Raw genomic sequence first — 144,179 nt, forward strand, 5'->3', positions numbered from 1 at the left:
TTAGTAAAAAAACTAAACTTTTTTTTTTTTTTAACTTTACCAACTGAACCAATTAAACAACAAACAAAAAATACAAACCACTCTCCACAGTATACAAACCACTCCAAGCAACTCCTGGTTTTCTAACTCCTACTTGAAAGAGTCTACTTAATAGAGTCTGCTTTCAAGTAATTACTATTCCTGATTGGACTTGACAACATTTATCTATTACTTTAGGCTTCTCTCAAAATATACCAATAATTGATTCCCTCTATCTAGTGATATTGTGCAAGACTTTTAACCTGGAAAAGTATCCATACCATTCTGTTAATTGGTTATGCTCCAACATTGGATACAGAATTACACATAGGTGAGACATCTGATTAATCTTTTTTTCTCCTATTTAAACCATACACGTCTCTATCGGCAGTTACACTGCATCCCTGAAGAAGTGAGCGCAGGACTCACAAAACGCGTAGGATTGACTCACAGAGACATCAAACTAGTTCAGTGACCCAGAGAGCCCACGGACTGTTACGTTCCAGCTTGTGATTCCTACAAAGCTGTTTGAAGAGTACAGCGTACTATCTACCCAGGATATTATACTGTATTTTTATTGTAGATTTTACGTTTTATCTTTCACTTACCTGCCTACAGCAATCATTTTAGGGAATCTGCAACCCCTTTGCAGGATCTACAAATATAAGAGGATACTACACATCCATTAACTCCTTCATAACCGGTTCGAGCAGGAGTGCACTCCAGCCTTTGAAATCAGGTTTTTTTCTCTCAATATACTCACAACCTTTTTGGTGTATTTTTATATAAATGGACTATTTGTTTTATTTTAGTTTTTATCAATAGAAGATATCCCCTGGGTGGGAACTATCTGTTTGACCCGACACTCCATTTACACATAAATGTTCATTTTTATTTTTATATTTTTTATCTAAATATATTGGCTTGTCATGATAATCTAAATAAATTCTTTATATTGTATTTACTCTAGCACTTTGCGCTTTCGTACATTCTGTATATACTGACATTGGGGGACACCAGTGGATTCCTGGAACCAAAACCACTACCGCTAAAAGCGGTAGTGGTTGATGTATTTGAACTATTCCTTTAACTTTGATTGCACATCTTCCTGCATTATCCTTTAACCCCTTAAGACCGGAGGGCATACAATTATGTCCTTTTTAAAGCGGCTCTAAACGCCGCCGGGCGTAATTGTACGCCCTCCGTTTTTTTTTTACTTACCCGGTCGCTGGCGATCCCACGCCGGCGATCGCGGTTGGGGGGAATCCTAGGGAGCCCCCCGCGGCACGTCCACCCTCTTCAGCCCCCCCGGGCCATGTGAGAGTACCTCACAATCACATGGCCGGTATAGCTGGCTGCAGCAATGCCAGCAGGGGGACTAACTGTAATGACAGTCCCCCTGCTGGCTGGAAATAAAATAAAAAAATGTTAAAACAGTGTAAAAAAATAATAATTATATACTTAGATTATATATATATATATTATATATATATATATGATCTAAGTATATATATACACATATACATACACACACATACACTGTCTAGGTGTATTTTACTATTAATATATATTTAATTATATATATATATATTAATATCAAATTACACGTAGACTGATACTGATTAAATATATATATAATTAATGTTATATATATTTATATATAATATAAAAAAATATGTAAATACGTAAAAAAATTAAATTAAAAAAATAATTAATTAAAAAATATATAGATGTGTGTTATTTTGTTCTAACTGTATTGTGATATTAATATATATATATATATATATATTTATATCAAAATACACGCAGAACGAAATAATATATATATCTATATACATAAATATATACGTATATATATCACTATATATATACACCTATATATAAATAAAAATATAAAAAAAATTATATATATATATATATATACGTATATATACACATATGTATATTTACACATATATTAATTCTACACATATATTTATGTAATATTTTTACATAATTAGGTATCCTAATTAATTACAATTAGCAGGACCTGCCTGACAACCCATGTCGAAAGTATAGGGAATTTAATTTGCTAGCACAATATTTAACCCTATAACTTTCCAAGACACCATAAAACCTGTGCTATATTTGACCCTGTAACTTCCCAAAACACCATAAAACCTGTACATAGGGGGTACCGTTTTACACGTGAGACTTTGCTGAATACAAATATGTGTATTTTATTGCAGTAAAAGCAAAAAGTATTATGACATTGACAGTTCAAATGTCATGTAGAACTTAAAAAAATAACAAAATGTCTTATTTTCTCCCATTTTTTTCCATATTAAATTATGTTTCATAGCTAAATATTTGATATTAAATGAAAACCCTGTTTACCCTGAATAAAATGATATATAATAAGGGGGTGTGCATTTAATATGAAAGAGGTGAATTACGGTTGGACAGACATATAGTGCAAATGCCAGGTTTTGTTTACTTCACAACTTGTACATTTGGCTCAGTCCTTAAGGGGTTAATGTATCAAAATCTTAACATTCTTGTGTTATGTTTCATTTGTTCATGACTTGAAAATTAAACAGTGTTCTTTTAAATGTTATCCACATATTAGTTTCTGTATTATTTGTAGCATTTATAAACTAATAAAAAGACAAAAAAATGTTGAAGATCTAATTTATTTAAATGAAATATAACACAATTTTAATATTGTACACATCCAATCTCATATATAAATTAATTAAACCATTTTCATATGTGATTAAAGGGGTTGATATATTTAACAGGGAAGAAATGTGGTTCATTGACAACACAGTTGCAACCTTTCATCAGGGGCGTACCTAGAGAATTTGGCACCCGGGACGGATCCTGTGTTTGGCACAACTTTGAAAAGACCCTGTCCTATCCCCTTATACAAAACCCTTGTCCTGCCCCTGATCTACAAAACTCCTCCCCTTCCCACCGTTCTACAAAATGCATGTCCTGCCCCCATTCCACAAAACTCCTGCACACCTTCCACAAATCTCCTTCTCAGCCCCCCTTATACAAAATTCCTGTCCCCCCTTTTACAAAACCCCTGCAATCCCCTTCCATAAAACTCCTGCACCTGCCTTTCCAAAAAAAACCTGCCTCTCCATCTAAAGCCCCTGCTCATCCCCTTACAATAGAATTCATATTTTTTTTCACAACAATGTTAGCAACAGTCTTCATAGTCCAGTCCCAGGCACATAGTCACTTGCACACAGTCACACACACAGTTATAGGCAGACAGTCACACATAGAAACATAGAATGTGACGGCAGATAAGAACCATTCGGCCCATCTAGTCTGCCCAGTTTTCTAAATACTTTCATTAGTCCCTGGCCTTATCTTATAGTTAGGATAGCCTTATGCCTATCCCACGCATGCTTAAACTCCTTTACTGTGTTAACCTCTACCACTTCAGCTGGAAGGCTATTCCATGCATCCACTACCCTCTCAGTAAAGTAATACTTCCTGATATTATTTTTAAACCTTTGTCCCTCTAATTTAAGACTATGTCCTCTTGTTGTGGTAGTTTTTCTTCTTTTAAATATAGTCTCCTCCTTTACTGTGTTGATTCCCTTTATGTATTTAAATGTTTCTATCATATCCCCCCTGTCTCGTCTTTCCTCCAAGCTATACATGTTAAGATCCTTTAACCTTTCCTGGTAAGTTTTATCCTGCAATCCATGAACCAGTTTAGTAGCCCTTCTTTGAACTCTCTCTAAGGTATCAATATCCTTCTGAAGATAGGGTCTCCAGTACTGTGTACAGTACTCCAAGTGAGGTCTCACCAGTGTTCTGTACAATGGCATGAGCACTTCCCTCTTTGTACTGCTAATACCTCTCCCTATACAACCAAGCATTCTGCTAGCATTTCCTGCTGCTCTATTACATTGTCTGCCTACCTTTAAGTCATCAGAAATAATCACCCCTAAATCCCTTTCCTCAGATGTTGAGGTTAGGACTCTATCAAATATTCTGTACTCTGCCCTTGGGTTTTTACGTCCAAGATGCATTATCTTGCACTTATCCACATTAAATGTCAGTTGCCACAACTCTGACCATTTTTCTAGTTCACCTAAATCATTTTCCATTTGGCTTATCCCTCCTGGAACATCAACCCTGTTACATATCTTAGTATCATCCGCAAAAAGACACACCTTACCATCAAGACCTTCTGCAATATCACTAATAAAAATATTAAAGAGAATGGGTCCAAGTACAGATCCCTGAGGTACCCCACACAAATAGTTACAGACAGTCACAGAAACAGACAGTCACACACACACACAGTTACAGGCAGGCAGTGACACACACGGGCAGACAGTCACAGAGACACACAGTCAAACAGACAGTTACAGGCAGGCAGTCACACACACACACACAAACACACACACACACACACACACACAGTTACAGACAGACAGTCACAGAGAAACACAGTCAAATAGACAGTTACAGGCAGGGAGTCACACACACACACACACAGTTACAGGCAGATAGTCACACACACACATAGTTACATATAGACAGTCACACAAATAGTTACAGGCAGTCACACATACAATTACAGACAGACTGTCACACAAATAGTTATAGGCAGTCACACACACACACACAGCTACAGGCAGGTAGTGACACACACAGTTACAGGCAGACAGTCACACACACACACACACACACACACAGTCACACGCACATAGTCACACAGACACAGTTACAGGCAGACAGTCTCACACACACACAGTTATAGGCAGGCAGCAGTCACCCACACAGACACAGTTACAGGCAGACAGTCACACATACAGTTACAGGCAGACAGTCACACACACACACAGTCACACACAGTTACAGGCAGACAGTCACTCAAAGTTACAAGCAGTCACAGAGACACACACACAGACACACTCACAGTCAGACAGTCACACACACACTCTCTCGCTCTCACTTACAGACAGTATGGGCTGCAGGAGGAGTGGATGCACTGAGGTCTCTCACTGGAGTCTGTTAGTTGGGGAAGCAGGGACTCCTTCCTGCTTCCCCTCGATGTGCAGCAGGAGGAGGCCGTGTTTAGCTCCGCATTGCTGCTGGATTGGCACCGCCCTATTACGATTAGCTCTGCCCCCACTTTTCTTACATGCAACCTGTTTTCAAGTTCTGAGGATCCTGCGTGTGTGAGCTGTGCCGTCACCTGGTGCCATGGTAACCTGTGCGGCCAAACAGCTCACACATCCTAAGGCCTGCCTTGGTTATGGCACCCCCCTACCTAGTGGCGGGCGGACCCCTCCCCCCCCACACCCCCAGTCACCCCAGAGTACTCCACTGTCTCTCATCACTCAGAATGGATGGTAATGTATATCAGGATTGTCGACTCATATGTGGCATGCCAACCAGACCCACACACAATATAAGTCAGTCATTATCTGCCTATGCATGGTCAGCACATTAGTTTATTACTCAAGCTGCTTATGTACACAAGTGTCAATTTTCTTAATTTTCCTCCTGTGTGCTTGCGCCACATTTCAAAAGAAGGATCATCTAGGTGAAACAGGAGTCACAGATAAAGACTGTCCACTAGAAATTGCATTTTTCCCATTTGATTATTGTTCTCCTAATTTTTTAAATGCTACACTATATTGACGCTAAATCACTGTTAAATGAGTATACCCAGTTACCCCTTTGTGATTCTTTAAGTGGCATCACAGGATCAACATATTTCTCAGACAAATAACATGACCTTTGTACAACAAGCACCAGTAACAGGGTTATTTATCAACATGAGAATTGTTGAGAATTGAAAAAGAATTCAAAATTACTTTCAAATGTTAGACCAACAAGTTGAACTGGAAGCATGACTGATGTAGAGGCCTTTTCAGCTATTTTGAGCTTATATGGGAAATTCACTATGAATTCCGAACAATTCTCAATTTACTAAACTGCCATGTATATCTTATTATTCCTAGAATGCACCAAGTCACAAACTAAGATCTACTTGCAATAGCAGATATAGAAACAAAAACTTAAAGCCACCTTGATTGTCTGGCAATATATGAAAACAGTGATTCATTGTTTAATTAACTCATGTATAATTAATCTGTTTTATCCTATGATCACAACTAGTGTTGAGTTATGTGATAAGTGTCTTGTTCCTGTGCATTTTGTAATTTTTTTCATTCTGAACATTTTTTTACACTCCGTCTTGCTTCGGAACCGATCGAAGAGGAGTAAATCCAGATAAATGGGCCAGTGTCTATAATCAGAAACATAAATGGTACAATTATTCTATCATTTTACCATTAGAATGACAATCTGCTTTACAAATTCCTAACTTGACACAAATAAACTGAGATCCAGAAATTAATTCAAATGAGAGTGCGTTCAGCTTACCTGTACACCAGGATCTTCTGGTAGATTGTATGGCTGCCACTCTTTTCCAGGACATCCCAGAGGCATTGTTGTTGCTGTCACTCCTCAGATAAAAAGAAACATAATAGATTTTGTGCTAATTGCTTGATTTTTGTCCATAATTTAGATTAGGTGCATCACGTACTAACCCCCACATTCCCGGACTATATTTACAACTATATTTACGAAAGTGTTGTTCAGCAAGTGTCAAGGTCAAGGTTGGGAAATTATGACCAAGGTTTTCCAAATGTTTAGGTGTACCTGGTGTTGAGACTTCGTTGGACTCTTCAGAAGACTCATGTTTTTCTTTTCTATGTTCTTTACTGTTATGGTCAAATTCTCGCCTGTGTCTAGCACTACGAAGAGGAGAAAATCCCTGGAAACGACATACCTGTTAAATAGAAACATTTTAAAAATACACAAATGCAATACAGTTTGAAATTTAGAGCTCATAATGCACAGCACAAAATATGTAATATGTCAGCCTGCTGTTATTTACAGAGGGCACTTCCTAATCCTTGAAAGGCTAAAATATGTATATATATATAAATAAATTTAATATAACACTTAAATATCTATGCTGTGTTTAGCATTATTTTATACCTATTATAATCATTCTGTACATATTTTCAGTGACTCAGCCCTTAAAACAATGGTTTTTGTTTTTACACAAAATGTGTGTTAAATAACAAAAGATAGGGGCAAGATAGGGGCAATCAGAAATTTTGAGGGATTGTAGCAAAATCCCTAACATATTTTATGATATTTTGATGTATGTTCAGTGATAAAAACTGGTTAATAAAATATAAAAAAATTTAAATAGAACAAATAGAAGACCTATATACGTTTTTTTTTTTCAAGTATCTTGAACGGAGAAACCATCGTCAAAAAATGGTATCTAGCAGACAATACAGTTCAATTAAATCAAATTGTAAACAGTAGAAACTGATTAGTCAGTATACCAGAAACTATCAGGGAAATGAGGCTGTCTGGCGTCAGTGATTTGAAACTATGTACTCCGATAAATCAAAGAAATAACGTCCCTTCAGTACTTTGCCAGCCCGGGGAAAACCCACCAGATAAGGGTCATAGTAAAAATGTTGGTTTTACACATCCAACATTTGTTAGTTTTGACAGGTAGAGATGTCGCGAACATAAAATTTTCAGTTCGCGAATGGCGAACGCGAATTTCCGCAAATGTTCGCGAATGGGCGAATTTTAAAACCCACAGGGACTCTTTGTGGCCACAATAGTCATGGAAAAGTTGTTTCAAGGGGACTAACACCTGGACTGTGACATGCCGGAGGGGGATCCATGGCAAAACTCCCATGGAAAATTACATAGTTGATGCAGAGTCTGGTTTTAATCCATACAGGGCATAAATCACCTAACATGCCTAAATTGTTTGGAATAACGTGCTTTAAAACATCAGGTATGATGTTGTATCGATCAGGTAGTGTAAGGGTTATGCCCGCTTCACAGTGACAGACCAAACTCCCCGTTTAACGCACCGCAAACAACCGCAAACAGTCCATTTGCACAACCGCAAACTCCCCATTTGCACAAGGTTGGATACCAAGCTAGCCATGTCCTGTTCCTTGTCCTCACTGGTCATTGAAGGTCTCTTCCTCCACCCAGCCACGTACAACACCAAGGGTCCCCGAAAGGTAAAAACAAGCCCCTTGGGATGCCTGCTGTGTTTGGTCTTCCACCTCCTCAAAGCCACCTTCCTCCTCTGACTCCTCTTCTTCAGACTCCTCTCTCTGCATTGCCTCTCTCTGCGTTATTATAAGGTGTGTTAAGTAGTACTATTCCTATCAGTTTAATCCCTGTTACGTCCGTTATCAGGGGACGTGTATATGGCATCGATTTTAGGAACCGGGAGATGGAAAAAGATGCTTGGTCGGTCCTCCTACTTCAAATTTGGGGCACTGCGCGTGCAGTCTAATGTGCCACCAGATAGGAGTGGTGTGTTAAGTAGTACTATTCTTGTGGGCGGGGCCTGACCACGGAGCTGAGAGGACGTTAGCCTCCTGAGCTCCTGCACAAAGCTTTGAAGCCAACAGTCTCACACAACCCAAACGGCAACTAATCGTGCCATAAAGGCCAGCAAACGTGAGGGGACATCGAACGGAGCGAAATGACACCCCTTAAGCGACAATACGAGACCTACTTACCCGACAAGCACTTGAGGCCTACCCACGTGGCGTGCGCGGGAGGGGCGGCCGCTCTCCCACCGCCAAAACCAACTGCCTCTGAGTATACAGGCCCTTGTTTCCCTCCCTATGGACCGGCGGGGGTCATCCCGGTCCGCCTGCCTACTGGGAGCACTCACCTATGGGTCGCTCAAGAGCGCGGCTCCGACCAACGGGACGCATGTGGCCTAGCAAAGATGACCAACAGCGGTGCAGCTCACCCAGAGCAACACAACACAAGTGACTGGGCAGCAACCTTTCGGACCAAATTTGACGCCGTATGCCGGCGATTCTGGGAGCGACTGGAAGAGAAGAGTTGACTTCCTGCTCCGGCACCTGCCAAACCGGCGGCTCCACAACCTGTGCCCCCTCACAGCCAGCTGTGTCACCCAGATGCACCCACAACACCTTCGGAAGCAGGCAAACACTGGGACCGCGGCTCAGCGGAGACCTCACCGACCACAAGGTCGCCCGCACGTGCAGCCCCAACCAGCTACAACAGGCAAGCAGCACAGAGGGCTCTGCCAGCCGGCAATGCAGAGGCCACCCAGCAGAGCCCAAGAAAAGGCTTACTAGACACTCCGGAGAACACCTCACAGATCCGCTACAACAAGGTACCCAAGACGCGACGGAGCAGCCATAGCCCTCCACCTCTCCACCCCATGTGCAAATCTACCGCAGCAGCCCAGAGGATCTTTCGGCGAGGTGCTGACCCATAACTCTCAGGACACTGCTCCGGCTCCGGCCTTGACGGGTTACAGCACACCACACCAGCAGATCGCCATTGTGGGCATTGGCTGACCCCGGGTGGCAAAGTGGACTTCCCCACACTATAATACCTAAGTATTGGGGACGGCTCCTGCATCCCTGCTTGTCTGCATATGCATGTGTTACAGGCAGCCAAGCAACTATTCTAAGCACGTACTGGCTTGTTCCTTCCTTTTGTTATTATGTTTTCACACTCATCTTACCAGCAAAGATCTCCTATTCAGGACAAAACAGCTTCAGTAATCTAGACAGCGAGGAATAGCTAACTAAGCAATGTATGATTACCTATAACTACTTTTACGCTCTCATGATATGTTTGCTATTTAACAGCACTAGGAATACCTGCTTAGCCGGTGCTTAGTCATACTGAATGTATACTTGTCTCCCAATCGCAGTACCGTTACATACAGGATATTGCCATCTCATGTCCAGCTAGCAAGCCTTACCAACCACACATGTAAATCCCCTTTCTATTACCAGTCCACTAGGCCAGTTCTCCTGCACTCCCCTACGCTGCACTGCACGGCTCCTCACAGGCCACTAGATGCACCAGACACTTAACTCCCTCAACTGTCTAGCCAGGATTAAATTGCTTAGCACAAGCTCAAACATGATATTGAATCTCTGCCTGAAATCAATTGTCTAGCTTGTTTACATCTTGCTTAATATTAACGTTGGCGCTATAATACTATAGCGACATTCGCCTGTTTGTTACTCCAGTCTATGGTATTATGCTTTAAGTTCAACTCTAATGTGTAACCTTTAGACGTCCATGCTGGGATTGTACGTCTATATACCAAAAAATGGGCACTACGTAAATGCCATATTTGAAAAGTGCTGTGTTATGACCATGCTTACGAATGCTATTGTGGCAGAGTAAGCCGCTTTGTTCACTCATGCACTCAAAAATAAAGAATTATAAAAAATTATAAAAACAAAAAAAAAGTAGTACTATTCTTATCAGTTTAATCCCTGTTGAGTCCCCCTCATCAGGCCTTTTTTAGTAGAATGTATCGCTCACTGTCAGTCCCTTCGGGATCCATCCCTCATTCATCTTAATAAAGGTGAGGTAATCTAGACTTTTTTGACCTAGGCGACTTCTCTTCTCAGTGACAATACCTCCTGCTGCACTGAAGGTCCTTTCTGACAGGACACTTGAAGCGGGGCAGGCCAGAAGTTCTATCGCAAATTGGGATAGCTCAGGCCACAGGTCAAGCCTGCACACCCAGTAGTCAAGGGGTTCATCGCTCCTCAGAGTGTCGATATCTGCAGTTAAGGCGAGGTAGTCTGCTACCTGTCGGTCGAGTCATTCTCTGAGGGTGGACCCCGAAGGGCTGTGGCGATGCGTAGGACTTAAAAAGCTCTGCATGTCCTCCATCAACAACACGTCTGTAAAGTGTCCTGTCCTTGCCGGCGTGGTCGTGGGAGGAGGAGGATTACTTTCACCTCTTCCCCTGTTAGATTCCCGTTGTGCTGTGACATCACCCTTATACGCTGTGTAAAGCATACTTTTTAATTTATTTTGGAACTGCTGCATCCTTTCCGACTTGCGGTAATTCGGTAACATTTCAGGCACTTTCTGCTTATACCGGGGGTCTAGTAGCGTGGACACACATTACAGGTCGTTCTCCTTCAGCCTTTTTATATAAGGGTCCCTCAACAGGCACAACGGCATGAAAGACCCCATTTGCACAAGGTTGGATGCCGAGCTACTCATGTCCCATTCCTCGTCCTCAGTGATCTCACTGAAGGTATGTTCTTCCCCCCAGTCAACACCACGGGTACCAGATAGGTGACAACGAGCACCCTGGGATGCCTGTTGTGGTTGGTCTTCCTCCTCCTCCTCAAAGCCACATTCCTCCTCTGACTCCTCTTCCTCACAATCCTCTTCCAGCGTTGCCGCAGGTCCAGCAAGCGATGCTGATGAGGCTGCTTCTGGTAGTGATGGTGACCACAACTCTTCCTCTTCCTCTTCATGCTCATCTACGGCCTGATCCAGCACTCTTCGCAAGGCACGCTCCAGGAAAAAAACAAATGGTATGATGTCGCTGATGGTGCCTTCGGTGCGACTGACTAGGTTTGTCACCTCCTCAAAAGGCATGAGCCTACAGGCATTGTGCATGAGCATCCAGTAACGTGGCAAAAAAATTCCCAGCTCCGCAGAGGCTGTCCTAGCACCCCGGTCATACAAATATTCATTAACAGCTTTTTCTTGTTGGAGCAGGTGGTCGAACATTAGGAGTGTTGAATTCCAACGTGTCGGGCTGTCGCAAATCAAGCGCCTCACTGGCATGTTGTTTCGATGCTGGATATCTGAAAAGTGCGCCATGGCCGTGTAGGAACGCCTGAAATGGCCACACACCTTTCTGGCCTGCTTCAGGACGTCCTGTAAGCCTGTGTACTTATGCACAAAGCGTTGTACGATCAGATTACACACATGTGCCATGCACGGCACATGTGTCAACTTGCCCAAATTCAATGCCGCCAACAAATTTCTTCCGTTGTCACAAACCACTTTGCTGATATCCAGTTGGTGCGGAGTCAGCCATTGATCCACCTGTGCGTTCAGGGCGGACAGGAATGCTGGTCCAGTGTGACTCTCTAGTTTCAGGCAAGTCAACCCCAAGACGGCGTGACACTGCTGTATCCGGGATGTGGAATAGTACCTGGGGTGCCGTTGATGTGGAGCAAGACGCAGCAGCAGAAGAGGACTCAGCCGAGGAGGTTATGGAAGAGGATGGAGTAGGAGGAGTAGAGGAGGTGGCAGCAGGCCTGCCTGCAAGTCGTGGCGGTGTCACCAACTCCTCTGCAGAGCCACGCATTCCATGCTTGGCAGCCGTCAGCAGGTTTACCCAATGCGCAGTGTAGGTAATATACCTGCCCTGACCATGCTTTGCAGACCAGGTATCAGTGGTCAGATGGACCCTTGCCCCAACACTGTGTGCCAGACATGCCATTACTTCCTTTTGCACAATCGAGTACAGGTTGGGTATTGCCTTTTGTGCAAAGAAATTTCGGCCGGGTACCTTCCACTGCAGTGTCCCAATAGCTACAAAGTTTTGGAACGCCTCAGACTCCACCAGCTTGTATGGTAAAAGCTGGCGGGCTAAGAGTTCAGACAAGCCAGCTGTCAGATGCCGGGCAAGGGGGTGACTTTGTGACATTGGCTTCTTACGCTCAACATGTCCTTGACAGACACCTGACTGTGGGCAGATGAGCAGGAACTGCTCAAGGCGAGAGGCGGAGTGGCGGATGGTTGAGAGGGGGCAAGGAGGACAGCAGTGGCTGACGTGGCTAAGGTGCTGGACCAGGAGGAGGATGGCGGCTTTGAGTTTGTGTGCTGCTTGTACTCATGTGTTGATCCCATAGGCGTTTGTGATGTGCGATCATGTGCCTTCGCAAAGCCGTTGTACCTAGGTGGGTTTTGGACTTCCCACGACTCAGTTTCTTTTGGCACAGGTTGCAAATGGCATCGCTGTTGTCAGAGGCAGACACACAAAAAAATGCCACACTGCTGAGCTCTGCAATTACGGCATTCTGGTGGTGGCAACAGCATGCGTTGATTGGCGTGCTGTCAGGCTTACCCCGGGTGCCGATGCATGCTGTCTGACTGTGCAACTAGCTCCTTGCGACGACCTCCCCCTGCTTCCAACTCGTCTCCTCCTCCTCTCTGTCTCCCCATCTGAACTTTCCCCCTGTTCTTCTTCTCTTCTAGCGGTCACCCATGTGACATCCACGGAGGCATCGTCATCATCAACCGCTTCACTTGTATCTGACAACTCAGCAATGGAAGCAGCAGCGGGTACAACATCATCATCATCACACCGTACCTCCATGTGTGTAATGCTGCCTGACTGAGACATATCTCTGTTATCTACATCCTCTGGCAATAATGGTTGCGCATCACTCATTTCTTCCAACCGATGTGTAAATAACTCCTCTGACAGATCAAGTGAAGCTGCTGTGGTGCTAGTGTTGGTGGTGGCGGCAGGCGGGCGAGTGGTAACTTGAGATGTGCCCGAAGCTAAGCTGGAGGAGGATGGTGCGTCAAGGTTCTGAGCGGAAGCTGTAGAAGATTGAGTGTCCTGTGTTAGCCAGTCAACTATGTCCTCAGAACTTTTCGAGTTCAGGGTACGTGGCCTCTGAAGACTGGGCATTATTCTAGGGCCAAAGGGAATCACAGCACCACGACCACGACGGCCCATGCGGGGTGGCCTGCCTCTGCCTGTCATTTTTTTTTCGATTAGTGGTACTATGCGTGCAAGCTACTGTGACAACAGATATGAGTGGCACTGTGCACTGGCAGAAGTTGGCAGAGTAGACGCTGTAGGCCTGACACACACGCTTGCAGACAACTAACTGCTATTCAATCTACTACAGTCCAATTTTTTTTTTTTTAAATGTACACTACTGTTACACCAGATATGAGTTGCACTGGTGTGACACTGTGCCCTGGCAGGCCCTGAAGCGCACACGTGTGAAGGAAACTGACTGCTATTGTTTCACAGTCAAATTTCTAGTTTTTTTTTTTAATGTACACTACTGTTACACCAGATATGAGTTGCACTGGTGTGACACTGTGCCCTGGCAGGCCCTGAAACGCACACGTGTGAAGGAAACTGACTGCTATTATTTCACAGTCAAATTTCTAGTTTTTTTTTAATGTACACTACTGTTACACCAGATATGAGTTGCACTGGTGTGACACTGTGCCCTGGCAGGTCCTGAAACGCACACGCATGAAGGAAACTGACTGCTATTATTTCACAGTCAAAAAAGTGTTGTTTTTTTTAAATGTACACTACTGTTACACCAGATATGAGTTGCACTGGTGTGAACTGTGCCCTGGCAGGCCCTGAAGCGCACACGTGTGAAGGAAACTGACTGCTATTGTTTCACAGTCAAATTTCTAGTTTTTTTTTTTAATGTACACTACTGTTACACCAGATATGAGTTGCACTGGTGTGACACTGTGCCCTGGCAAGCCCTGAAACGCACACGTGTGAAGGAAACTGACTGCTATTATTTCACAGTCAAATTTCTAGTTTTTTTTTTTTAATATACACTACTGTTACACCAGATATGAGTTGCACTGGTGTGACACTGTGCCCTGGCAGGCCCTGAAACGCACACGTGTGAAGGAAACTGACTGCTATTATTTCATAGTCAAAAAAGTGTTTTTTTTTTTTTAAATGTACACTACTGTTACACCAGATATGAGTTGCACTGGTGTGACACTGTGCCCTGGCAGGCCCTGAAGCGCACACGTGTGAAGGAAACTGACTGCTATTGTTTCACAGTCAAATTTCTAGTTTTTTTTTAAATGTACACTACTGTTACACCAGATATGAGTTGCACTGGTGTGACACTGTGCCCTGGCAAGCCCTGAAACGCACACGTGTGAAGGAAACTGACTGCTATTATTTCATAGTCAAAAAAGTGTTTGTTTTTTTTAAATGTACACTACTGTTACACCAGATATGAGTTGCACTGGTGTGACACTGTGCCCTGGCAGGTCCTGAAACGCACACGCATGAAGGAAACTGACTGCTATTATTTCACAGTCAAAAAAGTGTTGTTTTTTTTAAATGTACACTACTGTTACACCAGATATGAGTTGCACTGGTGTGACACTGTGCCCTGGCAAGTCCTGAAACGCACACGTGTGAAGGAAACTGACTGCTATTATTTCACAGTCAAATTTCTAGTTTTTTTTTTTTAATATACACTACTGTTACACCAGATATGAGTTGCACTGGTGTGACACTGTGCCCTGGCAGGCCCTGAAACGCACACGTGTGAAGGAAACTGACTGCTATTATTTCATAGTCAAAAAAGTGTTTTTTGTTTTTTTTAAATGTACACTACTGTTACACCAGATATGAGTTGCACTGGTGTGACACTGTGCCCTGGCAGGCCCTGAAGCGCACACGTGTGAAGGAAACTGACTGCTATTGTTTCACAGTCAAATTTCTAGTTTTTTTTTTTTAATGTACACTACTGTTACACCAGATATGAGTTGCACTGGTGTGACACTGTGCCCTGGCAAGTCCTGAAACGCACACGTGTGAAGGAAACTGACTGCTATTATTTCACAGTCAAATTTCTAGTTTTTTTTTTTTAATATACACTACTGTTACACCAGATATGAGTTGCACTGGTGTGACACTGTGCCCTGGCAGGCCCTGAAACGCACACGTGTGAAGGAAACTGACTGCTATTATTTCACAGTCAAATTTCTAGTTTTTTTTTAATGTACACTACTGTTACACCAGATATGAGTTGCACTGGTGTGACACTGTGCCCTGGCAGGTCCTGAAACGCACACGCATGAAGGAAACTGACTGCTATTATTTCACAGTCAAAAAAGTGTTGTTTTTTTTAAATGTACACTACTGTTACACCAGATATGAGTTGCACTGGTGTGACACTGTGCCCTGGCAGGCCCTGAAGCGCACACGTGTGAAGGAAACTGACTGCTATTGTTTCACAGTCAAATTTCTAGTTTTTTTTTAAATGTACACTACTGTTACACCAGATATGAGTTGCACTGGTGTGACACTGTGCACTGGCAAGCCCTGAAACGCACACGTGTGAAGGAAACTGACTGCTATTATTTCACAGTCAAATTTCTAGTTTTTTTTTTTTAATATACACTACTGTTACACCAGATATGAGTTGCACTGGTGTGACACTGTGCCCTGGCAGGCCCTGAAACGCACACGTGTGAAGGAAACTGACTGCTATTATTTCATAGTCATAAAAAGTGTTTTGTTTTTTAAATGTACACTACTGTTACACCAGATATGAGTTGCACTGGTGTGACACTGTGCCCTGGCAGGCCCTGAAGCGCACACGTGTGAAGGAAACTGACTGCTATTATTTCATAGTCAAAAAAGTGTTGTTTTTTTTAAATGTACACTACTGTTACACCAGATATGAGTTGCACTGTTGTGACACTGTGCCCTGGCAGGCCCTGAAACGCACACGTGTGAAGGAAACTGACTGCTATCATTTCACAGTCAAAAAAGTGTTGTTTTTTTAATGTACACTACTGTTACACCAGATATGAGTTGCACTGGTGTGACACTGTGCCCTGGCAGGCCCTGAAACGCACACGTGTGAAGGAAACTGACTGCTATTATTTCACAGTCAAATTTCTAGTTTTTTTTTAATGTACACTACTGTTACACCAGATATGAGTTGCACTGTTGTGACACTGTGCCCTGGCAGGTCCTGAAACGCACACGCATGAAGGAAACTGACTGCTATTATTTCACAGTCAAAAAAGTGTTGTTTTTTTTAAATGTACACTACTGTTACACCAGATATGAGTTGCACTGGTGTGAACTGTGCCCTGGCAGGCCCTGAAGCGCACACGTGTGAAGGAAACTGACTGCTATTGTTTCACAGTCAAATTTCTAGTTTTTTTTTTTAATGTACACTACTGTTACACCAGATATGAGTTGCACTGGTGTGACACTGTGCCCTGGCAAGCCCTGAAACGCACACGTGTGAAGGAAACTGACTGCTATTATTTCACAGTCAAATTTCTAGTTTTTTTTTTTTAATATACACTACTGTTACACCAGATATGAGTTGCACTGGTGTGACACTGTGCCCTGGCAGGCCCTGAAACGCACACGTGTGAAGGAAACTGACTGCTATTATTTCATAGTCAAAAAAGTTTTTTTTTTTTTTTAAATGTACACTACTGTTACACCAGATATGAGTTGCACTGGTGTGACACTGTGCCCTGGCAGGCCCTGAAGCGCACACGTGTGAAGGAAACTGACTGCTATTGTTTCACAGTCAAATTTCTAGTTTTTTTTTAAATGTACACTACTGTTACACCAGATATGAGTTGCACTGGTGTGACACTGTGCCCTGGCAAGCCCTGAAACGCACACGTGTGAAGGAAACTGACTGCTATTATTTCATAGTCAAAAAAGTGTTTGTTTTTTTTAAATGTACACTACTGTTACACCAGATATGAGTTGCACTGGTGTGACACTGTGCCCTGGCAGGTCCTGAAACGCACACGCATGAAGGAAACTGACTGCTATTATTTCACAGTCAAAAAAGTGTTGTTTTTTTTAAATGTACACTACTGTTACACCAGATATGAGTTGCACTGGTGTGACACTGTGCCCTGGCAAGTCCTGAAACGCACACGTGTGAAGGAAACTGACTGCTATTATTTCACAGTCAAATTTCTAGTTTTTTTTTTTTAATATACACTACTGTTACACCAGATATGAGTTGCACTGGTGTGACACTGTGCCCTGGCAGGCCCTGAAACGCAGACGTGTGAAGGAAACTGACTGCTATTATTTCATAGTCAAAAAAGTGTTTTTTGTTTTTTTTAAATGTACACTACTGTTACACCAGATATGAGTTGCACTGGTGTGACACTGTGCCCTGGCAGGCCCTGAAGCGCACACGTGTGAAGGAAACTGACTGCTATTGTTTCACAGTCAAATTTCTAGTTTTTTTTTTTTAATGTACACTACTGTTACACCAGATATGAGTTGCACTGGTGTGACACTGTGCCCTGGCAAGTCCTGAAACGCACACGTGTGAAGGAAACTGACTGCTATTATTTCACAGTCAAATTTCTAGTTTTTTTTTTTTAATATACACTACTGTTACACCAGATATGAGTTGCACTGGTGTGACACTGTGCCCTGGCAGGCCCTGAAACGCACACGTGTGAAGGAAACTGACTGCTATTATTTCACAGTCAAATTTCTAGTTTTTTTTTAATGTACACTACTGTTACACCAGATATGAGTTGCACTGGTGTGACACTGTGCCCTGGCAGGTCCTGAAACGCACACGCATGAAGGAAACTGACTGCTATTATTTCACAGTCAAAAAAGTGTTGTTTTTTTTAAATGTACACTACTGTTACACCAGATATGAGTTGCACTGGTGTGACACTGTGCCCTGGCAGGCCCTGAAGCGCACACGTGTGAAGGAAACTGACTGCTATTGTTTCACAGTCAAATTTCTAGTTTTTTTTTTTAATGTACACTACTGTTACACCAGATATGAGTTGCACTGGTGTGACACTGTGCACTGGCAAGCCCTGAAACGCACACGTGTGAAGGAAACTGACTGCTATTGTTTCACAGTCAAATTTCTAGTTTTTTTTTTTAATGTACACTACTGTTACACCAGATATGAGTTGCACTGGTGTGACACTGTGCACTGGCAAGCCCTGAAACGCACACGTGTGAAGGAAACTGACTGCTATTATTTCACAGTCAAATTTCTAGTTTTGTTTTTTAAATGTACACTACTGTTACACCAGATATGAGTTGCACTGGTGTGACACTGTGCCCTGGCAGGCCCTGAAGCGCACACGTGTGAAGGAAACTGACTGCTATTATTTCATAGTCAAAAAAGTGTTGTTTTTTTTAAATGTACACTACTGTTACACCAGATATGAGTTGCACTGTTGTGACACTGTGCCCTGGCAGGCCCTGAAACGCACACGTGTGAAGGAAACTGACTGCTATCATTTCACAGTCAAAAAAGTGTTGTTTTTTTAATGTACACTACTGTTACACCAGATATGAGTTGCACTGGTGTGACACTGTGCCCTGGCAGGCCCTGAAACGCACACGTGTGAAGGAAACTGACTGCTATTGTTTCATAGTTATATTTCTATTTTTTTTTTTAAATGTACACTACTGTTACACCAGATATGAGTTGCACTGGTGTGACACTGTGCCCTGGCAGGCCCTGAAGCGCACACGTGTGAAGGAAACTGACTGCTATTGTTTCACAGTCAAATTTCTAGTTTTTTTTTTAATGTACACTACTGTTACATCAGATATGAGTTGCACTGGTGTGACACTGTGCCCTGGCAAGCCCTGAAACGCACACGTGTGAAGGAAACTGACTGCTATTATTTCATAGTCAAAAAAGTGTTTGTTTTTTTTAAATGTACACTACTGTTACACCAGATATGAGTTGCACTGGTGTGACACTGTGCCCTGGCAGGTCCTGAAATGCACACGCATGAAGGAAACTGACTGCTATTATTTCACAGTCAAAAAAGTGTTGTTTTTTTAAATGTACACTACTGTTACACCAGATATGAGTTGCACTGGTGTGACACTGTGCCCTGGCAGGCCCTGAAGCGCACACGTGTGAAGGAAACTGACTGCTATTGTTTCACAGTCAAATTTCTAGTTTTTTTTTTAATGTACACTACTGTTACACCAGATATGAGTTGCACTGGTGTGACACTGTGCCCTGGCAAGTCCTGAAACGCACACGTGTGAAGGAAACTGACTGCTATTATTTCACAGTCAAATTTCTAGTTTTTTTTTTTAAATATACACTACTGTTACACCAGATATGAGTTGCACTGGTGTGACACTGTGCCCTGGCAGGCCCTGAAACGCACACGTGTGAAGGAAACTGACTGCTATTATTTCATAGTCAAAAACGTGTTTTTTGTTTTTTTTAAATGTACACTACTGTTACACCAGATATGAGTTGCACTGGTGTGACACTGTGCCCTGGCAGGCCCTGAAGCGCACACGTGTGAAGGAAACTGACTGCTATTGTTTCACAGTCAAATTTCTAGTTTTTTTTTTTATGTACACTACTGTTACACCAGATATGAGTTGCACTGGTGTGACACTGTGCCCTGGCAAGTCCTGAAACGCACACGTGTGAAGGAAACTGACTGCTATTATTTCACAGTCAAATTTCTAGTTTTTTTTTTTTAATATACACTACTGTTACACCAGATATGAGTTGCACTGTTGTGACACTGTGCCCTGGCAGGCCCTGAAACGCACACGTGTGAAGGAAACTGACTGCTATTATTTCATAGTCAAAAAAGTGTTTTTTGTTTTTTTTAAATGTACACTACTGTTACACCAGATATGAGTTGCACTGGTGTGACACTGTGCCCTGGCAGGCCCTGAAGCGCACACGTGTGAAGGAAACTGACTGCTATTGTTTCACAGTCAAATTTCTAGTTTTTTTTTTTAATGTACACTACTGTTACACCAGATATGAGTTGCACTGGTGTGACACTGTGCCCTGGCAAGTCCTGAAACGCACACGTGTGAAGGAAACTGACTGCTATTATTTCACAGTCAAATTTCTAGTTTTTTTTTTTTAATATACACTACTGTTACACCAGATATGAGTTGCACTGGTGTGACACTGTGCCCTGGCAGGCCCTGAAACGCACACGTGTGAAGGAAACTGACTGCTATTATTTCACAGTCAAATTTCTAGTTTTTTTTTAATGTACACTACTGTTACACCAGATATGAGTTGCACTGGTGTGACACTGTGCCCTGGCAGGTCCTGAAACGCACACGCATGAAGGAAACTGACTGCTATTATTTCACAGTCAAAAAAGTGTTGTTTTTTTTAAATGTACACTACTGTTACACCAGATATGAGTTGCACTGGTGTGACACTGTGCCCTGGCAGGCCCTGAAGCGCACACGTGTGAAGGAAACTGACTGCTATTGTTTCACAGTCAAATTTCTAGTTTTTTTTTTAATGTACACTACTGTTACACCAGATATGAGTTGCACTGGTGTGACACTGTGCACTGGCAAGCCCTGAAACGCACACGTGTGAAGGAAACTGACTGCTATTATTTCACAGTCAAATTTCTAGTTTTTTTTTTTTAATATACACTACTGTTACACCAGATATGAGTTGCACTGGTGTGACACTGTGCCCTGGCAGGCCCTGAAGCGCACACGTGTGAAGGAAACTGACTGCTATTGTTTCACAGTCAAATTTCTAGTTTTTTTTTTTTAATGTACACTACTGTTACACCAGATATGAGTTGCACTGGTGTGACACTGTGCCCTGGCAAGCCCTGAAACGCACACGTGTGAAGGAAACTGACTGCTATTATTTCACAGTCAAATTTCTAGTTTTTTTTTTTAATGTACACTACTGTTACACCAGATATGAGTTGCACTGGTGTGACACTGTGCCCTGGCAAGCCCTGAAACGCACACGTGTGAAGGAAACTGACTGCTATTATTTCACAGTCAAATTTCTAGTTTTTTTTTTTTAATATACACTACTGTTACACCAGATATGAGTTGCACTGGTGTGACACTGTGCCCTGGCAGGCCCTGAAACGCACACGTGTGAAGGAAACTGACTGCTATTATTTCATAGTCAAAAAAGTTTTTTTTTTTTTTAAATGTACACTACTGTTACACCAGATATGAGTTGCACTGGTGTGACACTGTGCCCTGGCAGGCCCTGAAGCGCACACGTGTGAAGGAAACTGACTGCTATTGTTTCACAGTCAAATTTCTAGTTTTTTTTTTAATGTACACTACTGTTACACCAGATATGAGTTGCACTGGTGTGACACTGTGCCCTGGCAAGCCCTGAAACGCACACGTGTGAAGGAAACTGACTGCTATTATTTCATAGTCAAAAAAGTGTTTGTTTTTTTTAAATGTACACTACTGTTACACCAGATATGAGTTGCACTGGTGTGACACTGTGCCCTGGCAGGTCCTGAAACGCACACGCATGAAGGAAACTGACTGCTATTATTTCACAGTCAAAAAAGTGTTGTTTTTTTTAAATGTACACTACTGTTACACCAGATATGAGTTGCACTGGTGTGACACTGTGCCCTGGCAGGCCCTGAAGCGCACACGTGTGAAGGAAACTGACTGCTATTGTTTCACAGTCAAATTTCTAGTTTTTTTTTTTAATGTACACTACTGTTACACCAGATATGAGTTGCACTGGTGTGACACTGTGCCCTGGCAAGTCCTGAAACGCACACGTGTGAAGGAAACTGACTGCTATTATTTCACAGTCAAATTTCTAGTTTTTTTTTTTTTTAATATACACTACTGTTACACCAGATATGAGTTGCACTGGTGTGACACTGTGCCCTGGCAGGCCCTGAAACGCACACGTGTGAAGGAAACTGACTGCTATTATTTCATAGTCAAAAAAGTGTTTTTTTTTTTTTTTAAATGTACACTACTGTTACACCAGATATGAGTTGCACTGGTGTGACACTGTGCCCTGGCAGGCCCTGAAGCGCACACGTGTGAAGGAAACTGACTGCTATTGTTTCACAGTCAAATTTCTAGTTTTTTTTTTAATGTACACTACTGTTACACCAGATATGATTTGCACTGGTGTGACACTGTGCCCTGGCAAGCCCTGAAACGCACACGTGTGAAGGAAACTGACTGCTATTATTTCATAGTCAAAAAAGTGTTTGTTTTTTTTAAATGTACACTACTGTTACACCAGATATGAGTTGCACTGGTGTGACACTGTGCCCTGGCAGGCCCTGAAACGCACACGTGTGAAGGAAACTGACTGCTATTATTTCACAGTCAAATTTCTAGTTTTTTTTTAATGTACACTACTGTTACACCAGATATGAGTTGCACTGGTGTGACACTGTGCCCTGGCAGGTCCTGAAACGCACACGCATGAAGGAAACTGACTGCTATTATTTCACAGTCAAAAAAGTGTTGTTTTTTTTAAATGTACACTACTGTTACACCAGATATGAGTTGCACTGGTGTGACACTGTGCCCTGGCAGGCCCTGAAGCGCACACGTGTGAAGGAAACTGACTGCTATTGTTTCACAGTCAAATTTCTAGTTTTTTTTTTTAATGTACACTACTGTTACACCAGATATGAGTTGCACTGGTGTGACACTGTGCACTGGCAAGCCCTGAAACGCACACGTGTGAAGGAAACTGACTGCTATTATTTCACAGTCAAATTTCTAGTTTTTTTTTTTTAATATACACTACTGTTACACCAGATATGAGTTGCACTGGTGTGACACTGTGCCCTGGCAGGCCCTGAAACGCACACGTGTGAAGGAAACTGACTGCTATTATTTCATAGTCAAAAAAGTGTTTTGTTTTTTAAATGTACACTACTGTTACACCAGATATGAGTTGCACTGGTGTGACACTGTGCCCTGGCAGGCCCTGAAGCGCACACGTGTGAAGGAAACTGACTGCTATTATTTCATAGTCAAAAAAGTGTTTTTTTTTTTTAAATGTACACTACTGTTACACCAGATATGAGTTGCACTGTTGTGACACTGTGCCCTGGCAGGCCCTGAAACGCACACGTGTGAAGGAAACTGACTGCTATCATTTCACAGTCCAAAAAGTGTTGTTTTTTTAATGTACACTACTGTTACACCAGATATGAGTTGCACTGGTGTGACACTGTGCCCTGGCAGGCCCTGAAACGCACACGTGTGAAGGAAACTGACTGCTATTGTTTCATAGTTATATTTCTATTTTTTTTTTTTTTATGTACACTACTGTTACACCAGATATGAGTTGCACTCGTGTGACACTGTGCCCTGGCAGGCCCTGAAATGCACACATGTGAAGGAAACTGACTGCTATTATTTCATAGTCAAAAAAGTGTTTTTTTTTTTTAAATGTACACTACTGTTACACCAGATATGAGTTGCACTGGTGTGACACTGTGCCCTGGCAGGCCCTGAAACACACACGCGTGAAGGAAACTGAATGCTATTATTTCACAGTCAAAAAAAGTGTTGTTTTTTTTAAATGTACACTACTGTTACACCAGATATGAGTTGCACTGGTGTGACACTGTGCCCTGGCAGGCCCTGAAGCGCACACGTGTGAAGGAAACTGACTGCTATTATTTCACAGTCAAATTTCTAGTTTTTTTTTTTAAATGTACACTACTGTTACACCAGATATGAGTTGCACTCGTGTGACACTGTGCCCTGGCAGGCCCTGAAACGCACACGTGTGAAGGAAACTGACTGCTATTATTTCACAGTCAAAAAAGTTTTTTGTTTTTTTTTAAATGCAAGCTATTGTGACACCAGATATGAGTGGTGGCACTGGGCAAGTGGGCACAGTTTACGCTGTGAGCCTGACACACACGCTGGCAGGCAGGCAACTGCAATTAGATTACACAGAAAAAAAAAGCAGACTGATGTTCTAGCCCTAAAAAGAGCTTTTTGGGGTGCTGTCCTTACAGCAGAGATCAGATGAGTCCTTCAGGACTGTAGTGGACACTGAATACAGTAGCCTAGCTATCGATTTCCCTATTAAATCAGCAGCAGCTACACTGTCCCTCCTCTCACTAGGAATGCAGCTTCCGAATTAATCTAAAATGGATGCTGTCCAGGAGGTGGGAGGGTCTGCTGCTGATTGGCTGGAATGTGTCTGCTGGCTGTGAGGTACAGGGTCAAAGTTTACTCAATGATGACGAATAGGGGGTGGACCGAACATCGCATATGTTCGCCCTGCGTGGTGAACGCGAACAAGCTATCCAAATGTAAATAGTGGTTATAACAGAGACCCAGAGACAAGTATGTGCACCCAACACACTGACACAAATATACTTATAGCCTGTCAATGTTGGTAGCTGGGTACTGTAATCAGGGAGACAAAAAACAGGGTGGGGGGACAATAGGAGGTACTCCTAGTGCAGTAAAGTTAAAAATATACACATAAAACACATATATAAAAATCCCTATAGGTAAAAAACTCACAATTGTGGAGTGGTATAAGCCCCACTCAAGGCTATCTTGCCCAGGGAGGATCAGCCCCTTGGGTACGTGGGATCCACAGAACAGCTCTTAGTAACCACTGTATTAGACGCAAAAATGTATTGGTATAAAACGAATTCCAAGCAGTAAATCATAAAAATGGGTCAGTCCAACCGCAAGCTCACCACACCAAATAGATCTGTAACAGGGACAGAGGATAGAACGTAAGTCTTTACTCCTGTTCAGAGGTGCCTCTCGCCGGTGGATGTTTCCCAGTCACTTCCGTGTGCGTCGATCCCGTGGTCACGTGACGCGTTTCGCCCCGCCTCTCGGGAGTGAGTGGGGCTTATACCACTCCACAATTGTGAGTTTTTTACCTATAGGGATTTTTATATATGTGTTTTATGTGTATATTTTTAACTTTACTGCACTAGGAGTACCTCCTATTGTCCCCCCACCCTGTTTTTTGTCTCCCTGATTACAGTACCCAGCTACCAACATTGACAGGCTATAAGTATATTTGTGTCAGTGTGTTGGGTGCACATACTTGTCTCTGGGTCTCTGTTATAACCACTATTTACATTTGGAGAGTCACTTGAAAATTTTAGAGGTGTCTCTATACATATTTTTTAGCGCACTAGCACTTTTCTCTTTTCTGTATAACTTAGTACCATTTTTACCAGGGTACATTGCTGGTGCTGCTTCTTTTATTTTATTTTATTATTATATACTTTTTTTGTCTATCAGTTTGAATCTTGCGCCAATTTATCTTATTTGTATACTGTGCGAACAAGCTATGTTCGCCAGGAACTATTTGCCAGCGAACTGTTCGGGACATCTCTATTGGCAGGGCATATGGGGGCTAGTTTAACTGGTATCATAAACAAAATATATAATATTTACCGGAGGGTTTCCACATGTGAGGCATTGAGCGTCATACCTTTATGTATATTTGTTGCTCATAGCTAGTGTTGTCGCGAACCTGAAATTTTCGGTTCGCGAACGGCGAACGCGAACTTCCGCAAATGTTCGCGAACCGGCGAACCGCGCGAACCGCCATTGACTTCAATGGGCAGGCGAATTTTAAAAACAACAGGGACTCTTTCTGGCCACAATAGTGATGGAAAAGTTGTTTCAAGGGGACTAACACCTGGACTGTGGCACGCCAGAGGGGGATCCATGGCAAAACTCCCATGGAAAATTGCACAGTTGATGCAGTCTGCTTTTAATCCATAAAGGGCAGAAATCACCTAACATTGACACCTGTCCTCAAAGCCCAGCCCTGATACACACTGACACAGAGCAGAATAGAGACTGTTCCCCCTACATAGGGTCACTTGGCAGATATGGATTGACACCTGTCCTCAAAACCCCTGATACACACTGACACAGAGCAGAATAGAGACTGTTCCCTGTCCACAGAGACCATGATACACACTGACACAGAGCAGAATAGAGACTGTTCACCGTCCACAGAGACCATGATACACACTGACACAGAGCAGAATAGAGACTGTCCCCCCTACATAGGGTCACTTGGCAGGTATGGATTGACACCTGTCCTCAAAACCCCTGATACACACTGACACAGAGCAGAATAGAGACTGTTCCCTGTCCACAGAGACCATGATACACACTGACACAGAGCAGAATAGAGACTGTTCACCGTCCACAGAGACCATGATACACACTGACACAGAGCAGAATAGGGACTGTTCCCCCTACATAGGGTCACTTGGCATATATGGATTGACACCTGTCCTCAAAACCCCTGATACACACTGACACAGAGCAGAATAGAGACTGTTCCCTGTCCACAGAGACCATGATACACACTGACACAGAGCAGAATAGAGACTGTTCACCGTCCACAGAGACCATGATACACACTGACACAGAGTAGAATAGGGACTGTTCCCCCTACATAGGGTCACTTGGCAGATATGGATTGACACCTGTCCTCAAAACCCCTGATACACACTGACACAGAGCAGAATAGAGACTGTTCCCTGTCCACAGAGACCATGATACACACTGACACAGAGCAGAATAGAGACTGTTCACCGTCCACAGAGACCATGATACACACTGACACAGAGCAGAATAGAGACTGTTCCCTGTCCACAGACACCATGATACACACTGACACAGAGTGTCCGTGTGAAATAGGGCCGTGAGTAATGACGTCACGGGTAGCCTGCCCATAGTATCGCATAGGGTGGAAGAGCTGATAGGACATCTGAAATGTATTGGGATGGAGATGCTTAATTGTTCTCCAAAATGCTTGACACCACCCCATAGTGAATCTCTGCAAACTTTAATACCATCAGAGGAGGAAGAATGTGGCAGCCCACTGGGATTATTCGAAAAATTTAAAATTGATGATTTTCCAGACCCTGTGGTTGACATTAGTCCAGATTTACATCTAGTGACCCATGAGGATGTTCCAGGCACTACTTGTGAAATAAAGACAGATAATAAAGTGAATGATCCTTCTCCTTGGGACTTGCACCCTGTCGTTGAAGGTGGAGTAGGCAATGGCAAGAGCATGCTGTGGGTAGTCAGTGCAAACACTCTCTTCCCGGTGAATAATGAGGAGACTAACTATGATGACGTTATTTGCGTTGAAAGTAATGATGCCAGAGATCTTTTGAAACCATATGGAAGGAACGAATTGGTTAAAAGAAAGGCAAGAGACCACCTGCATATAGACAAGAATACCCATAAGAGAAAGAAGAGAACAGGTGAAAAAGAGAAGCTGCAGACTGCCTATCTGCAAATAGTTGAGTTATGTCCTGAAGATGTCCGTGTTACCACAGTGCAGACTCTGTTTGATACACTACTGAGGAGAGTCAGAGAAACCCCAGATCTTCACGTATTGGATGAGTCGGTGCGTGGAGTTGCAGAGAACGTAGAACAAGAAATATTTAAACTTTTCCTGTGTACTGACAGCAGATATAAGAATAAATACCGGATCCTCCTTTTCAATTTGAAGGACCCTAAAAATCAGAACCTGTTCCGTCGTGTGGTCCTTGGTGAAATCACCCCACAGTGTTTGGTTCTAATGAGTGCAACGTAAATGGCTGCACAGGAGCTGGCCAACTGGAGAATTCAAAAGAGAAAACATGCACTGGAACTAATCGAGAAAGAGGAAAGACAGCCATACCAGATTCAGATGACAAAGCTGACACACAAGGGGTTAATTGAAATTGATACCATGCCCGATCAGAACTTGACCCTAGAGGATCTGTCTGATTCTGTGTGGCAGCCTCAGGATTCTCAGCAGGATTGCATCTCAGAGAAAAGGGACACAACATCCAAACACAAGAGCCACCTTTTAGATCAGGACTGCCTTATATGCAAAGGGCTGATAAACCCCCCAGGTGATGCTGACTTAAGCCAATGGGTAATTACCAAGAAACCAGAGAAAATATGGAAACACCATATAACTAATGGCAATCAACATTCTTCATGCATTGAAAAGAAGAACAAGAAATTGTATGATCCAGATACTAGACTCACAGATCCAGCAGACTCAAGTGTGTGGAAGGGATTCCTTCACATGTTCTCTATACAGCAGTTTAAAGTTACAGCCACGCCAGAGTCTGGTTATAGCAGTCATCTTTGCCAGGATTTACCAAAAGTGTTAACATCCGAAGGATGCATTTTGCAAGAGTCTGTTTGGGAATATGTGGATCGTATCTGGCCAGAGTGCACCAAGGACATGTGTGTGATCCGACTGAATCAAAGAACGTCAAGTGATGCAGTTTCATATGCTCGGCTGTATTCTTATCTTAATCGGAAGCTGAGATATGCAATCATCAGAAGTCATTGCATGGAGGCGTTCCTAGTGCCTCTACCTGCCGGCCAACCCATCCCTCAAAGATTGCGTCCTTTGGGAGGTCCAGGTTTGGAAGACAACCATCCTATTCTGCTTCTGATCTTGCTTCTTCCAAGCCATCCTTCCTGGACAGCTTATCCCAAAAAATCTTCCAAGAAACATAAAGAAGGTTTGGATATCCCAGATGATATTTTCTCTGACATATTAGCAGATGTTGAACGAGAGGAGAGACAAATGGCCGAGCAAGGGCTCCCTCCTCCAGGTTTCCCAAATTTTGAGCAGTGGAATCAGAATTCTGAGGATACAGGAGAGGAAGTTGGCATGCCTGAGATCATGAATATGCTCCAAAATTTGAGCAATGGCCTTCAGTTCCCAGGAGAATTCTCTGTAATTATAGGAGAGAGTCAGGGTGCTAATATTATGCCACCTCTCCATGTGCCAAATACTGTTCCAGCAGGTCTCCCATATCCATCTTTTCCATTGTATCCAGAAGCAGCCTACCCTGGCTGGCATGGTATGTTGCCCCCTACTCATGCAGTAAATCCATTGTCCATTGACCCAGCCAATCTCTTCTCTTACCCGCTTTCACAAATAATACCACCTAACTTCTTATCTGATCAACATTTTACTGCAGGACCTCAACCTTTTGCATAAATGTTGTAGTTTTGTTATATTTACGTTTTTTGTTTTTTTTTAAATGTTATGTTTTAGCGAAATATTGAAAAAAATACATGTAATGTGCTGAACATCAAAGCTGAAATTTTAATTTGTCTCAGTAAGTTGAAAGCCATACTTTCTATGGGAGTTTCAAATGTTCAATAATTGTTTTCTGAAGAAAGCATAACTGTCTGTTTTTAGCAAGCAACAACCCCATATTAAGCTGTTTATTCACTGAACATCTATTTGTACTGAAATGAAAACTGAATGACAAAATGTAGGCAGATGTGACAAGTTTACATAGGTTAATTATAGCCACTGTTATATCTGGGCTACAAATACATGCATTTTGGCAAACACCTCAAAGCCCATGTAAGCTTTGTGTTGTTGAATTTCAGTGATTTCTTTTATGTTGCATGTGTACAGTTGTACTGTAAAATGGGTAAAGCATGGGATATGTTTTTACATTTGTATACAAAAAATTTTAATATACGTTGAAAAAAAAAAAAAAAAAAGACGCATGAGCCTACAGGCATTGCGCATGAGCGTCCAGTAACGTGGCAAAAAAATTCCCAGCTCCCCAGAGGCTGTCCTAGCACCCCGGTCATACAAATATTCATTAACAGCTTTTTCTTGTTGGAGCAGGCGGTCGAACATTAGGAGTGTTGAATTCCAACGTGTAGGGCTGTCGCAAATCAAGCGCCTCACTGGCATGTTGTTTCGCCGCTGGATATCGGCAAAGTGAGCCATGGCCGTGTAGGAACGCCTGAAATGGCCACACACCTTCCTGGCCTGCTTCAGGACGTCCTGTAAGCCTGTGTACTTATGCACAAAGCGTTGTACGATCAGATTACACACATGTGCCATGCACGGCACATGTGTCAACTTGCCCAACTTCAATGCCGCTATCAAATTTTTCCGTTGTCACACACCACTTTGCTGATATCCAGTTGCTGCGGAGTCAGCCACTTTTCCACCTGTGCGTTCAGGGCGGACAGGAGTGCTTGTCCGGTGTGACTCTCTGCTTTCAAGCAAGTCAAACCCAAGACGGCGTGACACTGCCGTATCCGGGATGTGGAATAGTACCTGGGGAGCTGGGGGGGTGCCGTTGATGTGGAGCAAGAAGCAGCGGCACAAGAGGACTCAGCCGAGGAGGTTATGGAAGAGGATGGAGTAGGAGGAGTAGAGGAGGTGGCAGCAGGACTGCCTGCAATTCGTGGCGGTGTCACCAACTCCTCTGCAATGCCACGCATTCCTTGCTTGTCAGCCGTCAGCAGGTTTACCCAATGCGCAGTGTAGGTGATATACCTGCCCTGACCATGCTTTGCAGACCAGGTATCAGTGGTCAGATGGACCCTTGCCCCAACACTGTGTGCCAGACATGCCATGACTTCCTTTTGCACAATCGAGTACAAGTTGGGGATTGCCTTTTGTGAAAAGAAATTCCGGCCGGGTACCTTCCACTGCGGTGTCCCAATAGCTACAAATTTTTTGAACGCCTCAGACTCAACCAGATTGTATGGTAAAAGCTGGCAGGCTAATAGTTCGGACAAGCCAGCTGTCAGACGCTGGGCAAGGGGGTGACTTGGTGACATTGGCTTCTTACGCTCAAACATGTCCTTGACAGACACATGACTGTGGGCAGATGAGCGGTAACTGCTCAAGGTGGGAGACGGAGTGGCGGATGGTTGAGAGGGGGCAAGAAGGACAGCAGTGGTTGACGTGGCTGAAGATGCTGGACCAGGAGGAGGATGGCGGCTTAGAGTAGGCGTGCTGCTTGTACTCATGTGTTGATCCCATAGGCGTTTGTGATGTGAGATCATGTGCCTACGCAAAGCAGTTGTACCTAGGTGGGTGTTGGACCTCCCACGACTCAGTTTCCTTTGGCACAGGTTGCAAATGGCATCGCTGTTGTCCGAGGCAGACACACAAAAAAAATGCCACACTGCTGAGCTCTGCAATGACGGCATTCTGGTGGTGGACACAGCATGCGTTGATTGGCGTGCTGTCGGGCTGACCCCGGGTGCCGATGCATGCTGTCTGACTGTGCCACTAGCTCCTTGCGACGACCCCCCCTGCTTCCAACTCGTCTCCTCCTCCTCTCTGTCTCCCCATCTGAACTTTCGCCCTGTTCTTCTTCTTGCCGAGCGGGCACCCACGTGACATCCATGGACGCATCGTCATCATCAACCGCTTCGCTTGTATCTGACAACTCAGAAAAGGAAGCAGCAGCGGGTACAACATCATCATCATCACACCGTACCTCCATGTGTTTAATGCTGCCTGCCTGAGACATATCCCTGTTATCTACATCCTCTAGCTATAATGGTTGCGCATCACTCATTTCTTCAAACGGGTGTGTGAATAACTCCTCTGACATACCAAGTAAAGCGGCTGTGGTGCTAGTGGTGGCGGCAGGCGGGTGAGTGCTATCTTGAGAGGTGCCTGAAGCTAAGCTGGAGGAGGATGGTGCGTCAAGGTTCCGAGCGGAGGCTGTACAAGATTGGGTGTCCTGTGTTAGCCAGTCAACTAAGTCCTCAGAACTTTTCAAGTTCAGGGTACGTGGCTTCTGAAAACTGGGCATTATTCTAGGGCAAAAGGGAATCACAGCACCACGACCACGACGGCCCCTGCGGGGTGGCCTGCCTCTGCCTGTCATTTTTTTGGGGATTAGTGGTACTATGCGTGCAAGCTACTGTGAGACCAGATATGATTGGCAATGTGCACTGGAACAGTTCTGCAGAGCACACGCTGAAGGAAGGACTGACAGAGCCGCTTGAAGACAAGTAACTGCTATTCAATCTATAACAGTGAAAAACAAATTTTGGTTTTAAAAGCACGCTATAGAGACACCAGATATGACTGGCAATGTGCACTGGAACAGTTCTGCAGAGCACACACTGTAGGCCTGAGACACCCGCTTGAAGACAAGTAACTGCTATTCAATCTATAACAGTGAAAAACAAATTTTGGTTTTAAAAGCACGCTATAGAGACACCAGATATGATTGGCAATGTGCACTGGAACAGTTCTGCAGAGCACACACTGTAGGCCTGAGACACCCGCTTGAAGACAAGTAACTGCTATTCAATCTATAACAGTGAAAAACAAATTTTGGTTTTAAAAGCACGCTATAGAGACACCAGATATGATTGGCAATGTGCACTGGAACAGTTCTGCAAAGCACACGCTGAAGGAAGGACTGACAGAGCCGCTTGAAGACAAGTAACTGCTATTCAATCTATAACAGTGAAAAACAAATTTTGGTTTTAAAAGCACGCTATAGAGACACCAAATATGATTGGCAACTGTCAAAGCACGCTGGAACAGGTCTACAGAGCACACGCTGAAGTAGGCCTGACACCCAGACGCTTGCAGACAACTAACTGCTCTTCTATTACAGTGAAAAAAAATGATTTCTTTAAAATCTAAAGCTTAAGCTATTGTTAAAACAGATATGAGTGGTGGCACTGACTGTGCAAATGGGCAAGGCATCCAACCTGACACAGAAGCTGGCAGGCAGGCAACTGCTCTTCTATTACAGTGAAAACAAATTATTTATTTTAAATGTAAAGCTTAACCAATTGTTAAAACAGATGTGAGTGGTGGCACTGGGCAAGTAGGCACAGTATCCAATGTGAACCTCACACAGAAGCTGGCAGGCAGGCAACTGCTCTTCTATTACAGTGGAAACAAAATTTTGGTTGTAAAAGCACGCTATAGAGACACCAGATATGAGTGGCAACTGTCAAAGCACGCTGGCACAGGTCTGCAGAGCACACGCTGAAGTAGGCCTGACACCCAGACGCTTGCAGACAACTAACTGCTCTTCTATTACAGTGAAAAAAAAAATATTTATTTTAAATGTAAAGCTTAACCAATTGTTTAAACAGATATGAGTGGTGGCACTGGGCAAGTAGGCACAGTATCCAATGTGAACCTCACACAGAAGCTGGCAGGCAGGCAACTGCTCTTCTATTACAGTGGAAACAAAATTTTGGTTGTAAAAGCACGCTATAGAGACACCAGATATGAGTGGCAACTGTCAAAGCACGCTGGCACAGGTCTGCAGAGCACACGCTGAAGTAGGCCTGACACCCAGACGCTTGCAGACAACTGCTCTTCTATTACAGTGAAAAAAAAATATTTATTTTAAATGTAAAGCTTAACCAATTGTTAAAACAGATATGAGTGGTGGCACTGGGCAAGTAGGCACAGTATCCAATGTGAACCTCACACAGAAGCTGGCAGGCAGGCAACTGCTCTTCTATTACAGTGGAAACAAAATTTTGGTTGTAAAAGCACGCTATAGAGACACCAGATATGAGTGGCAACTGTCAAAGTACGCTGGCAGGGTTGTGCAGGGCACACGCTGAAGGAAGGCCTGACAGAGCCGCTTGAAGGACACTGACTGTCTGCTATTAGCTTACACTGGAAACCTTTTTTCTTTGTAAAAGCACGCTAAAGAGACACCAGATATGATTGGCAACTGTCAAAGCACGCTGGCACAGGTCTGCAGAGCACTCGCTGAAGTAGGCCTGACACCCAGACGCTTGCAGACAACTAACTGCTCTTCTATTACAGTGAAAAAATAATATTTATTTTAAATGTAAAGCTTAACCAATTGTTAAAACAGATATGAGTGGTGGCACTGGGCAAGTAGGCACAGTATCCAATGTGAACCTCACACAGAAGCTGGCAGGCAGGCAACTGCTCTTCTATTACAGTGGAAACAAAATTTTGGTTGTAAAAGCACGCTATAGAGACACCAGATATGAGTGGCAACTGTCAAAGTACGCTGGCAGGGTTTTGCAGGGCACACGCTGAAGGAAGGCCTGACAGAGCCGCTTGAAGGACACAGTTCTTAAAAACAGATATGAGTGGTGGCACTGGGCAAGTGGGCACAGTATCCAATGTGAACCTCACACAGAAGCTGGCAGGCAGGCAACTGCTCTTCTATTACAGTGAAAAAAAAATATTTATTTTAAATGTAAAGCTTAACCAATTGTTAAAACAGATATGAGTGGTGGCACTGGGCAAGTAGGCACAGTATCCAAAGTGAACCTCACACAGAAGCTGTCAGGCAGGCAACTGCTCTTCTATTACAGTGAAAAAAAAATATTTATTTTAAATGTAAAGCTTAACCTATTGTTAAAACAGATATGAGTGGTGGCACTGGGCAAGTAGGCACAGTATCCAATGTGAACCTCACACAGAAGCTGGCAGGCAGGCACCTGCAATTACATTACACAGGAAAAAAAAAAAAAAGCAGCCTGATGTTATAGCCCTAAAAAGGGCTTTTTGGGGTGCTGTCCTTACAGCAGAGATCAGATGAGTCCTTCAGGATTGTAGTGGACACTGAATACCCTAGCCTAGCTATCAATTTCCCTATCTAATCAGCAGCAGCTAAACTTTCCCTCCTCTCACTAAGCATGCATCTTCCGAATGAATCGAAAATGGATGCTGGGAGGGAGGTTGGAGGGTGTGGAAGGGAGGGAGCGCTGCTGATTGGCTGGAATGTGTCTGCTGACCGAGAGGCACAGGGTCAAAGTTTGCCCAATGATGACGAATAGGGGGTGGATCGAACTGCGCATGTGTCCGCCCGCCGTGGCGAACGCGAACACGCTAATTTCGCCAGGAACTGTTCGCCGGCGGACAGTTCGGTACATCACTACTCATAGCCAATTTATTTCCAATATGTGGTGGCCCAGTTCTTTTTCCAATGCTTTTATACACCACATCATGTTAATTTTATCTGTATTTTGAAGTAGGGTATAAATTGTATAAATTGTTTTTCTTTTATTGGTGTATTAGTTACGCACAGTTTCTCTAAGTCAATCAGCAGCTTCCCATTTACAGGATACAATTGTAAGTTAACAGTATGGGAGATCCATGATTGTATTTGAATGAACGAGAAGTTTGCTACACTTGGTAGTTTAAATTTGGTTCCCAGTTGTGTGAATGGTAGTAGTTTATTGTTATCGAATAACTAGTATAAATGGGATACTCCACATCTAATGTACGTACGGAAATTGAAATTTGTAATGAGCTAGTGCAATAAATGTATAGTTGTAGCTAGTGATATCGGTTGGATGCCGCACAGGAGGCCTTTAAATTTGTCCCCAAGGGATAGTGTGATCTTAGTGGCCAGTAACGTATTAGGCGAGTCAGGTGTGTTTGGGTATGGGAGCCAGGTTAGGTCAGTGATATGTTACCCTCATGTCCAGGAAGCCTCTATAAAAACCCATTGTGGCGTAACCCAGCATGTTTTTAGTGAAAAGGATCTGTTCTTACTATACTATTCCCTGTACAATTGTGCCTGCGTGACCAATTCCAGTCGCTTTTAGAACTTGAGTAACCTCTATGGCCTCCCATATTATGTACCATGTTTTGCTTTTGTGTACAGTATTTATATTTATTTTTCATTTTGCAAAGTGGTCCTTCTCCATAGGCGTGCGCATGGGGTGTGCCGGGTGTGCCTAGGCACACCCTAATCCCCGTGGCCCATGCTATGTTACTGCGGCAATGCTCAGATCTCGCGAGAGTGAACTCTAGCCCCGCAGGATGGTTCACTCACCACTGGACCACCAGGGATGGATGGCAGCACGGTCCCCCCTCCCTACAAAAGGTAAGAAGGGAGGGGGGATATTAACTATACGGCCACCACACCACACATTACACACACACATACACCACCCTTACACACACAGCACTCACACTAACAGCACCCTTACACACAGCACTCACACTAACAGCACCCTCACACACACACTAACAGCACCCTTACACACACAGCACCCTCACACACACACTAACAGCACTCTTACACATACACACATGCACACACTAACATCACACACACAGCACCCTTACACACACACACAGCGCCCTCACACACACAGCGCCCTCACTCACACAGCGCCCTCACACACACACAGCGCCCTTACACACACATACAGCGCCCTCACAAACACAGCACCCACACACACAGCGCCCGCACACACAGCACCTTCACACACACACAGCGCCCTCACACACACACACAGCGCCTGCACACACACACACAGCGCCCGCACACACATACAGCGCCTTCACACACACAGCGCCCACACACACACAAACACAGCGGTATATGTGTGTGTGTGTGTATATATATATATATATTTATATATATATATATACACACGCGGCGTGTGTGTTTTTGCTTTAGGGTGCACACCCTTATACAATAGGCTGCGCACGCCTATGTCCTTCTCCCTTTGGTATAGCAGTATGAATACAGTATATAACTATAATAAAAACAAAACAAATTATTTTACAGTACTTCAGAAACGTCATGTTGTAAATATGTACAAAAAATAGACATGGCCATTTATTCATTTATCAAGTGCAATGTAAACAGTGGTTAATTGGAATACTTACCATAATCTTTCGTTCCACACATGGTTGGATTACTGAACCTGTAGAATTTATTTGAATTTCGCAATATATAGTATCCTGAAATAAATAACAATATTTTATTTTATTTTAGAATGATATGCTCATTTTAGTTGCAAACTGCACACTGCAAACTGCAAACTGCAACTGCACCATAAACTGTGTCATGAACATGGCTTGTAATGAGGCTTATAGTGAGCCTTTACCTCACTGTGAGCATACATTCTAGATGATATTAGCCTGATTTTTACTTATGAATCAGAAGTAGAGAGTCTAACATTTTTTATGAATATTTTCCTCGAGTCTATTTCTTTTTCTAGCTATACATATAGCCATACAAACAAATGTCTACTGATTGATTTCTTTATTTTTACTAGTTTATTGCACATCTGTATAGTTACTTGTGGGATATCATACCAATTCCAAACAGGTAGGCAATCACCACCAACACCAAAGCTTTGTTCCTACCCTTTCCTATTTCTCATCCAGTAATCCTACGTTTTTTTTTAGTTGTTTTTTTATTATAAAAAGCGACACTCAGGGATAACAATGCTTAAGTGTACTAATACCCATTTTAAGTCCAAAGAAGTGAATGGACAAATAATTAGTTTTACGCATTGGCTTTGGTCACCATTTAAGAGTGTTATTGACTCCAAGACTACAGACAAGCCTATCTTTGCACTTTCTAGGTTAGTGGCATAAGGAAGGAACAATTATTTTTTAGGTGGAGATGGTTGCCAAGTTTACATTGGAAGATTGTCTTTCTTATCTTCCTTAGCAAAATAAAGTGAACACGGGGGAAAACTAGTTCTGGATCATTGGATCATTCTAGCAAATCATTGGATAAGAGGAATGAAACACAGTGTTGCTCAGTTGGGTAGCGTAGTCAACAGAGGAATCCCTGCCAGGAGCACCAAAGGAAACTGGAGAAGACCACCAGGATGCCATAAGATCAGCTTTGTGATAACAATGTACCCATGTACTACCCTAAGGTGTCTATGTATCTAATTTGCTATTAATAAAGTACGCACAGACTATATCAACTTACTCCATTTATCAAGATGTCACACTCCTCTCCAAGAATGGCATGTTCGGTCCTTGAGCAGTTTGTTTCACTTATTTTTAACTCGACTTCATATATTTCTAGGTCAGAACCCTATATGATAAAAACCAAGTACGTCACATAAATAACATTATATTTATAAAATAATGATGTTTCGTTGCAATTCTTTATAAGATGTAGGTACAAATTAAACAATGTAATAAAACAGAATAGGTGTAGTGTAAAGTCATACAACATCTGTCTCCCTCTGTCTCCATCCCACGCTCCACTTTTGACTTTCATTCACTATCCTTACCTGTATCTATGTCAATTTTGGACCTATTTCTTAATCATACCCCAATGATGGCCCATTGTTTCCATGCCACCCCAGCTTATGACCATCTGCCTCCATCCCACCCACATTTTTTGAGACTCTCATTCTCTACCCTTCTCCTGCTTTTTTCCAGCTTTCTGCATCCCACCCACACCCTCAGTCTACCTGCCATCCCCTTTTTTATCCCTCTTTAATCTCCTCTCACACTTTTGGTCTTCTTTTTTCTTCATACCACCCAATTTATCTCTCACTGTCTCCATCCTACCCACTTGTGATTTGTATTCTTCTATGTCCCCTTCACGTTTTGTGCATATATGTGTATCATGGACTTGTGTATGGTCTGCAGGGAGACCTCTGTGTGCAAGGGGTGAGATTATGACATACACCCTTCTCTTACAATCACTCTTAAAAGTGCAACGACCACAAGATAGGAAACTAGTGTTATGATGTTTAAAATTTAAAAATGCTGCATTGAGGTCTACTTAATAGCCCAAGGCAATCAACTGGTTGGCTACAATGGACATTTTGGACACCTGTGGGCAGGGTAATATGATACTGCAAAATACTACAAAAATGTTAATCTTTGTGGAATGGAAAAATGCAAAAAATATGTGTATTTATTATGAGATTACCTCATCATGATGATTAATTACCCATACACTGGAGCAAGGGTCAGCAACCTACAGCCCACAGGTCTTATAAGGCCCACCAAGTGCAATTTTCAGGCCCGCAAATGACCGTGATAAAATAATTGACATCGGGTCGTCTATCTTGAATGGTGCAGTCTAGACGGCTACTTTAGGGAATAAACAAAATGCTTTGGAGCATTTGACTAAGGCAGTGTAGGCCCTTCATATAACTCTATTTTGGTATCAATTAGTATAGTTATCCCACATAAGCATTCCAAATTAGGGAGTTATTTTCTAAGTTGCTGAAAGACGAAAATTAAGAAAATGGCTCTTCCTAATTTTGATCTTTCTGCTGTGTGACGGATGACTCCTTCATGGATTGCACCCTGTAAACTTTTCTGTGTAATTCTACATTTTACTGCCTTGCATCATTCGGTATCCGAACTAACCGAACACTTAAAACCTACCCAGTTCGTATACCGAACAAACTATCGAATCAACCGACCACCCAGGACCGTTGTGTACCGCTAGTTAACCCCCTTGACCTTCCTAACACCTTGGCTAACCACAATCCCTGAACATTCTCGGTGGTCGGCTGGGTTGCCGCCATTCATATGGATGAACACGAGGTAGCGGCCATCTTGTTTTGATGAACATTTCCAGCAGGGTTTGGTCGTCAAGTGCATGAAATTATTATCGAACACTCGACGGCCTTAACACCAGTGAGAGTTCCATCCCCACTTATGTTCGTTCCCATTCATCTGATGAAGGCAGCGTTCGGTGAAACCAAACTCCCGAACGAGGGATACACAACAAGCCTGCTCATGAACGGTTCCTTTTGGTATTTTGTTATTTTGGAGTTCCCTAAAGAGACAGCCTGAATCTCTGGAACTAATTTGGGCAGGAGCCTTGTGTGTGGTAGGTAAGAAACAAGACTTTCATAAAACTTTTAAACCCCTGAACCGATCTGGGTGATTTTTACATATGTTGTTCCCACAGATCAGGGCTATCAGGGGATATAACTTGTGTGGGGGGTTATGTGAGGTTTTAGGGTACTTTCAGGTTACCTTCTTTTTCCCCTAGAGATAATTGAGTTAACTTAGTACAGTATCTGGCTCAATTATCTCTCAGGCAGAAGGGAGGGATTGTATGATTGTAATGGGAGTGTCATACATTTGAACATATTTGTCATTGGTCTATGTCTTTATCTTGTAAGGTCCATGTGGGAGTACTCCTTGCATGGGGAATTGCATAAAAGGCCAGTGTGACATCATTAAAATCATTCCTTGCTTACCCTCATCATAGAGTCTCATCTCATGATTGTAGGGACCAGCTACACATGCTATAATCACCCAGCTCTTATAAGAGCCATACTATCCTGGAAAATTGGAAAGCATCACTCTGGACAGGGGGAAAAGAATGGCTCAGGTGGCGAAAACCCTCATCCTCTCGGGGTAGCCGCCACAAGCTGTTTAGTGAATAGGTCTCTTATTTGGTATCTTTGGTATATAGCAATCACACATAAAGATAACAGATTAGGTAGAAATCTATGATTGTTATATTCAATTTTTAGATGCATAGATGATGGCAGACTCCCATCCATTTATAGAAATGATATCCAGAGCTCATGCCGAACAAGATTGCTGACACCTGACTTAGAGCCACTCACCAATCCTCTTTTTGCATGTCAGCAACCTCTGTTTACTACTCTTGCAAACCCACTTGGATAGCTCTGTCTCCCAGGTTTTCCTTCATGACTGCTTCTGGCAAAATTATTATGGACTATGGGGTCCTGGAAAGCCATCGTCATTTTTTCGGTTAGCAGGATTTTTGTATGGAAGAGGTAGGTTGGCTAAATACTGGCATATTTCCTTTTATGACAGTCTGCTGTACACTAATTATAGCTCATATATACCCCACTTGGAGAAAAAAGTCAGTGTCTCACAATAAATTATATTGTGCATTCGCAAGCCTAATGCCCAGTGCATAAGCATACAGGAGCATTATGTATATCAAGAAAAAATGATGTCCTTATACACCATCCAAAAGTGGTACTCACTAATCCACAGAGATTTTTCATACCCCTGAGGCATTGACTCTCTGGTTACCAGAATAATAAAAAATACTATTGCCAGGGTGTTCTGAAATTCATTATATGTTATTTCAATTATGCAAACTATTATCTAATTTCATTCATTCTTACAAAAATAAAAAATTTGAAAAAAATTGCATTTCTCAGTATTTCACCATGTATTGAACTAAAATCTTATTTTTATAAGGTTATAATCATTCATTTGTACATATCAAATTAAAAAGGAAATATAGCAAACAATTTAATTAAATAGCACACATCTATGTACTAACCTCTTTTGTTGCTCTTACAACTTCAGACAGTTTGTAAAGGGCATGGGACCTACTGTTGGCATTGTGTTCATCAACAAATTGTTTTAACAAATTCAATAGCTCAGGATTATTGGGTTCTACTTCATTAGCACATTCAAGGCAAAATCCTACAAAACAAACAGGAACGTTTGAATTTAAAGCACTTGGGGAAAGTGAATATTTCAGTTAGATATATTCTCTGAATAGTCACTTGTGGTGACCTACATAGTTACATAATAAGTTAGACTGAAAAAAAAGATTCAAGTCCATTGAATTTACCTTTAAAACACATATATTTTTATGCTGTTGTTCCAATAGAATAATGTACCAAGTAAGAAATGCACTCAATCCACAGGAGCTAAGGGTGTATAGCCAGACCATGGGCCAGCACAATCCCAACAGAAATGTAGATAATAGAAAAAAGGTACTCCAATAGCTTAGGCAAATGTATTAGCACAGAAGGAATACTGCACTATTGGTCCAATAGAAGGCACAACCCTATTTGACATGATGGCCAATTATGCCACAAAAAGGGGGGGGGGGAAACATTCTTTACTCACCAAGGGCAATCAGATTTTGCCTGTTCACATACATGTTAATTATTAGACTTCAAGAATTGGTTTTGGAAGAATTGCAATACTGTCGCATTTTGGCTGATCGTCAATTCTTCTACAAACAAACGAAAGAACATGTTCAAATCTCCATTTGCCAAAGGGTTGCTCTTGTGAAGACGGCATCAAGAAGAGGTTGCCGAGAAGCTGCTTGTCAGGCCCCCTGCCCGCGCGCGGCGGCTTCCATTGCTCACTCACCGCCAGCTTCACTTGCCCGCTCACCACAAGCCGCGGCTTCTGGTTCCCGCTTGCCGTTTGCGGCTGTTTCAGTGACTGCAGGTCCTGTTGGCATTCTTTCTAATGCTGCAGCGTGCTTAAATATGTGCCCGAGTCAGCCACCCGACTTAGTGCACATTGATGACGTCAGAGGTCAAAGTGGAAGGATCAAATACCTTCCATGTGTTATTATTAATTCTAAGTGGAAACTAGTCAATCAGAATTACCCTAATCATATTTAAATTTACCTCCTCCGTGCCTTGCTGCCCTGTTGTGGTCTTTTGATAGCCCAAAAGCGCGTTTAGTCTGTTGGTTACCGAATTTTGGCTTGTCTCACCATATATCCTGCTTTCTCTGATCCTTGACCTCGGCTTGTCTTAACGTTATTCCGTTTCTCTGTTTCCCTCTGACTTTGGCTTGTACTCTGACTTCTCTCTATTTGCATAGCCCTGCCACTCTAAGGACTAGTACTGCAATTTCTTTGTCTGTGATCTGTCGGTGTGTCTGGTTCTGGAGACCGTGACAATGCTCTTCCTTCAGAACATAAAGGAAGCCTGTAGCTACAGCATCTGAGGATGATTCAAAGCAGTACTTTTCCAATTGAGCAGAAGTGGATGGGTACACGTGTTTCACAGCTCTTGACAGCACATTCTTGTATTGTGTGAGTGGTCCTCGATACAATGCCTTATTCTTATTTATTTAATCTCTTTTTATTGAGGTTTCATATATCACAAAAGTTTAGAATGCACAAAGAACACACATTGTATATCCATCGTTTACAGATTGTAGCGGAACATCTCTGTTACATCCAGGGCCGTCTTTAACCTTGATTGGACCCTGGGCAAGCATTTGTTTGGGCCCCCTGGATCCTGCCATCCCTCGCCCTCCCCCGAAACTTTCACTCTCTGGCATGCAATCACGCCCTCCACCCCAACACAGTGGCAGTACTAATGTAGACAGTGCCCTGGTGCAAGACATTGTTTTGAGCCTTCCCTCTAGCGCAAGAGCAGAGAAAAGATAGATCCTCATCTGTTGTACAATTCCCACGATGCTATGCCAGCTGGGGATCTACCATTTGACCATTCTTGCAGGGCTGTATTTGTGAGCAGTGTTTGTGCATTTGAATGTGAGCATTTTGTTGTATACAGTATGTGTGTGCAGGTAGGGTGTAGTATTGGTGTTTAAGTGTAGGGATGTGTTTCTATATACTTTTTGAGTTTGAATTCAGGGGTGTGTTTGTATGTAATGTTTGCAGGGGTGTGGTTGCATGTTGTGTTTGAATGCCTTGATGAATGATATACATTCACAGATATACATACACATTAGCACACTGATACATGCAAACATCTGGACACACTGACAAAGACTGGCGTATACACACACAGCCACATACATAAATACACTTGCACGCACAGAGATAAAGACACTGGCACATCCACACACAGATACACACTTACACACACTGACACAGATATATAAACAAATACAAATGTATTTGTGTGCAGTGTTGGCGTAGGAATGCTGAGATGTATGCATTGTCACACAGATGCACTCTCACACAAACAGTGATACACACAGGAACACAGATACACATGCAGTGGTGTATTTGTGTGCATTGTTAATGTTGGAATGCAGGGTTGTATTTGTGTGCAATGTTAGATGGGATGTATGCATTGCCACATGCACAGATACACACTTACACATACTGTCACTCATACACACGCAGGTACATATACACACTGACACAAAGGTACATGTACACTGACACAAACACAGCCAGATAAACACACACTGACACACAGCCAGATACACACTTACACACACAGTGTCAGATATACACACACAGTCAGATACAAACACTGACACAAACACAGCCAGATACACACACAGCCAGATACACACACACAGTGAGATACACACACACACAGTGAGATACACACACACACACACACACACAGTGAGATACACACATACACACACAGTGAGATACACAGTCAAATACACACACAGTCAGATACACACACACTCAGATACACACACACACACACAGATACATACACACTCAGATACACACACACACACACACACACAGCCAGATACACATACACACATACAGTCAGATACACATACACACACACATTCAGATACACACACACACACAGTCAAATATACACACAGTGAGATATACACACACACACACAGATACACACACAGTCAGATACACATACACACATACAGTCAGATACACATACATACACACACACAGTGAGATACACACATAAACACGCATAGTCAGATATACACACAGTGAGATACACACACACACAGTCAGATACACACACAGTCAGATGCACACACACACAGTCAGATGTACACATAGTGAGATATACACACACAGTCAGATACACACACACACACACACACAGTCAGATACACACACATACACAGTCAGATACATATACACACATACAGTCAGATACACATACACACACACACACAGTCAGATATACACACAGTGAGATATACACACACACACACAGATATACACATACACACATACAGTCTGATACACATACATACACACACACACAGTGAGATACACACACAAACACACATAGTCAGATATACACACAGTGAGATACACACACAGTCAGATACACACACACACAGTCAGATACACACACAGTCAGATACACACACAGTCAGATACACACACACAGTCAGATGTACACACAGTGAGATACACACACAGTCAGATACACACACACACACACACACACAGTCAGATACACACACACACACACACACACACAGTCAGATACACACACACACAGTCAGATAAACATACATACACACACACACAGTCAGATACACACACACACAGTCAGATACACACACAGTCAGATATACACACATTGAGATACACACACACACAGTGAGATACACACAGTGAGATACACACAGTCAGATACACACACATACAGCCAGATACACATACATACACACACACACACACACAGTCATATGAATTCACATAGTTTAGCCACCCTCCTTACCTTTACAGAAGTGTGTCTTCCCTGTAGTCCAGTGGGAGCTGGATGGCTGAGATTGATGGGAGTCTTCGTCTTGGTCTGTACCTCCTCCTTCTCTCCATGTATGCCTAATCCTCCCCAGCGGCACTCTGTTAAATGGGAGGAAGTGATCTCACAACACTTCCTCCCAGCAGGCCGGAAGACAGGGGCTCGGTCAGGAGCTCTCTTAAAGGGCCGGGGGGCCCTGATTACATCACCTGCTGCAGCCCACTGGGATATTTCTCAGTATCCCGGTGGGCTGTTCAGACCTGGCTGCGGACAGGGGGCCCACAGGGCAGCTGCTTTGGGCCCCCCAGGAGCAACTGGGCCCGGGGCAGCTGCCCTGTTTGCCCCTTGTTAAAGACGGCCCTGGTTACATCCATGGTATCATTTCTATATACAAATCATTCCATTACAGTTATATTGTAGGATATGAGATTGGATAGTACAAGTGATAGAAACAAAATAAACGAAACAAATTAATTAATTAATAAAACTAAGTAATAAAACAGTGTTACATTGTCCAAGCAAATAATATCATATTCGTATCATATTCGTATGTGACCTAGGTTCTGATCTACTATAGAACCAACAATTCAGTCCGCATTCTTTGAAAGTTTGTATTGTGCCCAATATAATCACTCATTTCTGTTCTTTGACGTGTATGTTATCCACGGCTGCCATATTTCTGTGAACCTATCCAATCACCCTAGGGAGGACCATCTTAGTTCTTCCATTACTCTAAAATGTTCTAGTTTTAATGTCCAATCCCTGAGTCCTATGTGTGATGCGTTTTTCCAGTTAGTTGCAATAACTGATTTGGCTGCTGTCAACATAAACAGCAGAAGTGAGTATTTGAATTTTTGCTTTGGAATGTCTACATTGAGTAGCACCATCGTGTCTATTTTGCAAGGGATTGTCTTACCATCAATTTCCTTTATTTTTGCGTTAACCCCAATGCCTTATTCTGTGTAAAAATCTGTACAAAAACTCATCTAAGATCTGGCCATAGATTGGTCTAAGAGATGAGCAGAGGGTTACAAATATCCTGTTATTGTTGGGTCTAATATTCCACTTCAAACATGCAAAGATTTTTATGTAACTTTGATATAAAATATTTTTATTTAAATCAATTTCTGTTGATGAAAGGTCTAAATGGTGTGTTACCAAAGACAAACTAAAACGTGGTGCAATTTGTAACAGGTTGCTAGCTTTAGATACTTAGATGGGACATTTTCCATTTCCAGTTCATGAAACGTATCTTTCTAACATTGTCAGTAAAAATGTGATTGAGGTGTCCGCTAGAAGGAAAACAACTAGGAACACACTTCCCGACATTGAAAAAACCTTTAATAGGGGAGTCTCTATAAAATTAAGCAAGATTCTAAAAGAAATCCTATAGAGGATGCATTATATTCTTCTATAAAATGGAAGAGAAACGTGTTAGAAAAAGTAAAGAAACTGGAACCATAGAGGAGGATAAATCCTACAAATCTAGAAAAAGAATTTCTAAGAATTGAAAATAGCATTACAAGAAAATGCAGCAGCTTTGGCAAAGCATCACTGGAGATGTAGTTCACAACATTTAGAGTGCCAAAGTTGCCTACTCCTGAACTAGATAGCAACAATGTTTTCAAATACAAATGGAAGGCTCAGATTTGGATAAAATAAAAATAGCAAAAGCAGCTGAATGATTCCCAAAGTATGATGACAAAAAAACGTCTCTTTCATATTTAAATGTGGGTATTGAAGGAGATGTTACTAAAAGACAGTTAGGCAACATTGATACATGGCGTTTCCTGTAACAACAATTCTTGTTTAAATTCTTTCTTTCCCATGATATCTGTCAGCACTGAAAAAGTGCTTTCTGAAATATTTACTGGGTTAGTGCACCCTCAATTTACTAATCCTGCTGCAAGTATATACATTTTTTCTTACAATGACAATGGGGAAAAAGCCTGAATTGCAGTGGGAGATATTTATTGCCCAAGAATAGTCTCTTACCTGAATCTGACGTACAATGCAGATAAGTGATTTCGTTTGTTTGTTGAAGATTCCTATGTACTGTAGTTGCACATTTACCGGATTGCTTAACATAAGTAGAAAAAAAGTGACTTATTATCCGTTCGCATGTTTTTATTTTGTTTACAGTTGTACAGCTTTTAGTACATAATTGCCATATATTAATTTTTCCATACATTCATATTCCATACATTTTTTTAATTCTTTATTTTCATTTTTCGTTTTCCTTACATTTTTTAAAGTTGTTAATTATTCTTTTTTCTACCCCCTAAATTAGAACAAAATTTGTCTGAAATCACCAAATTGCAAAATTAGAAAATTTCAAGGTTATTAATGTGAATTTAAAGTGCTATTTTGACCTTACATTTAAAACTAACTTTGCATTCTAACTATAGTAAATAATCCTGTAAATCTCCAAAGCTTACAAACTCTTTTAACCAATACAATCTATTAGTTTATTTCAGCAATACAGTTTGCGGTTTTAAGGGTTCTGGGAAATCCAAATTATTTAGTTGAACCACTGAGCCTGCAATCTCGTTTTTAAAAGAGATTGTATGTTTTTCCTGAGACATATTATAACCATTTTACTATTATACTAGAATTAGAAATTAAATTAAAGAGTTTCAATAATATTTTAAATTGAGGAAATTTTATTAGCTGAGATAAGCATATCTTGAAATTGATTAGCAGTTTCTCATTTAACCTCTATAGAAAAAAAAGTGAATTCAGTTACAAGATATTATCTCATATAATAGAATCTAAAATGTTTTCCTATGGGGTTTTACATAATGCTGGATGTCCTCATGCATAACGTGAGGACGTCCAGTATCAGACGACCAAAAGTCGCCTAACGACCCGTAAGTCCCTCTAGTGGCTGTCCAGAGGTGGAGTTAACCCTCAAAAGTAATTATTGCAATTTATTAAAAACTATAATAATTACCTTTGCAGGTTTAAGGGACCTGGGACTATGCACTCAGACCACTTCAATGAGCTGAAGTGGTGTGGATGCTAATAGTGTCCCTTCAACTACTATGTTAGTCCAATAAAAAAGGTATTATTTCATAATGCAATAATATGGTATTTCGGCTTCTGGTCTACTGGACTAATAATGGTTAATCTAATACCATATATAAATGAAAGAAAAACTTCAGGAACAGAATCAAAGGTTTGTAGTAGTTGTAGTGTAGTTAAGGCACAACCCAACTAAAATACCATTAGAAAACTGATGGAGAGAAACCTCAAAAGGAGGACTAACGCTAGAAGAATTAACCCAGAATACAGACATTCAAAGAGGTAATATAGAGAGGGGGAATGGGATAAAACCCTTTGCCACTGCTCCTCTACCGCCGACGTCAGCTGGTGGGGGATACCTAATGCGCATGCGCATTAATGGCCGTGCTGCCATTAGCACTTCCCTCATAGGAAAGCATTAACACAATGTTTTCCTATGGAGTTTCAGGTGACGCTGAATGTCCTTATGCATAGTCATAAAAAAAAACTTTGCAACAGGAGAGACGTCTCACTGTGACGTCTGCAGGAACTACATGACCCAGTATTGTACATAATCATCAAATATACTAAAATTTGGAACAAGAGGAACTACATGATTCACCATGGATTAAAATTGTAAGGAATGTTTTCAGCAGCTTGGTGGAATTCTGGACTTTGTTCGCTGGAAAAATCCTGTCCGAAGATTAGTCATCAAATCCCTCAAAATGCTGCACGTAGTAGTTCAAGGCCATCATTGGACTTATCAGAAGCTGTAGAGGGCCCAGGTAAGGGAGATGTAGCTGTAGGGGTGCTGGGTGTTTCTTTTGAGAAGAAACTCGTTAGTGTGGTCTGCTTTGTAAGTTTCTTTCTTTCTTCATAAATTTCACAATAGTATCGGAAAATTTCATTAATTTTCAAATTCCTGAACCGTTCCTGAACCGTTCCTGAACCGTTCCTGAACCGTTCCACATTCAGATCCATACCTTCTAGCTCTAACATAGCCGCATTTACTTTTGAGAACACACTTGCTAACCCCTTTACAGTGAACTTCTTTTCTTATTCTCCCATTCTTTCTTCTCCTTCTTCTTCTTCCTCTTCCAAGTGCTGCTGCGCTTCCAACTCTACTAAATCTTCGTTTGTTAGCTCTCCCTCAACATATTCCACTAATTCTTTAATATCTTTCACTTCAACATCTAAATTAAGCACATTAGCAAGTTCCACAACTGTTTGATTTATGCTATTTTTTTATAATTAACCTATATTTTGGGTTATAAATATGAATTAATAAAGCATTGGATGATCGATTGATATTTTCTCCAATGCCATTAAACATGATTCTTTTGGCATTTGATTAGTTTCCCTAACAGAAAATGTACCCATAAAGATAAGTATTTCATAGCACTTACCCCATTTATATCAAAGCTGCATTCTTCAGAGCTGACATTTTTAATTTCACTTTTGGAGCAATTGGTTTGCCTGACAGTATAGTTTATGAGATAGTTCCATCCACTCACCAGCTGAAACATGGACAGATAGAGAGTTTAAGTGTAATACATAATACAGAAACTACCTTCCCCTCCTCCTGCGACAGAATGAATGAGTATAGTGTATGAATGTTTAGTTGAATGTAAGTAGTGATAAGATAAGCTATATTTGAATAAATTAAAGGTAAAAACAACATAATTAGAAAGAGAAATAGAAATTAAAACTTTTTGAATATTTGTAATGATGAATTAAGTAACAGAAATAAATTATAAAAAAGATAAACATAGAAACATAGAAACATAGAATGTGATGGCAGATAAGAACCATTCAGCCCATCTAGTCTGCCCAGTTTTCTAAATACTTTTAATTAGTCCCTGGCCTTATCTTATAGTTAGGATAGCCTTATGCCCATCCCATGCATGCTTAAACTCCTTTACTGTGTTAACCTCTACCACATCAGCAGGAAGGCTATTCTATGCATCCACTACCCTCTCAGTAAAGTAATACTTCCTGATATTATTTTTAAACCTTTGTCCCTCTAATTTAAGACTATGACCTCTTGTTGTGGTAGTTTTTCTTCTTTTATATATAGTCTCCTCCTTTACTGTGTCTATTCCCTTTATGTATTTAAATGTTTCTATCATATCCCCCCTGTCTCGTCTTTCCTCCAAGCTATACATATTAACATCCTTTAACCTTTCCTGGTAAGTTTTATCCTGCAATCCATGAACCAGTTTAGTAGCCCTTCTCTGAACTCTCTCCAAGGTATCAATATCCTTCTGAAGATACGGTCTCCAGTACTGCGTACAATACTCCAAGTGAGGTCTCACCAGTGTTCTGTACAATGGCATGAGCACTTCCCTCTTTCTACTGCTAATACCTCTCCCTATACAACCAAGCATTCTGCTAGCATTTCCTGCTGCTCTATTACATTGTCTGCCTACCTTTAAGTCATCAGAAATAATCACCCATAAATCCCTTTCCTCAGATGTTGAGGTTAGGACTCTATCAAATATTCTGTACTCTGCCCTTGGGTTTTTACTTGCACTTATCCACATTAAATGTCAGGTATGTTTTGATACAAGTTTACTCCATACCAATCTGATATATTTCTCCAAAAAAAGTGTAATACATTTGTTATATGTTTTGCTGATTTGACCTACATTTTGTAAAATGGCGTCAGGAAGGCCAAGTCTCAAGATGTCTGACACAGTTTTCGTTTGGGATTCAGGTTTTCGTTTGGGATTCAGTGAGCTGAGGATTTCCTTTTTTTTTAAATTTTTTAATTTTTTTTTGTGTGTGTCTAATGCTCACAGGTTAATATATCAGTGATCTAGCACTTAGCTCTATAAATTCTATTGAAATTCTCTTTCAATTCTTCAGAATTCCCAAGCAGCTTTAAAGTCCTGGCTTTTATCACTGTCAGTACTTGAATGGAAAAATGAATGAGAGTCTGGGAGATAAACAACTCATCCCATAAATTCTTGATAGACAGATTTTTGTGGAATAAAGTCTGATCCCAAAGACCAGAATGAGAGACTTGATTGCTGGAGTACTGGCGAAGCAGGGGTCTGTTTGTTACAGTTAAATGGACATTCTAATATCAGTGTTTATAAGATCTTTTAATATATTTTTATTTATTTATTTACTAATTTATTTTAATAACTTTGATTCATTATCAATATAATGAATAATATTATTGTGACGAAGTGCCCTTCGCCACTTTGTCCTGGAGAGGCCTGCTTGCCTGCCTCCTCCCCTGCGACTATGGTCCTGGACTATATTGCACTGTAAACCCTGTATTCAGGCATATGGACTTGTATTAGACTGTCTTTTTCCCTTTATCTATGCTGTAGGTTTGGACTACTAATATAACCTAACAGCCAGGAGATTTAGGCGAATATATTGCATAAGAATCACATTACTGGAGAATACAGCCGTTCGCATGATTTCATGCGAATTCTTTGTGCTCTGAATAGGTGGCCGCCATTTCGGGACTTTTCCACGTGTTCGCGGCCATCTTGCGTGCGAACAGCGGTGTTTGCCTGTGAACGCATGGAACTGAAATCGGAAGCACAAACAGGCGAATACCGCTAAGACCTCCAGACATCCAGAAATACGCACGGAAACTACCGAACGACCGGCCGTTCGGTAGTTATACTTAACTTAGTATGGGGATTCTAGCGACCACAAAGATGCGAATGGATGGCAAGAATTTCGTCTATTTTACCGTGCGAACGGAGACCGACCGCAAGGCCAAAACTCATGGAACTATTTTCGGCTAGTTGGTCTGTGCGGTCGGTCAAAACTTTGGAGCCCTGTATCTCCCGAACCATCCATCCGAATGGGCTGATTTTTGGACAGACTGTTCCCCTGAACAAGGGCTATTTGGGGATACCAGATTTAAAGCTGTACCCCCTGTTTTTGGGGTACATCCAGAACTTGGGTAAAATAATGTATGTTTTAATTGGGTTATGTGTTTATCTGAGGGGAGGAGACGTGGGGGTGTTACCATGCATGTGATTGGTCAATTTCATCCTCCCCCTGGGAGTGTCCTGTATGTACCTGATCCTAATAAAAAGCAGGCTGGGTGTTCCAGTCCTCAGACCTCTTCTGACCCTCAATACGTAGCCTTGTCTCGTTATTGGAGGGAACTGCTATATCACACTGGGGATTGCTATGCTCTGCATATTCCCCTGAGCTCTTAATCACTTAGCTCTTTTAAGAGCTTGTTCCAGATACGCTCTCCTGGAGGAGAGGTCTTCCCCACACGGTCCTGGAGGACAGAAGCCGATCCAGGGTGGAAGGAAGACGGCGCGGCTCCAGTTAAGCTACGGCGGTTGTGGAGTCTGCGGTGGTTGTGGTGTCGTCTGCAGTGCTTGGAGTCCTCTGAGAGCGCTAGGAGCATCCATCAACGGAGGGTACTCGGTCGGGGTACACGGAGCTCCGTTACAATTATCAATTAAGTTAAACTTCAATGTAATTTTAAATTAAGAAAAACTCCCAACACTATAGTTACCTGGTGTCTGTTTAGGTCCCCGATCCCCACTTGCAGGAAGAAGAAAAGTAGTTTTGATCACCTTTTCCCCCTTGCATTGCCATTCTCTAAGGCTAGCTCTGTCTCCTTGGCTGAGATCTTCAATATCAGTGATAGCCAATATAATGCTTTTCCACAAGAAAGCACTAGGAGTCTAGTGAGCATACGTGGAAAAATGATGCTATGTGCCCATTAGATGATCTGTCTGAGAAATAGCAGTTTTATTCTGCTATTCTGTGGAAGCAACTCTAGTTGCTCTTTGAGTGACAGCCTCTAGAGCAAGCACGTCAAACTTTCGGTCCACAGTGACTATTTTTGCGGCCCACATGCCCTGGCGCTGCTTTGTGTTGTGGCTGTGACCAGCTGCAAGACAGGAAAGGTCTTTTCTGTCTGCCCTGCCACGGCTGATCATGTGCTCCGGCAGCCATAAGAGTGCTAAGCATTAGTCCACGCTGGCTGCCAGATATGCGTATACAGTGTGTGAAGTCTTATCCGGTGGCTGCGCATCAGCACGTAGAGAGTCTGTCTGTCTGCAGAGCAGGCCAGCCACTATTTCCTCCTGCTCACAGTGCCAGAGGAGCGTCTAGCCTGCTTGAGCAGAGAAGAGCAGGGCTGGAACTGGAGGACGGGTGGCTCATCTTAAGGTAGGGGAAAAGGGGCGTGGGGGACCTTCCTCTGTAGTGTGTTAAATTGGGGAGGGGGGGTGTATATTAATTGGGGGGTAAGGGGCAGTGTATTAGAGTGGTGGAAGGGGGGACAGTGTATTCATTTGGGAGAGGGAGGGGGCAGCGTATTCATTTAGAGTGGCGGGGACACTGTATTAGATTGAGGGCAGGGCGTAGTGTATTAGAGTAGTGAGAGGTGGTGTCGCACCTCAGGAGAGCTCTGGCAATTTTCCTCTAAAATATGCTATTTCTTGGCTAAATGATGCGGATCGTTAGTGACCCATCAAGGCACAGCATGACTATCGTGCACCACAAACCAAGCAAGATATTGTTGACACTAGCAAGGATCAGACAGTTGTCGGTCAACATGCCTGAATAATTGTCATGGTTCTCACTGTGCCATACAGACAGCCAGGCCCAGAAGTGCCCAATAGGGGATCTGAACCTGAGTTCTTTGCTGTCTTGGGCATGCTATACTGCCTTTCAGACACAGCAATTCTTATTACTTGGAGTAGTTTTAGCCCTATTCTACCTGGCTATGTCTGCAGCACGGGGGGGCTGGACTTCTTCTGTGGTCATTGCCTGTACTTCACCTGAGACAGATCAGTCATCAGCTGGGTATATAAGCACTGCCTCGCCCTGGGAACAGTATCAAGTCTTTGATCCTGGTGTATGTGTTCAGTTCCTGTGTTTTAGTCTCTTGAACTTATACTCCATATTGACCCCGGATTCTATCTTCATTTGTTCTGACCTCTGGCATCCCTTGACTTCGGCAACACTTTGTTTACCCTCACCTCTGGCATCCTTTGACTTCGGCTATCCCTTGACTATCCTGCTGTTTGTGTCCTTGTCGGTACTGCATTGGAATCACCTTTCCTGCACAGCCCTCGTACACAGATTCAAAGTCCATGTGGCTTCTTACCTGGTCACCATGGACTGTGTCTATCTGCAAGGGTGAGCAAATATATCTGCGCTACAAACTCCAACATCAGGTAAGAACCGTGATAAAACTACTCAAGGCTCACCTGCCCCACTTCTATGGGCTGATAGGCCTAACTTCAGGACTCTCATGGCAGAACTCAGTCTGACCCCAACAGTGAATTGACTAACTCCAAAGCTTAGCTGAGGAATTTCCCACTCCTGGCATGGAGCTCCAACAGTACGCGCAGCGGAATCCGATGCTTTCTGTATTTTTGTCTTATGTGTGGGGCTTTAGGGCCCTCCGAAGGGTTATTCTCATCTTTAGTTACTCCTGGTGCATATACCCTATTTCTGTTGAATATTTTTTCTGTTTTCATATGCACTGTGCTTTTCATGTTTACACTTATTTACTTCTAAAAATGAGGCTGACTTACTTAGCAGTTTACCACCCTATCACTACCCAACATGTATTTTTGAATTAATTCATGCAGAGCTATTCTATACATGTGTATTTCTAAAATAACTTTTATGTGTCTGTAATAAATATCAATCTTGCCTCAATAAAAAAAAAAAAGAGCAAAGAGTAGGAGGGAGGAAAGGAAGGGGAAGGGATGTTTGAGCATTTAATGTACTGATAAGGTTGCAGTTACTGCTTTAGAGGCAGGTAGGAGGTAGGGGGTACTGGTATATGGTTTGTCCTCCTTTGGACACTCTGTCCTCTTCCCCACCCTTCACGTACTTCCAAGCAAGCAAGGGTGATTATACATTTACTGTGCAAAGTAAGTATTCATTTTGTCAACTGTCCCTGCACCCTTTCTTGCCAGGTGAGCGTAATTTAGTTTTTCTTCCCATCTAGCTCTGAGTCAGTGGCGTACATACCGGGGTCGCAGGGGTCGCGGCTGCGACCGGGCCCGGCCCACCAGGGGGCCCGGCCGCCCTGCGACCCAGGTATGTATGTCACTGGGCCAGCCTCTTCTCCTGGGGGGCCCAGGAGCCGGCCACCTCAGGGCCCCCCGAGGCTGGCCCTGCTGTCACCCGGCTGGCCGGTCCTGCGGACGCGCGAGGGAGCACTCTCCCCTGAGTGCTTCCTCTTCAGCTCCCTCGCGCACCGCAATGATACCGGAGCCGGAAGATGACGTCATCTTCCGGCTCCGGCATCAGTACGCGGCGCGCGAGGGAGCTGAAGAGGAAGCACTCAGGGGAGAGTGCTCCCTCGCGCGTCCGCAGGACCGGCCAGCCGGGTGACAGCAGACCCAGCAACACCACTGGACCCCAGGGAATCCCCTCAGCTCTCCCACAGGTAAGGAGGCTGGGGGGATTAATAAAAAAAAAATGTTAGTGTGAGTGTGTGTTTGTGAGTGTGTGTTAGAGTGTGTGTGTGTTAGTGTTAGAGTGTGTGTTAGTGTTTGTTAGTGTTAGAGTGTGTGTTAGTGTCAGAGTCTGTGTTAGTGTGAGTGTGTGTTAGTGAGTGTGTTAGTCTTAGAGTGTGTGTGTGTGTGAGTGTATGTTAATGTGTGAGTGTGTGTTAGTGAGTGTGTTAGTGTGTGTGTCTGTTACTGAGTATGTTTGTGTGCGTCTGTTAGTGAGTGTGTATGTATGTCTGTCACAGAGTGTGTGTCTGTCAGTAAATGTGTGCGTCTGTTCATGAGAGTGTGTGTGTGTGTGTCTTAAGCACTTACCTTTCTCCAGCGCTGGACTCCCTTGGCGCTGGGAATCTCTCCGCCCCGATCCGCCTCTCAACTCCGAATGCGCATGCGTGGCAAGTGCCACGCGCGCATTCAAACCGCCTATAGGAAAGCATTACTCAATGCTTTCCTATGGACGTTCAGCATCTTCTCACTGTGATTTTCACAGTGAGAATCGCAGAAAATCCTCTAGCGGCTGTCAATGAGACAGCCACTAGAGGCTGGATTAACCCTCAGTGAAACATAGCAGTTTCTCTGAAACTGCTATGTTTTCAGCTGCAGGGTTAAAGGGACACTCCAGGCACCCAGACCACTTCTGCTCATTGGAGTGGTCTGGGTGCCAACTCCCACTACCCTTAACCCTGCAAGTGTAATTATTGCAGTTTTTTTTAAACTGCAATAATTACCTTGCAGGGTTAAGTCCTCCCCTAGTGGCTGTCTACTAGACAGCCACTAGAGGGAACTTCCTGGTCCCTAGCACAGATTATCTGTGCTAGAGCGTCGCTGGACATCCTCACGCTGTGTGAGGACCTCCAGCGTCGCTCTATTCCCCATAGGGAAGCATTGAAATTCATTTTCAATGCTTTCCTATGGGGTGCGCTAATGCGCATGCGCGGCATTACCGCGCATGCGCATTAGGTCTCCTCGGCCGGTGGGCGGGATCAGTCTCGCCCACCGGCCTACAGAGGAAGAAGGTGGAGCGACGGGGGAGGAGCGGGCAGCGACGTGGGACATGTCGCTGCCTCAGGTAAGTCACTGAAGGGGTTTTCACCCCTTCAGCAACTGGGGATTGGGGGGTGGGAGGGAGAGGGACCCTCCAGTGCCAGGAAAACTGATCGTTTTCCTGGCACTGGAGTTTCCCTTTAAAACTAGAGACCTGGCACCCAGACCACTTCATTGAGCTGATGTGATCTGGGTGTCTGTAGTGGTCCTTTAAGTGTATGTGTTTATGCATGCACTGGCGTACATACCATGTGTTGCGGCCCCAGCCCGCGCAGAGTAAGCACGCGCGCGTGGGGGGGCCCACGGATCAGTTTTCGCACCGGGGCCCCATAGGTTGTGTGTACGCCACTGCTCTGAGTGTACCAATTCATATTTTTTATTTTTATCTAAAGTAGAGACTATGTCCTTTATAGTTAGTGGATTTGTCCTCTTCCAATGTCTTGCTAATTGGGATAGGGTGGCCAAAAGGACATGTGTTATCAACACTTTATTATCCCAATGTATCTGGGCTGGCACGTGCAACAGTATTAGGCACAAGGGCTGCTTAGGTATGCCTATCCCCGCAATCTCACACACCAGAGAGTGAACTTCAGTCTTCATCTTTGAGATAGCTGGCCCTATGTGTACCAATCTCCAGCACATCGGTGAACAATTATATGCGCAGTTTGACTGGGACCATGTACCACCTGAGCATGATTTTTCTATGCAATTCCAGATGTTAAGCACAGTGTGTGGCCCCTTTCAGTGCTTGTAGGATTTTGGCTCATTGAGAATCTGAGATACTCTCCCCACAGTCCCGAGGTCATTCTGTTGCATATTGGCACCGCCCGAAGGGTTGGTGTTTGTTTAGTGCTTGGTGGCACACTGAGAATTGGCCTCTAGCTGGGACAGCACCCATGCACATTGTCTTGAATTGAGACATGGTTTTATCTCACACCCTCGGGTTTGTATCTTCTAGGTTCGAGTCTAAAAAGTGTTTGAATTGGAGGTAGGCATATTGTAGTGTGTTCGGGATTTTTTATTTTGTAGCTAGTTGCTGAAATTATAGTCTTGTGCCTTTATCGTAAAAGCAATGCAGGTGGTGTTGCCATTTGACTATATGAAAATTTCGAATTACGTAAGGCAGGACGGACATTGGGGTGGCTCTAGATAGTTTATGTGACCAGAGTAAATGTTGTTTGTACTTGTCCCAGGTCATTAGCAGGGTCTGTGTTGTAGGTAACAGGTTAGGCATTTTGGGTCTATGTTCTGGAGGGGTCCACCACATAGTCGTCAGAGGTATACCTGAGAACCTTTCCTCTATTGAGACCCACTTCGGGTGGTGTTGGGTCGCATTTGCCTGTACGAAAGGTGCAATTACTGCCGCTTTGTGGTATAGGAGGAGATCAGGGCCTCCCGTGCCTCCCTTGTCATAGCGTCTATGTATGTGTTTCATTGATACCCTGTTTTTTTTTTCTGCCCACACAAACATTGTTAAATCTTTCTTCGCCTTTTTAAAGAAAGATATGGGTGCTGATATTGGTAGGAGACGGAAAATACATTGCAGTTTAGGCAATAAAGATATTTTAAATGTGGCTGCTCTACCTACTCATGAAATATACTTGTCACTCCAGTCCCTCGTCATCTGTTCTATCTCCTTCCAGACCCTGTGTAAGATTGATTCCCATAGCTTGGGACTTTGATTCATTTAGTTTTAGACACGACACCATAGTCCATCAGGATTTTGTGGACTGCTGGTACAGATGTTAGTGTTATCAGGACATTGTCTGCAAATAGACTGAGCTTGTGTTCCCTATTAGTGAGAGTCCCCTCCTTTAAAGCAAGGTGGCCGCAGAGAGGTCTGCATATATTTGCAGAGCTTTGTATTCTGCTTGTGCTCGGTTTTTGCACCTGACTTTCATGATTTGGTCTTTAATATGGAAATAATGGATCCGCATGAGCACATCTCTCGGCGATAATAAGAGTATATGTTTTGGCCTTCCTGTGGATGCAAACTATTATGAGGAGCTCTGGGTCATCTTCTGACAGGAGTATGGTAAAGAAGGTTGTAACATATTGGAGCAATTACTTATTTTATATGGATTCCTCGATGCCTCTTATGTGCACATTGTTTCTCCTGGAACAGTTCTCCAGATCTGTCAGTTTGTCTTTGTGGGTTTTCACATTCCATGTCTTACATAACATCCGCCATGTTATTGTGGGCTTCTTCATGCGCCGACATTTTATTCTCTATGTGTGAGGTGCGCTCACCCAGATCAGCCACATCTTTAGTGATATTAGCCATTGATGCATCAGTGAGTTGTTTAGGGAGTCCAAGGATTTTATCCTTGTTTCAGTAATTGGACCCTTACCTCCAGTCGGAGCTTCGTTCTCTGTGTCTGATAGTGGAGCATCAGCCCCCACATTGGTGCCATCTTGTTCACTGTCCGGCGGCTTTTTAGGCTTGGAGGATTTTTGTGTGAAGAAGGCAGACTTGCCCACTTTTGTTTTGTTTTTCAACGCCATCCGTTCGAGCAGCTCGGCAGCACACGGTAGGAGGTTGTTTGTTTTGATTATGTGCAGTTTTAGTCTCTTTTTATTGTTACGGTTTGCCAATCAGATAGGAGCACAGGATTTATGTGACCATTCCCGCTGGCTGTCGGCCACACCCCTCACCAGTGAACTTTTCTGAGTTGAAGATTAGGCTGATGTGTTTTTCAAAAGTAATAAACATATATTTTGCTGTACAGTATACAACCTTTAACCCCTTAAGGACAGAGCTTCGGAAGCTTGTCTTTCACTTTGTGACAACGGCATTTTTTGCATTTTTTGCTGTTTGCGTTCAACTGCAATTTGCATTTGACTAATTTATTGCACCGACACATATTATATACCGTTTTTTAAAGGACAGAAAGGGCTTTCATTTGATGTAACATATATATATATACATGCTTATTTATTATAAAACAAATACAGAAAAATGCAAAAAAAATGAGAATTTTTAATTTTTTTTACAGTTTTTGCAATAATAATGTGTGCCTAATTAGCGCAGGTTAAGGAAAGTAATTAAAAATAAATTCATTTAGTTGTTCTGATTTACAGAATATATAATGTGTCTGGGATTTTCAGTTTTTTTTGGTAGTTACAGGTCACAAAGCACAAGGAGTAAAATAAACTTTTAATATGGAGCGATTTTAGAATTTGGTATGTTTGTCTTGTAAGCTTTGTAGCCATAAAAGAAAACAAAATTGCCACACAAAAGTATATATTTATATAAAGAAGACACCACAGGCTATTTACCTAAGGTTGTTTTGACACTTTCTACGTAGCCATTTTACCGCCAACCTCTGCTAAATATTGGAGTAAAATTGTGTTTTTTGGGGGTTTTCGCACACAAACTTATAACAAAGAACTTCTCATGTGTATTTTGTAAAGTTGGTGTGTGCTATTCCTGTACAAAGTTTTATTATGTGTTCAGTTACTTCTGCTGAGTACAACGGTACCCCCATTGTATGTCTTTGGCACTATTTCGTGAAGCTACAGTGCCATATAGGAGACCTGTCCTTTTCAGTATTCACAGTAGAATTTTGAGAGACGGATTTAATGAGCCTATGCTTCCATTTGGGGTATTATAACAGTTTGACTGTTCAAAAAAACCCCACAAAGGCCTACCATTTGTAAAAGTAGACACCCCAGGGTATCTCATAAGGTGCATATTGTGCCTTAACATGCCCCCATTTTTTTACCATTACATGCCAAAGTATGTGGTAAAAAATAATTTTGTGCATTTTTTACATACGGATTGCATTTTTGCTGGGCATTTTGTATATTTCATATGTGCCACTAAGTTCAAACCCCCCAAATTATGCTCAGCTAAGTCTTCTGAGTAAAAGGACACCCCCATTGTATGTCTATGGCACTATTTCGTGAAGCTACAGTGCCATATAGGAGACCAAGCCATATCAGTTTTTACCGAACTTTGAATTTTGACGCCGGGCCTAAGTGCAATTTCCAAGCATCTTCGCAGGTTTTAAATTCAAACTACCCCACAAAGGCCTACCATTTCTTAAAGTAGACACCCCAGGGTATTTCAAAAGGCATATTTTGAACCTTAGCGTGGGATCATTTTTCCGCTAGCGTGTACCAGGTGTAGTGGTAATAAGCATTTTTTTCTGCCTTTTTGACACACAAAGTGAGTTTGCACAGTATATTTTGCAAACCATATGTGTACTACCACTGTATAATACTTCATATGTTGCTCAGCTATGTCTGCTGAGTACAAAAATACCCCCGTATGTACCTTTGCCAGGTATATGTGGACATCGGAGGGGCACATTTGGGACACAGCCATTCCATTTTTTTTCAAACTTTACATTTTTACGCTGTGCCCATGTCCCATTTTAGAGTATTTTACCAGGCTATATAAACCAAATACCCCATAAAGCCATACCATTTCTTAAAGAAGACATCCCAGGGTATTTTAAAAGGCATATTTTGAACCTTAGCGTGGGATCATTTTTCCGCTAGCTTGTACCAGGTGTAGTGGTTATTAAATGTATTTTTTTACTTTTTAAAACTTTTTTTACTTTTTAAAACTATTTTTTAAACTTTTGTTTTGCTTATTAATTTTTTTAAAGTTTCCTAAAGTTTCGTAAAACTTTTTTTTACAGATTTAACATTTTTCTAAGCTTTTTTTTTACGTTAACCCCTAACTAGCAGTAAGCAGCACTAACAGTAAATTCCCCATTTTCCCATAACTCCCACCCACCCCAGCTAGCAAAATATTTAATTATACAATATTTAAATTAGTTAATTAAATAAATGTAACCCCTGAGGGTTAAAAAATAAATAAAAGTTAATCGTCAGGTGTTAAAAAAAAATTAGATCACAGTATAATACTGTGATCTGTATTTTGATCACTGTAGGCAGTGATCGACTGGCAGGGAAGGGGTTAATTTTTATTTGGACTGGGTAAAGGGTTTATTTTTTTACATTTTTTACTTAAACGTTATTAAAACTTTTTTTTAACTTAATTTTTTAACTTTTTAAAGCTTATTTTTAAACTTTTTTTAACGTTAACCCCTAGTTAGCCTAATACTAAATCCCCCAATTCCCCACTAACTTCCACCCTCCCCAGCTAGCTAAATGTATAACTTTAAAAAATTTAAATTAATTCATAAAATAAATTTAACCCCTGAGGGTTAAAAAAAATAATAATTAACCCTCAGGGGTTAAAAAAAAATCAGATCATAGTAAAATGTAATCCCTGCCAATTGATCACTGTAGTCAGTGATCAATTGGCAGGGAAGGGGTTAATTTTATATTAAAATGGGTAAAGGGGGGGTAAAGGGGGGTGGGATTTTAATTTTACTTTATTGTTTTGTCACCAGGGGGCAGGATCACTGAAGATCCGGCTCCCTGCACTTCACACAGAACCAGGAAGTGCAGGGAGGCGGAGGTGAGTATAGAGAGCACATGTGCCCGCTCTGGCATGCTGTCAGAGCGGGCACATGTACTGTGACAGCCCGATCCGGTGCTCCCAGTCTGCCTCTAATGCAGAGGCAGACCGGAGCACCATTAACCCCACGATCGTCGTGATTGCGGCGATCTGGGGTTAATTTTAACGGGTGACGGACAAGGTCCGTCACTCGTCGTTAAGGCAATCCCCTGAGTGACGGACCTCGTCCGTCACTCGTCGTTAAGGGGTTAAAAAAGGTTGAAATATCATTCAGTATTTTGTACATTTGCAGATATTTCTAGAACTGACTCAGCTAAGGCACATATTTCTTTATGGGATATACAAACCTGACGGTTGGCAGTTTCAATTTTCTCCAAAGCAAAGTAAAATGGATGTCTTCCCAAGTTGTTCATCCTTTCAATGGATAACTGGGCTAATATCAACACATCTTCTCTGTTGGGATCTATAGGTCTCATTTCCCCTAAGAGTTCAGGGGTATCTATAGAAAAGATGTAAATTGTAAGGTTGTATTTTTTCAGAAAATTCATCCTTAAAGGGACACTATAGTCACCAAAACAACTTTAGCTTAATGAAGCAACTCTTGTGTATAAATCATGCCTCGGATGTTTCACTGCTCAATTCTCAGGAGTTAGGAGTTAAATTACTTTTGTTTCTGTCCATGCAACCCTAGTGACACCTCCCCTGGCTGTGACTCACACAGATGTTAACTTGCTTTTAGAAGATTTTATCTCCTGCTGTGTGAATTGAACTTTAAAGACACACTGGACGCTCCTGCAAGGTCTAACAAGCTATTCGAGCTGGAGATACAAAAAATCTAAATTAAACAGACTGTGCAATAAAGGAAGTAGAAACATCAGATCTTTACAGGAAGTGCTTATAAATGCTGTGTAAGTCACATAAAGGGAGGTACGACTAGGGCTGAATAAACAAAGTGATATAACTCCTAAATGACAGACTTTATCAGTGAGACTGCAGGAGCATGACATATACTCCAAAACTGCTTCATTAAGCTAAAGTTGTTCTGATGACTCTAGAATTCCTTGAAGAATTGTTGACAATCTGACAATCTGAGGACTGACAAGTGTTTTTATACAGTTACAGCCTACGTGAAAAGCCAGTAGGTTCTTTTGTATTACATATTTGAGTCTAATGCAATGTGGCCCACCAGCCTTAGCTTTTCATTCATTCGTTAAATAACTAACTATTCCAAAAAACTTGTCAGTTATAGGTCTCAGTTTAATATTCTTGGATATATTAAAATGTAAAAAATACATCATATTTTTTTTAAAATAGCAATATATCAAAAACTATCAACATATTACAAAATTATTATTTTTTCAAATTGAATTTTGATTTTGAAAGCTTAACAAAAAATCTTAAATCAGTTGGTAAGCTTATCCAATAATCTTAACACTAATCCTTAGTTTGATCACTCATCTTTGTAATATTGTAAACGTTTTAGCTGTTTTCTGTACATTGCTGACCATTCTAAAGATAGTCATGCGGGTCTAACTTTCAGTTGCTAAGATTCAAGTTGGATCCATAATTAGTCCCTTAGAGAAATACTATACTACCTGTATTTGTAAACTTGTATTCAATTCAAGGCCTTTGATGTACATTTCAGAAAAATCAGTTTACAGTCTTAGTATGAATTTACTATAATATTATTATATTTTTTTATACTTTTTTAAAACAGTTTTACAGAAATCAAGGACACCCAAGGGACATGTGGCCTAGCTTTTCATTTGCCACACTGCTAAGTGTTTTTTTTTTACACATTTATACAGCCTTGATTGGTTGAGAGCATCAGCTGACCTATTTAACCAATCAATGCTGTCCAAATATGGACAAAATTAATTTTGCAAACGTAGAAGAGGAATAGCCAAATTATGTTTAATAATTTTTTTTAACACTAAATCAAGAAAAATGAAATAACTACTCAACATACTCAACATAAAAAAAGTGGACGTGACATCCTACCAAGGAAGATGGTCGTTTAAGTCTTGTGCTCCTCATGGTTCTTAAGTCTTCTTGAGCCTCTCTTGCACCACAAAACTTCACAAATAGGTCTCAATAAAAGGCAAATAGACAAACCCAGCACCCTTCGGGGAACGGACTCCCTCCCCTCTCACCCTCCCTTTCCTCCCCTTCTCCCATGCACCTTTTTACTGCTTGAAAGTCATCTGCCATAGACGTGGGTGAAGACTTTGGGAGATCTACATAAGTATGGCAATAATCACCACAATCTACTTGTATTAGGCCATGCCTTACAATATATCATTACATATGCTTACAGTGCAATGTATATCTATTAGATGTGTAGCCATACCAGTGGTCATTATGCTTTGTCCTCACACTGCAAATCTCCCAGACCTAAATACCTCACACCCTTAAGAGAGACTAGTTGCTCTCATATAAAAGTTTAATGTTTGGGTTTGGGTGTGACCAACCCTCCCCCCCTTTTTTCCCCTCCACAGCATGCCCCATTTCTTTTGGGACTCTAAGAGGTCTCCAGTGTATAGGAACTACTAATTTTATATATAACTAAGCTAAGTACGGTAGTGGGAAAGGGGGTGATTTCCAGGGGGGATAGCCAGCTTGTCGGGTGCTGGCAGCTTGATATCTGAAAATAGTGATCTGCCATTCCTTCCTGACCACACGGGGGAGGGGACATGGTAATATCCCTCATCCGGGACTTGCTTGTGCGTCTGTCCCTCCAGCCACTCCCCAAGTGACCAAACCATTGCCTCTCCTGTATTCCTTCATGATTATGTACAGCACTGTGTCTACAGCCTTGCAATGTCTTTGAAAGGTATACCCATTTTGGTTACCTCACCTCCACAGGATTTTGAGGGGTTCAGTTATCTTCCATATCAGCTTATAATTTCTGGGCATGTGCACCTAAAGCCACAATGATGCAAGTTTTTATTGAAAGTGTAAATTTTCCCCTGATTAGATTTCCACTACTGTGCTTCTCTCGCAATGACGTAGTGTCATTGCTGGCAATACCTAGATAGGTAGCTCTGTGCTTTTCCTCAGAGCTCACCCCAAAGAGTGGAACACAACGATCCCCAGATTGAGTCAGGGACCACTACTTCTGGCTACTAGGGCCTCTGGTTCTCATCAGCGCCTTGAGGGTCACACATATTGGTACAGGGTTCCCCATATGTCTTGGATAACCTTGCTATCCTTTCTCTGTTTTACTCACAGTTATTTCTAAAACCATAGCATGGGTTGTGATTCAGAAGCTATGGACAGCAGTTTCGACCTTGTGGGTCCTGTCAGCATGGCGCCGTTCCAGACCAGACCATTTTTATTTAACTGTGTCCATTGCTAAGGAAATGCAGTGAAGTCTGAAACACAATGCCTGCCTGTGTTCATTTGCATGCCAAGGTGGGAATCCTGACTTCTTGAGTTTCTCTGCCTTATCAATATCTAACTTGTGTTATGCAGGTGATGCATATCAATTATATATATATATATATATACATATGACACTAAAAGGATTGGGTATTTATGGATTTTTAATATATACCTTAATCAGAGTTGAGTAGGTCATCAGCACACCTAGCTTGGCAATCTGCAAAGATAGCATTGTGCTAGCACCCACTGTCTGAAACACAATGCCTGGTTGTGCTCATTTGCATCTATCTAATCTATCTAATCACGGAAACATTAATTCTGCACCGTTGGCTTATATCACTGGACGTCCCAGGTTCCCAGGTTACTGTTAATATTACAGGTAAAAGATGCCCATTGACGGAAAGGGTGTTGGACACTGAATTTCTATATCATGCATACAAAAATATTTGTAATGTGAAAACTGTGCTGTACTTATGAAAGTACTGCAAATATTAATTAAGCTATAACTTCGTACTCACCTTCAGGAGGAATGCAGTTCTGGGAAAGGACATCGCTGCTATTCAGCACTTGATTGAGTACGACATGCGCAGAGCATTTCCCTACAGCCTAAACAGGTAAGGATAATAGAAATATATATTTTAATATGTTTTAACCATATAACGTAAGATGCAGTTATTAAAAAATATTTACAAAATCCTATTATTACTATTATGGAAACAGAGACAATATAGCTAGCAGAATACGGTCACTATAGCATCTCTTAATTTTCTACCATTGTGTAAATGATTGACCTAACTATGGACCCAAATCTATTTTATGGTATCTAGACACATTCCTCAAAATTTTATTTTTTTCCTTCCCCTAAGTTTCTGTAGCATGCGGTGGTCCTTCTTTCACATTGCTTTCCCTGAAAACACTACACCCACCAGTGGAGAAAATGGAGCTGGTTTCACAAAGGTGAAGCCAATAAAATGCTAGATCCTACATGGTCATAAAATTAATGATCCTCAATCTTTACATATAATGTTCTTAATTCTTTATTTTAAACTGACAGGTTTAAAAGTCAAAACTTGTGCAATCCACACCCCTTGTTCAATACCATGTAACCCCTTTGCATCTAAGGTCACTACCTAGTTGGAATTGTCTAGGTAAGACCAACTTCCATTTTCTCTTTCTCTAAAGAAAACTAAATATTTAAATAAAAAGAATGTTCTGAGAATCATCAGAATCTCCATTAGAACCTGGGGTAAAGAGAAGTTGTTTTTTCTATTTCTCTCCCAGTTGTAGAACATTACCTCTGACACTGATAGATAAAATGAGACAATTATGCCAAAAAGGAATTGGGTGGAAAGCCTGGAACAGATAAGCATGTCTTCTGGTCTACATATTTTCATTCTCACTTGTGATAATTCGCTTCCTAAAACATGAAATCACAGATTTTGGTATTGTCTGCAGAAATATGTAATTTACGGCAAATCAACTCGTCTTATATCCCATAGAAACATAAAAATGGAACACAATTTGATTATAAACAAAATAACAAAAATAATGAAGGTCTTACAAGTGTGGGTGTAAGGAAGTCGCAATTCTTCCAATCGATGCCACTATGCGTCTTACAGACACTCTCACGGATTTCGTAATCCACAAAATTATGTACAAAACCAGTACTTTCTGGCTGAAAAAAGATAAAGTTTTTATTAATAGGATTATTTTTTTATAAGAAAGACCTGAATAAAGACAAAGAAAGATAGAGAAAGAAACTGGCAATTTGAAAAGACTGAGTATGAGTGTGGTGCCTCTGTAAGTATAATATGAATATGGGGTGGGTGTAGTCATGTATGTAACATATTGACTGGGGAACCTAGAAACAAAGAAAGTATGAGTATAAAGCCTGTTTGGTGCCAACACATGGATTGTGCCTGCTTTATTTCTAAGACAAAACAGTGTAACTAAATACACCTAAACACCTGCAACAGTATGATCTATAAATATCTCCCAACAGTAGGATATTTGAGCTTGATTTATGGAGTGGGATCAGACATAGAGCTGGACAATGTCTTCATGCTCATCACAGTGACATATGGTGACAGGCATTTGTAGAAAAAGGGGGTGCCAGCCCAGCATGCATGACTGCTGACTCCTTTGATCACCAAATCCCATTACCCTTCCCAATAAATAATGCAACACCATGTTAAGTGGGTAAGGGCAATGGCCACAGCTTTATTTAAGCCAGCACAATCAAATACTGCCAGCTGCTGGTTTTACCCAGCAGACATGTTCACTTTAAACTTCTTCCAGAGCCTCTTCAGCCTGTCCTTCTTCAACAAACTAGGGTTAGGGGTTAGGGGTAGGGTTAGGGTTAAATTCCTCTCATCATTCCCTTAATTTTCCCTCCCTCTCCTGTTTTGCCACTTTTCAGAAATCTGAAGCACTTCCGCACTTCGACAATTCGGCAATTCGGAAGCATTCGAATGTCCGAATTGCCGAAATTCGCCCGAGTGTACATTCAGAGCGAAACGAATGGCACATGTCTTCTGCCCAGCCAGAAGAGAGGACTTAGTACTTTCATGTAGGCAGAAGTACACTGATATGAGCTTGCACATCTGCAAGTGTGTTTGATGACATTTGGGAACTTTCCTCTGGATTATTATGAAGCTTAATCAGAGGCAGAAAAAGTCTCTGGGTCAATGAGGTCCCACATTAGTATGATGTATGCAGTGTGTATGGTGCCTGTAGGAAAATAATATGTGATGTCTCTGTCTGCATCAATAATGTGTGAGTGTGTGCTACAATGCTGCCTCCAAAAGAGAGTTAGTATGTGTAAAGACTGTGTGAATCTAAAAAAAAACCAGGTAAAGCACAGGAATATGAGTTACTGCTTTTCAATATATTTTGCCAATACATTAATACATATACTAATCAGCCACAAATAAAAAAAAAAAATATATATATATATATTTTAATAATGACTAATAAAGAGTGAACAAAAATTTGCATAGTAAATATTGCTTGCACAATATATAAAAAAGAACATTACTGTGTATATTTAAAGTGTAATAAACCACCAAATTCATGAATACATATCCTCAGTTATGATGTTTACTGCAAGTCACTAACTGATCAATAAATGACTGCTGGTGGTAAATGTAAAAACAAGTAGGTGTTAGTTATTCTTTGCACTTTTTTTAGTTAATGTCTCCCATCGAAGATGGAAATGATAATTTGCATAATTGGTTGTTCATAAATTGCTTTATAGTGAGTCCATTAATTGTTATTCTCTTTGTCACCAGACGTTATGCAATAAGCACTAACGTGCAATATAGTAAAAAAAAAAAAAGTAAAGTTTGTTCTCTTAAGATGAAGAAATATTTACAAATCAAGGTTTATATTTACCTACAGCCCACACTACCCTAGTTAATGATCAAACACATGCAAAGAGTGGGTGTGATAAATACAGTTTTTTGACTCACAAACATACAACTAGGCTGTTCTTATGGAACATCATCACAAAAAGCATCAGAAAGTAGATTTTCTACACTAACTGGAAAGTTGATATTGTAGAATGCGAAAACGACAAGTCAGTCGTGATATCTGCTTCCAACCATCAATATTGTTTGACTGTAAAAACTAACCATTTGTGCATTTTTACAGACACTAGTGTTTTCTCACAAATTCTTCCATTGCAACATCCCACAATTCATTGTAAGGAAGGTTTTTTTTTTTTTAAGTAAAGGCCTGGATGGAATATAAATCTGAAATGGATAAACTACAAATTTTGCAATAAAAAAAATACCTTCTAGATAAAAGGGTGCACCGACTGAGAGGCATCTCTCTAAGTCTAATAATTAAATATAATCAGCTCAATTTACTGGAGCCCAAAATTTGTAAAATCTGGTGTTCTGCAGCAAAGGTACATCATAAATGCTATTTACTAACTGGAGTGATTTTGCCACATTGCCGAATAGTAAACGTTTCCAACAAGAGTGAACTTGTTCCATATTAAACTATAGAAATAGAAACGCATGTTGCTATTTGCTAAATGTCATCAAGGTTTAATATTTATAAAGAAAAGTCTGTCCTTGGGTAAAAGCGGTGGGCTTGCAAAGGCTGCTGACAGTGTCTGTGGCTTTTGAAAGCTGTTTTTAGATGTGCCCCCAATAAAACATGCATAAATAAATTCGTGTATGTGTTCATTGGGGGTTGTTACTAAATTGTTAACAAAAATGTTTCCGTGGAGTGTTTATTAAAAAACTAAGTAAAATTATATATAAAATTATGTATGCAAAAACATGACTATATATATATATATTATTCACTTACCCGTATTCCAGCTGTTGTGATCCTGTGGAGTGTAAATAGGTTTCCGAACACTTTTCCAGCGTTATAACTCTTCAGAGCCACATCCACTGCTTTGAAAATATTGGCATCGTTGCAGTCAGCATCGTAGATCAAGGCCTGATTAGCGGAAACTATAAGTAAAGGAGCAAAAAGAAGAAATGTTCCCAGGGCCATCATGGTGGATAGTGATCTTTACAGACACTGCACACGGCTTAGGACAATGTTACTACATGAATATCAAGTAAGACCAGAAAAAATAATCAAGTCAAGCCAAAATGGAAAAAAATTTTTTTGAGAGGCAAGGTCAACAAACTGATTGCAGATGTTACTCAACATCCTAAATGAAAACACATTTGTGCAATCTTTGTTATGCATAATATTTAAAGGGACACTATAGTCGCCAGAACAACTACAGCTTAATGTAGATGTTCTGGTGAGCAGGGACGTTTTAGCCGCGAGGCAAACAAGCGATTTGCCTTGGGCGGCATTTTCCAGGGGGTGGCAAAAAAAGCCGCCCCTAAATGCCCAGGGCAAATGTCTTGTTAGCCTTGCGGCTAACTCACATTCCAGGCAAGCTGCTGGGCGGGCGGCGAGGGAGCACTTTCCCCTGAACTGTCTGCTCAGCTCCCTCGCGCGCCGCAGAGTGAGACTGGGAGCCGGAATATAACATCATATTCCGGCTCCTAGCCTCACTCTGTGGGCGGCGCGAGGGAGCTGAGCATACAGTTCAGGGGAAAGTGCTCCCTCGCCGCCCGCCCAGCAGCCAATCAGCCCAGCAGCCACTGGACCCCCAGGGAGAAAGAGAACCCCCCCAGCATTCCCAAAGGTAAGAAGACTGGGGGGGTAAATAAAAAAAAGTGTTAATGTGAGTGTGTCTGTGTGTCTGTTAGTGTGTGTGTGTGTGTCTGTCTGTTAGCGTGTGCAGGGCAGTCCTGGGCCCCACTTTCTATCCCTGCACACATAGATAGCGAATATCGCTATCTATGTGTGCAGCCGCGGGCCCCCGGCTCCCTGTTACCACAGTCCGCAGAGGGGGCCCAGGCAGCACACTGCTTCTCCTCTTCTCTCTGCTAAGAACTCTCGCAAGACCCGCGGAGCATTGCCATGGCAACCGGGTCTCGCAAGAGTTATTAGAAGAGAGGAGAACCTGTGTGTGCTTGGGCCCCCTCTGCGGACTGCGGTAACAGGGAGCCGGGCCCCCCCCCCACCGGACCACCAGGGATGGAATCTCCCCCCTCCCTAGACAAAGGTAAGCAGGGAGGGGGGAATAACATTTACATTTAGTTTACACATTGCACATTAACACACACACACTGCATACACTAACACAACACACACACACTGCATACACTAAAACAACACACACACACACACACACACACACTGCATACACTAACACAACACACACACACACTGCATACACTAACACAACACACACTGCATACACTAACACAACACACACTGCATACACTAACACAACACACACACTGCATACACTAACACAACACACACACACACACTGCATACACTAACACACACTGAATACACTAACACACACACACACACTGCATACACTAACACACACTGAATACACTAACACAACACACACTCTACATACACTAACACAACACACACTCTGCATACACTAACACAACACAACACACACTGCATACACTAACACAACACACACTGCATACACTAACCCAACACACACTCTGTATACACTAACACAACACACACACACTGCATACACTAACACAACACACACACACACACACTGCATACACTAACACAACACACACACTGCATACACTAACACACACACTGCATACACTAACACACACACTGCATACACTAACACAACACACACTCTGCATACACTAACACAACACAACACACACTGCATACACTAACACAACACACACTGCATACACTAATACACAACACACACACACTGCATACACTAACACACACACTGCATACACTAACACACACACTGCATACACTAATACACAACACACACACACTGCATACACTAACACAACACACACACACTGCATACACTAATACACAACACACACACACTGCATACACTAATACACACACACACATTGCATACACTAACACAACACACACACACACTGCATACACTCACTGCTTCCACTATTCTGACACACACACCGCATTCACCACACATTAACACACTGCATTCACTACACTAACACACACTCTGCATCTGCTACACTAACACACACTCTGCATCCACTACACACTAACACACTCTCTGCATTCACTACACATTAACACACACACTGCATTCATTACACACTGTGGCGAAACCAACTTCGCCACTGTGGACTGGAGAAGCCTGGTTGCTAGCCTCCTGCCCTGCGACTATGGCCCTGGACATATTGTACTGTAAAAACTATATTTGGGCATGTAATAATGTATATTGCTGCTACCGGCCCTTTAAAAGCATCTAGGAACAGATTGGGACTTTTGGGACTACTGTCCCTTTAAGGCCGTGAAGCATATTCTAGTGTACTGCCTGTAATATTGTATATGTATTATGTGTTAAGTTTAACCTGGGTGATATATATATGCAGCATTCATCTGATCGTTCGGTAGAATCACTCCATTCATTATATTGAGTGAAACTACCGAACAACCAGACCACCCAGGAATAAGTGTGCCTCCAATTACCGTTTGCAACAATGTTGCAAACAGGTAATTGGCAATCCATGTAATGTATTCTGTGTCCTCTGGGTGGCCGCCATTCGGGAAACAACCACGTGGCGGCGGCCATCTTTAACTACCGAACAGCGGTGTTTTGCCGGCGAGTGTCTGGAACTGAAATCGGACACTCGACTAGGCAAACACCGCTGAGACCTCCAGACTTCCAGGATTTCGTGGGGAAACTACCGAACGGCCCGCCGTTCGGTAGAAAGAAACGTACGAACTAGGGGATTCATACGAATCCCCCTTAGTCTCTATAACACAGGCAATTCATCTGTTTTCATTCCCTTGGTTGTGACCGACCGCAGGGCCAAAATGCATGGAACTGTTTTCGGATACCTTACCCATGCGGTCGGTCAATACTTTAAAGTCCCATAACTCCCGAACCGTTTATCCGAATGGGCTGATTTTAACATATGTTGTCCCTCCAGACTAGGGCTATCTGGAGATATTGGATTTGTGGATGTACCCCAAGTATTTAGGGTACATCCAAAACTTGGGTAAAAATATGTCCCTGTTAATTGTGTTAACAGATATGTTGGAGGGAGGAGATGTGTGGGTTGTACCTTAAACTGGATTGGTGTACTGTAAACCCCTCCCTTGCATGGGAGAATCTCATATAAGCCTGTGTGTGAATAAATCAGTGTTGTTGCTGTTTAACCCTGAAGCTGGAGTGTGTCTCTTTCTTGGGGGAAAGGGGACTGTATGCCGACTGCCAGGAGTGTAAGCTTTTTGTATTGCTTTTCCTGTTCGGCTGCTTCCAGGGTTCGTGTGTCTGCTGTTCGAGAGTTGGTGAATCCGTGCAGTTTGGGAGTTCGGGAACTTGGTGCTTATAGTAGCTGCTGGTCTATCTAAAGGGGATTATCGCCTAAACGGATTTTTCCCCTTTTATGCTGAAACGGTCCGTTACACACACTAACACACACTCTGCATTCAATAAACTATGCACACACTCTGGATTCACTATACTGACACACACTCTGCATTAACTACACTAACATACACTCTGCATTAACTGTACACACAGCATCCACTACACAAACATCCTGTATTCACAGTACACACACTACATCCACCACAAATTGAAACACTCTGCATTCACTATACACAGACACTGCGTCTAATACACACACTATATCCACTACAGACACTGCATTCACTAAACACATTTCATCTAGTACATACAAACACTAGATCCACTACACAAACACACACTACATCACTGTACACACACTACATCCACTACACAAACACACACTCTGCATTCACTGCACAAACAATATCTAATACACACAAACACTACATCCATTACACACATTCTAATTCACTTCCACTATACACACCACATTCAGTCGTGCATCATTGTGAGCGGACTACGTAGGGCGTGGGCGGGCCCAGGAGGGAGGGATTGGGGGGGCTCAGACCTTGTGCTTTGTCAGGGGCCCCAAAATTTCTGATGGCGGCCCTGAGCATGTGTGTCTGTTAGCGTGTGTGTCTGTTAGCGTGTGTGTCTGTTAGCGTGTGTGTCTGTTAGCGTGTGTGTCTGTTAGTGTGTGTGTTAGTGTGTGTGTGTGTGTGTCTGTTAGCGTGTGTGTCTGTTTGTGTGTGTCTGTGTGTGTGTGTGTGTGTCTGTGTGTGTCTGTTAGTGAGTGAGTGCCTAGGGCAGCACAAAACCAGGATACACCACTGCTGGTGAGTATAATCATTGCCTTCGGACATTGTCATGCAAACACTGCCTTGTCAGAGAAAAGGACGTCTTTACATTGCCCCCTAGGGACACCTCCAAGTGTCCACTCCTCAGATGGCCACTAGAGGTGCTTCCTGGGGCAGTGCTGCACAGTAAGCAGCACTGCCATTCCGCATCTCCACGCTCTGCATGTAGACGCTGAATTTTCCTCATAGAGATGCATTGATTCAATGAAATTCTATGAGGAGGTGATGACTGGCCATGGTGTTTGGCCCCGCCCCATTCTGCCTCTTTGCTGATTTAAGCAAATCCAATGCTTTCCCTATGGGGAATTTAGAATTCGGCAATTCTAAAGATGTCGCAAAGGAGGCAAATCTGGGGCCGGGCCAGCATCGGCGGCACTGGTGTTCCTTTAATGAGGCTTTGTTATGGGCTGAACCTACATTCCCCAATGTATCTTTTTCTATTCCTGTCACTCATTTTTAATTTTTTTTTTGTATGCCTTTATTGTGGCGCTGTATTTTTTCCCAATCCACCGCTATGTTTAGGCTGTGTTTAGATAAGACTATGTTGGAAGTGACACATAGTCTTTGCCTTCGTTTGCCCTTTCTCTGCCCTGCAACTCAATTTCTGTGCATGAACACTGATCACTTTTCGCTGCTAGGTGACTGCCAAGTTATTACTGTGCAAATATGGTACTTTCCAAAGGAAGTAGAGCTTGCCTTAAAGGAACTGTATGGGCACCATGGCACTTTGTTTTAACACCTCACTTTCCAACTATTTAACACCTCGGGTATAATTAATGGTATAATTAATGATTAAATTATTTTGCAAATAAACCATATTATAAAAAATGCTTTGCTAAGTGGTACAAGTTTAAATACAGTTTTCAGATTTCCTAACCGTTAATGGGACTTATTACACTTCTTGCCAGCAATCAGTTTATTGTACTCCAGAATCATGTTTGAAATTGATGTTTTCAAAATACAGTGAGGGGAAAAAGTATTTGATCCCCTGATGATTTAAATGTTTGCCCACTGACAAAGAAATGATCAGTCTATAATTTTAATGGTAGGTGCATTTTAACAGTGAGAGACAGAATAACAAAAAAAAAATCCAGAAAAACACATGTCAAAAAAGTTATAAATTGGGGGCGGGGACTGCATTCATGTAGTTCTCCAAGGATCGACCTAATAATAAGCTTCTAAGACAACTCTCACTGCAGGCGACGAGCCTAAACTACGAGCTGACGCCAAGGAAGCATCTTACACTCTTTTGGGCCCAAACGGGATGATTGCTCAGTCTTCACCTGCATCTGGGTTTGCAGCCTAGCTCAGATAGCATGGACAGCTGGGGGAATCAGCTGGTATCTCGGAGACAAACGCGCCTCTCAGCTTTGCACAGCGACAGCCTCGTACACCCCCTTGGACCGATGGGGGTTACACCAGCCTACCACTCCGACAGAGCCGCCACAAATTGCTCCACGAAGATCCAATATGGCGGACACCACTCTCATGGAGTCAACTCAACCCAGGGAGATCATTGCGGCTTGACAGCTAGCTTACAGTTGAGGCTCGATGAGCTCTTTCAGAGATTCTGGCAGACGTTGGAGCAGCACAGCGCAGCAACGCAATCTAAGCCTGACATGGATGATTGGAGGCAAGTGGAGCTGGATGTGCCTCCTCAGGGCGAACCGACCATGAGAAAGCCTAAGCAACTCACTGCTTACCCGCCTGGGCCGTGAGCCGTACGAGGCTTAACCACCACACATTGCCCACGCACGCGGAAGATTACCCGCGCAAAGCAGAGAGTACCACCGCAATCCTCTGTTCCCCTATGGAAAGGGAAAGGCTTGGACTGTAACAGTGACTGGGTCTGTGGTTTAAGGATGACAGCCCTCATACAGACTCGGAGCTGGAGGGGCACCCAACTCCAGTATCTAACCCTCTCTGGCTGTGCAGAGGTATTGCAACTCAAGGAATCGGCTGATCTAACATGGGGGTCTGCTGCCTCAGCTTCTTCTCTAGAGAACGGTGGGGGACAACATACACTCTACGTTACATGCCATTAACACTATTGTTTTATGTTTCTATGTTGGTTACATTGGCAGTGATCTAGTGTTTAGTTTTTTGCTTTTTTTTTTCAACCCAGAGGCAATGGCAACTTTACTGAATAGTCTCGTAGAAAGTCTATATAGCCTATGTTAATACTAATGCGTGCAATTGCTAACTGACTTATCTATTAGATGTGTGTCTATTATACCAAAATTGCGCAGTCTCGCAAATGACATAATCTTGTTCCCCTGAGCATATTGGGCTATCTTTACTACTGTGGCACCACAGGTCCTTAATGAATTACTTATAGGCCACATGTCTCACGAGATATGCTTTCCTACGACTGACCTCAATTTACCTAGCAGTTGGACATGCCTTAATATCCTAATACTCGTGCTTGAAATAATGTAAAAATTGTGCAATTTCTCTCTATGTCATGAAACTGCATGTTTTGTGAAGTGCTTCATATTGCTGTTGTGGCTATGTATGCCTGATTGTTATCACTTACTGCAAAAACATTTTTTTTAAAAACCCAAAAAGTTATAAATTGATTTTCATGTAAATGAGTGAAATAAGTATTTGATCCTTTATCAATAATCAAGATTTCTCGCTCCCAGGTGTTTTTATACAGGTAACGAGCTGAGATTAGAAACACTCTCTTGATCTCAGCTCGTTACCAATATAGAATACACCTGTCCGCAGAAGTAATCAATCAGATTCTAAACTCTCCACTATGGCCAAGACCAAAGAGCTGTCGAAGGATGTCACGGACAAGATTGTAGATCTACACAAGGCTGGAATGGAATACGAGACCATCGCCAAGAAACTTTGGTGAGAAGGTGACAAGTTTTTGTGGTTATTCACAAATGGAAGAAAACTAAAATAACTGTCAGTCTCCCTCATTCTGGTGCGCCATGCAAGATCTTACCTCATGGAGTTTCAATGATCATGAGAATGGTGAGGAATCAGTCCACAACTACACAGGAGGATCTTATTAATGATCGTAAGGCAGCTGTGACCATAGTCACCAATAAAACAATTGGTAACACACTACGCCGTGAAGCACTGAAATCCTGCAGCGCCCGCAAAGTCCCCCTGCTCAAGAGAGCACATATGTACAGGCCCATCAGAAGTTTTCCATTGAACATCTGAATGATTCAGAGGAGAACTTGGTGAAAGTGTTGTGGTCAGTTGAGACCAAAATCGAGCTCTTTGGCATCAACTCAACTCGCTTTGTTTGGAGGAGAAGGAATGCTGCCTATGACCCCAAGAACACCATCCCCACTGTCAAACATGGATGTGGAAACATCAAGCTTTGGGGGTGTTTTTCTGCTAAGGGGACAGGACAACTGCACCGCATCAAAGAGACGATAGACGGGGCCATATACCATCAAATCATGGGGGAAAACCTCCTTCCCTCAGCCAGGGCATTGAAAATCGGTCATGGATGGGTATTCCAGCATGACAATGACCCAAAACACACAGCCAAGGCAACAAAGGAGTGGCTCAAGAAGAAGCACATTAAGGTCCTGGAGTGGCCTAGCCTGTCTCCAGACCTTAATCCCATAGAAAATCTGTGGAGGGAGCTAAAGGTACGAGTTACCCTATGTCAGCCTCGAAACCTTAATGACTTGGATAGGATCTGCAAAGTGGACTGGGACAAAATCTCTCCTGAGATGTCTGCAAGCCTGGTGGCCAACTACAAGAAACGTCTCTCCTCTGTGATTGCCAACAAGGGTTTTGCCACCAATTACTCAGTCAAAGGGGTCAAATACTTATTTTACTCATTGACATGCAAATCAATTTATAACTTTTTAGACACATATTTTTCTGGATGCTTTTTCCCCCTCACTGTATCAAATGCTTTATTCCCGCACTGTATCTTCCAAGTGTTCATCGAGTTGATTGTTGCTTGTTTTTATTTAAGTTCATAATGGAGAAGGTTTGTTCACATATGTAGGTACTCCCAAATATGTTGAAAACCTGTACCATCTCGTAGATTTTTAAACTCTTCCTTGTCTTAACTCTTGTAGAAGTCTCAAAGACTGGTTGCTCTGTGTTTATTTTGATAAACTGTTGAGAACTGAAGTATAATAAACTCAACCTGTAAATTCCTGTGGATTGACAGAAAAAGGATCTTTAATTAACTAAAACTTATTGTTGTCTTCTTTGGAAAGTGTCAGTCTTCTGTCAAGCTCCTGGATCAAAAGTTCAGCATCATTTGCCTATTTTACTCCTAACTCTGCTTGCTTACACAACGGAAAAGTGGCACATTTCTCTTTTTGACAGCATGCTTTTGAATTGCCTTAGTTTCATATGGAAAGCCTTTGAAAAATAAGTTGACTTTTCCCTTGAAGCTGTAAATTCAGTTCATTTAGATGACCTGTGATGTCACATAAAAAAATACAGGTCATTATTCGAAACTTCATTGTGCAGCTCTGGAAAAATTTTCAAGTCATTCTCTAAGGATTGAACAATCTCTTCCTTGAAAGCAACAAAATATTGAAGTGCTTTTCCTCTGCTCAACCAATGAGCTTCTGTGTGATAGAGTACATTGTTGCAGGTGGCACCATCCTTTTCAAGAAATGCTCGAAATGACCTATGTTTTAGTCCCCTACAATTGAAACTACTATTGACATTACATGGTTGAAATTCAAAACGTTGCTGCATAACACTTGCCGATGTACAATGCAATGGTACTTAGTTATTTTTTGCTAGCAAATTCTTCAACAAGAGTTACTGCACCAACGTTTTAAGGAGACCATGAGTGCAAATGGACACAACGTTTTCAAACGTTATGCCTAACTTTTCAGTTACACACTTGTTCACTTGATTTGTAAATTCATTCCTAGTAGTTTAACCTGGCATGGAGTACAAATCAGCCAGTTCTTCGGTTACTTCAAAGTTGTCATCAACACCTAGAATGAAAATTAGAAGCTGAGCAGTATCTTTCAAATTACTGTGCAAGTGTGCAGGAACTGTGTGTGTAGTGTAGTATTTAACCCCTTAAGGACAGAGTCAATTGTACAAGTTCTGACCAAAACAAAATCTGGAAAAAGATTAGTTTTAGTGCTCCTCTGTGGCCTTCTGGGAATACTGGACTGTCCATAAAGGGAGCATAGGGTTCAGATGGGTCAATAAGAAGTACCCCTAACCCTACTCCTACCCCTAACCTAAACCTACCTTTAACCCTACCCCTAACTCCTAACCCTACCGGTAGGGTTAGGGGTAGGAGTAGGGTTAGATTCCTGTCATCATTCCCGTAATTTTCCCTCCCTCTCTTGTTTTGCCACTTTTCAGAAATCCGAAGCACTTCTGCACTTCCAAAATTCGTCACTGTGGGAATTTGGTTCGGCACTTCAGCAATTCGTTACTTCGGACATTTGAAAGCATCTGAATGTGCGAATTGCCGAAATTCATCGGAATTTACATTCAGAATGAAACGAATTGCACATGTCTACTCTGATGCACAGAAGGCAAGAATTAGACACAATTTTGGTCCTAAATGTGAACTTGATACTGTTTTCTAAGATCTTGCAAATGTGCATGTCACCATACTTACTGAACATCATTCATCCGGCTCAACTGGGATCCATCCCTGTCAGAGAAGCCAGGGATAACACGATCCAAGCATTGAATGTTATTCATAGAGCGCAGCAGCGGGGTCCCAGTCCTCCTCCTGTCAACAGATGCAGAAAAGGTGTTTGACAGTATGGACTGGTACTTCCTATTCCTAACAGTAGAATAACTTGGGTTAGATCCCCAGTTTATGAAGGGAATAAGAGTCCTCTACATAAGCCCAGTGGTGTGGCTTTAGATCAATGGGCCCTTTTGGAACCATTTATCATTTGCAATGGGAAACCACAGGGATGCCCATTGTCCCCTTTGCTATTTGCTCTTACACTGGAACCCTTACTAAATAATATAATATCTAATACAGACATCCAGTGTTTCCATCTAAGTCAGAACATCCTATGGTCATAGCCTATGAAAATGTATTTCTATTTGTGGTCTCTAGACTAGAAACTGGTAATGTTATTGGAATTATGCGCATGAAGACAGCTCTCCAATTTGCAGATCGATAACGCTAAATTAGAGATACTTAATATCTCCCTCCTGAAGGAACTTACACTACCACTGAGTTCCTGTGTAGATGGTGTGCTACTAGCATGAAATACCAAGTTGAATACCAAGTTGAAGTAACACCAACCTTGATCAAATTCATATAAACAATTTCGTTTCGGTCCGAATATGAATTCGGACGAATTTCGGGCAATTCGGACGTTCAGGTACTTCCGAATGTCCAAATTGCTGAAGCGCCGAATTGCCGAGTTCCCGAAGTTCTGAAATTACCGAATTTCCGAAGTGCCGAAGTTCCGAAGCACAGTATTGCCTAAGTACTAATATACTTACCCAGTGAAAGAAGAAAAATGTTACATTGTATACAATTTTAAATAAAAAGTATACAAACATAGCCAGGATTCAGCTGTAAGCATTTGCAACACTTACAACAATCAAGTAACATACATTCATAGAAAATGTAAGTTACTTGGCCAGTCAGTGTAATGACAGGAATGAATAAGTAGATAACTCCCTAATTCCCACGGTATTAGGGAGCTATCTACTAAAAGGCTGAAAGACCTAAATTGGTCTTTCAGCCAAATTTACTAATACTAAGTAAAGATTACTTAGTATTAGTAAATTATGCCCCTACCCGCTATACCGCGAGTAGGGGCATGTCTAGTAAACAGTGAGCAGCCTGTGGCTGCTCACTGTTAAAAAAAAAAAAAAAAAAAGGTCCCCCTAATCCACTTAATGCACCAATCAGAGAGTTATGAGTCAAATTACACAGTGTGGGAAAATTCCTAAGAACTTTCCCACGCTGTGTAAAATGACCCAGAGCACTCTGATTGGTGGATTTAAAACCAACCTGTCAGTCTCTTCATATACCTGTCAGAGCACTCTGATTGGATGGCTTAAACCCACCAATCAGAGTGCTCTGAGCCTAATTGCAGGGCGGGGCAAGGCTTTATAAGCCTCCCCCCGCCCTGCAGAGCTCAGTCTGCACAGAGCCCTCCATGGGTGAAGAAGGATTTTTTTTTTTGCGCTCGTTTTTTTTTATTTATTTATTTTTTATTGCGCCGGTTATTATGGTTTTTTATTTGGCCTTTTTGGGGGCTGAAAAAAGATTTTAGAAGAAAGAAAACATTGAATGCTAAGTTTTTTTTTTTTGACTGGTTCTTAGTTAAAGGTCCCCCCCTCATTATTTTTAGGGTGAGAGGGGTAGGTAAGGGGATCATTTTTTTTGGGGGGAAGGGGGTGACTAGGGGTTTGGGGACCCGTAGTCACCTGGGGGACACACACATTTTTTTTAGGGCCCCCACCTGCCGCTTAGGGGTGGGGGCCGGGGGGGGAGGACAATAGGTCCCCCCCTATTGGTATATATGGCCCCCACCCGCCGCTCAGGGGTGGGGGCCAGGGGGGAGGACATTAGGTCCCCCCTTTATTAGTATTTAGGGCCCCCACCCACCGCTCAGGAGGACATTAGGTCCCTCCCTTTATTAGTATTTAGGGCCCCCACCCGCCGCTCAGGAGTGGGAGCCAGGGGGGAGGAGCTTAGGTCCCCCCTTTTTAGTATTTAGGGCCCTCACCAGCCGCTCAGGGGTGGGGGCCAGAGGAGAGGACCTTAGGTCCTCCCCTTTTTAGGATTTAAGGAACCCACCCGCCGCTCAGGGGTGGGGGCCAGGGGGAGGACATTAGGTCCCCCCTATTACTATTTAGGGCCCCCACCCACCGCTCAGGGGGAGGACATTAGGTCCCCCCTTATACCAATTTAGGGCCCCCACCCACTGCTCAGGGGTAGGGGCCAGAGGGGAGGACATTAGGTCCCCCCCATATTACTATTTAGGGCCCCCACCCACCGCTCAGGGGTGGGGACCAGGGGGGAGGACATTAGGTCCTCCATTTATACCAATTTGGGCCCCCACCCGCCGCTCAGTGTTGGGGGCCAGGGGGAGGACATTAGGTCCCCCCTTATTAGTATTTAGGGCCCCCACACACCGCTCAAGGGTGGGGGCCGGGGGGGAGGACAATAGGGTCCCCCCCATCATTTTACTTTAGGGCCCCCACCCGCCGGGGGGCCTAATTTTTAATTTTATTTTTAATACAGTGAACAGCCACAGGCTGCTCACTGTTTACTAGACATGCGAGTAGGGGCAAAATTTACTAATGCTAAGTCATTTTTACTTAGTATTAGTAAATTTGTGTGAAAGACCAATTCTGTTCTGAAGTGCCGAAGTTCTGAAGTGCCGAAGTTCTGAAGTGCCGAAGTTCTGAAGTGCCGAAGTTCTGAAATGCCGAAGTTCTGAAGTGCCGAAGTTCTGAAGTGCCGAAGTGTTAAAGTGCCGAAGTGTTAAAGTGCCGAAGTGTTAAAGTGCCGAAGTGTTAAAGTGCCGAAGTTTTAAAGTGCCGAAGCGTTAAAGTGCCGAAGCGTTAAAGTGCCGAAGCGTTAAAGTGCAGAAGCGTTAAAGTGCAGAAGCGTTAAAGTGCCGAAGCGTTAAAGTGCCGAAGCGTTAAAGTGCCGAAGCGTTAAAGTGCCGAAGCGTTAAAGTGACGAAGCGTTAAAGTGACGAAGTGTTAAAGTGACGAAGTGTTAAAGTGACGAATTTCGGAATGCCAAACCGAACCAAAAATTTTCCCCATGCACATGCCTAACAATTTCCTCCATTCCATTATCCAAACTTGCACAAGATCTCCAGCAGTGAAAAAAGCCTCACCTATCATGATAGGGAGGTCAAACATGGTGAAAATGACACATCTCTTTAGGGTTCTATATTTGCTACGAATGCTACCAATATGGATTCCATTTACATTTTTTGCTGACCTTAGGACACATTCATATGGAAGAATTGATCCCTGTGGCTAGCATACTCCATGCTATCGTTTCCCAAGTTGAGAGAACAACTTGCCCTCCCACACCTAGAAAACCACTCTTTTGTTACACACCTTTCCAGGATAGTTTATTTTGGACTCCTGCATGGATTTAGCAGCCCTGCTAAGGTGGAAACCTGTGGAGTCATGTGAAGAGAGCAAAGACTAACTCACTGGTGGAGGGAGAAGTGCTGAAACGAATTGCCAAAGTCCCGAATTTCAGAAGTGCTGAACCAAATCTTTTGCCCATGCACATCCCTACATCAGAGTCCTATTTGTCTAATTGGAGATGGTAAAACTTATGGACTATGCTGGCTCTGTCTGCCGGCAAGTGATGGGCTCTATTCTTGCAGTTTACTTTTTTGGGGGCAGAGGGGTCCTTTAGATTTCTCTGCTTACAGGCACCTGACATGCAAATCTGACCCTGCTCTGCCACCACCACTACCATCACCATTTCGGTTAACATTGCTCAACCAACTGGAGTTTTTGAGCTGTGCAGTTGTGGAGGGCACAATGGCAACAGGGATGCCCAGTGCCCAACATAGCTCACACATGCAGAGACCAACATGGCGGTGGCAAGTTTCAAAGGTCATTTACAAGTAAAATGATGTGGGACTGAACTAATGTTGTGGGGCGAGGCAACATGGGCAGCAGGGGCGGAGCTAAATGTGGCCTTAACCAGCTGCCCGGTTACTGTTGCACACAAGGGGAAAGCAAGAAGGAGTCTTTGCTTCCACAACTACTAGATTCCAGGGACTGCACTGCCTCCACTCCTTCCCCAGTGCCCATTATGAAAAGAGGTGTTTGTGTGTGTGTGACTGTCTGTAACTGTGTGTATGCGTGTGTCTGTAACTGTGTGTGTGACTGTCTGCAACTGTGTGTGTGTGTGTGTGACTGTCTGACTATAACTGTGTGCATATGAAACTGTCTGTCTGTAACTGTGTGTGACAGCCTGTCCGTAACTGTGTGTGACTGCCTGTAACGGTGTACGTGACTTAGGGCCGGCGCTTCCTATAAGCGATTTAGGCAGTCGCGCCGTACCCCCTCATGATGCACCGCCTGAGCGCTCTATAGATAGTCTCAGGCGTCTGCAGCACTGCATGAAGTCGCGCTGGCCCAGTGGCACAAGATATGCGGGATCAGCAGGAGGGAAGCGCACAGAACAGACTGACTAACTGTGTGTGTGTGTGTGTATATAACTGTCTGCTTGTAACTGTGAGTGTCTGCCTGCAACTATGTGGGGGACTGTCTGGGGGACTGTCTGCTTGTAACTGTGTGTGTGATATTCTGCCTGTAACTGTGTGTGTGACTGTCTATGTGTGTGTGTGACTGTCTGCCTCCATCTGTGGCTATGTGTGTGAATGTGTGTAACTGTGTGCCTTCGGCTCTCTGCCTCCTCTAACTGTGTGTGGCTACCTGTAACTGTGAGTATGACTGTGTGCAAGGGACTTTGTGCATGTGGCTTTATTTGACAGTATATGTTGATTTCTGTGTGCATTGTGGGACTGTGTGCATGTGACACTGCAAAAATACACACCTGTATTCACACATAGGCCTTCATGCATTTTTCAAAATCTGTATTAAATACCCATAGTGATGTCGCGAACATAAAGTTTTCGAACCGTTCGGGACATCACTAAATACCCATCAAATATATTACACGGTCAATGCACAGCATTCCCCACTCACTAAAAGGTAACAGGTAAGGGAAAATGAAAAAATATATATATATATATATATATATATATATATATATATATATATATATATATATATATATATATATAAATATTATAATTATTAATTTAATATAACCTCTATACAAACACTACAACCCACACTATACATTGTGTCCCCTCCCTCTCTCCCTACCTCCCTCCCACACTGAGTGAAGCACTCCCTCCTCCCTATCACCTCCTTAATATTTTTTTTAATTCCCTGCACTTCCACCTTCTTTTTTTTGCTCCCTCTTTCCCTCCTTTCGCCAGCTCAGAGTGCGCACCCTATAAGAATCCTTTGATTGTAACTTGGCATAGCTCGCATGATGTCAGACGGGTGCGCCGAGCAGCACAGGGGAGCTAAGGCCAGCAATGGCTTAAAGTAAGGAAACTTTTTTCTAAAACGCTCTTTGAGCATTTTTGTAGGGAGTAACATTTAGAATAATGTCAATGGGGCATTATTCTAATAGAATCAAAAATAAGGTTAGAGTTAGAGAAATCTTTTAATCTATTTTTTGTCACACCTGTTTTATGTGAGAAGATTTTTGCTTTTATACTAATATTTCAGTCCCTCCCTGTATGAAATATTGCAAGATAAAGGACACTGTATACTGGATAAAGCAAAATATATATTTTTTTATAGGATAAACGAATAAGTGAAAACAAAAATTGTAAATTTACAAAAAACATTTTTTGTGTCTGTTTGTATGCAAAGCAATATATCCACAAAATTGCTGTTTTATAATATGTTAATATGCTAGCTAAGGCCTCCATGCTTCAAAAACATGTGCTAATATTTTTTCTAAATATTTTTTCATCAAATCTGGCCTTTGTTTGTGTTGGATAAACTAACTAGCAGGTGCTGATCTAGTGAGGACAGGAGTTCAAGGACATTCTGTCCAAGCAAATTTGATGACCAGGGAAACTTAGTTATGCCAGTTTACAAGAGAAAGGAAATTTTATTTTAGCATTCTCTCAATTTCGTATAAATACGCATTGTTGCCTAGCTCTCCCTATCTTTATTATATTTTCTTTTTATTCTATATATTTGTGTATGTATTTATTATTATTTATGTCTATGTTTACTACAAATCTTTGACTGGTTACTGGAAAAGAGTCTTTGGGAGCCGTTACCTCAAAGAGTATTCTCTGATACGGTTTGACTAAGCAGCGATATTGGGCAAGGAAAATTGACTAAATATATAAATACTAGATGAGTCTGAATTACTGGTATGTTTGCACACCCAACAATATATCCTTGTTTTGGGGACGGGGTTGGGAGTGTTCATCTGGCTGCTTGTACCAGTCAGTATTGCTGGTGCTGTGGAGGAAGAAAATAATTTAAAAATATAAAAATAAAATGTAAATTTTTCGGTTATCTCTTAAAGGCTGCCTTTTATAGCTATATTTTATATCTATATTTCTGGGTCAGAGATTGGGTGCTCCAAATGGGGCACATATGGTGGATATGTGGGGACGGGACAAAAACATGTAGAGTGAGATGCCATAGGCAACTTATTTACTGCAAACAATTATGTGATTATGCTGGGGATAAGGAAGTATTTTATTACCAGATTCTATAACACACTGGGCGCTTTGTTTACTGAGCACTTTGACTGCTAGAGGCCTTGCTGTAGTTACAGTGCCTGGTCTGGACAACTATTTGTCTTCTGACTTGTATCTACGATACTGGCACTATTTAAGAATTATGTTCCTTATTTCAGTTCTACCCCTGGATTAATTTGTTGAGACTAGGCTTGGCATGTACAGCTCCACGGAGGCTTGGCATGTACTGCTCCGACAATAGGACCAAGTGAATTGCTGATGGTTGGACTCTCAATTCTGGTGACCTGTTGTACAGAGTATTACTTTGTGTTTGTCTTTCTTAATGTTTGAGTGTGGTCCGGTTCTTATCTTTGTTTTTACTACCTGCTGTATCAGTCTGCTGCCACTCCCACCTTTTAAATAACTACCCCTTTCTTACCACCCTGTCTGACCTTATTCACCTTTTATAATTCCTTTGTTCTCTACCATATTAGTCGCAATCCCCCTCATCCTATCAATTCTTTATTGACCGCAGCTCCTTTTGCCTTGTTGTCTTTATAATGGTAAAGCTATGTGTGTCTGTGAATAAATGTATTTATCTTTGTTTGGAAATGTGTATATGCAGCTGTTTATCTGTGAGTGTGTATTTTTGTGTCTATGTCTGGGAGAGCATATTTATGTGCGCATTTGTCTGGGAATCTATGTGCATGTCATATAGTGTGTCAGAGAGGTACTATAATTTCTGATGGGAACCTTGTATAGCACATTAAGAGCCTTACTATTCAGCATTTACTCAGATCTTCAGGATTAATGTATACACTATATGGCAGGTGGTGAGTTTCACCTTTGAGTGCTATCAGTGGCAGTTGTTCCATAGGTTCCCTATCCCTCTGCAAAGCATTCACACTGGAAATCTAATTCACTAAAGAGTATGTTGTGATACAAAGACAACATCATTACTACATTTAGGCCAAAGATAGCAGAAGAAATAAGCGAAAACCCGTGTAGAACATTAATACACACATGAATATCTTATTAAGAAATGCCAAACAGCAAAATGTTGGGTGTTTCGCCACCCACATCACATCCCCAGCTTAGCCTTTCTCATACATTTTTAACACGGGAAGCAACTGATAGGCTGAGAGTGACAGCTGGAATGTTTTTAACAATGCACTTTTTTTTATTAAGAGGGACACTTTATTGGGGATTTATGATTTATTGTTGTGCTGGACCACCTTGGATAAGGCCTGTCTCAAAGAATGGATGATAACTTAGTTTGTTATTATTATTATTATTACGACATTTTGTAGCACGATTACACTGTTGCAATATACATTGAATATGAAGGGTAGTAAACTAACAATTTAAGCCATAATTAATTTTTGTTAAATATCAGCCTATCACTGGTGCCAAGTCTGAGGCTTCCATGTTGAAGCCGGGGACTGAGACAAAAGGGCCAAGCACACAGGTGTTGTCTAAACAACTTTGAGGTGTTAGCATTGGTAAACTATTTATCCTCTTAAGTTAAGACGGTGTCCAGGGCCTCCAGGCACTATAACAACTTAATTGAGATGAAGTTGTTACAGTGAAAGGAGTGCTCCTTTAAACTAAACTTGCAGCCCAAATAAAATTATATATTAAAATAATTAAGAGAAAATAAAAAACAATACAAAAATTAAAAAGTATCATTTGGAACCTTTTATTGGAGCAATATCCAAATAAAGTACACATTTTTTCCAGTTCATGAGATAATGCGTGATATTTTAACATTCTGCAGCAAACGATAACTATGTTGCAAATGTATATGATAGTATAGTAGTTTTAGTTCTATATGTTTGTATTCACTTATAAAATGTATGTTTGAATATAATTTAATTTGACTTTTAGCCAGTTGATATGAACATTTTAGAAATCTAGTAATGAAAACAAAGAGTCATCTAGATCAAGTGGCGGATCTGGAACAGAATTGGATTTTTTATCTGTTGGTTTCAATGTAGAAAGTAACCTTTTTGGTTCCCAAACTTTACCGGGACATTTTGCTACAGGTTCTGGTTCTGGCTCTGGCAGATCAAGTGAAATGTCTTCATGGATATTTAGAAAGTTTCCTTGATCATCTGGCAGTGCAGGTAGTAATGGAAACAGTGGGGAGTCAATGGTCTCCCATACTGATGGCAGATCAAATGAAATATCTTCATGGATATTTGGGAATTTTCCTTGATCGTCTGGCAGTGGGGGTAGTAAAGGAAACAGTGGTACATCAGTGGTCTCCTTTAATGATGGTAAAACCAGTTCAGAGTCATCTAAACTCAATGAATGTGTTGTTGAGAAGCGAACTGTTTGTTGAGTAGTTGTGTCTGGAACATGCTTTTTAGGGAAGAATGGTTTATCTATAACATGATCTTTCTTTCTTTGGTCTTCTCTAGATTCTTCGGATGAATCATCCTTATCGTGACCCTGTTTTTTCTTCCGTTTATCTTTATTTTTCTTATTGTCTTTTTTCCCATGTTCGTGTCCTTTATTTTCTTTATGATGTGATGAGGGTTTTTGGAATTTGTCTGCTCCCCGTGCAGGACGAACTAAAACCCCATCTGGTAAGCGACCCATGCGGAGAGGTGAAAAACCCTTTAATGTTATACGCCCTGTGTTCTGCAATAGGAAAATCAGAAGCTTATACATTTATTTCAACATGGATCCAAATAACATATATATTCACTATGATAATGGCAACAAAATATGCAATAATTGTTATTTATTTGTGATGTGTAAAGGAAATTTAAGCCCCTCAGTGCCATGTAGTTTTTTATTGTAATGTAAGTGATGCTTATATCACTGCGGTCCAAATATTGCTTTAATGATTTAATTCTGAAAATAATTTAACCCCTTAAGGACACATGACATGTGTGACATGTCATGATTCCCTTTTATTACAGAAGTTTGGTCCTTAAGGGGTTAAAGGGTCATGGAGGAAGAGATCTGCATGTGCAGCGTTTCTGCCTGAAGTCAATTCTGTGCATAATTTATGTCTGTTGTCAGCATACATAATGAGCTTTCCCTGTCTCCCTCCCTCGGTGTTCTCTCTCCAAGTCATGTCTGCATCCCTGCAATCAGCTTCATTCATTTATTTTTCCCATGTACCCTCCCTCTATCAACTTGCCTTGTCCTCAGCATGTGCTCTGAGCCTGGAGATCAGTCCAATCAAAGACAGGAAGTGGAGAGGCGCACCGGAAGCATTGTCTGGTGCTGGCCCAGATATGTTTTTAATATTTTTAAATTGATTTATAAAGGGGAGGGAACTCCTAATAGGGCGTTATAACTTATATTAAGTATGATATTGAAAATGGTTGGAGTAACCCTTTAAATTGCTTTCCAATAATTTTTTAATTATTTTGACATTGTTTCATTTGGGGATTTTCTACTGCCACTCAGGGCAGCAGGGGCGAGGCCTGGCTATGATCTGAATTCAGCTACTTTGGTCTTAAACTTAAAATTCACTATGAATTCCTTTGAAATTCTCACTTTAGTGAACCTTGTGTATGTAGCCACAACAAACATATTATAGGTTAAAAGAACCCTATAGGGTCAGGAGCACAAACGTATTCCTGACCCTATAGTGTTAAAACCACCATCTAGCTCCCCCTTGCCTCCCTAAATATAGTAAAATCTTACTTGTATTCAAGTCTGAGGCTGCTGGTTCTGCCCCTGTCTGCCTCTGACCTGCCTGCTGTCTGTTGACTGTCAAGGAGTCAGATCAGGGGAAGAGCCAGAACAAGTCAAACACAGCCCTGGCCAACTAGCATCTCCTCATAGAAATTAATAAAATCAATGCATTTCTATGAGGAAAGTTCAGTGTCTGCATACAGAGGGTGGAGACAATGAATGGCAGTGCTGCTCACTGTGCCCCAGAAGCACCGCTAGCAGCCATCTGAGGAGTGGCCAGTGAAGTTATCACTAGGTTGTAATTGAAACACTGAATTTTCTCTGAAAAGACAGTGTTTGCAGCAAAAAGCCTGAAGGTAATGATTCTACTCACCAGAACAAATGCAATAAGCCGTAGTTGTTCTGGTGACTAAGGCATCAGTAAAGTCGTTTGAAAAAAAAAAGAATGTGTGTTAATAGAAAAGGACAAAATAGATATATAGGAAAAAGAGATAAAATTATAATGTTTAGTATGTGTTTAAACCCATATGGCATCATCCACAACTAGTAGACTCTGTTCCATTTGTTTACATAGATTGTGACCTGGTCCAGTATCATTTCTCATGAGTCTCACAGCCATAACTGGAAACCATCAGTTAAATATTTACCATAGACGGTTCTTATGTAAGCTTTTTTGGAGCTTTTTACATTTGTTTTGTTTAGGTAGGATTAGAACACTTGCAGGGTTATTCACTCAAGTAAGAATTAAAAGTGAATTCAGAACAAACTTAAAATGTATCCCCTTCACTACTGAGCACTTTTTAATGGATATTAAAAAAAAATTATTATGTAAATTTACATTTTTATTTTTCACTTATTTATTCAGTTTTTATAAGAATATCTGGACAAGGTAAGGCTTTAGACAGTATATAGTGTCCTTTATGTTGCAGTATTTCACACAGTGTCAGAAATGTCAGTATAAACCCAAAAATAAAAATGTTCTTACATATAGTAGGTATGACACAAATATATTAATAACAATTGTAAAATAGTTTGCTTATAGGTATTTGTAAGAACCCTGAGGGCATTACTAGCAGTACAACTGCTGAATGTTTAAAGAACGTCTGCATTTCAGCATAATATCCACATACAGTGAAAACAGTTACATTATATATTTCTAAAATAAAGGTATTTAAAACTGATATAGCCAACTTGATCACTCTCTAGGATGCTAAAGTAAAGCTAATAGTGGTAACATCCATTCACTCCCCCTCCCACCTGACTGTAGAAATGACGACCCATTGAAACTTCCTTTACTGTTAGGAAATAGGGATGAGCTGGCATTTTCAGCACACTTGCAACTGTAAAATTAATGACCAGTGGCTTCTACAGGTTTCATGGACTAAATTTAATTCAGCAAAGTGCATGGAATTTAAAACGCCTATACTTCATCTTGGAAGTGAAGTGGTTAAGACGAAAGTAGCCAGAGTGGAAACGTAGTTGACTTAAAGAATGTGATGTAAAAGTGTCCTAAATACATATGTGGTGTACACATATTGATATGCCCCATCCCCAAAGCTAAACATACCTGTTTTTGACCCTTTAGACATTGATTTGTGGACTGGATATTTTTCCCTGTCGCATTTATAGTAGCTTCACAGCTGATTATTTCCTAGAATTAATAAAAACAATATATGAAATCACATTTTCCCTTCTTAATCTGGTGATATTAAAATACAATATATCATTTTCTTTATATATCGAGATAGTATTTTATCTATCTATAAGTGATTTGAAATAGCTGGAAATATTTGTAAATGAAAAAGTAAACTTTGAGCATAGTCTTCATTTTTTAGAATATGATAAGAAAACCAACTTGATTTTTTGTTTACTATGGCAATATGCTAGTATTCTTGGTTTCAGTCATAAAAGTAACTTCCTTTTGACAAAAAAGACAAAAAATGTGCAGCATTTTTGATGATGTAAAAATGTGAAAAAAGCAAAGTGTGAATTCAAAAAGAATCTAACCTGAATTTCATAGTTTTCAAGTTGGAAAACAAAATTACTCTGTTTTGATTTGGACTCTTTTGGCTTAAAAACCTTAAATTAACTTTCAGTTCTCCTTGAATTCTTTAAAATGCAATAATTATTACAAATAAATAAATACATAAATAAATAATTAAATACCGATAAATGGTTTGTAGCCACCTGCACTATATGCCACATTCTTAACCCAACTGATCACCTACATCAAGTGTTTTCTATTTGTTGATTTATAAAACTGTGGTGCTGACTACAAATAGGAAACAGCAGCTGTATTACTTTGTTAGCGGTGCACAGAATCATTTTGTTTTATAATTATGGCACATCTTTTCATTCTGCCACCATAATGAAAGAACTATTCTCTGTAAATAAAGAAAGAAAGAAAGAAATCACTCCAACTCATGCACAATATTACAATTGCACTATACTACCATGATATGTCCATGTGGTTCTATGATAGTGGCCTTTCTTAGTCAACACTGATCTACTATTTCTAAATTTTCAGTCAACATAATACTGTTTCATTCAGTAAAATTTTATTAGTAGATACAATACAATTGTATAATTTACCGGAACTGGTGAGGCATGACACTCTTCCTCCAGAACTCTATAATCAGTCTTGGAACAGTTGGTCTCTTGAAGTTTAAATTCCACTAAGTAGATTATTTCATCTGAAATCTGTAAAGGACATTTTAATATGATGATCCATTGATAATTGTATATTAATTTTATGCTGGGCATTCTTAAGGTTGGCAAAGCATTATGGGTGTTGTAGTTGTTCAAACGGTACAGGTAAACCCCTACACCTACCCCTACTCTTAAAATAATACCTAATTCAGCAAGGTCAACCAATGCTTTTGGTATTTTCATCTTCTGCCCTTGGATATGACTATTCCTCGGCATGTTATTAGAGGCAGTCTGTTTCCTTGCAAATAAGAGGTCTGTTGGATTCTCAGAATCATATTGTAGCCCACAAGCTATCAGACATCTCCACCCTTACACTGCAGTTGTGGTGTGAGGGAATATTAGAAATAATATGGTCCCTGCTGGTCAACAGAGATTGTTGTGTATGTTTTTTTTTTTAATTTTTATTTTGTATGTATATATTTAATACAAACTGTTTTTTATTTATGAATTTAGGTAAATAGCTCAGGAATCATTTGGGAATTACATTCCAAGAAATGCCAGCCACATTTATTGGGAATATGGATGGGTTGAACATGTTTGGCTCAATTTAAAGTCAATTTGGTAAGGCACAGAAGATAGTAAATCCAATGAGCTACCTTCTTAATGTATCCATTGAGTAGTCCCAAAATCTGCAGAAAGATCTAAACTGTATTTGAATTGGACATTTGGTGGTTACAGGTTCAATCACTAAACTATGAATTGCTGGGAATTGCAAAAATAAGCCATAAAAATCTAACTTTATAAACTGTAGAAGACATTAAATAAATTAATTAATTAAATTTCTACATAAAATGGCTCAAAATACTTATTTGAGTTAGGTTTTTTTGTGCATCACTTTTTACTAAGAACAATAGAACAATAAAGCTCTATTAGTAATTAGTAAAATAATCTATACTGCAACAGTTTGAGGCTGTTTTATGGTCTTCCCTTCAGTGGAACCATGAAGCTATACTATATTGATTTGGTTGTACTATTTGTGTACAAATTATTATAGATTAAACTAATAGTCAGATGTTTTCCACAAGAAAGGAGCGGTTACTAGACAAGGTAACATGCTGATTACTCTCCGCAGACAGGTGGAGGATCTTGATGATAATATCCGCGTCCGTGATCCTGGAGGAGTCCATTGCAGTGAGACAGGACCCCCTGAACCCCATGCGATCCAACGACGCACCATCTAGGAGGAATGCACAGCCACGCAGATGGGGAGGGCCGGTTGGCCCAGAAGAATAGCTCTACCGGAGTCAAGTCAGGTTGGCAGGAGGCTGGTGAGTCACTCTAAACATTAGGGAGCAGGAGGCACAGTTATGACCATGGTCCTTTAACAGACAGGATGTGCACCCAGGACGTTTTAGGAGGGGTACAGGATAAGCGAGCAGGGGACTTCCCAAGTAGATCAGCCCTATGTATCTCCATATAGTGGGGGCCCGGAGGGTTGGCTTTGACTCAGTTGCACCGTTCCCCTCTGTGTAGAGTTGGGGCTTTTAGGGAAACACAGACACAAGCAGCCCCAACCCGCTCCTCTGTATGAGCCCTTGCTCCAAGGAGGAGGAGTGGAGTTGAGCACTATTGTATGCAGGACCGTTTAGGGAAACGGGTCTACGACTTATTTTGCGGAGGGGTGCAGGAATACAAGGATGCCCCAAGATGGAGCGATAGATGGACAGGGGCTCATTGGCTTGCCTGCCTAACCTTGATGCCTCTGAACACCCTGCACGACTTCCGGTAGGGTCTGTGGCCTGCCCTGGGACTGAGAGTCTGGCGAGACTTTGCCCATTTACCCCTAAACCAGCAGAAGGTGGGCGCTCTGGGCCCTAATTCCCCTCCTCATTTTTCTATTCCCAGTGTTTTATTAACACTTGTTTTAGGTTGGGGGTGGCACGGAGCTTGTGGAGGGATGTGCCGTCCAGTGAACCTCCTGTAGTGTGAGCTGCACAGCCTTAATCGTGTGTCACCCCACACCCAGGGGGTTGGGATAAGGGGGAGGGTATGCATGACAAGGTTTCTATGTTTACTGCTAAAGCACAGGGAAAGCTGTTGCTCATGCTGGATGGCGGAATGTGAATGTGGTAACAGGGCATCTGCATGGGGGCCCTGGGTCTCCACCCTATATAGGAGTGGGTTCTCCCGGGACCCTGATCGGACACAGGAGCTGACGGGGGGACCGGGTTGGGGGAGGGAAGGTAGGCCCCGACCGGATATTGCTTTGGGAGACGTAGGGGGGCTGCTAGTATAGAGAGCTTCGGGGACGAAGGCCACACACAGCTCACACACCTGGGAGATGAAAGGCAGCTACCGAGAGACGCCCTTTCCTTCTCATGACGTCACTGGCACACACCTGACCCCTCATACTGGTAGCTAGAGACTAAGGGAAGGTGAGACACTATGCCACGGACGTTCCACTTGGGGGGAGGGAGCCGGGTGGCTGCCCCTCCTCCCACTTTGGGTACTCACATAAGGCCATGGGTCTCCAATGAGAGCTTCCAGTTCTCCCCACTGACTTCAGATCTATGTACATACCTGTTGTTCAAGAACACCTTAAGACTACCGGGACCCTTATGCCTCTTGTGCCACTTTAGCCACACCGGCCAGGGGGTGGGGGACACAGATTATATTGTTGATTGAAAGTTTATGTTCTGACTCTTTATTTCTACTCACTCTACTAACACCACTGGAGCACTTGCTACAAACTCGGTTCTGTGCGTGTGCTTCCCTGGATACGTGCCCTGGGATGCACACCCTCCATGCTCTGGTGCGGAAAACTCTAAACTGAGGTACTACGCATGACAACTCCACCACAGGTGTCAAGTCATCGCAAACCCCTCCAGGGTTTGATCTACCACTTACTCCCTCTCTCTCAACCCTCCAATCTTACACCTTGTCGTCGCTCTTTTTCCCCTTCTTCCCTTTTTCTCTTTCTGGGTTCTCTACTTCTCATTTTCTCCCGCCCTTCTTTTGCTATTCTCTCTCATCTCCATCCATCACCCATTTCCCTAAATCTGGGGCCCCAACCCCTCTGCCCCACCATGGGGTCGGGTTTTGCCCCAGCACCTCTCCATCTATGGTCGAACAATGTCTGAGGCCTGAATGTGCCTGACCGAAGGTCGCACCTCCTGCGCTCCCTCTGTGCTACAAGAGTATCTATTGCATTTTTGCAGGAAACTCACTTCCGCTTAGGGACTCACGGTACCCCCTGGGGTACTTTGCAAACCACCAGACAGCTAAAAAGGCTGGGGTTGCAATACTGTTTGCAAGCGTGCACAGAAGTACTCGCAGACACCATGGGACGCTTCCTGTTCCTTAAAGGTACTATTGCTGAAAGCAAATATACCTTTGCGAGCATCTATTCCCCTAATGTCTGACAACATAGATTCATTAGGAGGATGCTGAATAAGCTCGAGCTGTTCCAAGAAGGCTTACTGATAGTAGCCGGCTACTTGAACGTTACCAAGTAACCAAGACTCAACACCTCCAGAGGGGTTAGCTCCTTTCCGCCCCACTGCCTGAGGCATATTACGGATGCATTGCGAGGATCCAGTCTCATGGACTGCTGAAGAGTTCTACACCCCAATGATAGCGGATACAGCCGGTGGGCTGGTCCAACCACTCCCTCATATCGATACGCATCAAAATACCCTTTATTCAGACCCAGAGATCGCTAATGGAGGATGAATGAATCGGTCCTTAATGACACGCCCATAGTGACTGAACTCAGCTCGGCCTTAACCACTTTCTTCAAGGAAAATGAATTTCCAGACATGCCGTCCTTGACTGTCTGGGAAGCTCATAAATGCGTTATTCGGGAACAGCTTATTAAGCTTTGTAAACAAAGGAAGAAGGAACAGCGTAGACGTATGGTGGAACTGACCCTGCGTATCTCGGAACTAGAAGGAGCGCATAAATCCACACAGTCTGATGACTCCTACAAGGCCCTTCTGAACACTCAAAGGATTTTGAGAGATATTTAGTCCCAGAATTTGCAATACACTATCCGCAAATTCCGTTGCGTTTTTTATGAGTACTCTGGTTAGTGTGGCCAATATTACAACGACATATACAACTTATCCACGAGAGCTGCCCCAGACGTGGCTCAGTGCAGGGACACACGAATCACCAAATATTTGCAACAGCATATCACCAAAACTTTGAGTCGGAAGCGGCCGAAGAATTGGAGGCCTCCATTACGCTGGAGGAACTCCAAGCAGCTCTGACAGACTCCAAACTTAACAAAGCTCCAGGACCGGATGGTTTGCCGGTGAGATACCTCAAAGAGTTCGGAGACGTGCTTCTACCCAGACTCCTAAACTGTATTAACTCCTTACAGGAGGAGCTTTCCCGAGAGAATCTCTATTGGCGACGATTGCAGTCATCCCTAAGGAAGGAAAGGACCTGTCCAGCTGTGCAAGCTATAGGCCAATATCACTCTTTAATGCGGATCTAAAGCTCTTTATGAAGATCATAGCAACGTGCGTCAGTGGAGTCCTTCCGGAACTGGTGGATCCCGACCAGTTTGGATTTATCACCGGAAGAGATTCGAGAGACAACACCATCCGTGCACTAATCGTCATCCATGCAGCCAGACACTCGACAAAGAAGACCCTCCTTCTCTCAACTGACGCGGAGAAAGCTTTTGACCGTGTGGATTGGCAATATATGAAAGCAACGATGGAGGCCATGGGTTTTGGACCACACCTGATGGCTTGGATATCTTTGTTGTATATGGTTCCGAGTGCTAGGTTACGGATGAATGGGGCTCTATCAGCGCCTGTTTAAATACGCAACGGGACACGACAGGGTTGCCCGCTCTCCCCCCTCCTGTTTGCCCTCTCCCTGGAACCTTTCCTGGGAGTGGTCAGACGGGACGGGGGATTAGAGGGATTTACCTTGAAAGGATCGACACATAAGGTTTTCGCCTACGCGGACGATATGCTATTTTTCATCAACAACCCCTTGATCTCCCTCCCGAATCTACTAAGGGCTTTTACGGAATACGGCCAGATCTCAAATATGAAGCTGAAAACTGAAAAATCAGAAGCCTTGCCCATCTCGATTGTGGAAGCAATAGCCGCCCACTTAAGAACTCAGTTCACGTTCACTTGGTGCCATGCCAAACTTAAATATGTCGGTATTTGGCTCACCACAGACCTGTCCCAGCTATACACCCACAACTTTACACCACTATTTCACCCACTGTAAACTGACATGTCCAGAATGAATGCCATCAAGATGTACTTCCTCCATCGCCTTCTATACCTTTTCCAAACCATCCCGAAAGGCTTACCTACGACCTTTTTCCAATCCATGGATACAGCCATCTTCAGGCTTATCTGGCAATCCAGGGCACCCAGACTGAGGAGAGCTCAACTGCACTTATACTAGGCACAGGGGGAGTGGGACTTCCCTCCATAAAAACTACTCCGGGTGGTGGAATGGCATGTACCTAAGACTAAGATTTGGATACACACGGAAAGGACTCAGATGGAAGGGACGCTTCTGGACGCAGTGAAGCTGCATGGCCCCCTGAGGAACTCGTGGACCCGGGACCACCTGTTCATAGGGGCGACCTTGAGGGTATCATGCTCAATTAGGACCAGACGTATGTTATCCACAACCCCGGGACCACTGACCCTGGTTATATATATAACCCTGAGGTGGCGGGGGGCCTTACACCTAAGGACATCAGAGCATTCGGTGAATCGGACTTGACATACATGCACCAGTGGTACACATGCGATGCACTAAACCACCTACTTGACCTAATGCCGAACAGGACTCCGACGGGCCTGGACAGATTTCGCTACTTCCAAGTTAAGACATACTACATGTCCCAGTATCGACGACACCTATTCCACAGGACTCTTTGAAGAACTGGGGCACGAACGCACCTATACAATGGCATTTCTGTTCTTTACACGCTGCTCCAGTCTTCGACCCTACTTGAGCCCCCAAAACATATAGCACGCTGGGAAAGGGCCACAGATCCTCAGTGGATGAAAATCCACATTTTGACCCACCAGAGCTCTATATGCTCCAAACAACAGGAACTCAATTACAAATTATTGACCGGATGGAACAGAATGCCGGAGAGGATACATAGGATGCTTCCTGAGGCCTCTGAGACCTGCTGGAAATGAAGAAGATGTGGGCACATTTGGTGGTCTTGCAGAAAAATAACACCATACTGGACTGACGTCCATACAAAGATCAAAGACATACTAGATGCAGACCAACCGCTCCAGATGCTCCTTCATCACACCGCCATGCCTCTTTCGAGGTACAAGAAATCGTTAACCAAACACCTTTTAAATGCAGCCAAACTGCTAATCCCAGCTAGATAGCGTTCCACACAGGTGCCCACCCGCCAACAATGGATGAACAAGGTTGAAAAGATTCATTTGATGGAAACACTCACAGCCTCCCTGAAGGGAACCACGGAACGCTGCCTGCAACGGTGAACCCCGTGGATTGACTTCATATCCAGATGGCCGATCTAGAAATACAAACCCATGCCTTCACCCTGGGGATGGAAGAGAGATGGACAGGATGGGAGGATATCACCCACAGGCCCTATGGATGAGGCGCATGGGCAGACGTTCTCACGGGTAAGTGGGGAGGGACGCAGCTTCATCACACCGCCATGCCTCTTTCGAGGTACAAGAAATCGTTAACCAAACACCTTTTAAATGCAGCCAAACTGCTAATCCCAGCTAGATAGCGTTCCACACAGGTGCCCACCCGCCAACAATGGATGAACAAGGTTGAAAAGATTAATTTGATGGAAACACTCACAGCCTCCCTGAAGGGAACCACGGAACGCTGCTTGCAACGGTGAACCCCGTGGATTGACTTCATATCCAGATGGCCGATCTAGAAATACAAACCCATGCCTTCACCCTGGGGATGGAAGAGAGATGGACAGGATGGGAGGATATCACCCACAGGCCCTATGGATGAGGCGCATGGGCAGACGTTCTCACGGGTAAGTGGGGAGGGACGCAGCTTCCACCTGTGGGGGGACATCAAGACGGCCAACACCCACCAACCCTGACCATTCCCCCCACCACTCCCTCTCTTACCTCCTCCTCTTTCTTTTTTCTTCTTACTCTCTCTCCCCTCTCCCGCTCATATTCCATTCTCCTTCACTTCCCCTTTTTTCCCCCATGTTACCCATCCCCCATTCTACACACACACTCCAGCATACACTATGCATACCCACGTTGCAAACTTGGCTCCTCGAGCCTCTACTGAACCCAAAGTGGCCTCCCGGACCAACTTGTCAATTGACTCGAGTTCGCTGGAGGAGAACAAGAGGCATAACTGGTCCTAATGTGCGACCAGCCACCACATAGCTGACTTACATGAAAAAAAATAGTCTCCAAGGAAGCTATGGGTTGGGACTAAAGCGCCGACAGCAGTTAAAATATGTCAATCAGTGCACGACTTGCGGGAATGGTCGACACCTATGACAACGTTACCAGGATATAGGAAACAGTTTACTATGCTTACATATAGAACAACGTGGATACATATAAAACCTTGACGAGGACATACTAATAACTAGTCAACCTGTATATTACCATATACAATTCTTTCAAACTGCATGTAAGATACTTATATATAAAACAAGGATATAGTAAAATAAGCCCAGAACACTCCCACAACATGTCCACAAATTCCTGTGTCAGAGTGACTCGGCACAAAAACATAAAATATCGAAATACATAAAAAAATACATACAAAACAAATAGAAAACCCCACAAATTATATATTGTTAAATAGCCCTGATCTGAGCGCCCAAGTTTTCCAAATAGCGCTCAGATCCATTCAGTGTAGGGGAAACACCACCGTGCGGAAGTTCTGATCGGCCGCACACATGGTCCTATGCCCAAAACAATTCCAGAGCGTTTGGTGCTTTTGCCGGTCCTGCGGCCGCAATACGGGGTGCTCTGGCTGGCTCCTAGGTAGCGTTTGTTCCCCTTAGTCTCAGGCACCCAGGGAAAGCTGGTTTTGGAGGCTGGGGAGATTTAACTCCCGAACAGGGTCTTTGTATGTGGCCCATTGTCCTTGGGCAGGAGGCTAGATAGCAGGCTCCTCCAAGAGTTTGTGACAAACGTCCAGGGTAAGGAGCATTTGTAACATATCTTCCCCCTCCTGGGGAAACCAACCAGACCCCAGACCGCTAATTGGTCTGGGTCTGTGCTAGTCTGGTGGCCTTTTCCAAAAGGCGCAGTGATCCAAAGGGCCTCCTGCCACAAGCACCCGTTTATACATCCATGGTCTTTCTGGGAATGGAAACTGCTAAAATCCACTCCTGAGACACCACGTTGTTGCTGGGGGGGGGGGGGGGGGGGGAAGAAACTATCTGCTCCCTGTTGTATGTACTGCCGCTGGGTAATGAGACTGGTTGTCTCCACAACTGGCAACGCTGTCTGTTGCTGGGTAGTGAGACCAACCATCTCCACCCCCAGTGATGCTTGCTGCTGCTGGGATGAGGGACCGAAAATCTCCTCTCCCTTTGATGCTGCCTTGTGCTGGGTAGTGAGACCGACTATCTCTACTCCCAGGGATGATTGCTGCTGCTGGGATGAGGGACCGACAATCTCCTTTCCAATTGATGCTGCCTGATGCAGGGTAGTGAGACCAACTATCTCCACTCCCATGGATGATTGCTGCTGCTAGGATGAGGGACCGAAAATCTCCTCTCCCTGTAATACTGCCTTGTTCTGGGTAGTGAGACAGACTATTTCCACTCCCAGTGATGCTTGCTGCTGAACTGCTTTTCGTGGGTTCTGGTGTTCCTGCTCCAGATCCCATTCTATAGTGACCAGATGGGTGATATCTGGTCCCAGGCCTGTAGTATTAGGGAGCTCCACTGCATCCATACGGTATTCCCGGATGCCCCAATACCGAGACTCCTACGTGCTGCCAAAGTCACTGTCCTCTTCCAAAGCCTCCCATAGTAGACCAGGGCCATTGTAGTCAGTCCCTTCTGGTCTTTCGTTCTCCGCCCTCCATGGGCACCTTTGGACTGAGTACTACCATAACACCCAGTATGCCTCGTCCAGCCACAGTTCCTTCTTGATCAGCCGCTGGAATTCTATTATCCACTCTTGCCGGGGAAGATACTCCAGTAAAGGCAGCCTCAGCACTGTTTGCTTCTGCCTGTGCTGTTCTGAACTGGAAGGCTCTCTCCTGCTTGAGATTGCTCCAGGGCCTCGTGCCAGAAGTCTCGCCGGTCAACTTTCGGGAGCTCCTGTGACCGCAAAACAGGGTGCTCCGTCTGGGTCTCGGGTAGCGTTTGTTCCTCTTAGTCTCAGGCACCCAGGGAGAGCTGGTAATGGAGGCTGGGGAGTTTTAACTCCCGGTCAGGGTCTTTGTATGTGGCCCATAGTCCTTGGGCAGGAAGCTAACTAGCAGACTCCTCCAGGAGCTCGTGACAAACATCCAGGGTGAGGAGCATTTGTCACAAGTTTTAACTAAATTGAAGACAGGAACTTTCATGAGACTGCTCCTCAAAAAAAGCAAAAAACAAGTTTGTCTTGTGGATATATCATATTTTATTAGAAGAAAAATAGAGAACTGCAACTCAGGGAGGTTACACATTAATTTACCCACCTTTTTTTCAGCATACACCACGTTTAAAGTCTTGAAGAGATTGGTCTGGTTGCTCTCAGAGTTATATTTATCAATGACATCGTTCAACAAGTTCAATAGAAAAGGATCATTGGGTTCAATTTGATTAGGGCAGTTAAGACAAAAACCTAAAATAGTAAAGCGTTTGGTCAAGGTACTTTGGTCATTGCATTAAGATCATATTTTCAGTTCAATCAATAATTGTGTGTCCCTGTCCATTCTGTATTATGTTTGTTCTCTACCTGCTGTTATATATAATTATTTTGGCTCTGATTGTTGCAAAATGTATGCAATTAAGGCATTTGAATATTTTGGGACCCAGGCACCTTACAGACCATTCAATTTATTTTGGATAATTAATCATTAACACCATTTAACCCAATTGCAGATTTGACTTACTGTACAAATGTGACTTTTCTGACACTTCCAGACTATGTTTAGTATATTGATACTCTGGTGTACCAAACTGACAGATTTTTGTCATGCACATTCCAAATGTTAGATGGGTATGCAACAGCAGGATTTTCTCTGTTTATCTATACTAGATTATTGTATGTATGTATAAAGAGTTGTATTTTTAAGCTGCATGTCATGTCAAAAGAACTTGTTTGTAAAGAGACCACAACATTGCAATATACAAAAACTGTATCGAGGCAAAACAACAAACAACAAATAAACAAAACAAAAAATAATGTTATCCACCTGTGAATGCTTACCAGTAATTGATTTGCAATTTAATAAAATGTCTTGGATTACTTCATTAGGCGTCACGAACACGTCAGCTGTACAGCTTCCTGTTTGCTGAGTAAAAACAAACAGTTAGATTACTATTTTTCTGAGACCAAATAATTTGTTATTATTGTTTTACCTGTTGCTAACAATATCGATCTGTTTTATAAATTTTCACGATACTTTGAAAGAACGTTTGTTGGCTTTCAACAAAGCACACGGATATAGGCAAGAACCTAACTGGGTAGGAGAGAAATGTATATATTTCCTGGACATTTATCTATCATAATGCATCTTGTACAATTCTATGTATTTAATCGATTCCGTAATTCAACGCAACAGCACACATGGACAGTCCTTGATACCCCCACAGAGTGCTGGCTTAAAGGAATACCCGAAGCAAAAAATCCACTACAGCTTAAGGTATTGGTTTGTATGCCTAGAAGCTATCCCTGCATCATGACACACATACGTATTGAAATAGAGGTGGTTCATTAATTAGATGAGTTAGGCAGCCACCTAAGGCTTCTGACAGCCCCATGTGCACACACTGCAGTTCCTATTCCCCACACATACTACAACCCCTTTCCCTCCCACACACACTACAGCCCCTATCTTCCTCACACACACATACTGCAGCCACTATATCTCCCATACACAGTAGAGCCCCTGTCATCCTTACACAAGCTACAGTCCCAATATTCCCCAGAAACCTGCTACAGCCTCTGTCTCCACACACATTCTAAACTGCAAACAGCCCCATTGACATGCACAACGCCTCCTTCACAAGCAGCATCACCGCAAATGCAATACAGCATACAGCCTCTGTATGAACACACAACTATTATAATCAATTATACAGCACCTCCAAACTCCATAGTGTGGTAAAATAGGTAAAACATGAATATTTCCGGGGGTAAAATATACTCTATGCAAAATAAAATATAACCTTTATTAATATTATTGTAAAGTAAATATGACAAACACCCAAAAAACACGCAATTGTGATAGAAATATCCATAACCCAATTTCATCTCAAACTAATGTAAAGCTAGTGCATCTAGAATGCATCTAAAGAATGAAATGTTGTTTCAGCTATCTTACTAAAGACAGTTCTGTATTTACTGCAAGGCTAACAAGGCACTTTACAAGGGGGCTGCAAAAAAACGGCAAGGCAACTTGAGCTGATGCCTCGTAAGCCTTGTGTGTCATGGGAGACCCAAGAGCTGGCCCTGTCATTGTCAGTGAGTGTGTGTGAGTCTGGCAGTGAATGTGTGTGTCTGTCAATGTGTATCTGTCAGTGAATGTGTGCGTGTCTGTCAGTTTGAGGGAATGTGTATCTCTGTCAGAGTGAGGACGTGTGTGAGTGAGGGTGTGTGTGTCTGCCAGTGAATGTGTGTGTCTGTCAATGAATTTGTGTGTCAGTGAATGTGTGACTGTTTGTCAGTGAGTATGTGTGTGTGTGTGTCTGTCAGAGTGTGTGGAATCAGTGAGTATCTGTGAGTGTGTGTCATTGTGTGTCAAATCAATGAGTGTGTGACACAGTGAGTGAGGGTAGTGAATGCATGTGATGTGTATGGCAGTGAGTGTATGTTGGTGTATGCGTATCTGAGGGTGTGTGTCTGTCAGTGAGTGAGTATGTCAGTGTGTTTATTTCCATGACGTGTGGTTAAACAGTTTGTGTGTGCCAATGACTGTGCGTCTGTCAGGGAGTGTATGTCAGTATATATATCACTGAGGGTGTGTATCTGTCAGCCACAGTTTGTTGGTGTTAAAAAGGAAGACATGCGGCCTTGGCAGGAAGGGGTGGATTGAGGGGTGCCTGAGTTTAATTATGCCTAGGGCAGCACAAAACCAAAATACATCACTGACTAAAAACTATTTATCAGGCTTCTGATACCGTTGAAAGGATTACACGATTTCACTAATAATATTCAGAGGAAAGATATATCACTACATACCACAATATTATTGAGAAGAGAAAGATATCACAGCCTGCACAGTTCAGGGAGAGGGTGTTGTGTGTGTCTATTGTTTATGGAGCTGCCTGTGGTGTTGTATGTGTTTGGAGGATGCTTGTGTTGTTGCATGTCTGGGGACATGTCAAACAGTGCAAGCGTCAAAATAAACTGCTTAAAGAAACCATTGGCGGGAGAGACCTCTAGCTGTTGGCAATGTGGTGGTGAGGGGGCTAACGAACTTCATATATGGTGGGATTGTCCTCCAATTAAAGCAGCATGGGTTCAATTTATGGGACACATTAACATTCTTTTAGATACTACGCATAGTTGGACTCCTGATACTTTGCTCCTTCACATAAATTTACCACAACTAACAAAGGAGAAGAAGTGTTTATTGATACACGCTTTGATGGCATTTAAATTAGCCATAGCAAAAAATTGGAAAAAAACAACAATTGAATCTTGGCCACACATTAAGGCGATTATCTTAACCCAATGTAAAATGGAAAGGGGTATAGCATCACATTTAAATATTAATACTCGCCTATTTGAGATATGGGATGAATGGATAAGGGTGCTTGAAAACCATACCGAGGATAGTTTCCTTAACTAGGAGAGGTATAACTTACTAAATGACAGATATAGAAAAGAAATGCCAACTTTACTGTTTGTATGTTTGTATATGTATGGGTTCAGGGACAGTATGGCTGCAGAGTAAGAAGATAGGGGAGGAGCGCACTACAATTTTGGCACTCCTTCCTCTACCAAAGCTTACTTGATAGAAGTATTTTGTGGAGAATAGAGAAATGCTCAAACATTCTTATAGGGTAATACGATTTGTATTATTGAGTATATGCTTCTATAATCTTATCTATACACACAATGTACTGTACCTGTTCGACGAATGTTTTATTTGTTTGTCTTTTATATTGTAAAAAAAAAAATACCAATAAATAGAAATTAAAAAAAAAAAAAAAAAAACCATTGGCGGATCCAGGGGGGGGGGGAAACGGGGCAATTGCCCCCCCCCGAGAAAATATTGCTGCCCGAGGCTCTCCCCTGCCGGCCCATGCAGGGCTGGTGCTATCCAAGCACCAGCCCTGCTGATTGCCTGCACGGACCGGAGGGGAGATCAGTGATCTCCCTCCCCAGCCCACACAGGCAGATTGCTGGGCGGCCGGCAGGGGAGGGAGAGAGAGAGAACCCGGGGAGCTCTAACCTGCAGCTCCGCCGGGTTCTCCTCTCGCGAGCACGGAGCGTTACCATGGCAACGCTCTGTTCTCGCGAGAGTGAACTCTAGCCTGAGCTGCAGGTTAGAGTTCACTCCCCCACTAGAACCACCAGGGACTGGAAGAGAAAGCAATGTCTCCCCCTCCCTCAGCAAAGGTAAGAAGGGAGGGGGGACATTAGCTTTATTTATTTAATTATTATTTAATAATTAAAACAAAAAAATATATATTTTATCTGCCCCCCTATACCCTCACACACTGCACCACACAGCCCCCCTTACCTACACAGCCCCCCTCTTACCTACACAGCCCACCCTTACATACACAGCCCCCCCTTACATACACAGCCCCCCCTTACCTACACAGTCCCCCCTTACCTACAAAGCCCCCCTCTTACATACACAGCCCCCTTACATACACAGCCCCCCCTTACATACACATCCCCCCCTTACATACACAGCCCCCCTTAAACACACAGCCCCCCTTAAACACACAGCCCCCTTACATACACAGCCCCCCTTACATACACAGCCCCCTCTTACATACACAGCCCCCCTTACATACACAGCCGCCCCTTAAACACACAGCCCCCTTACATACACAGCCCCCCTCTTACATACACAACCCCCCCTTACATACACAGCCCCCCCTTACATACACAGCCCCCCCTTACATACATAGCCCCCCTTACATACACAGCCCCCCTCTTACATACACAGCCCCCCCTTACATACACAGCCCCCCCTTAAACACACAGCCCCCCTTTACACACACAGCCCCCCCTTACACACACAGCCCCCCTTACACACACAGCCCCCCTTACATACACAGCCCCCCTTACATACACACCCCCCCCTCACACACACAGCCCCCCTTACACACACAGCCCCCCCCTTACACACACATCCCCCCCTTACACACACAGCCCCCCTTAAACACACAGCCCCCCCTTACACACACAGCCCCCCCTTACACACACAGCCCCCCCTTACACACACAGACCCCCCTTACACACACAGCCCCCCTTACACATACAGCCCCCCTTACACACACAGCCCCCCCTTACACACACAGACCCCCCTTACACACACAGACCCTCTTACACACACACAGCCCCCCCTTACATACACAGACCCCCTTTACACACACAGCCCCCCCTTACATACTCAGCCCCCTTACATACTCAGCCCCCCTTACACACACAGCCCCCTCTTACATACACAGCCTCCCTTACATACACAGCCCCCTCTTACACACAGCCCCCCCCTTACACACACAGCTCCCCCTTACATACATAGCCCCTCTTACACACACACAGCCCCCCCTTACACATAGCCCCAATACACTCACTGCCCCCCATACACACACACAGCACCCCTCACACAAAAACACGCTGCACCACTCACGCACAAACACACTGCTCCCAATACACACATTGCACCATTTACACACAAACACACTGCTCCCAATATACAAATTGCTACCCCATACATACACTGCACCCCTCTCACACACGCACTACCCCTCCATACACATACTGCGACCCTCACACACACTGCACCCCTCACACACATACACACTACAACCCCTATCCCGGCAGACATGGGTAAGTTATCAAACATTTTTTTGACTACTTACTCTGGGAGGGTGCCACAGCAACTCCTGGCACCAAAACCACTACAGAGAGCTGTAGTGGTTATTGTGCCTGGATTGTTTCTTAAAATAATCTGCCAGTGCCCCTCCCGAGATTAGCTTCTGGATCCGCCACTGAAAGAAACACACCATTGCCTATAAAAATATATTTGAAAAAAGTCACTATTTAGTAGATAAAATGTTTCCCTAATGAAAACGTGCATGCATTTCATATGCATTTTTAAATTGGGGATATATCTAAAATTTACTTGCCTTCACAGTATCGTGTATGCACTCACATTATTCATTGCTAGAGTGAACTGTACATGAAGGATTGTGCCACATAATAGGTGACTGTATGAAATAATACATAGTTTGAATAATACATGTGCTGAGAGTACCCAGGCATGTTCAAATGCCAAATTGACTTCCGTCTCCTATTTAGGTCTCTATGGGCACTTTTGTGAGAATTTGTGTTGGCTATATCTTTAAAAAAGTTTATCACAAGTGCAAAAATTTGTATTTTGTACCCTATATTTGTAAATTAGTATCTTTTTATGTAATGCTGAGATGATCATTTTCTCAGAATGCCCACTTTACTTTAATGTACATTGTACACCTATAATCTCATACATCCAGCTTGAGTTTGTAAAGGTTTACTGCCTGTAAACTGTAACCCTGAGGACAGAGATGAGGCCTATACCAGGACAAGAGAACCTCTTCCAGGAGACCAATTAACGTGTACACCACATTTTCAGAAGCTAAATTGTAAGTTTTCTTGCTATAACATGAATGACATGTAATTTACCAAAGCCTGTGCTTCTTTTGTCATTATCTTTTTATTGTTGAGGCATGAAAATTTATGGTATGAACATAGTTACGTAAGATACATGAGAAGAATGCAAGAGTGACATCGCAAAAGAGACCACACTAGGGAGATATAAGCGACAAAGTCTCATTTTATAATTATAATTAAGGACAAGATTAATACAGCCAATGTGGTGTTAATGCTTGTTTGTGAAAATAGGCAGATGAGAGATGAAACCCACACTAGTCAATAGCATTACGTTAGGTTTGGTGTGTATGTTAGGTGTGAACCTCTTCATGGGAGTTAACACAAATGGGCCAGTTGAGGGAGCCCCAGAGCTGGCACAGTATTCTTGAGTGAGACATTGGCCAATTGTGACTTAGTTACCACTAACCAGGGAGGCAGCATGGGGGGAGTCTAAATATCAAACTGTGGTGTAATTGTATAGCTGCGTAGTGTGCCTTCGCTGCTGCCTCAATAAGCTGGGTGAGTTCTTCCCAGAACAGCCAGTACAGATGCTGATGCTGAGGGCATTGTATATATATTGGTAATGAAAAGTGCAAACAGAATACTACGGGTAGTAAAAAGAAAAGCACAAAACACAACGAGTGAGCCGTCAGTACATAAAGGTTGTACAGCTTCCCTCTGAACTGTCAGAAGTATGTGAACTGTCAGAAGTATGTTCGCCCATAATTCCAGTCATGGGACCGTGCCTGTTTACACTGCAGAAAAAAGGCACCGAGTTGGCTGGAGCCCAGGAGGTGGTTGTATTCGAGAGTCCCAATTTGGCCGTTAGTGCAGGCACTTTTGCCCCAGAGGAAATCTTGTGTACTATCCCATCGTGGGTAACTATGAGGGATCTGGCATTCCCTATTGGTAGGGTATCCCAGTAGTGCATAGGTGGTTGGTGAGGCGGCTCAGGGACTTACGCCATTGAAGTGTGGCTCAAGTTAAGTCCTGGAATAAGAGTAAGTGTGAGTTCTCAAATGGAAGAGGTGTTACCTTGAAGTGCCATCATAATTTGATACAATAGATACAGCCCATTTAGTGTGTGATCTGCTGAGCCACAGCCGGAGGCAAGATAGTAGTCAGAAGTCTCCTCATATAGCGTGGCAATTCATCTGCAGTTATGTCAGCAGGTATACCGCAAATTTTAATGTGGTACGTTGGGTGGACATTTAAAGCAAGATTGCTTGTTGGGTGGTGTGCAATTGCTGTGTAGTGTCCTTCATTTTAGACATACCTCTGTGAATGTTGATAATATCTTCCTCCGTTGCCCTTACTCGGTCGGAAATTTTTTGCACGTTGACTTCAACTGCAGACAATATTTCCTGTATATTTTGCACCCAGTTTTGTAAGCCCCTTCTAGGTGCGAGGGCATTATCTGGGGCTGCAAATAGTGGCAGCTGAATATTCAGAGGGTCTAAAACTTGCAGTGTAGGAGAGTGGGCCGCAGAGCAGGATGGTGTCGGTGCGGCATGGGCCTCCACGGCACCATCTTAGGTTGTGCCTGCTGCTGCATTGTCAGAGGTTGAGGAAGGAAGCCTTCCTATGTCAGGCCAAAGATGCACACAAACTCCAGTGGGGAAGTGTTCCAAGTCGAGGAAGGCTGGTGGGAGGTAGGCTCGAGTTTTGCGTCTCTGTCTCCCGGGCTTTGGACTTTGAAAAAAATGGCACCTACCAATGAAGGACAGAGTCCTGGTACTGGTTTTAAGAATATTAGGTCCAGATGGTTATTAGGTCAATATTTGCAGATTTGCATTAGCGGCATCTGGAGTGAATGGATATTGTATCCATTCAGCTCCAGCTCCAAGTTCTGACCCCCAAAACCTGTGCTTTTAACCACATAAACAAGCCTCATTTAGATCAATTTAGATTAATCATGCAATAATACTATAAATCATAGATTGTTCTCTTCCATCTTTTAATGATGTGCCAGAAGTCAAGAAATGTCTCATATGGCAAGAGCCACCTTTAGTACATTTTTGCTTACCTGAGTATGCAAAAAATCTATTGCAATAAGTATTGTAAAACAACCTGCGGAAAAAATGTCAAGTAATTCAACTAATTCAAAATTGTTATGTATACTTACTAATATGAAGTCATGCCATTGTCACAGAAGATAATTAATGACACTTACCCCATCATTATCAACTTTGCATTCCTCCGAGGCAACTGTAGTAAAAGAACTTTTGGAACAATTTGTTTGTCTGACACCATAAGCAATTTTGTAATTCCACCCGGCAACAACCTAGAACAAATGTTCACTATTATAAGTTTGTTATTTCAATAGGACTGTAGTTAAACTTGAATATGCTGGGTGATGTCCTGTAGACCAAAAGATAAGCGTTTATTTATCCCACTAATTTATGTGGAGATTATTTTCCATGCTAAAGTATGGTGGGGCTACTTTCACCAAAATTGTATTGACACACTTTTTTTGGTTAAGGTATTGGGAGATAGGAGTTAGGAAGTAAGAGAAGGATTAAAATGTTAGTAATTAGGGTAGAGTTGGAGGTAGCATATGGTAGGTTAGGGCTTAGGAGTTAAATGTACACTCCAAGTACCATACCATAAACATTATAAGGGTAACAGAATTAGGAGACGATGAAGGGGTGAAGCTACTCTATTTTTATGAAACCATTTTCAAGTGGTGTGACAAAAAATAATTGATGGTTCCCCGGCACCCTAAGCCTCTTCAGGTAAAGATATCATATTGAAGAACCTTTACATATTTATTATCTGTCCAAATACCTATACATACAGTGTCCAACAGGAGGCACTGGGTTATGAGATGATTCTATAATGGTTTATAGGGTTAAAACCTCCATAGACATCAAAGCCTCATTACCTATTAATCTACAATAGTGATTTAATATTAAATGTCTTACATTGGTATACACCCCAAGCCACATTGTTTAACTCACCCCTGCTGTGTACCTATTATCGTGACCTCTTTTTGCATATCCACCAGTCACAATTTCACCCTAGTGTGATTAGACCTCATTCTATATATTCCTCCAAGATTTCTAAGATGAATAGACTCATTACTAAGCATAATACTACCAATCTACCTATGAACCCACAATTAAAGTTGCTATATCACTATAAGTAACTTTGATATATATCATTATGTGTGCGTTCCTCTTCTCAGTGGTCTTACGTATTCTCAGATTGTACCGCTGAAATCTATAATGAATGCAGCGACGAGGCTCATTTTCCTGTCCACCCCCGCACCCACCACGCCTCCCCCCTCTGTCAGTCCCTAAACTGTCTTCCTGTTAGATATAGGGCTCAATTTAAGATTCTGGTGCTTGCTTACAAATCCCTACATAATGCCGCTCCAACCTACCTATATTCCCTAATACACAAGTATGTCTGCCGAAGACCTACGTCTATCCTCTGTTCGTACTCCCACATCTGATGCTCTCCAGGGAATGCACCTTTTCTGTGGAACTCCCTTACCTACTTAGTTATACTTTCACCCAGTCTCCACTCCTTCAAAACATCTTTGAAAACACCCTTCTTCAGGAAAGCATGTAATTTAAACTGTTAGCGGGTTTTCATCTCGCCCCCCCCATGACCCCTCTCCTGCAACTGTAAAAATGTTCTCAGTGAATACTTTTCTAGCAACCTATTTCATTACCCCTACTTATACCCTACTTATACCCTTTGTGTCCACCCACTCTAGCATGTAAGCTCATTGAGCAAGGCCCTCAACCCCTCTGTTCCTGTGCGTCCATTTGTCTTGTTATAATTACGTGTCTGTTAGTCCACCCATTGTACAGCGCTACGGAATTTGCTGGCAGAACATACTTGAAAACAAGAGAAATCTCAATGTATCTTTCCTGGTAAAATATTTTATAAATAAAATATTTTATAAATAAATATATGTGTGAGTATATATGTGTACCTGTATGTCTCACTTCCTCAATTCCAACTCTCTCCTTGACCCTCTTAAATCTGACCTCTGCCCTCTCCACTCTACTGAAACTACTCTTATCAAAGTTACTATTAATAATGACCTAATCACGGCTAAATCCAAAGGCAACTACTCCATACTAATTCTTCTTGACCTCTCTGCTGCCTTTGACACTGTTGATTATGCTCTCCTTCTTCAAACTCTTCAATCACTTGGTCTCTGTGACTCTGTCCTCTCGTGGTTTGTCTCTTATTTCCCCCAACACTCATTCAGTGTCTCCTTTTCTAATGATACCTCCTCCCCTCGTCCTGTCTCGGTTGGAGCCCCCAAGCCCCCATTTATTTTCTCTTGAAACTGCCTCTCTTGGCAAATGTATTACCTCTTTTGGACTTCATACCTCCTATACGCTGATGAGACCCTTCTATATATCTCTCCTCCCCGGACCTCTCCCCTGCCGTCCTGCAAAGTGTCACTGCTTGCCTTTCTTCCTTCTCTGACTGGATGTCCTCCCGCTTTCTGAAATTCAATCTCTCTAAAAATGACCTCCTTGTCTTTCCTCCTCCTAATACTAATCTTCCTCCTTTGCTCTCCCTTCAAATTAGTGGTATCCACATAAGTCCATCCTTGCAAGCGCGCTGTCTTGGCGTCATACTTGATTCTGGCCTCATCTTTGAGCTTCACATCCAGTTTGTTGTCAAATCCTGTAGATTCCATTTTAAAAACATAGCCCGCATCTGCCCCTTTATTATGCAAGATGCTACCAAGGAGCTTGTCTATGCTCTAGTAATTTCCTGCCTGGATTATTGTAAACCTCTCCTAACTGGTCTTCCCAAAAGCCGTATTGCCCTGCTACAGTCTGTAATGAATGCTGCTGCCAGACTGATTTTCCTCTCTAGTCGGTCCCCTCACACCTCACCCCTCTGTCAGTCCTTACATTGGCTTCCTGTATCCTATAGCAGTCAATTAAAAGTGCTAACCCATACCTATAAAGCACTGAATAATTCTAGCCCCTCTTATATCTCTTCACAGATCCATAGGTATGCCCCTTCTCGGTTTCTCCGCTCTGCCCGTGACCGGCCTGCTTGCACCAGTACGGCCAACTCACGTTTGCAGGACTTCTCGCAGGCGGCTCCCTTCCTATGGAATAGCCTGCCTACCACCATCAGACTCTCCCCTAGTCTTCAATCTTTTAAGAAGTGCCTTAAAATCCATCTCTTTAGGAAAGCTTATGGCCTCCCAGAGTAACCTCTACCTCATATACCTGTCTCTTGCTCTCTCCTAAAGGGCAGCACTCTACTCTCTCCTCCAGCTCTGCTTCACTCCCACCTTATTTGATTGCTATTTCCTGTCCTAATGTGTTTTATACCCCACCTCCTATAGACTGTAAGCTCGTTTGAGCAGGGTCCTCTTCAACCTATCGTTCCTGTACGTTTTCTTGTAATTGTCCTATTTATAGTTACATCCCCCCTCTCATAATATTGTATAGTGCTATGGAATCTGTTGGCACTTTATAAATGGCAATAATAATAATAATAATAATAATAATAATAATGTGTATATTATATATATATTATATATATATATGTGTGTGTGTGTGTGTGTGTGTGTATGTATGGTAAAATATAACAGACTTCACTTTAGTTGTGATTTCAGCTACATTGTGGTAGATATATATCTACCACAGTGCAACTGGAAACACAACTAAACAGGAAATAGGATATATTCCCCATACTGAATGGCAGCAGCACTATACATATCTGAGATGATGTGAATCTCTGAATTCAGAACTGCTTAGAATGTTACTGTAATATAAAAGTTTTAAAAAGGTAGACTGAATGTTAGACACCAAATATTACACGCAAAGTTCATGGTTTAAAGGGACACCCCACTGCCCAAATACAAAATAAACATATATATAAAAAAAAAATACTGCTTAGTAGATATAGCCTAAATGAAACCTTGCATGCATTTAATTATGCATTTTTGTTGTTGGAGGTATATCTAAAAATAGATTGCAAAAACTGCAGTTCTCTTCTCTGCTGCCTTTGAAAGCCCTCCTCTTATAACCCCACCCAGACTTTCTGTGGCTGTCCAATTACAGACTTTCCGCAGCTCAATGAGATGTCTTTTCAAGGCAGGTGTTCTGAACAATGGCTGCATCTTGAATTTAGATCCACTGAGCTAACCAAACCATGAAGTAACAGGACCTATTGTCTGCTTAAATGACAAGTGGGTGTTACCAGTATAATCTATAAAATTAACAATTTCCATTGAAATCGTTACTATTTTCAAAATGGAAAAATAGGGCCTTCTCTTCACACATAAAGCTTTACAGCAAGCTAATATACTTCAGGGGTCTGGAGTGTCCCTTTAAGTTATCGTATGTGTCCACGCAAAGTTTAAAGCGATGCTCTCCTTGGCATCTAAATTTACTACAGGATTCTTGATGTATTATGAAATACACATACCTGGACTACAGCTGACTGAATATTATCAAGATCAAAGAGATAGGGGTGGTTTCCATTGCTGTTCATCTTCTCAACAGCGGCCTTTACTATGGGCAACAGCTCCTTATTGTTGGCGTCAACAGATTGGAAACATCCAAGGCAGGGCTGATGGACAACCTTCACTGAAGTTTCCACTGAAATGAAGATCACTGCTTTACAAGTTCTAATATCACAATGTAGGTTACCAAAGCCTTGGTTAAGGTTTTTCAGATAATGTATACTCAGTTTTTCAGATAATGTATGAACAATTAACAATCCATCAATCTCACAATGATTTAACAATCTGCACCTCAGGACACCGATTTGTATTATGTTATATGGACAATTATAGCAGCCCAACATATTTTCATTTCTATCCAAATAAACACAAAGCATTTGTGAAAATTCTTACCGATAGATAACTACATGATTACATTGAAATACTATAGAGGATGGACAAGAAGAGTTAATGCATGTTAGCATTTATTCCACATACACAATTAAATTTACACACTTCCCAGGCCCTCTTCTCATATGAAAAGATCCTCATGAACTACACATTTAAAACTGCTTTATTCCAGTGATTGAGTTATCAAGTACATAGACCTCTGTCTACTGTCATTGACCCTGCCCTGGTCCTGGGTACTGAATCATTCTGTTGAGATTAACTTGGATTTTTGACTGCATCTTGCATGTTATCTTACTTTAATATCTGGTAATCACAGACCCATGTTAATTTCAGTAACACAAGAACCTATCATTTTTAAAAAATTGTTCCAGGATGACCACATCTCACTTGGGCAAATTCATGTTTAGTACATAAATATTAAGCTATGGGGCATCTTCATACTACTAACGATATATCACCAACCATTAATCAGTTCATTTACTAGCTATCTGCTTCTTGGTGATCAATTGAAGAACATTTTAAGTAATTAAAAACATTGGAAACTTATTGGGAATTCCTAATAGAACCAAGTCCCTTTCCCTCTTCTATCTCTTCAAAGTATGGGAAATGTTCAGGCATGTCTGCAGGACCTATGGGTTGCTTCATGGGATTTAAAGAGGGAGTCCGTAAATGTTGTTTACATCCTACCACTCTCTCATCAGTAACAGGAACCAGACCCTCCTCTTGCTGCTTCCTCCTCTTCCAGGATCCCTCACTGCTATCTCTGTCTGGAGAGGGAGTGTGTCTCCTCACCCTGTGCCCCTAGCCTGCAATATCCTTGCCCTTATTGCCCTATCAAGTACACTGCAAACAGGGTTGCTTCTCTTTTTATAATAGTTTTTCCAGAAAGGATACTTTCGGTGCTAGGACCATAGCATGATCCTTACCAGGTATTGAAAAAGAATAACATGTCTGCTCAAAACCACTTTACACCATACTTCACATGTTTTGTACCATTCAATGTTAGATAAACCTCATAGATATGGCTTGGGCACTTCCGTGTTTAGTGTTGCGGAGAAAATACCCAAAATGCACAAATGCAATAGATTGAAAATAACCATAGTATGAGCAAATGCCATTAGGGAAATTTACTAAAGAGAAACATTAAAGTGAAGTCAAAGAGAATTTAAAATTTAGGGTCAAAATAGCTGACTCCTCACTTTAGTAAATAAGAGAGAGAGCGTGAGAGAGAGAGAGAGAGATTGTGTGTGTGTGTGTGTGTGTGTTTTCTCTCATTCTTGGGGGAGACCAAGCATTCTGTACAGTATCTAAGCTATTCCTAGAACTGCACCTTCTGGCATATATATTAATTGTAATAACATTTCAAGATATTGCTTGGCTTACATTCTCCCTCTTCCTGTAGGGAATGGGGAAAACAAGATTTGACCTGCTTCAGTAGTAATCTGAAACAGATCATACCTGGGCAGATATGTGATACCTGTGGTGAGGAATTGGCTGGGGACTGGAAACAACCCCCCCCCCCCCCCCTCCCGCCCCCACCACCACCAAATTCACCAGGCAATACCTCAGAGCTGATTATCATACACGGAAAGCTTCCCAGATGTATGGATATTGCATGTGTTCCCAGGAATACAATTATATTCCATCACAAATATTACAATATGCTTTAATGAATACTGTCCCATTAATGTATATCAAACTTTTAGTAAAAAAAAAAAAAAAGAATACAATTAATATTTAATGTATCATTGTATACATACCTATTGGTTCACTGCAGTTCTGTGAGACAACTTCAGTGCTCCCCAGCTCTTTATTGACAAGAACATGGGCTGAACACTTACTGAATCCCTAGACAAACACAATAAAATATAATGTTAATCAAACATTTCCTTTAATATGATATTACAAAATGTTTAGTTAAAAAAAAATTATGTAATGTATTCACTAAGTTGTGAGTTAGCAACAAAACAATAGGTCACAAATTTCAAGTTAAAAAACACCCCACCATTTTTGTGTATAATCTTCTTTTGGGACATCTTTACCACAAGTCAAAAAGGCAATTTTTTGGTCCTGGGCAAACACAAGTCTGCAGTGGCCTATTAACTATCATGGGCAGCAAAACTGTACAATGCTTTCAAAGCCTCAATTGGCTCCTAAGAATTGATATTGATTTAAAAAATGAGCATTACAAATAACTCACTCACTATCAGTTAACTTTATGTTGCACAAGATAGACACCATGGTGACGGGTACCATAGACATTAGCCAGGATATACCTAGCCCCAACTGTTGAATTCACACATTACTTCTTAAAACCCTCAATCCACTGTACAATGTATAACTCTTAATATTTTGCCTGATATCCATGTGTAACTTTGCCTTCTATTGTTGTATTCTATGATGTGTCTTGACAGTGGTTTGAAACAAAAAATAAAGAATTTAATAAAAAAAAACAAAAAAAAAAACTTACTATGTCAGATGTACCAAAGTCACAATCTTGCCACACTTTTCCACTTTTCACACCGCAGGAGCCTTCGCGTATACCGTAACTGACAAACTGGTTTATTAGTCTGTCATTTTCATGCTTTTAAAGAGTAAACAAGATATTTTGCATTAGTGATACAACATTTTCTACGTTGTCCCCATACATAACTTGAACGTTTAACATCGAAGGGCAACAAAATAGTCTAAAATCAGAATAAAGTTCATTACACCCAGGGCTATCTACGGATGACAAAGATCAATGCAGTATTCACTAATTTGAGTAAATAAAATAAAATAAATAAATAAAAATAATTTTAAAAAAACAAAACATTTAGGCCAAATAACCTAAATGAGAAAATGTCAGAGTTGTAAAATGTCTCATATTAGACTATTTTCCCCTAAAACATTACATTCTCAGATAAATTCCTGACAATGTTCTGGGTGTGGTAGATTGTAAGCTGCCAACTGGGCCTCATTTCCTTCTGAATCACCTCTGTTACCTGAATTACGTATTCACTAAACCATCCTTGCAATATTGCAGTAGAAGATGGCTCTTAATAAATAAAAGTAATCTCGTCATAATAATACGATGATAAGCTTTTCCCCTTTGCAAATGGATTTTAACTTACCTTTATCTGGGCGTCTTCAATTCTGTAGAGAACAAATTGATTTCCCTCATTTTTTTGAGCATTGTAGCTCCTCAATGCTAAATCTACAGCTGAAAATATAATGGGGTCATTACAATCTGCGACAGGGGAATCCTTATTAGCAGATACTATAAAAATATGAGAGCAAAGAAGCAATGTGATTAGGAGCCTCATTGCAGCCTGCTCTTCCACTTAAAGTGGGGTCTGTTTGTGAGACTTTGAATATTTAAACGCCAAATAACAAGATCTAAGAAAATGTTAAAAAAATAAATATTGTCCCACACAGAGGGGAAGGTCAGCAAAAGTTACAGATCTTGCTCAAGACTACCATGCACACAGGTTGAGTAAATAGTTGGACGTGGACATTGAAATGTTTGAAGGCTGTACACCTTTCACTCAGATCAGAAAATGATTAACGCTGAAACATGACTAGCTCTTCCTTCCAATGGGTAAATATTGAATATAATCAAAGATGCCTACCATCTAAAAAAAGGTTTAGAACAAATTAGAATATTATTTTACCTTAATACAAGCTGATCAGTTATGTATATTTTGTATTACCTGATATTTTTTTACCTGAAATTTTTTTACCTGATATTTTTAGGCTAAATTTAGTTTTAGGGTGGTGTAGAGGTTAAGGGTCATTGTGTAGCGTAGACTTAATGTTTAGTGTTACTGTAAGGTAAGTAACTAGTGGAGTATAGGGGTTGATGTTTAGTGTAAATGCTAAAGGGACACTATAGGCACCCAGGGCTACACAGGCGAAGACGCATTTTGCTGCCCCAAAATATGCCAACACCTGTGTGTCTATTAACCCCTCTTTTACCCGTCTAAATCATTCTTTTGCATGTTTTGTGCATCTTACCACCTTCTTGTTTCTCTTTTTCATTTTTGCATATTGTACCGCTGCCATTATTTTCATGCTTTTGAGTCTGTATCCCACCTTTTATGGCCCCTTAACCCCTTTCTGAATGCCTTTACCCCATTCATGTATCTCATCTCTTTTACACCCCTTTGTCTGTTACCCATCTTGTGTATCTTTCCCCCCTCTGATTATCTTACTTGTCTCTGTGGCGTATAATTCTATATATATATATATATATATATATATATATATATATATATATATGTTTATTTTTAAATGAAGAAAAACCCCAAATATATATGAATGGAAACACTCTGACACACACTATCGCTCACTGACCCATACTCACTCTCAGTGACAAAGTTTTACTAATCTAAACACACATGCACTTACTGGCTCATACATAGGCATATACAAACACAGTGGGTCATAGACACACACACACACACTGGCTCACACATTCTTGCTGACACACACTGGCTTAAATGCACACACTCACTTGCTCATATACAGACAAAAATGCACATGCACACTGACTCACACACACTCACTGGTTATCACACACACACACACTGACTGGCTGTTACACACACTAGCTATTACCCTCACTCACTGGCTCATATATACACACCCACTGTTTCACTGTATCATTGTTCCACAAAAGTCTTAAAGCAGTGCCGCTCCACTCCTCAATGTTCCCATTATCTCTGAGGCTGGACACTCTATTTCCTTACACAATGAGACACCGGCACCACAGCAAATCGCCGGGTAAATAAATCACTTGGGCATTCAGCATGGATACAGAGAGAGTGACCGGCGGGAGAGGGGTACTCTGTGTTCTCACCTCTCACTGGTCAACCGGACATTTTTTGCACCCCAGTGTCGGTGCACCCTAAGGTGGCCGCATGTGCTGCCTTATGTTAGTGCCTGCTCAGATCACTTTATTGAAATGGTCTGGGTGTATATTCCTTGGTGCCTTAACCCTGGAAAGGTAATTATTGCAGTTAATAATTAACTTAAATATTTAATTTTGTGGGTAAACTGCACCAATCCATGCACATTAACTGACATCGGCAGGGGAGGAGCGGAGGCAGACCCAAGCCAGCACCAAGGGTCATCGCTGCTGGACTGAGGTGAGTGACAGAAGGAGTTTATAACCCATTCTCCAACATTGGGGAGGGAGGGGGGCCCTATAGGGAGCCATAGTGCTAGGCAAACAACTTTGTTTTCATGGCAAAACAGATTCCCTTTAAGACTGGGGTTTACATTTTAAACTGTGGTTGTAAGTTACTTATATGTAACAAACTAATTTTATGTATGTATTACAATAAAAGTGTTTAGCTCCATGGGACGGCTGGCAGAATTTGCCCACTTCTGGCCGTGTCCCCCTTACAGTATTCTGCCATCAGATATCCAAATATCCAAGCTGCAGTAGGATACTGTGAGGATACAACCTGTAACCCCTCTTTGCTAGAGCCCCAGAGGGCAATATCCCCTTGCCAGGGCTTCCATATTTGGGGAAGTCACAGCTACCTGTGTGTGTTCTGAATAACAGTTTCCTGTTCCTAGAAAAAAAAAGCCAAAAACAAACTGTGATTCTGTAAACATTTAAACAGTGTAATCAGTTGGTGCTGCAAGACTTAAATACAGATGCCATACTTACATTTACATTGTGTAACATGTTACATTTCATACCATGTTACACAATATAGCTTTGCAATATCTGTTATCAAAATGGAAATAGCACTCACACCATATTCACAACATTGCACATTTCTACCATCTTGAAATCCAAATGTAAACTTTAGCTAAGGTCGAGATTGCAGTGTTAAATAAGTAGCCCTTTCCCTCTGCCCAACTTGGAACCTGTTTCCCTGTCGAGCTATTCCCTCTCTTTGTCACAACACATTTTGTATGGACGAGTAGATACATGACTTTACGTCTTATCTCCAATTCCTCCTGTCTCCCACACATGTGAAGGTTGGGCTGAAGGAGCAAATAATTCCCCTTAAACGTGGCCATTCTGTACAACCTAAAGGGCAGGACCAAGAGAATATATGTAAACAAAAAGAAATTAGCACTTTTTAAACTATTGTAACTGGAGGTCAATGAGTTGGGGTTATAGGAAAGACAAAAGAAGGGAAATTTAAGGAGACCAAATAAAAGGGTATAGGGGGAGACAAAATTAACGTGAGATCAGGAGGGTGAAAAAATAAATGCACACACATAATACTATACTGCACTGCACAAATACAAAATATATGCAATCACTGTTTAGAAAATATGCCCCAAATGAAAACATGCATGTGTTTTGTTACTTTTTTTTTATTGGGATTTTTGGGAGTATATCTAAAAACAGATTGCAAAACCTGCAGTTCTCATGTCTACAGCCTTTGTAAGCCCTCCACCTTCACACCCTGTCCAGGCATTCTGTGGCTGTCCAATCACAGGCTTCCTAATGCAGCTCAGGAAGACGTTTGTTGCAAAGCACGTGCTCTGGGCAATTGCTGCCTCTTTAGTTTAGCTGCACTGAGCTAAACAAACCAGAAATAAACAGGTTGTCTGCTTGAAAGTCAAGGGGGTGTAACACGTTTAATTTATAAAAGTGTTAATTTCTGCTGAAATCTACACTTTCTGTAAAATGGAAAAAGAGAACACACTCAGCAAACTGAAGTGCTTTACGGGTCTGGATTGTCCCTGTTGCCATATATTTTGGTGCTGGAGCCATTGGCTGCACCCGTTTGATGCAGATAGGTAACAGAGAATGCAAGCTTAATTTTTTGCAGATGACATTCTCCTCACGCTGACTCAACCAATAATATCAATTTGCAAAGTGCAATACTAGAATATAGTCAACACTGATACTTTGAACTCAACATAACAAAAACGCAAGCTATGGGAATAAAAATTGACAAAACAACCTCACTATAACTCCAATCCAACTTCAGTTATGACTGGAGACAGGAGCTTTTGACGTTCCTAAGGATAAGGTTGAAAAAAAAAAACCCAGAGAGACTTTTTAAACATAACCATATAAGACAAAGTAGAGAAATCACCTAACTACTTGGCAAATAAATAAAAAATCTTGGGTAGGGAGAATTTCACCATAAAAATTATATTCCTACCTAAACTGCCATATCAATTTAGAAACTTGCTAATTGACATACCTAAAGCATACTATTAAGCCTACAGCGGAACCTTGCACAATTTTTTTGAATAAGATTAAAGGAACACTAAAGTCACCTAAATTACTTTAGCTAAATAAAGCCGTTTTAGTGTATAGATCATTCCCCTGCAATTTCACTGCTCAATTTACTGTCATTTAGGAGTTAAATCACTTTGTTTCTGTTTATGCAGCCCTAGCCACACCTCCTCTGGCTATGATTGAAAGAGCCTGCATGAAAAAAAAAACTGGTTTGATTTTCAAACAGATGTAATTTACCTTAAATAATTGTATCTCAATCTCTAAATTGAACTTTAGTCACATACAGGAGGCTCTTGCAGGGTCTAGCAAGCTATTAACATAGCAGGGGATAAGGAAATCTTAATTAAACAGAACTTGCAATAAAGAAAGCCTAAATAGGGCTCTCTTTACAGGAAGTGTTTATGGAAGGCTGTGCAAGTCACATGCAGGGAGGTGTGACTAGGGATCATAAGCAAAGGGATTTAACTCCTAAATGGCAGAGGATTGAGCAGTGAAGCTGCAGGGGCATGTTCTATACACCAAAACTGCTTCATTAAGCTTAAGTTGTTCAGGTGACTATAGTGTCCCTTTAAACCAAGGATGTCTCTAAAAATCCCAGTAAGCCAGAATTGAAAGGCGGACTGGGCTTCATGGACCTACAAAGATATAGATAGGCAAGTATATTAGAAGTAGTAGTGGCTGCCTATCAGGAATAAAGTGCACCACAATCACCACTAAGATCACCAAAACCCTTTCATAAGGATTACACTAATTATGCTGGAGTCCTAAAGGCAAGGCTGGATTCCCACTACTACGGTGATGCTTTTGACAGACCACCTGGTCACTTAGGACTTGCACATAACTCCCAGCCACCACCTTCTTCTAAAAGGACTATGATCACACCAAATTTCACCCTCACTGTCACGGCACTGCCATGTACTCACCTGCCCCTGGGCGCCCGTGACAGATTCTTCTGTCCCTCTCATTGCCTAGGTCCGCGGCGAGCATGCCGTCGCGGCAAGATGGCGGCCGCCATGCGGAACCAATGTTCTTCCCAGGGAGGAGGATGAGAGCTGCAGATCCATGACGGAGGAACAGGTCAGGGACTATGGCAGGGGTCCTCAAACTTTTTAAACAGGGGGCCATTTCACGGTCCCTCAGACACTGCTGGGGGCCAGACTATAGTTTTACATTTTTTTTTAACAAATTCCTATATATAGTGAAACAGAAACATAGACATATACATACACACATACACATACTAACATACTTACAGACACAAAAAACGCATAAGGACATACATACACACACACACACATACATACTGACAGACATACATACTGACATAGACAGACAGACATATACATACTCACATACAAACACATACATACTGACATACATACACAGACAGATACATACTGACATAAATACATACACACACACACACACACATACTAAAATACATACATACTGAAATACATACATATACACAGACATACAGATAGACACATACTGACATACATACACACAGACATACATACAAACACATACATACATACAAATACTGACCTACGCACACACATACTGACATACATACACTCATACACACAGATCCAGAAACATACTGACATACATACATACACACGGACATACATAATGACATACATACACACACACAAACATACATACTGACATACACATACATGCATAAAAACACATACTGACATACATACACATACATACAGACATGTATACATACACACAGACATACAAACACATACATACATACAGGCATACATACAGATAGACACATACTGACATACATACACACAGACATACAAACACATACATACATACAGGCATACATACAGATAGACACACACTGACATACATACAGTCATACACACAGACACAGACAGATACATACTGACATACATACATACAAACACACTGACACACACACACATATATACTAAAATACATACATACACACATACATAAATACATACATACAAACACACACACAGACATACAAATACATACATACAGATATATACATACTGACATACTGAAATACATGCATACATGCACATACTGACAGACATACATACATACACACAGCTACATTTTCTTACTTTTTTTGCAGGAGGGTGACTGTGGCTGATGGGAGTCGCCGTGGCTTTTCCCTCCTCGCGGCCTGGCTCTCTTCTCTCCCGTGTGGCGTCACTTCCTCCCAGCAGTACTTTGCGGTTGCAAATTTTAAAAGGGGGCCGGTCACGCTATTGCACGGCCGCAGCGCTGACCGGGCCCCTGAAGATACAGGGCTCATCGGGTGGCTCTGAGTGCTGGGGCCGGGTTCAGGACCCTGGCGGGCCGGACTAGGCCCACGGGCCGTAGTTTGAAGACCCCTGGACTATGGTGTTAAACAAGATGGCGCCGAGTCCCTGACCTCTTTATATAGTTCTGTGTGCTCGACCTACTGGTGGGAGGTGGCCGGTCATGTGATCCCAGCCACCTATTTTAACCCAGCACACCTTCCAGTCAGTGCTTGGTTATTTTGCTTGTCTCTATATACCTGCCTATTGCCATGATTTTCAGCCTATGTTCCTGGTTCCTGATCCTTGATTCTCCGGTTGATTATTCCTGCCTCCTTCCTGACCTGACTCCAGATTAATCAAATACTTTTGCCTGCTGCCTGACTGCGGTTTTCTTTCTACGTTCCCTGCTCCTGTTTCCTGGGATTCTTCATTTGACTTCTTCCTATAAAGGCCTCCACGCCACCACAGACCTTTGGGACCCTGTCTCCACTTCCAGGTGCTCCTGAGGGTCGTGATAGTAAGGGAGTGCTGTTCCGCTGCAATTGGGTTCCATCAACTCTGCAAATTCCTCAGGTGGGTTTGACACTCACAGACCATGCTTATCAGCTAATTGCTCCATCCAAGGGTCCAAGGGGCCTATGAGATCGGATGAGAACTTGTAGGAGCAACGCACGCTTGACTGGAAGCAACCTACCAACCTGGAACTATGAGAAGGAATACTACTATCATAAACCGCTGACTTCCAGTGAGAACTTAAAGTGCAGTGAGAAAAAGATTATAAGCAATAAGAGAGGTGTAGGTGAAGGTGACCACAAAAAGAGTTTTGTAATACTACAAAAAGCTTGTAAGTTCTGCAACAGAGAAAGTGCAAAACAATGTGATGAGTGTGGGACCTCTGCGACCGAGCAAGCTCAGCAACCGTTACAACCTGATGAGCATCTGAACTCAGTAATTAGCAGGCTTTCAGCTCAGTAACACATACAAATGATGAGCAAGTGACTTATAACTAAAGGGAGCTCAGTAACCAAATGCCAATTTGATAAGCACAAACAGGCCAAATCTCTATTTCAGTAATTCAACTGCAGCGACCAGGTGTGTGGCAATTAAATGTTTAACCCAGGGGTAGGCAACCTTCGGCTCTACAGATGTTTTGGACTACATCTCCCATAATGCTTTTACAGCCATATTGCTGGCAAAGCATCAAGGGAGATGTAGTCCACAACATCTGTAGAGCCGAAGGTTGCCTACCCCTGGTTTAACCTGTTCTTTTTTTTGATCTGGGGAAGAATCAATTTGCTCCATCAGTAACCATGACATCCACAAAGGGGAGTCCACACAATAACTTGTATTTCTACAACTGTAGTATATCTGCATGTATATCCCTGTGGGATACACAATGCTTGGTACATTTCCAGAAACCTCATGAAAAATGCAATACTCTACTCAATAAATATGAAAAATCTGTTGCTAGTCACTTTCAGGAAGAACATGGTGGGAGTATGGAGGGAATAACATTTGTGCACATTGATTGAAAACTGCCCTACTCTAGCCAATAACAAAGGAGGAGGAGTGGTGGCTGAAACTAAGTGGCTCTATACCCTTATGAAAAATATACAGAGCAATTCAATTGAGCAATATTAAAACACCATCAGAGTATGAAAAGTATTGAAATACCAGTCTTTTATTTATTTTTTTATTTATTTTAAAATATATATGTATTGTTCTTTTCAAAAGGTTACAGGTATTGACAAGACAATTCAGGTATAAAACTCATAATGTATATATAATGGAAAATTCCTATTTGCATTTGCAATATGCATTTAAAATAACAGCTCTTGTCAGCTAAACATCGGTACAGCAAAGCAACCACAAATGTTGTTACCTTCATAGAAACTATATCTACAATATCATCAAGCAAAATATGTCTATCTCATTAAAACTCTTCAAAACTAAAAAAAGAACTTTGCTGTTTTTCTTATTCCATCATGCAGATTCTAAAGCAATAAATAAAAACCTGAAATTTGGAAAAGGGATGAAATCATATATATATATATATATATATATATATATATATATATATATACAAAGTCAGTGCACTGGTTTGTATATTTTTTTATATATATATATATAGATATATAGATGTATGTAACAAATGTATAAATATATATAAAACATATTAAAAAGTATTGTTCCAAGCTATCCGACAACATTTTCCCCTATCCAATTTTATAAAACTTTTTATATTCCCAGAAATTGCTCATTTTTAGGGTCACCTCCATGTACTAAATGGAAGTATTGAGAAACACATTATTTGTCATATTTTCTCTTTATATTATATACATATTCCTTAATTATTTTAATTACAGATCTAGTTGTCCTACTTATATAATTTAGACCACGTGGACAATTACGTTTATAAATCATGACTGGTGTAGCATGTGATCATTTATTTAATTTTATATATTTTGCCATTATTTGTAAAGGAAACTACATTTTTTTATCTGCAAAGCTGTATTTTTACATAACTGGACTGTCCATAACTATTATGACCAAGACTGTACTCTGCTCTAAAAAGTTGGATTTTTTTTATGATTTTTCTCCCATTCTCCCTTAAAAGTGTTTGCAAGTATTGTGATAGCCAATATGTGTGTGTTTAAAGTTAGGTCTAAGCCCCTTTTCCACTAGTCCTGTAATGGTAAAAAAATGTTTTGAATAGTATCCGAACAGTGTATTGTGATCACTTGAACATTGTTAGCAGCTTATTGTGAGCGGTTAACGTGTTGATAAATATCAGACAGATGGTAATTTCCCCTGTAGTATTATAATAATGTGGCTAATAGAGTCTGTTGGATTCAGACCGCAATAACAATTCTCTTTTAACTAAAGCTAAATATGGTTGGAATTCAATCAGCCCAACTGAATCTTCAGCAATCAGAATGGCATGTTTTCATGCAAGTGAATAATAATTTTCCTGGCTAACCATGGCAGCATCACTTATGGGTAGCTCCTCCCCAAGCAGTCACAGGACAGGAATTAATTAGATTAATTAATTAGTCTGATGGGTATACACCTCAGTCTTTTTTCCTGTCCTTAGCAAGTTCTACAGGACTTTTTGCATTTTTTTTTATGGCCACCTTCCTGCGTTTGCCGTGGGTTCGTTCCAAATGAAGTTCAGCCTCTCTTCATTTGAAGGACCCAGTAAACAGCCTGCATGTGCAGGACTAACTGGATCACGTTCAGCGTAAGTACTGAACTGCAGTGTGGGATGGATGTCAGGTGTTCTGAGGGAGACACTGTTCCAATTTATCATGGGGTTGGTTATCCTTAAAAATTCCCCTAGTTATTGGCGTACCCCTAGTAATTGGGGTCTAAAATCCCCCCTTACCTTGATGGCAGTTCTTTAGAATCCATACTGCAGTGGGTCATCCTGGGGGATGGCCCTGTACAAGCCGGTTGTGTTTGACTGTCTGTTCAATCTTCCTATGTAGACTGATTTCTCTGGTGGTTCCCTGGGGTGTCTCCTGGGTGCTTGCAGGGAGTGTTTCTACCGCGGCTGTGGGGGCACTGCGCCGACTTTGTTGGCTGTCTGGGGGTACCAGCGTTGTTAGCTGGAACGCAGTATCTCCAGCAGTCTGATTGTAGTTGCGGCCGGATCCGGAGAACCCGGAAGTGCCTTGCATCGGCCGCGAGGTTTGGAACGCATGGCTGCGTTCCAGTGGTCTGCGCATGCGCGAAACGGACGCGGCTCTATTTAAACTGGATGATGCTGACACTTTACCTGTGAGCTGTGTCAGCTGTTCGGGCGACTGGATATCGGTACTGAGTTCCTTGCCGTTCCTCCTGTGCTGTTGTTTCTTGGCTGCCTGGAGTGTTTCATGTCATTATAAGGTAGGATTACCAGTTTTTCTATGTTTCTTGTTGGGGGTTTTATTTTTGCTTGTCAGTTTGCCTCTGCTTTCTTATTGGGAATTGTGTTTTGAAATTTCCTTTATTCTTCCTTAGAGTATGGATTCTCCCTTCTCCTTTGCTAGATCCCTCTCTAGAAAACATAGGTGAGCCATTTATTTTTAATAGGGGCGTTGTTAAAAAGAGTGCCATACTGAGCCTGTAATATATGTTATATATGGCTTTTATTTCAACCCCAGCAAACAATTGGATTCTCCAGCAAGGAAATCAAGGGATATAACAATAAATGCATTAATTGTTCATTCACCGGCTCCGCATGGAAGGAACCTTTGCAGGAAATGCTTGTCGGAAGTGGCTAATGTACCCAGTAGGGGTTCCCCGCAGGACGACCTTAAACTTTGGATTTCCCAAGCTATTGCTGAGGGTTTTAAGTCTACCACGGTGTCTAGTGGTCCGAGTAAGAGACGCAGAGCGGAACCTCAGTCTTCTAGCTCTGAAGAAGACCCTGATGTGTGGGAGGTCTCAGATGTTGGTGAGGAGGAAGTTGAATATACCTCCAGGTCTCTCAACTCGAAGTCTATTGATAGACTTATTACCCTCCTCAGAGACACTCTTAGTCTCATGGAAGAAAAGTCTGAATTAAGAGAGGCTGACAGGATTTTTGAGGACTTAAAACCTAATAGACCGACTTTCCCGGTACATTCCTCAATTAGGGACATGATCCTTCAAGAATGGAATAAGCCAGAAAGGAAATCCACTTTGAAAAATAAATCCACGAGGATTTATCTTTACTCTGCCATGGACTGCTGCCTATGGAATTTAGTTCCTAAGGTTGATGCTGCAGTGATCCATATGGCTAAGAAAACTACGCTTCCTATTGACTCCATGGCATATCTCAGAGAGCCTATGGAAAAGTGTTTGGATGTGGATTTGATTAAAGCCTACTTGGCCCTAGGCTCCGCCCTTCATCTGGCAGTGGCACTAACCACTCTCTCCAGGGCCTTAAGAGTGTGGCTCGCTAATTTGGAGGAGGACATTGATCAAGGTGTTCGTAGGGAACATCTCTTGGAGAGTCTCAAGGACTTTAGCCTTGGCACTGATTTTTGTTTGGAAGCCTCCCTGGACATCACTCGCATGATTGCCAAAAGTATGGCCCTGTCCATGGCCTCCAGAAGGGATTTATGGCTTCATTCATGGGGGGCGGACTATGCCTCTAAGGCGTCCTTGTGTGGCCTTCCGTTCCAGGAGGATCTCCTGTTTTTTAAGATTCTGGAAGATGCTATTCAAAAAGCTGCTGATGGGAAAAAAGCATTTTTGCCGCAAGTGAGCAGAAAGAGCTTTTCCTCCTCCTGGAAGACTAAGCGATTCAAGGATCAGCCCTTTCGGGACAGCAGAAGGTACAAACCTGGAAGGGAGTATTCCAGAAATTCTTCATGGAAATCCTTCTCTCACTCTTCATCCAATAAGGCTTCCAGAGGCAGAGGAGCCAGAACCTTTGGGAAGACCTTCTGAAGGTCTTCAGGCCCATCCGGGAACGGTGAGTGGAAGACTGAAGTTCTTTTACCTGGTGTGGGCCGCAAATATTACGGACGTGTGGGTCACATCCATCATAAAAGAAGGTTACAGGATGGAATTTTCTTCTCGCCCAAAAACTGCTTTCTTCAAAAAATCAAAGGTGTCGGCAGGTATCAAACGGAGGGCCATGAGGGCCTGCATTTCCACTCTTTTGGAACAGAAGGTGTTAGAGGAAGTTCCAAAACACGAAAGGTTCTGGGGGGTTTATTCCACAGTGTTCTTGGCTCCAAAACCCCATGGAAAGTGACGTCTCATCCTGAACTTGAAAGGAGTAAACTCTATGCTCGACGTGAGATCGTTCAAAATGGAGACTGGATGACCTCTATAGACTTAAGGGACGCCTACTACCAAATCCCTATAAACCACAATCATATGCAGTTTCTTCGATTCTGGGCATTAGGAAGACACTTTCAGTTCCGAGGACTGCCGTTTGGCCTAAGCTTGGCGCCGAGAACGTTTTCAAAGGTTCTTGTCTCTTTGATTGCCGTCATAAGGATGAGAGGTATCGAGATCTTCCATTACTTGGACGACATCCTCATCATAGGTCCATCGCGAAGGATAGTGGCTCATCATACATTGGTGGCAATGAACATTCTTCAAGACCACGGGTGGCTTATGAACATAGAGAAAAGCTCCCTAATTCCGTCTCAAACTATCGTATTTCTCAGAGCACTAATAAACACCATCTCTGCCCATGTGTTCCTGTCTCCAGAAAGGGTCATAAAGATCAGAAGCAAAATCGAGAAGCTTCAAGGTCTCGAAATGGCCTCGGCAAGGGAAGTCATGAGTCTCCTGGGTTCTTTAACATCTATGATAGGGTTAGTAAAGTGGGCCCAGTGGAAGTTTCGTCCTGTCAAGAGCTGCTTCCTTCTCCAGTTCGACAACGGGGAAACATATTGAGAGCAGAAGCTATCTCTGCCCCTGCCAGTGAGGAAAGAGTTGAACTGGTGGAAGAGCAAGAAGAATTTAGCAAAAGGCTTCCCGTTGGAGATAAAAGTATTTTCCACCTTATCTTCTTCTCTACGATTCTATCATGAAAGGGTGTGCCTGAAATCAAAACCTGAGTTTCTTCCTAAGGTGGTTTCTCAGTTTCATCTCTCTCAAGAAGTGGTTCTTCCATCTTTCTACCCCAATCCTTCTTCGCAAGAGGAGATTAGGTGGCAACGTTTGAATGTCATGAACTGCCTGTCTATGTACCTTAAGAGTTCTGAGTCTTACAGAAAAACTGACCAACTCTTTGTTTTACCTTCAGGAGCCAGGATAGGTGAGGCAGCCTCTTTATCTACATTGAAACGATTTCGCTAGTGATCAGGAAAGCATATATCTCTAAAGATCGATCTCCTCCAATGAAGATAAAAACTCATTCTACCAGAGCATTGTCGACTTCATGGGCTAATTGGGCAGAGGTTCCATACGATGATATTTGCAGAGCAGCCACCTGGTCTTCCCCGATGACGTTCATAAAGCACTACAAACTGGATTTTGACTCTCCTTCCACCTCCTTTGGGAAGAGTGTCCTGTCTACGGTTTCTTTATCCCGTTGATATTAAATTTCTTTGAAGCATAAGAGTCTGTTCAGTGTCTTTTCTCGGTTTATTATTCCCGCCCTATAATTCTGTGAGCTTGGGTATTACCCATAAGTGATGCTGCCATGATTAGCCAGGAATAATAACTTACCGTAATTTTCTTTTCCTGGCTATTTCTCATGGCAGCATCAGGGTTCCCGCCCATTCTTTTATTTTTCAACTTTATAATTGGACTGAGTTGTAAGGGGAGGAGGGACTCTTTATACCCATCAGTCTAATTAATTAATCTAATTAATTCCTGTCCTGTGACTGCTAAGGGAGGAGGTATGAATAAGTGATGCTGCCATGAGAAATAGCCAGGAAAAGGAAATTACGGTAAGTTTGTTATAAATGTTCTCTATTAAGTACTATTTGCTCGTTGGCAACACTAGCAACCAGCAGGCAAATAGTTAAATAAAACTAAATAATCTGTGCTTTATAGGCGCTTTAAAATAAAATTAAAACAAGTGCTCTTTAATGCAGCTGCTCACACACAAAAAAGTGGGACCTCTCCAATCCCTCCAAATTCAAAGAATACAAGGTACACTATTTCCACAACCCGTGTGTAGTAGTGAAGGTGTGTAGCGCTATAAAATATTTACTTACTCCCCAAATTGCTTTAGGGGTGTAGATAGTCTCCTGGTAGCTAGAAGAAATTTAAAGGTACATAGTGTATTCCAATTTTTACAAATAATTATACACCCTGTAATTAAGAAGCACTCACGTGGTTTAGAGCCTATTTGGATTGGCTCTAATCACTCTCGCTTTGTGTCATTCAGGTGACACACACCTCAACGTCCAGATGGAGTGTACTCGGTTTGAGAGTCCCTGAGACACCAAATGCGATGCTGACCGGAGAGGAGGCCACTGGATTAACAGAAAGCCCTGCTGCAGTATTTCTGGATACAGCTTGGAGTAGGAGACCTCATGGAGCAAAGGTGAAACCAAAATGGTGTCTTGTATGACCTGGAAGTGGATCTCATGCAAATGCTGACCTTGAACAGTCTATAACAAACAGCCAGCCAGCCAGCCAGCCAGCCAACAAACAGATCAATGTTTCAGTCCTGCATAGAGGACTTTCATCAGGATCCTGATGAAAGTCCTCTATGCAGGACTGAAACGTTGATCGTTTTTTAAACCTTATAACAATAAATTTTGGACTTTTAAATACACGAGAGTGCTGATACCTGCTTACATGGATATATATATATATATATATATATATATATATTTTTTTTTTTTTTTTTTTTTTTTACATTAACTTTTTTTTTTTTTACTTTTTTTTTTACCCGCAGGGGGCCTGGGGGCGATCGGGTATGTATATATGGAGGGAGAGGGAGGGAAGCGGTTAATTAAAAAAATATTTATTTATTTTTTAATTAAATGTAATGTGTTCTTCACTGAGTGCCTCAACCCCTCGAGGCACTCTGCACAGGGAGGTTTTTGGTGTATAGATCATGCCCCTGCAGTCTCACTGCTTAATTATCTGCAATTTAGGAGTTGAATCATTTTTCTTTCTGTTCATGGAGCCCTAACCACACCTTCTGTATAAAAAAAAAATAGTTTCAGATGTCAACTTAGATGTTTTTATCTCCTGCTCTGTAAATTGAACTTGAGTTACACACAGGAGGCTCCTGCAAAGTCTACAAGGCTATTAACAGTGCAGGAAATAAGAAATTCTAAATTAAACAAACTTCAGTCAGGTTAGCAGAGTTTCAACTGGAATTAGCTTTAGCAAATACGAGAATTGCCATTCCAGTTGTGATTTATTAATTTTCACTGGATTATATCTATATAAATATTGAATAATTTCAAAATACAAGATTCAGACAATTAGTGTAGTTTCCCTAAACACCAGATTACCCATCCATTTATTCTAGTACCAATACCAGTTCTCAATAGGCAACCAAAGCACGGCTCATGTGGGTCTACTAAACAAGTAAATTTTATCTGGATGGTTTTAAAGACAATCAGGACCAGATGAATCCGGGAGGATTCACATTCACAAGTTATCACTCACTTTCATTTTGGAAGCAAGTGATAATTAAAGGGCTATGCTAACACTTTTTGGGGGTGCCTTTTTCTATTTAAAATGGCCCAATGGGCACTATTAATTTGGTTACCCCCCTAAATTTTACAGTAAACCTGTTTATTTACCTGAAATCCAGTGCCGGGCAAAGCTCCTGGCACTGCCTTCCATGCCTCCATCCAACATCACCAAGTGCCTCATGAGGTCCAATTTAAAGGCTTTTAATAGACAAGCCATTTATTGGACTGTTTACCTGGCTCAGAGCACATGCCTGCAATCTGAGCTACAAAGAGAGGAAGGGCAGGAGTGGAGACGAAGATTTGGAGGGAGGGTGGGAAAACAAGCAACAAGAAATATTGAGGGTATAGAGAGACAGGGAGGGGTCAACCCAGTGTAGAAGGGAGGGAGGGGAGACAAATGCACTGCCTGCAAGTAGAAGCTTAATGCATCCATTGCCAGCATGCGGACAATACAGATTAATTTTTTTGCACAGAATTTGGATTTGGCAGTCCGGAACAGATTGCATATTACTCTGTAGGTGCATAATTCCAAGCGGACATGCAGCATATACAGATTCCTACCACCATGACCACTTCAAATCACTGAAGTGGTCATGGTGGTTGGAGTAACTCTGTAAGTACTGCTTGCCGGCTGGATAATAATGTGTCTTCACCTACAGTAATTGTGTATAGAAATCAGTCTGTGTAAATAAGAAACATTGTTCTTCTCCTAAATTACATTTTAGTTGCATGGACTATTAGTAAGCCACCCAAACCTTCTAAGAACAGCCCCACATCCCCATTCATAAAATTGTGTCTCTTCCTTGACCATTTAAATTGTTGTCAGGTATGGAGACTGAGTATACAAAGTTAAACAAACAGAGGTCACCAAGTCAGAAGAACGTGGCTACAGAGTTAAGGGGGCAAATTCTAGGGGTGGAGTCCAGCTAATTGGGGCCAAATGTAATGCTTTCTCTATTGCCAGTTTTCTAGAGTTACACAGTAGATGCATTCTCTATTATTTGGAATACAATGAAAACCCCTCTTTTTCTTGATTCATTTTTTTTCTACAAATGTATCATGTATTCTTATTATCAGTTTTAAAGTGATCAGTTAATGAGAGAGAAAAAAACAAGCAGATTCATAGTAACATTTCCAAAATGTTTATTGTGCGGTCTTCTTAAAATGTTTTATATTCCTTTAAAAAAGATACTTTAAAATCAGTGGCAGCTCTTCAATTGGTTTACCAGGACAGGTCCCCAGGGATTCAGGGAAGTCATTAGGGTAATGTCTGTACAGAAATGTTGCAGTAATGGTTGTTTCTGGTAGAACACCATCTTCATCAAGGTAGATAATCTGAACAGAACCTTTAGACTTTTTAAAATAAAGTTTCCGGTCGGTATGTTCTTCTGATGAGCTGTCATGTTGTTCAGATGAAGTATGATTGTGACCTTTCACATGATGATGGCCTTTATGATGTGAATGATGACCATGATGACGGCGATGTTGGCCATGATGAGAATTGTAGTCATGGTGATGAGGATGATGGTCATGATGACGTTGGTGATGATGATGACGGTGTCTTTCACGGTGATCATGCAGATTACAGTTATTTTTACGAGGTTTGGAGTTTTCTTTGTCCAGTGTATACCCACCATGTCCACGATGATAGTCATCATCATCATCCTTAAAATTAAGTAAATAATTAGTACTGCTTACCATACAGTTTTTTTTACCATTATAGGCTATTAGCTAATCCCAACCTGTTAGCAAAACAGATAGTTTATTTAATCATCTACTATCCTGAAGACTGTAAATTAAGTAACAGATTGTCTATGCTACAAAATGTGGGTATGTGTATATATAAATATATATATATGTGGTCAGAACCATGAAAGCCTAAAAGTAAAGGTCGAAGTGCGGGTAGGCCTGTAAATAATAGAGGGCCCACTAAGGCAAAAAGCAACATAAAATTAGGTAAAATTAATTAAATAAGGGGGAGTGTTGGGATGACCTGAGACTGAATGGCCCAGGTTATAGGCAAAACTCCTCCCACAATTACAGACATGCGGCCCTTAAACTGAGCTGAAAAAAAACCAGGTATGATGCCCGTAGCAAGTAGCACCAAAACCATTGGTTTGCAGTTGTTATGGTGTTTAGACTGCTACTTTGAACATTTCAAAGCACCTAACAGTCTAACCACCCCAACATGCCACAAGAATCTCCATTCACTGCTAAAAACTCCAATAATACAAATAAAAGTGAACACTCTATTAGCTGTGTGCTGTCCAGTTTTATACCCCTTCTTTTTGCTTATACAATCTTGGTAATGGAACAACCAGATGGCAAATTTGGGTACTACGTTTTAAAATCATTCTTTGGTGAACTTATCAAACAGATATTAGCACGTTATATATATATGCAAGAGATGCTTAATGACGGAGACCCCTGTACACATAGGGATCAGTACTATTTTTTTAAGGAACCTACTTACTTTACTCTATTTGCTGCTTTGGTGTTAATTAATTGTGTTCTCCCTGATTTATTATGTAGGTACTATTAACCCCTTAAGGACACATGACAAGTGTGACACATCATGATTCCCTTTTATTCCAGAAGTTTGGTGCTTAAGGGGTTAAACATTATTTAGATGGCAACATTTGCCTCATGAAGAATTTCAAATAAAATAAACTTTAAATCATTGATGCATATCCACATTTTTTTGTTTTTGAATTTAAAATGAAATTAAAAACTGAATTGACTTAAATAATTTTTCAAATCCTAAATTTTGACATTTAACTTGAATTACTGATAATTCTCAGCGAATAACCACTACCACTTCCACATTAGCTATATCAATTATCCACCATACACGGGGAGCAGCAATCACGTCAAGATTATCAATATAGCAAGTAGTAACAAGGCAGAATTTGTCTCAGGGACCAAAGTGCTGCTCAAGAACAGTTTGCGTTTCCCCTTCCTCCATCTTCACTCTGACATTTCCACCCTCTCGTGGAGGGCATGTTTCTTTCATTCCTCCCCTCCCAGCCCCTCCACTCCCTTTGAAATACAAATTGTCAAAAAAACAAACACTTTGACACAAACCATGAGCCTACTTACGCCATCGTTACTACAACATGATATTAGTTTATTATTATTTGTTTAGACAGCATCTTTAATATTAATATTTGTATGTGGCATTCTCTTTAAATAACAAGCCTGATAGTTATTATAATGTATTTTTCTATTTACCTTTGGTCCATATATTTCACAGGACACACTTGTACTTGGCTCATTTATATCATGCACAAATATACTTGCAATGCAGAAACCAACATCCTGTTAGGGATAAGAAGGTAGTAAGTAATACATTGACATTATCATCACTCAAAACACTAACATATTACAAAATAAAGACATAACTGATACATTCTGTTTACAATATAGTCTGGCAAATTAAAGAGTTTGGTTACATGATAAATAATTTCATTTAACAGCATGAAATGTTTTCTTTATGTCTGTCAGAATTTTTGATTGGCATGATCTTAAACTAATTATTTTAAATATGTGACTGGGAAATAAAAAAATCAAGTTTGTAAACTTATTCACTTTTTAAAAGTAGCGTTAATATATCTCCACAGTGCACGCAAGAAAAAAAACTAGCAAATAGCATTTAAACTGCCAGAGATATTGTCTGCTGAGCTGATGTGGAGAGAGCTGCAGGTTAGAGACGTATGCATAGGCTAACTAGACAAAAGTGGTAAGTGGTGTCCCTCAGGGTTCTGTTCTGAGACTTCTATTCTAACATATTAATGATATAGTCGTTGAAAGCCATGTTTCAGCATTTGCAGATGACACAAAACTCTGTAAAGTAATAAAATATGAGCAAGATATTGCTTTGCTGCAGAGGGGTTTGGATAGATTGAGGGACTCGGCACTAAAATGGCACATGGAATTTAATGTAGAAAAATGCAAAGTTATGCACTTCGGGGTAAAATATGCGCAAGCAACTTACACCCTAGACAGTAACGAAATCAGAATAACAACACACAAGAAATATTTGGGAATTGTTATTGACAACAAACTAGGCAACAATGTGCAATGGCAATCAGCAGTTGCTAAGGCCTGTAAGGTTTTGTCATGTATAAAAAGGGACATTAATTCTCAGGATTAGAGATGTCCCAAACAGTTCGCCAGGAACTGTGCGCTGGCGAACATAGCTTGTTCGCGGAGGGCGAACATATGCAATGTTCGGTCCGCCCCCTATTCGTCATGGAGGTTGGAGGGTCTGGGAGGGAGGGAGGGTCTGTTGCTGATTGGCTGGAATGTGTCTGCTGACTGTGAGGTACAGGGTCAAAGTTTACTCAATGATGATGAATAGGGGGCGGACCAAACATCGCATATGTTCGCCAGCAGCGGCGACCGCGAACAAGCTATGTTCGCCGGCGATTAGTTCCCGGCGAACTGTTCGGACATCTCTACTCAGGATGAAAATATAATTTTGCCTCTTTATAAATCACTGGTAAGACCACACGTTGAATATGCTGTGCAATTTTCGGCACTTGTTCTAAAGAAGAATACTAAAGCACTGAAAAAAGTGCCGAGACATTTTACAAAATTAATAAAAGGAATGGAAAATTGAAGTTATGAAGAAACCGGGTAAAACATTTGAATCTGTATAGGTCAGAGAAAGGCGCCTCAGAGGGGATATGATAACATTATACAGATATATTCGGGGCCAATACAAACCATTGTGTGGAAATCTATTCATAAAAATATCTATACATAGGATATGAGCTCACACATTTAGACTGGAAGAAAGGAGATTTAATCTAAGGCAAAGGAAAGGGTTTTTTACAGTAAGAACAATAAGGATGTGGTATTCTCTGCCTAAAAAAAATGATTTTATCAGAGTCTGTACAGATGTTTAAACAGCAAATAGATGAATACTTGCAAAAAAAATAATATTCAGGGATATCATTTTTAATTTGCAGGGTAATAGCTTCTTGATCCAAGGAGAGACTTGACTGTCATTCTGCAGTCAAGAAGGATTTATTACCTAGTTTGTTTCAAAGTTGGAAAGAGCTTCAAACTGGGGTTTTTGCCTTCTTTTGGATCAACAGCAATAACAGATGTGAGAAAGGCTAAACTTCGTGGACACTGTAACAGAGCTCCCTGTATCCCGGCTGGGTACCTCCGCCAAGGACCGCTTCCTAGCTGGATGAGGGGAAAACCTCAGCGCTTCTGCCCCAGTCGCCGTGGCTTGACTGGGGTCCTCCTGCAGCCTCTCTGTCTTGGAACAGGATAGGGGACTAGCTCTATTCCCTCCCAGGGACTGGACGACACACAGTCCTGGGAGCGCTAGTCCTTACAAGGACTTTCCCCGCCAAATCCTCCACAAGCTGGAACAAAGTGCTGAGCCGTGATTATAGCTCTTCCCCTTCTAGGAACTAAATCACACATAGTTCTGGGAGTACAACTGATTTTAATGAGCCAAACTCAGCCTTTTATGAACAGACCCCAGTAGGGGTCTCCATTCTATTCAGCACAAGCCCCTCCCAGGAATCTCTGGGCCTGGGAGATAACACAAAAAAAATAAATCATAAAAGTACCCCAAAACATAATAAAAACATAAAATAACCCCACAAATAATACATTGTTAAATAGCCCTGATCCGAGTGCCCAAATTCTCCATATAGCGCTCAGATCCATGCAGTGTAGGGGAAACGCCACCGCGTTAGTTCTGACCGGCCGCACACGTGGTCAACTTTCGGGAGCTCCTATGGCCGCAATACGGGGGTGCTCCGCCTGGCTCTTAGGTAGCTTTGTTCCCCTTAGTCTCAGGCACATTCCCTCCAAAAAGTGCTCTCCTTTAAAGTGGTTCAAACCGCAAACCAAGTTGTTTGGGAACCGCTGGGTCACCTCATGACGAAAACAGTTCCATAACATTTGTGGCTAAGTTCCACTGAGGTGGCTGGGAACCCACAAAGTCTTCATGCCGAATTTAGTTTCATAGTGGTCGCGCCTAAGTACCGCTGGGACTATTCGTGGGTTTAGTTCATGCGAACAGCCCCCAGAGAGCCAGCGTATGGTTCTATTCGCATGAGGGGGACCTTCAGAACCAGGGGAACCCAGGGAAAGCAGATAATGGAAACATATGTGGGAAAAAGCGTTTGTCACAGACGCGTGTCTCTTTTCAGACTATGTAACTATGTGTATTACAGCCTCCCCACAAACATTCATACCCCTACAGTCACCATTAACAATCACCTGCCCCACAGGCACCACTCACATGCACAAAGACAACTCTATATATACACAGTAACCCCCGTGTACACACAGTCACCCCCATGCACACAGTTACCTCCATATAATAAGTAACCCCCCTTACACACAATCACACACAACTTACAGCCTTGCCAGAAAACAAGACTGCAGCCCCCATGCACATAACACACCACAAGCAACTCCCACACACACATACATTCTAGACACAGAGATACACATATGCACAAACATATATACATGCCAAACACACTCACACATACACGTACACACAGATATACACTCACACACACAAACACATACAAGAATATTTACTGGCAACACTGTTTTCTTAGCTGTAACTTAAATATTTGATACATTTTCTTTTAAAAGTTATTCTTGTCCAGCCAAAATTTTAGTTTTCATTTCCTTTAACTAATGTCCTATCTAAGCCTACTGAAATGAGAAATACAATGATACATTACTTTCTAGAACACAAAATACTTTCTGGGGTTGTTTTATTTTTTTGCAAAATGCTTGGTAGTGAAGGGGTTAAACTCCCTTAGAATGGAGTTCTACTCTAGCAGTTCTCAACCCAGTCTTCGAGGCACACCAGAACTCTAGGTTTTTCTGTATCGCCATTAGAGAGAGAGAATGGGTGATGTATAACCTAAAACAATTTAGCTAAGCTTCATGGACACATTTTGGCCAACATAGCTCATCTGACAAAATAGCAATGGATTTTTCCAGTGTTGCTATATAGGGCTGTATTATGCAAGTTCCATTCCATTCAGTCTTGTTTGTTTTATCTGATGAATGATCCCTAAAAAAAATGCTGCCTAGCTACATTACACCACGCAACTGCATCCCTCTGCACAGGGTATAAAATTCCATCCATTATTCTATTTAAAAAATCAGAGATTGTCAATTAGGGAAATTCTCCACTTACAGCATCTTTGTCTGCGAGGAAATTGCAGTCTGAGAGGACAACATCACTTTGTGTTTTCAAGCAGTCAGTTTCCTTTATTGTAAAGGCTACGAAATAAGTAGCAGTCTACACAAGAAAAATGGACAAACGTTAATCCAAGATCTCTAACTCTATCAGTGATAAATATATTGCAGTTATTATATTTTAAATTGTTACAATAGTTACAGGTGGTTCACTTCTTTACACCCCTGGCCCATTATATATTATTAACCCAAACCCCCATATTAATCAGGAAGTCAATAGTCAGGCTCAGTATTAAAGGGACACTGTATGCACCCAGATCACTTCAGCTCCCTTAACCCTGAGCATGTTATTATTGCAGTTTTTATAATCTGCAATAATTATCTGCTAGGGTCAACTCCCCCTCTAGTGGATGTCTACCAGATGGGGGGAAGAGGTCGGGGGGAGGAGGATGACAGAGGAGGAAGAGCTATAGTGCCAGGAAAACAAGTTTGTTTTTTGGCACTATAGTTTCCCTTTAAATTAATTACATTAATTACTACTATTAGGAAACAGCCTATGCTTTTTTTTTTTTAAGAACAAAGGAAGATAATAGAAAAAAAAATGTTACTCTTTTAGTTTGATCTCTAAACCTTTAACCCCTTAAGGACCAAACTTCTGGAATAAAATGGAATTATGACGTGTCAGACATGTCATGTGTCCTTAAGGGGTTAAAGGAGTCAGATAACACCTTTATTACCTTCTTATGAATGAAGAGCACCCATCTGTTTATGATAAATGAAAAGGACACTAATTCATGCAATATTGTAAGCATTACTCAGTATGCAAATGATTGCAATCTTACCTGCATTCTCACTCTTTCCAAGTGGTATGCCTTGAAATAATTGGTATTGTTGCTTTCCTTGTTGTATTCTTCTACCAGTTTACCCACATCAACCTCAGGGGTGGGTTCTGTTACAATGACGGGGCAGTCAGGACATTCCGTGAATATTGCACTAGAAGGAACTGTTACAGTGAGAGTGGGTTATCTATAAAAAGACACAGCTAATACCCAGTTTAGGTAAACTAAATGTGTGTGCGGTAAAGGAGTGAACCAAGTCCGAGACTTGGTGACAGTTTATAACAGTTTGGGATTATACAGGGAGCATTACAAGTAAATGTAACCAAGTGTGCTCTGGAGATAGAGACAAGGTGGGCTCACGTTACAGTAATGCATGGTCTTTAACCTCTTAAGGACCAAACTTCTGGAATAAAAGGTAATCATGACATGTCACACATGTCATGTGTCCTTAAGGGGTTAAGGAACACTCCAAGCACCATAACCACTACTTCCCGTAATAGCAGTTATGGTGCCAGGAGTGATTTGGTGCTCTCCCATAGTAAGCAGTCAAACTGCTTTAGTACAGTTTAACAACTTACCTGAGTACCATGTGCACCACACTGCATCAGGTCTTCTACTGCCAGAGAAGTTGGATGTTTCTATAGAATAAGGGGTGCCTGATTCTTATTGGCTTATAGCACTCAGTTGACACTCTCAGTCAATAAGCACAGTTCTGGACGGTCCGGCTTTGCTCTGTAAAACTAACTGGATTCTCTTGTAGAAGAAAATGAGAAGTTAGGGAGACTGCCATGGAAGTCTGTTAGGACTCAGGAAAGTTGTCAAATCATACAAAAACGGTTTGACTATTTACTTTACCAAGGGCACACTTGGCACAACTACTCGCAAATATCATTATATCAAAAACATTGATTAACCCCTTCAGGACGGAGTCAATAGTGCACGTTCTGATCAAAACAAAACGTAAACAAAAACTGGAATTTGCGCTATATGTCTGTTCACCCGTAGTTCCCCTCTTTCATATTATATGCACCCACTTATTATATATCATTTTGTTCAGGAGAAACAGGGCTTTAATTTATCATTAACTATTCATATATGGAACATAATTCATTATGAATAAAAATTTTAAAAAATGTGAGAAAATAAGATTTTTTTTTAAATTTGTATTTCCGTCTGACATTTTAGCTGTGAATGTCAAAAATGCACATACCGTATTTTTCGCTCCATAAGACGCACTTTTTTTCCCCTCAAAGCTGAGTGCGCACTTCCTTTCAGTCCCGCCGGAAACCGGAACATGAAATTCAAGTTCCACTACCGCGGTGCGCCCTGTGCTGCCGGCCAACGCTGCAAGACAGGTAAGTAATTATGGGACAAGGGGAGGGGGACAGTATGGGAGAGAAGAATATGGGGAGGGGGATGAAGTCTATGGGGAGGGGGGGGATGAAGTCTATGGGGAGGGGGGGGGATGAAGTCTATGGGGAGGGGGGGGATGAAGTCTATGGGGAGGGGGGGAAGGGGGGGATGAAGTCTATGGGGAGGGTGGGGATGAAGTATATGGGGAGGGGGGGATGAAGTCTATGGGGAGGGGGGGATGAAGTCTATGGGGAGGGGGGGATGAAGTCTATGGGGAGGGGGATGAAGTCTATGGGGAGGGGGGGATGAAGTCTATGGGGAGGGGGGATGAAGTCTATGGGGGGGATGAAGTCTATGGGGAGGGGGGGATGAAGTCTATGGGGAGGGGGGGATGAAGTCTATGGGGAGGGGGGAGATGAAGTCTATGGGGAGGGGGTGGATGAAGTCTATGGGGAGGGGGTGGATGAAGTCTATGGGGAGGGGGTGGATGAAGTCT

The 144,179-nt window shown here is 42.0% G+C and overlaps 3 protein-coding genes across 3 annotated transcripts in view; all 3 read right to left on the reverse strand.

The window, feature by feature from the left end:
- Nucleotides 1-6,223: 6,223 nt before the first annotated feature.
- LOC134586197 (T-kininogen 1-like) lies at nt 6,224-70,134 on the reverse strand. Its single transcript, XM_063441692.1, has 12 exons — nt 69,842-70,134; nt 67,083-67,196; nt 66,040-66,127; nt 62,485-62,636; nt 49,591-49,701; nt 47,177-47,261; nt 41,257-41,402; nt 37,936-38,043; nt 36,873-36,947; nt 6,703-6,832; nt 6,424-6,506; nt 6,224-6,286 (listed from the first exon to the last, which is right to left on the reverse strand). Exons 1-12 carry the CDS (start codon nt 70,034-70,036, stop codon nt 6,224-6,226), a joined length of 1,350 nt encoding a protein of 449 aa, XP_063297762.1. The 5' UTR covers nt 70,037-70,134.
- Nucleotides 70,135-88,212: 18,078 nt separating this feature from the next.
- On the reverse strand, nt 88,213-119,144 carry LOC134586853 (T-kininogen 1-like). The gene is made up of 10 exons (XM_063442732.1): nt 118,818-119,144; nt 118,175-118,288; nt 117,465-117,552; nt 115,278-115,450; nt 111,028-111,138; nt 103,245-103,329; nt 102,511-102,656; nt 92,779-92,886; nt 91,754-91,837; nt 88,213-89,175 (listed from the first exon to the last, which is right to left on the reverse strand). The coding sequence occupies exons 1-10, from the start codon at nt 119,007-119,009 to the stop codon at nt 88,435-88,437; spliced, it is 1,842 nt and encodes a 613-aa protein (XP_063298802.1). The 5' UTR covers nt 119,010-119,144; the 3' UTR covers nt 88,213-88,434.
- Nucleotides 119,145-135,423: 16,279 nt separating this feature from the next.
- LOC134586857 (fetuin-B-like) overlaps nt 135,424-144,179 on the reverse strand; it is a 20,937-nt gene continuing 12,181 nt past the window's right edge. Inside the window, exons 4-7 of the mRNA XM_063442736.1 lie at nt 142,334-142,494; nt 141,490-141,594; nt 137,528-137,615; nt 135,424-135,958 (exon numbers count right to left, since the gene is read on the reverse strand). Of these exons, the coding sequence (XP_063298806.1) occupies nt 135,477-135,958; nt 137,528-137,615; nt 141,490-141,594; nt 142,334-142,494 (836 nt within the window). The 3' untranslated portion in view covers nt 135,424-135,476. The remainder of the gene's footprint in view (nt 135,959-137,527; nt 137,616-141,489; nt 141,595-142,333; nt 142,495-144,179) is intronic.

The sequence above is a fragment of the Pelobates fuscus genome, chromosome 2 (assembly GCF_036172605.1).
Source record: "Pelobates fuscus isolate aPelFus1 chromosome 2, aPelFus1.pri, whole genome shotgun sequence".
Lineage (NCBI taxonomy): Eukaryota > Metazoa > Chordata > Amphibia > Anura > Pelobatidae > Pelobates > Pelobates fuscus.

Excerpts from the sequence above, each read along its gene's own strand:
- LOC134586197 (XM_063441692.1), bottom strand. The coding sequence starts at position 70,036 with ATGATGGCCCTGGGAACATTTCTTCTTTTTGCTCCTTTACTTATAGTT. Across the intron at positions 67,197-69,841 it reads TCACAACAGCTGGAATACGG|CCAGAAAGTACTGGTTTTGT; the intron begins GTAAGTGAATAA and ends ATCTTTTTTCAG. Across the intron at positions 6,833-36,872 it reads GTGTGGAACGAAAGATTATG|GTATGTCGTTTCCAGGGATT; the intron begins GTAAGTATTCCA and ends TCTATTTAACAG.
- LOC134586853 (XM_063442732.1), bottom strand. The coding sequence starts at position 119,009 with ATGAGGCTCCTAATCACATTGCTTCTTTGCTCTCATATTTTTATAGTA. Across the intron at positions 118,289-118,817 it reads TTGAAGACGCCCAGATAAAG|CATGAAAATGACAGACTAAT; the intron begins GTAAGTTAAAAT and ends ACTCTTTAAAAG. Across the intron at positions 89,176-91,753 it reads GTCTAAAGGGTCAAAAACAG|AACACAGGGCGTATAACATT; the intron begins GTATGTTTAGCT and ends TTCCTATTGCAG.